Below are 144,179 nucleotides of genomic sequence, written 5' to 3' on the forward strand. Positions count from 1 at the left end.
AGCTAATTTTTTGTATTTTTAGTAGAGACGGGGTTTCACCATGTTGACCAGGATGGTCTCAATCTCTTGACCTCGTGATCCACCCGCCTCAGCCTCCCAAAGTGCTGGGATTACAGGCGTGAGCCACCGCGCCCGGCCCAAATATTGGTATTTTCTACTAAGTCAGGTAGCATCTTGCCAACCCCTATTTTGTCATACTCATGCTGAATCTGCTTCTCATCTCTTGAATAAGAAAATTATTGATTATTTTCTGGGGATTTAATTTTTTTTTTAAATGATAATGGATACTGTTAAGGAGTATTATTTGGATACTTTAAAACATCACCCTTAATGGGAAAATCCTTTAAAAGGCTTTCTAACTTCTTGTAATTGCTTGAATTAAGGAAGTGCAATGCCATTCGACTGACTTAGAACAACTTTTTTGACTTCCTGCAAAGAGGACCCTTACAGTATTTTTGGAGAAGTTAGTAAAACCGAATCTGACATCATCACATAGCAGTTCATGCAGTTAGCAAGTGGTTTGTTCTTAGGGTAACAGAGGAGGAAATTGTTCCCTGTCTGATAAGACAACAGTGGAGAGTATGCATTTATTTATTTACTTTTACATTTTTGATTCGTTTTTACATTGAAAAACTTCTACAGAGATAACCATTATTTTGCCTTTCAGAAGGACGCATGCCATTTCTTAGGGATACGGCTGACTTCCAGATATGACCATGTATTTGTGGCTTAAACTGTTGGCATTTGGCTTTGCCTTTCTGGACACAGAAGTATTTGTGGCAGGTAAGTACAAGGATGTTATTTTTTTTAATTATTTTTTCTCTTTTGGAGGAATGTTTGAAATAGACATAAACATAATTTAAATGTGTTGGTAACTGGAAGTGAGAAGTCTGCTGCAAACCGTCAAGACTGAGGTCTCAGAAAGACACAGCTTGTGTGACAGAGTACATTGTTTCTGTTTAAAAAGATTCCAATGTTTGGGGACAAAAAATACAATTTTAAAAGGAACACATTGTCTACCTGTATCTTTATTTACAACTGTTCAAAGATTTTACAAAAGCAACATTGTTACTTAACATTTTATAAATGCGTGTGACAAGAACACACATTTATAAAAGCCTGAGAATTTTTTAATGATAAAATAAGTGCGTTTTTATTCTTTTAACAAAAATCGGTCTTTTAAAAAGTCCTAAGACGGCTTTGGTTATATGTAAGTCACTCTCTCTTTTCAGACCTGGATTTGCTTCCTCAAATTTTGAGTTTAATTGACATATTTTGTTGAATACTTGGGTATATGATAGTTCAAAAATATATGGAGATATTTAGTAAAATATTAACTTTCTGCATGTTTATATCACGGAATGTATTTTAAATCAAGTTTTTAGTTTCTTACTAATACATTTTTGCTTTAGAAATTCCTGTGGAGCCACCGCCCTTCCTGGGTGGTGGGTAAATATGACAGCCTTGATGAGACAGAAATATTTAAACACTTAAGAGTCATGCAAATGCTGTATCCCATAGGAAAATGTAACTAGCTGGACCTCCAGTGTCCAATAAAGTTTGAAATCTTTGCACATTTATGGTCTATTCAATGGATAGTTCTTGCGCAGTGTCAATTGGATCATGAGTACATTTCAACAGATTATAGAATTTAAGTAATAATTAATATTTCTCTTTATGATGTAGTGTCTAAAAGGACATTGAAAATAAAATTTGTGTAGAAATTCCAAAAGTATAAAAAGTATTTTAAAGCACGCTGCTTATTAAACTTCACTTTGAAATCTTTTTCGGACTTTTATCGTTCTCCTTTCCTCTGAAAGTCAGGGAGGTACCTACATCTTGAGCATGTTAAATTGTTGGTTTATATATGGAGTAACCTAAGACAATGGAAAGCAAAACAACGTAAGATAATTTTGTTGTTGTTGTGGCTGTTTTGATCTTTATTGCAAAGATACATTTTTAAAAAATCTATACAGGAGCAGCATTTTGTCTTAGTACAGAAAATTCTTATCAAGTTACCGTCCCTATAAAGGTTATTATAATAAAAATTTAATTATAAAGAATAATTTCAATAAGTGATATATGTATTTTATCACAAATCAGAACCTATTTTCATTTAAAATTCCCATTCAGGAAATGTTGAAAAGCATTTTTAAATGAGCATAAAGAAATACTAAAACATTTTAAATGAGCATAAAGAAATACTGAGACATTTAAATGAGCATGAAGAAATACTGAAGCAGAGCAAAGACCACAAAAATTCAACCCAATCTATTAAAGGTTTTTTTTTTAACCATAAGACACATCTTTGAATTTGTAATTGAAATAATAATATAATGGAATCTAGAAACTTATATCAACTTTGCTGAATAATTTATACTATAACAAATAAATAGATATACATAGATTTATTTTGAAAAATCAAGTTTATCTTCAGTTGCTCACATAAATATTGAGAGCAAATATTTTTCTGAAAGACATTGGTAGAATCGCTGAGATATATGCTAATTTGTAGACAATATACACAGATATAATAATTTGTATCTGCAAATATTGTTTATAATCCTTTTAAGTTCCAAGAAACATTTTGTGATTTAATGTATTATTTGGAAAGTTCTTAATGCTTTTAATTATATATATATTTTTATTAGCAACAAATGAGTTGGCTACTATGTTTCATTTTAATGTGTTAAAATTAGTTTAGTACCTACAGGAAATAATAAATTTTTAGGCAACAAAATGTATATTGTATGCTCTAAAGGCATACAGAAATACGGCCGAATGTAGAGAGCCATCGGTGGTAACTATGCGCAATTCAAATATTTTATTTAAACTCTACAGTGGACGCATGGACGAGGCCAAAGTCAAGCTTTGCCAGGGCAACAAGTAGGCAGGCTTTAGTTTTACACAAGACTTCCTAATCCTGTTGCTCTGTGCCTCTTTGCCATGGCAACGGGAAACCAAACTTTGTTCAAAATTTCTAAATAATTTTGGGGGACACTGGTGGTTTTGAGAATGCAGATAAGGGAGAGTGTTCTCTGGTGTTAATAAAGTTGTAATGCCAGGGGGATCTACCACACCATAGTATGGCAGTTAAGAGTATATGAGTTATGCTATGTGAGGTATGTGATGAGTTTTGTTATGATTCATAACGGTTAAGACTCATTTCCTGGACATAATTCTTCATTTTTCCATCTGCATTAAAAATGTCTATCTCATGTTATAAACATGGATTGTGCCTTGTACATCACAGACATTCAATGAAAAGTAATTGAATTTGGTAAGCAATCCTATTAAGTTCTAAATACTCCATAATTTAGAGATTTGGGAATGTGAGTAGAATTACTTGTTGAAAAAAACAGTTTCCTACTAAAAACTTGCCTGTGACCCTTATAGCTAGAATTTGAAATGCACTTTGTTACAGGGAAGACTAGGTGGGGTTAGGGCCTATATTATCCTTTTCTCTTTTGCTCTGCATAACTAAGTATAGGGGCAGAGTAGTTAGCTTGAATTTAGTTCTTCCTTTGTTCTGGGCTATTTGATATCCTCTCATCAGTGCCTATTAACCAGCATAGAAATATAGATGTTTCTACATTATTCATATACATGCACATATATTTCTTTATATAGATACACACACATAAACTAATTATATATTTGTGGGTTATATATACTAGTCTATCTATCTACCTACCTAGCTACCTGCCTACCTACCTATCTACTGGTTCTCCATGTTTGTCTACTTGGCGTTCCATGGACTTTAGACCTTGGCCTGTGTTGTTCTTTTTTTGGGGGGGCGGGGGAGAGGGGGACGGAGTCTCGCTCTGTCGCCAGGCTGGAGTGCAGTGACGCGATCTCGGCTCACCACAACCTCTGCCTCCTGGGTTCAAGCAATTCTCCTGCCTCAGCCTCCCGAGTAGCTGGGACTACAGGTGCGCACCACCACACCCAGCTAATTTTTGTATTTTTAGTAGAGACGAGGCTTCACCGTGTTGGCCAGGATGGTCTCGATCTCTTGGCCTCATGATCTGCCCGCCTTGGCCTCCCAAAGTGCTGGGATTGCAGGTGTGAGCCACCGCGCCCGGCCCCTGTGTTGTTCTTTTTTCTCCACGTAGTTACATACCTTTGGCTACTGTGTGTTGATCACTCTGATTCTCCATTTCCAGACTCATCCCTCATTAACATGGAACTTACTTCCTTTCCTAAATCCAGACATTGACATGCTCCCCAAGTCCTGAAATTTTGCCTTGTAATAATTTCTAATAGCTTCTTGCTTTGACATCTCCATTGCCATCATCTTAATTCATGGTTTTATTATTTCCTTCCTACCTGTAACATTGTAATAGTTTTTTAATCAGTCTGAACTCTCATTCTTTTTTATACGCACTCTCTTGACACCTTAAAAAATAAAATAAAAGGTGAAGGGGTACTGATGTGTTCTCATTGCCTTTGGTATACATTCTGATCTTTTTGCTAGAGCAACTGATTCCACTAATGATCTGGGAGCTAGGCCTGGAGCTGGGAAGGGAGCTTTTTCTTTCTTTCTTTTTCTTCTATGATTAATTAAAATAAAACAAACAGGAGGTAGTTTTAACACCCAGTTCCTCTATACGTTCTCAAGGCATTTAAGGCTCTGGGCAAATCCTACCTCTTCTATGATGTTCTCTTTTGTCACTTTTGCCACAAAATATTTCCACTGAAATTGTGTATTTTTTATCACCTTTTCTTGGCATTTTCCAAGTCACTTTAATTTGCTGTTGTTGCGATGATGACTGGTGATGATGATGCTGGTGACATGCGAATCAGTGGATTTACTGACATTGTAACCTTTGTGAAATTAGGTATAGGACACACAAAAGGCGTAAACACATAGTTCCTGTACCTGCTTTTTCAAGGCACTAAATTAATCATGGATTAAAAAAATAAAACTACAGATTATAGTGATAAAGGACAGGAAAATTTTCAAAGAGAGAAGTTAGAAAGAGGGAGAATATGAGGTTAAAAAAAAATTAACCAGAGGCAAAGTGGGAGGATGAGGTAGCAGGACTACTTTGTCCAGATAAATAAACTGATTTGGGATCTAGATGGGATCTGGATTTATAGGCTTTGCCTTTTTGTTCTGTTTTGTTCTCTGCTCCCTTCTTTACTCTCCTCATCTCATCTCTTGTCTGGAAAGATCCTCCTGACTTCCTGAAAGTTCATAGTTTGAGAATGTCCTTCCTAAATTTTCTTTGACCTTCTCTTTGGACATTCTAGGTAACGTAATTTGGAGGGTGAGTTTTCTTCTTCAGATACACATACCCGTAGGAGGAAAAGTAAGGAATGGGGAGAGAAATGCAAATCTGGCAGAGTGATAACATGAGCAGATCAGGTCCAGTCCTGGCAATTGCTGGTTTGAGCACTGATACTAGTGTTCAGGGATTGCTTGCAAGGACGCATGGAATGTGGTGGACCCTAGGTGTTGCGTTATGTGCACACCAAAAGTTTGTAGAGAGCCGGGAATAATTTCTTTTCAGACAGCGTGGTGATGAATGTCAATCTGAGTAGGTAAGAAGCAGAGATTTGTGCTGAGATTGAGTCATTCTCTTGGTACATGCACAGCGTTCACAAAGACAAGGTTTCATCTTCAGACCATGTGTGTATATGTCAGCTTGGTGCAGAGCGAGACATTTTTCATCAATGCTGACCTTCGATTTTTTTCTAGACATCTTATAGGTTGATGTAGTTATTTATGTGGGAAACAATCAGAATGGAAATTTAACATATCTTTAGTTTAAAATTAATTTCAGTCTAGTCTAAATATCTTTGTAAGTACTAGACACCCAGCCCCATAGCAGTGGCCTATTACTGAAGGATTAGTGCTATGACTTTTGTATACATGAAGATGGCACTCTTTAGGATATGACACACACAAAAAATAAAACATGGCAAGACTTTAGCAATGTGATATGATGTGTATTTCTATATAATACCCAAATGTACAAGAATAAAAATTGTAGTAATCACTGGATTTCCTGTACGTGGCTCTAACCAATACTTAAGATTAGAAAATATCTAATTATTACCTACAATATTTAATCTCCATTTCTGTCTGTATATCAGTGTGCTACTTCAATATCAGTCTGTCAAAAGAGTCTAGGAATTAAGCAGAGAATTGTGTGTTCAGGAATCACAACAAAAGTAAGAACAAATCAAGAAACAAAAGCTTTCTTATTCTTTCATCCAGGACAACAATAAATACACACAAAGTCAATATTAGTGAAGTAAACAAGCCTTTTCTATATCAATTCATAGTTCTTTCTGTTGATTCATTTCTTAAAAGACAATCAACAAATTATCGATTTTTACTAGAGTCTTTATTAGAGACCCAAGCTTAAACAAACATATTCTATGGTGCTTAACTCCACAGTATTTAAAGACTCAACATTTATTTCCTCTAAAAATGAGTCAAGTGTCTAAATGGAAAATGGCACCTACTGAAACTTCAATTTCTCCTATACAGGGCATTTATTAAAAAACCGTAATTACAATGCAATGGTACTGAAGTATAAATGATCATCATTCATATATTTAAGAAAATGCTTTCATCAAAGCTTGAGTAACTGCAAGAAAACCATCCACCCTCCAAAACAGGGATTTACTAATGCTGGAGTAGCAGGCAAGAGCTGAGGGTAACTGAGGTAACACACTCGTATGTCTTAGTATATGAACAGCTGGTATAGCGAACTTGACAGAAATCACTGATAGACAAGATGGCATTCTCAGCATTTTAAATTAAAATAAAATTTGTCCTACATTCAAGAATATAGTTTAGAGAAACGTATATAAATAACAATGATGCCAAGAGACAACGTCAAAATGACTATGTTATGTCAATACAGTGTGGCCACTGTATTTTAAACACATTTACTTGATGAAAAATATAATAATTCATTGATTATAAGTATTAAGCATAATAGAAAATATAAATATAAGCATAATACAAATAGAAAATATAAAATATAAGCATAATAGAAAATGAGATAGAAACCACCCCAAGCTGGGAAACATCATGGCATTTGTAGTGATAAATATTTTGAAAATCTAACTCTATGAATCACATGATTTTGAGGTAAATCAATTTTTATCCTTGATACCCAGTTTCCTCACTTATAAAGTGTTGTAAGCATTCAAAGTGATAGTATTTGTGAAAATTCTTTGAAACTATGAGATACTCTGAGAAATTGCAAATTTTTTTTATGTGAGTCCATGAAGTCAGAGTATATAGCTCTTTAGTATTAAACGTGATTCCAATGCTATCTCTTCTTTTGAGACACTGTGAATAAAGGGATAGCTTCAGGTTAGGAGGTAGAAGAATAAACCCTTATAGGCCTTTGAATTCTTTTAACTTCCCGTGCTTTATTTCAGGGATTTTTCAGGCTTCTCCAGAGTCTACAGTCTAAATAGTTTGTAAATCCATGGCCTTCTACTTTGCCAGGGATTTCTTATTGTAAAAATAGCCTGAAGTCTTACCTGCCTTCAATCTCTACTGTGTCCATACCTACTATTACCAGGAAATCTCTGTAAAAGGCAGAGCTCACCTTTGTCCATCCTTCCTTTAATGGCGTCTATGGGGTAGAAAATATACTGATCCCATGATCTGATATCAAGGATGTCTTGGCTCAACTTTTATGAAAATAAATATTTAATTAGAATATACCAACATTTATAAGTTTTCCTTGAAGATAAATTTTGGAGGAAAAAAACTCCATTAGGCCAATTTAATTCCCTGAGTAATATATATATTCCTGAGTAACATATATATATTCCTTAGTTAACTCCTTGCCAGTTTTTCCATTTTAATTATAGTTTTACCTAACTAATGTTTAGCAGCATCATTTTCATTTAATTTTTACACTAACTATTAGATTAATGAATCCATTAGAGTAATGAATCCATTTTACCCATGTCAAATTCTGCTGATTATAGCTTATGCTTCTGGGAATTTTTCTTTGTGGTTATTATTTTTCTAAATGTAATTCTTCTTTTCAAACAATACAGATCTAAATTTTCCAAAACTATTTAAATTTTTCTCTTTAGTCAGAAGCATTTTCTGTGTTTAGTTTGGCTACTGCTAGTTTAGTTTTTTTTTTTTTAATTGGTTTTATGTTTCAATGCTACAAAAAATATAATTTATATGATTTTTCATTTTTGTCAAACTTTTATTAACCATTTTCAATTGTATGTTGTGTTGAAATTCCTATCAGTGACATTAATGTGGAGACTGACAACTATTTCAGCTACATTCATTTTAAAATTTTAAGATACTTTATTATTATTTAGCTTGCCAATGGAAACTTTAGAAACACTTTTAAGACAGACAGTCTAGAATTATTATGTTTTAATTCCCATTCGTTTGGTATTCCTCTTATTAGCTTTCTCACTTAGTGCCAACTTCTTATTCATTATTGGAGCAAAAAGTAAATAGAAGAATCAATGTGATAAGTTTAAAATCTTCTCAGTGTAAAATGGTGTATGGGGAATGTGTCAAATCATCCTACTTTGGTCTTTGTGCATTTAGGAAAAATAAAAGCAATTAGCATTGCACACACAGATGTAATTGAATCTCTTCAGATTTATCTAGCTTTATCTGTAACCACTTTGTGACATATAACTTATACCCTTTTTGTCACTTGCATTTTTCTAAAAATGTGACCTTGTTTTGTCTTCCAACTGTTGGCCATGCTGTTTTGCTTTCTCTCCACATCTTTTTTCAATGGGGCAAATTATAAATTCTCTTCAAAATTTACTCCAAAGATCAAGATTATGTCCCCTGGACAGCCCCACTCCCACCTGTATAACCCTTGTTCTTCAGCCCCTTTCACAGCTGCACAAGTGTTCTTCTGTTGTGATGATCCTCTGAATAACCCTCTTGGAGTTCTCTTTACTGGGCTCTCTTGCAGTAACTGGTGAGGTCATGTAGGCTGTCACTGGGTCTCTGCTTATTTGCCAGTGCCTGCAGGTTCACGGTAATTGTTTGCTGAATAAATGGATGGTCTGTCAGCTTCACCCAACTCTGTATGTAGAAGACACTTAATGATTCTTAAAAACAGTTTTAATTCCTTTCTTTTATTGTTGTTTATGGGAGTTATTTATGGTAAAATTTTCTACATAACAGAAAATTTGGAAAATGTCAAGAAATAGAAGGAAAAAGAAATTCTTTAGAGTTCTTGCTAACATTTTGTTTTTCTTCCTCTAAATTTCATATTCTATTTTTTCTAAGTAAACCATGGTTATTCTAGACAATTTGAAAAATATAGAAATGAATAAATAGACAAATAAGAATTTCAGATTTCCGGTTCTCCAGATGTGAAACTTTCTGAGTATTTCATTTGACTAGGACAACTAGATGTATTCAGTTATTTATTAACTTATTAGTTCATTTGATAAACAACTATTTTGTGAGTATTTTCCATGTACTGTGGGCTGAGGATACCATATTCCATGAAGCCTGTATTCTCTTAGTATCAGTGGCCTCTTGGGGATGGTCTTAAATTTTTCAAAATCTTCATCAGCACCCCAAAGCTTCCTCTTCAAAGTGATAATATACCTTGCTACAGATTATTGGCATTACCAATGTTTTATAAATTCCAAATTTAAAAATCATTATTTTAAGATCTACATAAAATATATTAAGTAAAAATTATATTCTTACAAGACTACCTCCAGGTGCCTGTTAAAACCAGATATTCCCTGCAGACTTTTAAGTTATAGAAGTTCAGGTGCTGTCACTGAGTTGTGTAGATTATTGTGAGATATTCAATAAATAAAGTTGGTAGATGTGAAGAGGTACTAGACAATAGTCCTATTTTGTTTGTTTTGTGATTTATTCTGAAAATGAAATGTTTGTTTGGAGAGAAAAGTTAAAACATAGAGAAATACATAGTACACAAACAAACTCTTAGCTCTTTTTTTTTTTTTTTTCGGTAGTCTTTCAGTAATTTTCCAAGATCACCAGCTAATAGCAAATGAGAGTCGTAGGGGTGGGGTGGGGGCTTAATCTGGGTCAATCTGATTCTAGGTCTATTCTTTTTCCAGTGAGTTAACCAATCTTCTTAGTGCTCAGCTTAATAACCAGGAATTTAAGACGTGACTGCATGATGATGGGCAAACACAGCAAGACTGATAGGTAGCTGGTGGTTTCTCAGAGGTTGTTCATATAACATATGCATGTAAGTTCAATCACCTGATTTAGCTACTTTCATGAACCATTGTGCACCTAGCTGCTTCTATATCTTTAGCAAGATCAAATTCACATATGATTGTATGACTTTTATAAAAAGCAAAAAGACGTCTTTGATTAATTTGGCTTCACAATGAATGCTGATGCAACACAAATAATGCAAAAAGTGATGTGTTACAATCATCCTGAAAAGGAGGTAACAGAGGGTAGGACTGAGTCTGTCTTGAGGTGAGTGATTCAATGGAAAGAATGGATTTTCCCCCGCCCAACTCATTTTTGATATTACATAAAGTGAAAACCATTAAATAATTCACTAAAGTATCTAGATTTTTTTTGTTTAGTTTTTGAAGTGCAAGGGAAGTAACTTGACCTTTGTTAAACACTTTGATCATGGAAAACACATAAGGTTCTCATCTTATTCCAGGAAGTGTAGACACTAGATAATCTTTTCATAGTCATCCAAGAAGCATATTAAATGAACCAGGTAAACCCATCCTACACTTTTGTATTCCAGAGACAAATTGGCTAAACTTTGGAGAAAGAAAAAAAAAAGGTTATTGCTTGATTAATATGATAAATGTGGACTTCCAATCAGATAATTTAGGCCGAATATTCTAGTTCGACTTCTTAGACTTATATTTCCAGATAGTCTGGTTTATAAAATGTTAACTTATGCTTACTAAACTCTATGCATTTCTACTTTTCAATGACCTGTTTTTATTTTCTGAATTTACTTATTGATGCTTTAGGTATGATAAAAATATATAATGGCTAAGAAAACATAAATGAAGAATAAGACATCAGTTGAGAGTTTTGACTGAAAGGAGGTAGTGATATGAAGGACATAGATAAGTCAAAGAAAAAGGAAAAGGTCAGCGAGCTGATAAAAGTAACTTGAAGAAATGTTAGTGCAAATATTGGATTCAGACAGTCTCTACTTTTAAAGTACTTAAAGAAGTCAGTCTTTGAAATCTTGCCGTAATTCCATTCTGAGACTTCCAATCATCAAAAGTCAGGGAAAATTACTTCCAAAGCCTCAGTTTCCTCATCTGGAGAATGGAAATAATAGCAAGAGGTATTAAATGAGATGATCCCCTGCTAAGCTAAAAACTGTTCAACTGTTCTAAGTTCTGATACAGTGGTAAACAAAGCAGAAAGTTTATCTATTTTTATAAAACTTACTTCCTAGTAGTGAGAGATAACAAGAAAACAACAAATTGAAATAACTTCAGTTATAGATAAATGCTGTGAAGAAAATTAAGTAGCATCATATGGCAGAGACGGGCCAGAGCCATATTCAGGGGTGAATGCACCTTGACAGAGTGATCAAGGAAGACCTTTATGAAGAAGAGTCATTGAGCTAATTGTTGGCTGTCAAAAATATGGGGATCCATGTGAGGGGGGCTGGCAGGAGAAAAGATTCCATGGCAAAAAAAACAAAAAACAAAAAACAAAAAAACAAATTGTTGGGTTCAAGGCACAGAAAGGTCAGGCACCTGTAGTATGATGAGTAAGAACCGAGCAGGTTGTGGTGAAGCTAGAAAGATAAGCAGAAGGCAGGTCCCACAGGGCCTCAATGGAAATGGAAAGAAATTGAATTTTACCTGAAGTGTAATGGGAAGGAGCCATTTTAAATTCTTAACTACAGAATAACCTAATCTTCTTTCTGTGTTGAAGAGATCACTTTGACTGCCATGAGGAGACTAGATTGGAACTAAGGCAAAGCCTGGAACCAGTTATGAGGAGACTGAATGAGAATGGAGAAAGGGGATGGTGATTTGGACTGAGTCTTGGCAGCGCAGGAGGAAAGAAAGGAAAGTTTGACATGGAATTAAGAGAAGTGGCTGCATGGAAAGTACAAAGACATTTTAGAGAATGACTTTTTTTTTTTTTTCCGTGAGCACTGGAATGGGAAAGAGTCAAATTAGGGGGTCAGCAGTCCAGAGTTCTGTTTGGCCTGTTATTGAAGTCTGATTTTCATTGTACAGTAGAGATATCAATAAATCTCATTGGCGATAAGAGGCTGAGGCTCATTCAGTAGGTCTTCACTGGTGATATAAATATAGGAGTCATTGCATTCAGATGTAACTTAAAGCTAAAGGGCTGCATGTGACAGTGTAAATAAACATGGAGAGAGGAGCAGATGGCCGGTTTCTGAGCCTTGGGAAACTTCCTATTTGGAAGGGACACAAAGAGGAGCTAGAAAAAGATAGTGAGAAGAGGTAGCCAGCAAAAAAAAAGGAGAACTATACTTTGCTTTGAATGCTGAAAAAGGGATTGGCATACAGTGAGAATTCAGTAAATTCCATATAAAACTCTGAACTTATGTCTCCTCTTGAAAGGTTGATAGTGAACATGCTATTGGCAAATATCTCTCTTAGCTTTAATATTATTACACAAGTAATTGTTAAGGAACTTATAATAATATTTGGAAGAATGAAATGTCTTTACCCAGTGTATTTCTTGCTAGCTTAACTATTACACAAAGAAAGAGGTACAACTTAACGTAATTTGTTTTAATAAAAACTGCAGAACATATTGAGAGACTAATGAATTAGAAATGTAACTGAAAATTTCATGCAAAGGTAATACTCTGTTGGATAATTTCATGACTTGTGTTTGGTTTGATACGTATTTTAAAATGCTGTTTAAGCCAATACTTGAATAGATTGGGATGGGGTGTGTGTGTGTGTGTGTGTGTGTGTGTGTACTGGTTAGATAACTGGTTTAGTTTTAAACTGAACTTAAACCTTCCATTTCTTTGAGAAATTTAAAAAATAGCTATCAATTTGGCAGATATTAGGTAGAATCTAATATCCCTGAAAATTAAACCACATATAAATAGAGATAAATCCTTTTGTGGGTGTATGTATATCTGTGTGTGTGTAATTTTGATTTCAGGCTTGGCAGGTTTCCTTAAAACATTTTTTTAGAGCTACTTAATTTTGTACCTACTGGTAGTTAGCTAATAAGAGGAAGTTAGCTAACAAAAAATAGTGCTTACTCTGTGCCAGGCACTTCTTTTTATTATTATTATTATTATACTTTAAGTTCTGGGGTACATGTGCAGAACGTGCAGGTCTGTTACGTAGTTATACGTGTGCCATGGTGGTTTGCTTCCTGCATCAGCCCATCATCTCTATGAGATACTCTTCCTAATGCTATCCTTTCCCAATTCCTCCCACCCCCTGCTATTCCTCCCCTAGCCCCCCAACCCCCAAGAAGCTCCTGGCGTGTGATGTTTCCCTCCCTGTGTCCATATGTTCTCATTGTTCAACTCTCACTTATGAGTGAGAACAAGCAGGTGTTTGGTTTTCTGTTCCTGTGTTAGTTTGCTGAGGATGATGGTTTCCAGCTTCATCCATGTCCAGGCACTTCTGTTAACATTTTATAAATGTTATCTCATTTAACAAGCATGTATCATTATATAGTCTGGCTTATACTTGTCTTTAACATAAGCAAATTTGTTAATTTGTGTTTCCCGATATTTATTATAAAATTGACCGGTTGTCATATCCTAAAAGGGAATATTTAAATTGAATTTTCCTTATTCTAATTTTAAATACAGTACTAAGATTGAGAAAGAAGGCGTCAGGCAAGGGAAGTAACACTGAGTGCCTCTCACGTGCCTGGCACTCCATACGATGCTTCAATGCACACCGTGCTATTCAGCCTTAAATTTGTTTCTACATTCTGTTTCTAGGTCTACAGATTATTAAACAAATGTACAATCTTTGGCCGCTAGTCTTATTAAGGAAAACAGAAATATGGTTAAAACAAAAGAATAAGTAATCTAAATATTATCTATCGATATTTGTTTTGTATGATGATATTTTGCTTAAGTTGGAAAAAATGGGCACCTGAGATGTTTTGGCAGTTTGCTATGATCTCAGTCGTGAGAATGTATTGAAAAAGCTCAGTACAGGAGAGAGCTGTGTAGCTTTCTCTTCCTGTGGTTGCTTAATTTTCATGTAGATAGAAAGCTGCAGTTTAAGCACATCTGCTTAATCCTAGTTTAAAAGACTAGGAGAGAATTAGAAGGGGAGGGAGGGAGAGGAGGGGAAGGGGGAATAGACAGAGAAATCTCGCCCATTTAATACAAAGGTATATTAGTGTGTGAAAAACAGATAATCGTGCATGTAGGCAGTATCTTTGTGAAATCAAAAAACATAATTTACTCCTAATGTTGAAAAATCTGGTTGCGTGGGCCGGGCGCGGTGGCTCACGCCTGTAATCCCAGCACTTTGGGAGGCCGAGGCAGGTAGATCACAAGGTCAAGAGATAGAGACCGAGACCATCCTGGTCAACATGGTGAAACCCCGTCTCTACTAAAAATACAAAAAAATTAGCTGGGCATGGTGGCGCATGCCTGTAACCCCAGCTACTCAAGAGGCTGAGGCAGGAGAATTGCCTGAACCCAGGAGGCGGAGGTTGCGGTGAGCCGAGATCACGCCATTGCACTCCAGCCTGGGTAACAAGAGCGAAACTCCATCTCAAAAAAAAAAAAAAAAAAAAAAAAAAAAAAAAATCTAGTTGCGTGTAAGCAGCAGAGGGTTACTAAAATAACTTTCTAATAAAAGGTAATAAAAGTCTAGCAAACCTAAGTAATACATCTTCAGATGTTAGTCCAAGTTATGTATACAATATTGCCCTTTTTTTTCGGTCCTTTGTCTCAAAGATTACGTGTGAATGAAAGAAATAGCATTCCATCTAGGTAAAAGAGGAAATCAGCATCACTGAAATGTGAATAGTTGTGATTCCTCTTTGCTGAATGGCAACTTTAGAACAGAGGGAACCCAGGAGTCCATCTAGAGGTTCAAGAAGTAAGAGGTTCTCACCCAGAAGAAGATGAAAAATAATTTCAGGGTAAGCCACGGAGAAAATCACCAAAGCCTTTGAAATAAAAGATTTTCCCTTTTCTAAGAATAAAATGTGGTGTCATGTCAAGGGCAGCTAGGTGGTGTGGATGAAAGAACTATTGGGAATGGCTATTGGGAGATCAAGGGCAAGTGGAACCTCAAAATTCTGGAAGTGGAACAAGTCAGATACAATATAAGAAGAACTTCAAAGGCAGGAAAATAAGAATAATAAAAATACCTTTAGTTATCAAATGTAAAATTTGTGCCAGTTTTGTCACATTCTATTTTTCAGAAACACTGTAAAGCTAAAGGTATTTTCTATTAATATCAATTAACTATACATAATCTTCCCATCTTAATTAGTCAATTTTCAAGAAAAAAATGTGTTATGCTCAAAGCATCCAAAGGGACTTTTTTGTTAGTCTGAATAGAATGCATTCTCTTAAATTAAATTTTAATTTAAATTGCCAAGTAGAAGGTGGTTATAGAAAATGCATGTAAAATCACTTCATTAAGTGTAATAAAATGAAATAATATGAGGAATTGTTGTATTATTAAAACATTTAGAAAACTATAAAGGAGTATAGAAATTCTGTTACCGCTACTATGATTAGTGTCTCATTTGGTTTTTCACTTTATGAATTGAAATAAAAGTTGAAGTCTTGATATTAAAAATAAGAAATGATTCACAAATTACTTTATAAATCAAAATATTGAAATATAGACTGTTCAGCCACTGTTAACGTGAATTCCTGTTTTGTAATTAACTTATTCTATCAACATCTGTATTTGCTAAAAAGCAACAGACCAGGGAAAAGAAAAGAAAATCAGTGCCACCCATAAAGCCGTGATTTTGTGGAACCTTTCTTCCAGTTTGCGTCTTGTCAGTGTATGAAGGAAAACACTTCCAGTGGCTCTATCTTTTTGCTAAAGAGTACCCTTTACATTTCAAAACATATAAATATTTACATAAAGGTGTTTGTGAAAAAAGAAATTATGTGCCTTTTATTTTAATTCATCCATTATTCCATTCCACATGTAAAGTAGAAAATATTACTTTAAGACAAAATCATTAAGAAATCTGGAGACAACAGATGCTGGAGAGGATGTGGAGAAATAGGAACACTTTTACACTGTTGGTAGGAGTGTAAATTAGTTCAACCATTGTGGAAGACAGTGTGGTGATTCCTCAAGGACCTAGAAATAGAAATTCCATTTGACTCAGCAATCCCATTACTAGGTATATATCCAAAGGATTATAAATCGTTCTACTATAAGGACACATGCACGTGAATGTTCATTGCAGCACAGTTTACAATAGCAAAGACCTGGAACCAACCCAAATGCCCATCGATGATAGACTGGACAGGGAAAATGTGGCACATATACACCATGGAATATTATGCAGCCATCAAAAACTATGAGTTCGCGTCCTTTGTAGGGACATGGATGAACCTGGAAACCATCATTCTCAGCAAACTGACACAAGAACAGAAAATCAAACACCACATGTTCTCACTCATAGGCGGGTGTTGAACAATGAGAACACATGGACACAGGGAGGGGAGCATCACACACTGGAGTCTGTTGGGGGGAAATAGGGGAGGGACAGCGGGGGGTGGGGAGGTGGGGAGAGACAGCATGGGGAGAAATGCCAGATATAGGTGAAAGGGAGGAAGGCAGCAAATCACACTGCCACGTGTGTACCTATGCAACAATTTTGCATGTTCTCCACATGTACCCCAAAATCTAAAATACAATAAAAAAAAGTTTAAAAAAAAGACAAAAGTAAAGCACTATTTGTTTTAAAATCTATTTCGTTCATGAGTTTTATCAGAAGTAACACTTCTTAATATTATTCAGTGCCATAATTTGCCTTTTCTCTAGGCCTCCATTTTATGAACTGAACATCTGGATTTGATGGGCAAGAAAGCATTTCCTTCCGCTGGCTTTTCTAATAACTCCCTCTTACAGATATGCATGCTTCATGTTTGTTAATAAAATTGACATAATTTTAATATCTGGTATTTTAACACACAGTGAATTGTGGAATTTTCAGTGGCTTTATTTAATTAAATGCATTTTAAATTCCTTACAAAAACAGTGTTAGGAGCAACTCTAAAAATTATTAGAGCCACAGATGTTTTCCTTTATAGTGTTAATGGATTTAAGGTCCATCAAAATGCTGTTAAAATGTCTAGAGGTTAACAATAATAATGGCACATGGGTCAGATTAAAATTCTTTTTGAGTAAAATAAATAAATAAATGATAGCTTATGTTCCTCTGATTAAATAATTTAGCTAGTGGATTGAAACAGCAATGTGATAGCTAAGATTTCATTCTCTCACTTTATAATAAAACAACATTTAAAACTATGGATTATATGGTTCACCAAAAATTTACATACACAGATTACAAGTACTAGTTTTTTTTTTAGTGAAGAGAAGACATTTTCTCTTTTTATCTGTTGTCCTATTTTACAATTGAAGCAATTAATCTGCTAAACTCTTTAACCAATAAAATATAGTGTATAACAAGCAAATTTGGCCTTTCCCTCCCCTGAAATACAGTTCCACTGTTCCTTGCTCCATTTTAAGCCTGCTATCCTTCATAAGAGAATAATATGGTTTGTAATTTGAGAAAATCATGCAGAGGAGAGTTTCTCAAAATTCACCTTAATATGAAATAATAATAATAAATTTGTATAGCAATAGTATCTTAGAGAGTAAAATTTAAAAATATTTTATAGAAAAGAGTATTAAAATGAAAAGTTTAAACATCAATTTTTTCTATGATAAAATTACTAAGAATGAACTACAGACTCATGAATACTTAGGGCAACTTTTATCTCAGGAAATATATCAACAGACTGAAAGTGTCAAATCAATTCAATTAAATCAGTAACAACACTTCCCTGTTTATGTGGCTGTTGTTTCTTCTATTTATAGTCTTAGATTGCATGGATACAATCAAAATAATTTAATTTGTATACAGGATATAAAAGGACCAGAGAATGTGTCTTCCCATTAAATAATAAAAAATAAGAATACCTTTTATTTTATGATGTTCTTTACTATTTACTGAGAGCCAAGTATTGAGTTGCTGTATTTTTTTTTAATTAGCTGACATGTTTCCTGTTTTTCTTTGAGTTACAATTCCTGCAGAAAATGTTTACAAAAGTGAAAACATTTTTAAAAAGAGAAAAGGAATTTGGAAATTTGGAGACTACTATAATGTAAAGCAGCATTAGTTATACAATAATTAATTTAGAGAAGCAAAAGACCTTAGAAATAATCTATTTCAACCCATCTATTTACGAATGTGTAAATTGAAAGTCTTAGATATTTAGTGACTTGTCCTTTGTTATACCAACAATGAGAGAACTTGGTCTAGAATTCCTCCAGTATATTTTGAGGTATTTGTCCTTTGACGTGATGCAATGAATGAATATTGGATTAGGCATTTTGGGACAAATTTTGAATCCTAACTCTATTACTAATTCCTTTTCACTAGACTGAGATTCTGATACGTGGTATTCAGTAAGTTATTTGATTTCTTTAAGCCTTGGTTTCTTTTCAGTGAGATTTAGAGCTTAGACTAGTTTCTGAATCTTGGCCCTGTGGACAATCTGGCTGGAGAATTGAGATGTCCTGTGCCTAGTAGGATGTTTAGCAGCACTCCTGCCTCTGCACACTAGACACAGCAGCACATATCCCAACCCTACTCTGACAGTGACAACCAAAAATGTCTTCAGGCATTGCCAAATGTCAACTGAGGGCAAAATTGCCTGCCTTTGCCACCTTAACTGAAAACTATGAACTTAGTTGAAATAACTTCTTTATGGCTCCCAGCAGTAACAGTGTGCTATTCTAGACCACTTGGTTAAACTACTGAATGCTTCAACAAAAAGCACCCACTAAGCATTATTCACCTTGAAGTTTGTTGGGTATGCTATACAGTGACCAAAGGAGACATTATATCACTGTTAAAAACTTAAAAGATTCAAAGGTGAGAATTTATAGTAACAACGAAGTATTAACTGTTAGGAAAGTTTAAGAAGGTTTAACAAAATGATATAAAAATATATTCAGTATAAGTAGGATGTAATTTTTGTCCTGTAAGAGTTATCTATATATTTACGAATTGAACCCGCCAGAGGTTACAACAGTTTGGTCGTTATTTCAAAGATTCATAGACACTCATTTCCAATCGTAGGTGTGCACTATACTATTCTAAGACATTTGCAACTGTGTAAAGCAGTCATTTCCAGTAAGAATGGCTAGAACAAACGTTAAGGCTTTCATAGTGAGAAGGGTCACAGATATATTTTCATCCTTTGCATAAAGAAGAAATAGCCATCTATTAGCCTCAGTTTTTCACTTAAAAGGTGCTGTTGCTTCCCTTTCTTTCTCTCTCCCACTCAATTTTTTTGCCCAGGGATCCAGTGGAAGACAAGGGCCTAATACAGGGATAGCGCACTGTGCATGAGCTATGAAGGTACAAATGGAAGCTGGCCTGGCAATCAATGGCAGACCAGACAGCTAGCCTAGACAGGGCTCCTTTTTTTTTTTTTTTTTTTTTCTGTTATATATTACTGCAAGTTCCCTGAGGAAGTTTACTGATCTGTGGTTTTATGAGAAATGCACGTCATGGAGGTGGCATGGGGGAGTGGGTGAACAAGGAAGGTTTAGTTTCTATAAAATGGGAGTTGAGAGCTCAGGCAGGTTGGTTATGTTCTGCCAGATGGAGATAAAACTGTGGCAGCCACATCCTGTGACTAGAAATTGTTTAAGTAGGCAGACCTGTTGGAGGACTAAAGAACATTAGGTAAGGAGATTAAATTAGAGTAGGAAAAAGTCAGTTTTGTTTAAGACAAAAGATCTACTTGTGTTATTAGAACATTCTAACTCCACCATAGGATGGAATCAAGAGGGTTTTTTTTTTTGTACATACAGTATATATATGTGTGTGTGTGTGTATATATATATATATATATATATATGTATTCCTATTTAGATTAAATATTATGGTTTACCTTTTCTAGTAAAGCGAAGTTTGTTCTGAAATCTAAATTATTCACTTACTAGAGCAGAAAAAATTAGCTGTGCATTTATGCTAATCACAGTGTAGATAATTAATCTTTAAGAAAGTAGATTTTTCTGTTTACTAGTTGATTGAAGTGTTAATGGAGACAAGAGTGTTTTCTGTTACTGAATATTATCATCAGATTACTGGGGCTTTCCATTTTATTTCTTTAAAGAAATCCAACTTTCGTAAGCCACACTATTTTCTGTTTCTATTGTATTCATACAATGAAGATTTTATTTCCCTCTAAGCTAAGATAAAGGATGTCAAGATTAAACCATTTTCTCATTTTAAATAAAAATACATTAATTATAGATACTTATCTGAAATCTGAAACATATCTGAATTAAGTATACTCAGTTTTGTGAGTGAAAAATCAATTATTATTTAAAACAAAACAAAAAAACAATGTTTTCATTTTACCTCTCTTGCTGTTTCTGGGCTCTGACTGAGTCCGGAAGCAAAAGTTGCAAAACATCATGAGAAAACTTCTGCTCTTTTTTTTTCCTCCTTCAATCTCCTCCCAAATGGAAATACCAGAAATATGAAAGCCCGTTCTTGCTAAATAATCATCTCAGGATTGTATTTCTACTGTAGGTCTTCGATGATGTTTTACAACTGGCTTCTTTCCATTCACAGTTGCTGTTCATCTTTAAATGCCCCTGCTTTTCTCCTGAATAAACACAAATACATTTTTTTTAAGGTTTCTTGTTGACATTGACTCCTTCATAGCCCATATCCATTGGTAGCATCTCTTCCATAGACAAAAATAGTATAATTATGATTCAATACTCAATGAATATGTGTTAAACTAAACTGTGCTCAAGCTCTGTGCAATAGTACAGGGTTTACACCTTTCCAGGGAAGAGGTGTGGAGTACATATATATTTCAGCCATCCTACATGCCCGCAGGGACACCCTTTGGGTCCGCCTCATTGGATTACCCTTCCATATTTGCTTTTTAGTTTCTTTCTGCTTTAATTACCTTTCAGAGAGAGAGAGATGTTTTCCTTTGCCTTTGTATATGCAATGCCTAATGTTACAGAGTAGCCTTTAAATACATATTTGTTGAATTAATAATGACACATACAAATGAATGAGGCTCTACAACTCTGTGAGATAATCTGGTATCATGGGAATATTTTAGCATGTTTTGTATAGATAGACTGATACTATGACTGGCAATTTGATAGTAAAAATGCAAAATATTGAGCTTGAGTATTATTTTATCATGTTGCCTTCTTATATAAAGAAGGAATAAAATAAGGCAGTGTGGACTGTAATTGTTCTCATGAAAGAAACACAATGTAGAAATACTTTACTTCCTTGAGACAGAATGATATGGATAACCTAGAATGTTTTCCATGACTTATTAATTTCTACCTTATAATAAAAATACTTCTTGTTGTGAAATGGTAACTTCGGTAAAGTATTTTGCTTGCTCTCTTACAGACTTAAGCAACAGGTTTTCTATGCTGGTTCTGTCCTTTCCTCTCCTCACCCCTAAAAAGTGGTTAGCATTTTGGCATTTGTTACTCAGAATACTAAATGTAACACCTATGTGGCAAGACTTGATGGTATTGCAGTTCTATTCTTATTATGTTCTTTTCTGGAAAATTATGACAATTTGTGACCCCTTAGAAAGAGTAGCACAGTTTCTGGTTGCTCCTCATGATAATCAGAAAAGAAAAAAAAATCCAGCTATCTCTTCCTTTCAGAGTAAAATTCTTTAGAAGAAAGAGTATTTTCATCAAATCATTTGAGAATGTTAAGTTGAATAACTACAGTACTACCCTGCAAACTTGTGGAGCAAGTGTCTGCATTTTTGTGGCATTCTGCCTTTGCAGTGCTAAGGAAAATGATTTTCTTTCCAGATAAGATTTTTCAAAATAGTAGTTTAAAAATATCTTAATGATGAAATTGAAGTTGAGAACCAACTTATTTCAACTAAAATAAAAATTTCGGAAGATATGAGAGTATACTTTTTTAAGGTTAGAACTCAGAGGCCATTATGACAATGAATGGGCCAGTGGAGACACCTGGTCCCTAAAAGGAGGCACCAGGTTCTTCGTGTTTTGATTTCTGCCTTGCTCTCTCTTGTCTGTCACCACTAGACACATATTATTTTATAGTAATTATTTGTAAATTTTATGGAAAAGGCAGCTGTGTTTTCTACAAATATTTCACAAATGTTAGTGTTGCTCTATGCCAGGGAACAGAAGACAAATTGGTAGAAAAGCCACATTTGGCCCCTCCCCAGGTGGGACTTCTTGTGTAGGGCCCATGCAGTGGAGGCGCTCCACTGCAGAGGGACGGAGGAGGCCAGTGATCATTCTGAGGACACAATAGTTCTAACTGTCTGAGGAAATCGACAGTGTGTGTTTAATGACCAAACCAACATGGCTTTGAAGAATATTTTTCTTAATATTTCTGTAGAAATAGGTTTTTTTTTTTTTTTTTTTTTTTAGTTTTCAAAGAAGGATATTTTAGTTTTTCTTTAAAATGCATATTATTATACAGAAATCATTGTCCATATATGTGGACATATATATGATCTTTTTTTTTTTTTTTTTTTTGGAGACAGAGTTTCACTCTTGTTACCCAGGCTGGAGTGCAATGGCGCGATCTCGGCTCACCGCAACCTCCGCCTCCTGGGTTCAGGCAATTCTCCTGCCTCAGCCTCCTGAGTAGCTGGGATTACAGGCACGTGCCACCATGCCCAGCTAATTTTTTGTATTAGTAGAGACGGGGTTTCACCATGTTGACGAGGATGGTCTCGATCTCCTGACCTCGTGATCCACCCGCCTCGGCCTCCCAAAGTGCTGGGATTACAGGCTTGAGCCACCGCGCCCGGCCTATATGATCATTTTTTAAGATAGTGTCCTAGACCTGAAATTTCTATTTTAAAAAAGGAAAACATTTTCAATCTCTTCATAGATATTGACAAGTGGCTTTCAGAAAAATTGTTTCCTCTATTCCCTTCCTAACATTGTATGAATTTCCTTTCACATACTTTTGTCAGAGTTTAATTTTATCATTTTTAAATGTGTTACTTTTATTATAAAAACTGGCATTTCTTAAATTTACCATTTTTTGATTAATTTAATTTTTCCTGTGTTGGGTTTTTCATATGCTCATTATTTGCATTTCCTTTTGTGAATTGTGTTCCTATGGTTTGCACATTAATCTTTTTTGCAGCTGTGTTTAAATTTTGATATAAAGTTACATGAAAGAGGAATATACATATATAATTTACATTGTGTGTATGTGTGTGTGGGTGTATGCTGTGTTGAAATAAATGATAAACCATGACAATGGGTAGAGGTTATGATGTTGTCATCTCTGGCACAGTCTAGAGCAGAAACCATGTGTGCATCTATCAACTTAGTATTGGAAAGAATCTTAACTATTAGTTTCTGGAATATTCAGAGGAGAACTGTAAGGCCAACACGGACTCCAGTTTCCATCCTCCCGAGAAGACTTCCCATTATGAAACCTAAGTAACTTTGACAGCAAGCCCTTGAGTCTTATCATCTTCGTTAGAGAATCTACCCCCCAGCACAGAGATTCAAAATGCACTATATTCTTGCACTGGTGTTCTTCACCTTTTGCTTCACCCCAAAACTGCCACTCCTAACCACAAGCCTAGCTGCTAACTTTCACACCAGGCTTTTGAGAACAGTATTTTCAGTAAGCTCTCTTTTCATAATGGAGCTGAAGCATCTTTGAGTTGAAAGAACCTTAGAGGTGACTAGGGGCAATTATATATATATCCCTCTTACCACACACACTCACTGAATATTTTCTAAAGATCGTATTAAAAAAAAAGAAAAGCCCAATTTAGTGCTGAACTGCTCAAATATTTTGAAATTTGTGATTTCAAAATCCTAACATTTTTATTGAAACCGATGTTTCTCATGCTTTAAAAAGCATGAGACTTTTTAAAGTCTCTGGACTCCTTTTTAAACATTCCTAAACATAAACTCTATTTTTAGCTCTAATTGTGAAATATAAAGAGCTTTTCTCTATGTGGGATACATATATTTATTATAAAATAAATTAGAATTTAAAAATATTTAGTTATTCATTTAATAATAATAAACAAATATATTAATATAAATAGTACATATTGTATGAAAAACAATGAGATATTACAAAACAAAGATTTAATAGGAATAGTGGCACTTTTTGCATTTTTACAAATCTTTTAAATGTCTGTCTGAATAATAGCTGGATTCTCATATATGTTTTTATATTCTCTGTTATAATATCATATACCATATGGTTTCTGGAAACATTAACTTTCTACTAATGAGAGAATGAGAGAGAAAAAGAAAAATAACTTCTTAGTACTATTAGGTAAATAATAATATTTATAATGCTTAGTCAGTACTTATTTTGACCTTGAAGAATCTTTAAAAGTTTCTTGGGGACTATCTTGTCTCCAGAAAACACTGAGAACCACTGATAAGCCAACAAGATAAAATTCTTACCCTTACAGCAGCATAGAATAGGACTATACCTTCCTATAATAGTATTTCAAGTATTTGAATTTATTTATTGTATTTTTATCCATACTATTTCTTCCTAGAATAAAATAGCCTGCTTTAAGTTTTCCATATCTGGCATGTTATCTTGCACCCCTCCCCACTTCCTACCTCCCGGTTAGCGTCCTCTGAATACTCTTGAATTTCAATTTCATTAATAATGTGTGATATTCTGGACTGAACACAGCACTTCAGGGACCTGGTACCTTGAATCAATAAACACTTGTCTTCCAAAAGATTGTGATTAAGAAGCCTCCATGTCCAACTTGTCAGCCAATTTTTATATTGTACAAACCAGCAATCTCAGAGTCAACCTAACCAGATTTAGGCAATGCACCTCCATGATGTATTGGCTATTTTATTAATAGTGATATCAATAAAAATAATCATTAAGATAACTGGATAATATTCAGACTTCATATGTGCTAGATGCTATGTTTAATGCATACATTTATTTACTCATCCAGTTCCTACAGTGATTTCATGATGTATATGCATTTCTTATTCCTATTTTATAGATAAAGAATCTGAGGCATGGAAAATATTGGCAATTTATTTGAGATTACCAAGCTAATAAGAGGCAGAGCCAAGGTTTGATTCCGAACAACTCGATTCTAGGGTCATTTTGGCTAGGAATTTTCTGAGAGCTGAGAGGTGTGTGTGTGTGTGCATGCACACTTGTGTGTGTGTATAAACATGAGAACATATTAATATATACATAAATGTCAATATATATTTTAAACTGAATGACTTAATAGAGTGGCTTATATGATAGAAATAAGAGAAATCAAAGAGGATGGAAAGAGAAAAAAGGGAAATGTAATTAGGGATATTGAAAAAACTAAAATGTAATTCTCTCTATATTGTGGATACTCCTGCCTTTTTTCCCACTTTCCACACATTGACCAGTATTCCTTTCTCCTTTCCTAAAATAGTTTTACAGGTACTATAGATACCCTTAGTTATTTGACAGTTAAACGTTTCTGTTTTTTTAACATGTCAGCTTGAATAACTGTCACACTTAAACATTTTCATAGGAATCATGAAAACTATAGTTTTTCCTTGAATGTAAGGCTCTCATATCACGCTTTCATTCTGAACTCACCATTCCCTTTCTGCAGCTGATGTAATTGTGCCATATGACCATTGTACACATGTGGAAGGGAGGAGCTGAATTACACCTGACCCCTGGCCAGAGCAAGAACTACTGGCCAAAGGGGAGACGGAGCATCTGTGTTCTACTTCCAACGTCTCTGCACCTAGGAAGTGCAATAGACTTCTGATGAGTCTATGCTTACCCCACTGATGAATAAAGACAATCTCCCAACACAATTGCACTGCAGGGAAGACTGAACTTATGACTACTTCTTCTGTGTAATTTTGAATTTCTTAGACCTGAACCCTGCTGAGTACATCTGCTTCCCTCTATTCCTTGCTGAATTTCATTCTTTTCAGGGCTTTAATAGAGCCAAACCAAGCTGGTAGTGGTAACAGTTTGAATAATAATCGTCTTTAACTTTTATCTCTTTAAAAATAGAATTCTCAGGAGCACTTTTAGCTATAAGATTCCTTCATCCATTTAAATAAGCTTTCAACTTCATGAAAAGTGAAAAAGGGCACAGGCTGGTTTGTGGAAATAGAAGGAAGAAATCTTGAGCCTGAATACTTTGAAGTACTGGCAGCTTCTGGAAGTAGTTGAAGGAGACTTCAGTTAGAAGCTTTGTCTAATGGACAAAGTCCTGACCAGGACATTGGAGACCCGTAGCCACCCTCTGAATCCACAGCTGACCTAGTGACCTTGATATATAATATTGATTGCAAGGTAGTTTTGTGATGGTTAAGATTGCAGGTTTTAATAACTAGATTTGTTGAATTTAAATCTCCACTCTGGCACTTACTGAATTTCTCTGGGAAAAGTGATTAACCTCCTTGTACCTCAGTTGCCTCATCTTTAAATGAAGATAATTTGATTGCATACCTCCCAGGTATTAAAGAATAAATAACTGGAAAATAAAAATTATTGAATATATGCTGGTAATTATTTTCATTGTTATGCTATTATTATTTTTATTGTTTATGTATGACATCATGTCACCTACCTAACAACAGGAAATTGAGACAAAAGTGAAATATTTTTTCTATAGTATTAATCATAAAAAATGCTTCCAACATTTCCAAACTATAATTTTTTTTAACCCTACGCTCTATGGGGGTGATGAAAATGAGAAATATTATTTAAGACTGCTATAATTTTCATATATCGATATAAGTTTATATGTTCTCAGAAAATTGGCCTTTGGATAATTGAGGTCAGTTGGAGTTTTTAATTCTGTTTCCGGAAGACAATGTCTGTGGCTGGCTGTGAGAAATGAGGAACAGACCATCTTCCCATGTTTCAGAGGGACCCGTATAAAAATGGGAAAATATTTGTTTTAAATAGCTTTGGGATGTGAATTTTGTCATAATTGCGAAGTGTTTCAGCAGCAAACAAAATTATTTGGGTAGTAAGAAGAGATTTAAAGGTGCTATCTGGGAGAAAACTAAGGCCCTGCCTATCTTTGTGAGAGCACGTCTCAGAGGACATGATGTGTTCCTGTAAGTTCATAACAATCTTACTGTGCCTTAGTGCAGACACTGCTTCCTACTTCCCCGTAGAGAACAGAACCATTTTTAAAAATTGTTTTTCAACTAATATTTTTAATAGTCATGCTACTTGATGACAAAATCAGATATAGTGGCCTTTAGTACTACACAGTGAATGCTTTTTGGAAGTTGGGAAAACTCTAACCCAAATATACCAGGAACTGCTCTCCTCTTCATCTCGGGTGTCTACTTCCTCCTCAGACCTGTGTGTGTGAAGCTCTAGAACAGGCTGTTTGGGAAGAATACAAAATCTCCTCTCCGAGGCCCCTTATAACGCTGAAAGCTGCTAGATTTGAAATCAAGGATTTATTCTCCCCCTGCCTTGGGCCTTTCCCTTATGTCCTCATGGGCTCTAGCATTGGAAGGAATATTTTGAGAGCTCTTTGACTTTGTGATACTCTGATATTAAAAATGACTTATGACAAGAAGAAGAAAAAATGCTATATTCTTTCCCTTAAGGCTAATGTTCTGGGGGACTATCATGAAAAATCCAGGTCTCCTAATTTGGAGAGTTACCCTTCGGATCTGAATGGGATTGGAGCCAGTAAAAGGGGTGGAGGATGTTTTTGGAACATCCCTGCTGCCTTTTAAAGCAATTTAATCAATCAGTTAAATATCATTTAATCAATCAGTTAAATATCATATTTAAAAAGTACATTTTATTATTTATTATGATTTTGATGAAGGGATTGTCATCAAAGTTGTCAAAGTCAAGAAGTCATTATTGAGACCTGTGGGTAAGGCAGGAGCCAAGTGAGAATAAGCAGACAGCAAAGACTGTGGAATAGCAGAACAGCCAGGTCCCCCGGGCATATATACAGAGACATTTTGCAATGGCAGCTCCCTGTGGCTGCCTGCCCCCGACTTCCACCTTGAGGTAATTGGGGTAACTATAACGATATCTTCATCCTGATCTCTTCATGCAGTTATATGTTTCCAAGAACAGATAAACTATGAACTTAGTGCATGTGTCCCCTTTCCTTGGATTCTCACCATCTGGCTGGTAAACATGACAGAAGCATTCAAGTAGGTTCAGTGTGGTGCATGGTAACAAATGCTGTAGCCCAGATGAGGGGAGCATGTCTGGCAACGTATTGGCAAAGAAATTCTATTGGCACATTCAGGATGAAATGAGAATATGGAAAAATACAACATGATTCTCTCCCCAGTCCTGGAAAGATAAACCAAGTGTATGTACTATTTATATTATGTTATTAGTGTATCTTTACCTATAAATGGCAGGTCATTTTCATTCAATATGCTCAAATACTCACATTAAAAGAGGTAGACACTTTGGGAGGCCAAGATGGGAGGATTGCTTGAACCTAAGAATTCAAGACCAGCCTGGGGAACATGGCAAAATCCCATCACTACAAAAAATACAGAAATTAGCTGGCATGTGCCTGTGGTCCCAGCTACTTGGGAGGCTGAGGTCAAAAGACTGTATGCGTTGAAGAAATGGAGGCTACAGTGAGCTGTGATCACACCACTGCACTCCAGATCTCTGGCCTGGGCAACAGAGCCAGACCCTGTTTCAAAAAAATTTTTTAAAAAGATGTGGAGAGCATGTGGACATCTATTCATAGAGGGTTGAACAATAGAATTAGACAACTATGTGTATGTCTGGAATTTCCACACGTGTAGGAAGGAGAAGGTGTGTTTTTTCCACACATGTAGGAAGGAAAAGGTAGGAACAATGAAAATATTCTTTTAGTGATCACAGTGGCTCCAGAACAGATGCTATGGTATGGGTAATACTTGTCTATCTTATAAAGAAAGTAAGGAAATAATAAAAGCATTTGCTAACCATGTCTAGATGCTACAGTAAACCTAAAAGTAAAGGATCTGTTAATCTGTTAACTGACCTTAAGATACAAGGTGATGAAATAGCAGCCTTCAAATCTGCAGAGGGCTATAACAGAGATCATGATGAACAGATTTTTATTCTGGCTTAGAAAGACCAGATCCAGAAATTAAAGGCATAACTTTACAAGCAAAGCAATCTTACCATAACACTCCTTTCAAGGTAGACTGTGAATATTTCCATCAAGAATATATATTTTTAAAAGTAAATTCATTTTCATTTGTCTTTTTAAGTTAAATATAATTGTGCTTGAATGAGGAGGAGTATAAGATACCTCAATAATGACCTTGTAGATCACTGAATCAGCCAGCTTTGTATTCAGCTATCAAACAAAATAAAATGTGATCACTAGTGGTTCAAATACATTGGAGTTCTACAACTAAAGATCTAAAGGAATAAAATCCATGACTAGTACAGAAATGTAGTAATGCCATAAGCTAATGATGATATTTTCCTGTTTCTTTTTTGCCACCCCATTTGATAGGCTTTGGTCCTCATTCTTGGCATCTCCTATCTCATTTGGGATGCAATGCATCCACACCTTCCATCCACATTCCAGCAAAAAGAAAGGGAAGGCAAAGTGGTAACATATTTTTCCTAGTGAGGTTATACCTCTTTATTCAGGGATGGAAACTTTCCCCAGAAGCTTTTGTTGACACTTATTGGCCAGAAATGTAACATATGACCACCCGTTGCTGTCAGAGGTGCGGAGGAGTCCCTGAGAAAGAAATTATTCTTGTTTTCTAGCCTCTATTATAGCATTTAACAAGGAAGAATGGGATTATCAATAGCTTTGGAATGTTTATCACGTCTTCTAGTTGCCATAGCGGATAGTAATTTTATGTGATTGAATCTATATCAGGCCTTTTTATCTGACAAGTTTCCCAATGTACGAAGATGAAAAAATTGTCAACTTGCCTCAGATGGGAATAAAGAATGTCAATTTGTCTGGCCAAGTGAGTTTGGAAAGCTAAGATTTAGCCTTGGGTGCATTATTGATGGACAATGAAGAAGTGGGTGGCATTCATCCATTCATTCACTCATTCTAGCTGTGCTATTGAATACTTGCTAACTGCAAAGCATAGAGTTAGATGCTAGGTAGAATATAGAAAAGAAAGTCACAGTCTCTCCCTTGAAAACATATTTATTTTATTCATAGGACAAGACATCTACACATATACAGACTGTCAATTCGTAACATGTCATAGAAATACAAAAGCAGATATCAATGAAAGTGGAACGTTTAGAGAAATTTCCATGCAGTTCATAGAATTTAAATCCTATAATTTCAATAGGTGGTAGCTGTGTCTCAGGCATTCTAGGCAGTGCATAGCAAGAGAAAAGATGGTAATAAAGATAAAGACTGGAAAGAAGTAGGCAATTGGTCATATTTCTGCAAAGTAAGAGAGGCAATGTTAGAAAATTGCATGTGTTAGCTTGTATACATACCTTAGCTTACAATGTTAGCTTGTAGCTAAGTGAATACAGATGTGAGAGTTAAAATAAACTCTCCTAACGGTAGAATAATGATTATTAGAGTGGCAGGGATGATCTTACAGAAATAAATATTGGACAACGAGCAAAAATAGTGAAAGCCAGCCATATGGCTATCTGAGGGAGGAGCATTCCAGCTACTCAAATCCAAAGGGGTATGGTGAGATGAATTTTTTTTTATTTTTTATTTTAGAGACAGGGCCTCACTGTGCTGCCCAGGCTGGTTTCAAACCGCTGAGCTCCTGTGATCCTCCTGCCTCAGCCTCCTGAGTATAGTCACATGCCATCATGCCCAGCTAAGTTTTATAGAAACATAAGCACAGAGTAACATGGTAGCAAAAAAATAACATCACCTAAATTAGGGTTTTGAAGACAATATAGGAGTTAGGTAGATAAAGAAGGGAGCAAAGGACATAAAGAAACAAAGTATTAAAATGTCTGTGTTATGAACTTGCATACAAACTGAGTGCTTTAATTTTGCCAAGCACCTTTCATACCACTACAAGGAATTAACAGTATTAGATAGAGTAAGAGGGCCTGAGAACTTGCATAAATACCCTTGGTACATGGAAAGTAAATATAAAATGGTGCTGATAATTCTAATTCCATAGTTTACAGAAAAGATACATGATCAAGCTTAAAGTGAGAATCAGTGATAAGGAATTAGGTAGGTTCTGTATAAGGAAAGGTGATTTCAGATTCTCAAAAGGATACATGGCTGAATGTTTTAGCCTTTCAGAGTTGGGGAATCCATTTCTTTCCATGGAAGAATTAGTCTTCAGGTGAATAGAGATGTATTGAAGGGAAATTAAGAGAGCATAAGAAAACCTCACTTTATCCACTATCTATCCGTGAAAGCTGCAACAAGACCACCTGAGAGCTATGGTATAATTAAACTGAAGATATTTGCACAAATAAAGTATGTGTAATGTAACATACAGGCTCAAACACTTGAAATTGATGATAGTTGGTCATTGCTGAACTACGAAATAGATGATTTTATGTGAATCAGTCTAATGGTAGTAGTTTCAAAGGAGTGACTTCTTTGCAAATAAGATGGTTGAAATAGAACCCAAAACTAGCACAATGAGCAAAAAATTACAAAGAAATATGGAAGTGGCTGCATAGTAACCACAAAAATGAACACACTTATTTTCAGAGTTCAAACCATGGTAGATTTGAGCGTGTGTTTGGAAATGACTAACGCTTACTGTTGTTTACCCTGTCACCAGGTTCCTGCATTAGGCTCCTTATCTCTGACTGGTCATGCTCACATCATTGTCTGCCAGCCTTTTCCAGTGCCCGCAGGCACCCACCTGCACCCAACATCCTCCTTTTATGCTTTCTCGCCTCCTTTTGTGTACTGTGTGCTCCACCATACTACCTAATCTGCCTCATACTCACAAAACTACTTGCTTTTGAAAAAAATGCATTATTAGATTTAAATATAGATTTTTAAAAACATTTCCCTTCACTTTTTAAAGTTTTCACTTTATTTTTATACTATGTTTTAAGCTTCCCTAATATCCCACTGCTGAATCCCGTAGATATGGAATCCACAGCATGGTGAATCCCTGACTTGCCCATTCCTGCTAGAAGCAGAACCACAATCTAATCCAGACCTCCTGTCAGCCACTCCCGGACACCTTCTCTCCCCCAAGCAAATGAAGAACGTATTTTTTGTGCAAAGAGATACAATCGGGAAATTCTTAAAAATCAAGTTTTACTTTAACTGAATAGCTTATTTGGTCCTGGGGCTGTAAAGTCAACTGAATGATGGGGTCATTTTTTTTTTTTTTTCAAAATGCAGCATCTTCCTACTCACTTCGTTTATTACTCTCATCATTCTGAAAATCACATTTGTGAAAGGGAATGAATTTAAATCAGGTTTACTTTGGCATCACCCAAAGGACCTTAGTAAAGAAAACTAATACTAATTTTATTTTCTATTGTGAGCATCTTGATACAGAACTGTAAGAACAATTACTATTTTTTGATGTCCAATGAAGCATGTAGGTGTTACTAGCTTCTTCTTTGAATTAACTTCTATACTTATCTTGGGAGTTTTTACAGTGATATAGACATTTTGTGAAATAGGTCACGAGTGAAACACACTCCTGGTAAAGCATGACTACGGCCTACTTTACAGACTTGAATATAAATGTTTCTGTTTCTTATTTTCCTTAGCATTTTTAAAGAAAGGCACTGGAAGCCAAAAATCTCCATGACAAAGTATTTATAATTATCAATCACTATTATATGATCTTATTAGATATGAAAACTATATTCAACATCCCAAATATAAAACCTGATTAGCTCTGAGTTTAAAGATTAGTGATAAAACAAAACACCACTGGAGAAATACACAGAAAAAGGAAGACAAAATAGCTTTGGACACATTAAGAACTTATATAAAATTTTTTTAATTAAATCATCTAATAGATTTAATATATAATATACCCCAGAAATATTTACATTATATTTTCAAAGTCTAGAGCTTTTCTTCCATAGACTCCAAAACTATTTGTATATATTATCATCAAAGCACAATTTTGAGAGAAGTTGTAATGGCAGTGCAATTAACAAAAAAAAATACCCACTTTCCTTTACAAGTCTCTATCTCATTCATAGTCTCTCCTGCTCTTTCCTGCTTCACAGACGTCTTAAAAGACTTTTTTTCTAGCCTCTCAGTCCACACTCTCACTTTTCACTTTCCCATTTATTGCTTTCTGGCTTGTTCTCACAGCACGCCACCAAAACAACTTGCACACATACACCAATATCACTTCCCTTACCCCGCCCCCCATTTCCAATAAATTAAACCCAATGGACCAAGCTGGAGGATTTCTTTTACTTCACCTTTTAGAGGCACTTGACATTACTGACAACTTCCTTCTTCTGAAAACTCTGTCCTCCCCTAATTTTAATAAAACACGAAACTACCTTCTAGTTCTCTTATTTATCTCAGCCCTCTGGCTCCTCTTTCTCTATTCCTTTATTAGACGTTGGTGTTGGTATGTATTCCATTTTAGAACTTTGTCCCCTCTGCTCTGATGCTAGCATTTTGGGTGAGATCACCTACTCCCAGTACTTAATTTGTCTTTTATACATTTATGACTTCTCCATCTATATCTCCAGCTCTGCTGTCTTCTTTGTATTAAAGACACATTTCTCCAACTATGTACTAGACACTTCCAACTAGTATCCCACTCGTATCTCAAATTCGACGTTATTGAACTCAAAATCTTCTTTCATTTTCTTGCCTTGCTTTCATATTCCTTGTGTTGGTGAATTATATCAGCTTCCATACACTTGCCCGAGCCAATACAACCTAGGACATATTCTGAATTCCTCCTTTTCACGTAACTCAGCATTCAGTTACAAAGAACATACTGGGAGGTCTGTATCCTTCAGCTCTTAAAATATTCACCTGTGCTTCCATTGCCACAGCTTTGATATGGGCCACTGGCATTTCTGCAGTAGTCTCTGAGATTGTTATCATCTATATCTCTGCATTTTTCTTGCTACTGAGAACATCATTAAAAATTATTCTGTATGTATTTAATTATTTAGCTATTCATGCCTTTCCATATGACTTAAAATTCAATTGGGTCTTGCTGTTTTCCTGTAACCTAAAATTACATCCTGATTGGCCAAAGTGAAGCATAGTAACTGCATTCCCTTTGATAATGCTGCAATTAAGACCAATGAAACGTGAAGGGGTTTTAGGGAAGCTTTTTCCTCAGTCTTAAAAAGAGGGAAAAGGAAACAAGATCCCTCTCCCTTCTATGGTTCATATTTGATGAGAATACAGCACCTGGTCCTTGTGAGACATGTGGGGCAGTTGGGCCCATACCCTATGGATGTCAGAGCAAAACTTTGGAAGGAATCTGGGTCCCAATACCGTCATCAAACCATTTAACTAATTCTCTTTTGTAAGAAAATAAATTCCTTAATGTTTACTCTGTTCAAGTTTCTCTTTTTCTGTTAGTTGTAGCTGAAGCCATATAACTGTTGTTTTTTTTGTCTTGTTTTGTTCTGTTTTGGAGTGTTGCTCTGTCGCCCAGGCTGGAGTGCAGTGGTGCCATCTGGGCTCACTGAAACCTCCACCTCCCGGGTTCAAGCAATTCTCCTGTCTCAGTCTCCCTAGTAGCTGGGATTACAGGCACACGCCACCAGGCCTGGCTAATTTTTTTTTGTATTTTTAGTAGAGACAGTGTTTCACCATGGAGGCTAGGTTAGTCTTGAACTCCTGATCTCAGGTGATCCACCCACCTTGGCCTCCCAAAGTTCTGGGATTACAAGCATGAGCCATTGGACCCGGCCCCATTTTAACTGTATTCTAAAAGCATTTTACAGCCTTCTAATATATAGCCTCATCTCCAATCTCGCATTCCTAAACTCCACTCTGCATTCCACAAATGGGATTAATCACCTACTGAAAGCTCTATAATAATTCCTGTCACCTGAGGATAATGTTAAAACTTTTCAGTTTGTAAGAGAGGTCCTTCATTCATCACGTTTCTTTTCCAGAACTATTTCTAGCACCCCTCTACCTTACCTCTTGCTTTTCAGCCAGGAAGAACAACTTTTACTTTCTGAAATGTACTAGTTTATCAATGTTAGGCCACATGCTTCTTTTTTTCTAAAAGACTCATCATCTTCCTTTCCTACCTAATTTATACACGTCTTTCTTAACTTAGACATTACTTATTTGGGGGGAGTCTTCCATTACTGCTCTAAGAATAGGGTAGGCGCTCTTCCTCCCTGCTTCCATAGAAAGTAGGAAACTGTAGCGCTTAGCACATTGTAATGTGGCTATAGTGTAATCAGAATAATTAACTTTGAACAATACTGTGTGGATTCAAATTTTTCTCAGCTATTCACAAGCTGAACGATCTCAAACAAGTTATTTATTGTGCCTTATTGTGCTTTCTTTGTCTCTAAAATAGAGATAATAATTACACCTGTTTCATATATAACAATGATTGAGCAAGCTAATGTATATGGTATACCTACATATATATAACCTGGTGTAATGCTTGGTACCTAATAAGTGCTGTGTTCACGCCCAGTCAAATAATGGGAATTTGAACATATTTATCGAATAAATGAGGAGGAAAGTGTCCAAAACATTGTTTTGGTTATTTTCATTACAGAGGCATAACCCCACCCTCAGTTTAGTATTCGGAAAAATGGAAGAGCCCATTTTAACTGCTACTTCAGTGATACTATGGAAAACAATCTTTTAGAAAAATAAAGAAGTTGCGATGAATGACTAAAGAATAATATACTCTCAGAGTGAAACAATTTCCCAAGAAATGCAGTAGAATGAACCTTTTGGTTCCTGCCTTTTTTTCCTGACTTTGCTTGTATGTTTTATAAAGTCAACCCAAATTTAAGAAATTGAAATCGTGAGGTGTTAATAATGTACTTCTCTCCCCAAATTGTTTTAATTTAATGAATTTTGCCATATGGATGAATTATATATGCATCTAGAGGCTAAAACCCACAAAAACAAGCTTCTTAACTTATTAGTAGATTTTGTTGTTCATTTTGTATACCATAAAGCAGCAATCAAAGAGTTTTCCAAACAAATCATTTTATGTATTTTGACTAAATCCAGATTTATCTTCTTAAACTGAGGAGCTTTGTACTTGTGCTTGTTCGTCACCTGTAGTAGAATGACACAGTCCCTTTGGCTTAGAGGTCGTGTCTCTTTTTTAAGACACTTGGAGCGTCCTCTCATGCTCATCACCTCAGTTAGATAAGGAATGCTGCCCAGCCGCAAAGAGTCATGAGATCATGTCCAATGAAGGCATTTAATGATAAATTCACAACTAGTGAATGAGAACTTTATAGAGCAGTTTCAAGTATTAAGTAGATAGGTAGATAAGCTTTGTTATATTTTTCAATTGTGAAATTTTATCCTTTCTTAAACATGTCAGGATGGATAACATTGCCTTTTTAGTAATGGTAGCCTTCAATATCTGCGTTATGACTGTATAGTAATAATATAACATATATGTTATATAATAACATGTAATTATAACATAATAACTGGGACCATGGTTGCAAACATTTATAAGATGTGTTATGAAAGTGTCCTAATAACAAAAATGTTCAATTTAAAAATGAAAGGAAATGAATCCATGCTATGCTTTGCTTCATCTTTCTCTTAATTAGTTACAAACAAACCTTTAAAAAATAAGCTTTTAATTTGGGAATAATTTTAGATTTACAGAAAAGTTGCAAAGACAATAAAGAAAGTTCCCATTTACTCTTCACTCGGCTGCCTCAAATATTAACATTTGCCAAGGGTACATTTGTTAAAACTAAGAAGTAACCATTGGTGCAATGCTATTAACTAAATTACAGCCTTTATTTAAATTTTGCCCATTTTTCCAGCATTGTTCTTTTCCTGCTAGAGCATCCAATCTAAGATTTATTTATTTATTATGTATCTTCAGTCCCCTAGGATTTGTGACAGTTTTCTGTCTTTTTTCTTTTGGAGACTACTCATTGCCTCTGTTAGTTTCATGATCCTCTGAGATGTTATTGACAGCAAAATAGCATGCAAATTTATCCTAACTAAAAAGCTCATTTGATCCAAAGCCCTGATTTTAAGAATTTGAAAGAAAAAAATTACTGTACTTTCTCAGTTCTAAACATTTTACTAAAATGGTAATTGTATTCTTTCAACATGGAATTAATGTTGATGAGAAGCAAATATCTAAATTTTAAAAAACATGTAGTTTTGTTGAAGAAGGTAATAGACAATAAAAGTGTATTTATTATTAAAACAACTCAAACTTTCTCAGTAACGGTACTTTACTTCATTACTAATGTTTAGCTTTTATTCTTTTTTAAAGCATGTGCCAATGATAGTATCTCATTAATAATAAGAACTCATCTAATTTTGGCTTGATCTTCCCCCGACTAGGTTTTATTGCATTAAATTATCATAAAGAGGCAACATAATGCGAAAAGTAATAAATCTATAAGGTTTCCCTAAGATTTCCCATAAGACTGATCAACCCAAATGTGCTCTTTATTTCATGCCGTGAAATGACATACTGTGTCAAGAACTGAATTTTGTCTACATGAGACATAAAACTATTTTTATATCTCTATAAATTGGGCGTGAACTAAAAACGTATGCTCGTAAACTGATCATTTGAAAACATAGAGTCAATTTTCCCTGGAAGAGTTTCTCATATAAAAGTAAGGCAACCATCTTTTTCTCTAATGTCTAGCTTTATCAGGTCAGGAGCTGTATTCTCAGAATGAATAAGGGAATTTCTGTTGTATCTACTAGTTTCATTTAAAAAGATAACTAGATAATATTGGAAGCGTTTTTGTAGACCCGTGTCCATGACTGAAATATCATTCCTACCTTAGACTGTACCTCAAGATTGAGGCTCTGAATGCTATCTGGAATTAAAATGTTTACATTAAGGTTAAACATCAATAAAAGAAATGTTTGAAATGAAAACCAGACCAGTAATAAGTAATTTTACTTAGACCCACTCTCCAAATGTTGCTAGATGACTTGTAAATGTTGCTGTTGTTTTAATGATTCAATTAAGTCAAACCCGTTTTATTTAATTCAATACATGGAGTGTTAATGTGCTATGTGAATGCCCAAGATAGAAGTGGACATCACAAGGTCTTTAGAAGCCAGACTTGTGAGTATTAAGAAGGTGACAAGTTTAGCACAGATTCCAGATCAGCATTAGGTGTTCTTTTGACATCTGGGAATCAGCCAATCAACAGGAAAAGTAGTAAACTGAATATGAACTTGAAAGAGACCATGTCTTTTTTTATCCAACTGTGAAAAACTTTCTTTGTACAATTATTAAACTTAAGAAACAGATGTTAGATCTGTATCAGTGAGGGGTTTCAGAAGCACTTTTCTGGATGATTGCCAAGAAACTGAGTTCCTGAGACTCGCATGGCACTGCACTAACACTGAGCTGTTTAGTGAAGTGAGGCCTGGCATTCAGAACCCGGGGGAGGTAGTCGTTCCCAGTGCCTTGCACAGAGATAGAGTCACAGGTGACAGGTCGTTGGAAAATCACTTCTTGAGAGTTGGTATCTTTATTTTGAGTTGGTATCTTTTTGAGAGTTGGTCACTCATAAGCCTTGCTTTTGATAACATTTCTTTAATTTCCTCCAATAAACAAGAGGAAGTGTAAAAAGAATACAATAAAATACAGCATTGAATGCAATCGGCATATTCAAGTTAAGGGGCACACTAAATACTGTAATATGGGAGCATAACTCAGATTCTTTTCTTCTTTGCTCAGCACAAGTTGCATAATCATAGAAGATTTACGTAGAAATCAGAAATCAAGATCAACAGGGTGGGCATATTAATCCCAGAACTTTGGGAGGCCGAGGTGGGCGGATCACCTGAGGTCAGGAGTTCAAGACCAGTCTGGCCAACATGAGGAAATCCCGTCTCTACTAAAAATACAAAAAATTAGCTGGGCATGGTAGCAGATGCCTGTAATCCCAGCTGCTCAGGAGCCTGAGGCAGGAGAATCACTTGAACTGGAGAGGCGGAAGTTACAGTGAGCTGAGATCACGCCAGTGCACTCCAGCCTGGGTATGGGCAACAGCAGCAAAACTCCATTTCAAAAAAATAAATAAATAAAGGGGGGGGAGTAGGCATATTTAGACTCTTATCCTATTCATAATTAACAATAAAATAAGATTTGTATGCCAACTAAAAGAATGAATGACTCGGCCCTCATAACCTCTTAAATTAGTTTTATCTATCACTGGATTTCTGAATCTCTTTTGAAAATTACTACCATTGATGGTCACTGAGTGAAAAAAGCAGAAGGATAGACTGGTGTTAACTGTAACGAAGATTTATCCAACATTACCTGTGGGCCTGCTTTCCATTTTACGAAGCTTCCTGCATGTATTACTTTAATCCTTGTATCAACTCATATATACAGTAGGTTTTATGATTATGGCTCAAAAGACAAGCAGCCTAACCTCACAAATATCATTTAACCTGTACAAGACCTTAGTTGGCTGAGCTAGGATTCAAAACTAGGTCATTCAGAGTACAGTATACGGTTCAGCTCTTTTTTCCACGTAGGGAATTGTATTTCCAGGTAGTTTTGTATTTTGTTCTTTATTGCATGAACATAAATATAGACACATATGAAAATTCGAAAGCACATGAAAATGCCAAGAGGAAATGCAATATCATCTTATGAAATGAGAAATTACACATATCCTACAATGAGTTTCAAAATTATGTTGCTCAAGGTATTGTTACTGTGGGACCATAGGCACAAACCATACTAAGACTAAATCCAAAAATGTTTATTTTCCTTCTATAAAGTACTGTGTAGCATACAAGGGATGCTGATTTCACCAGTGCCTTTAAGAAGGACAAATCAAATTAAAAAGTCAAAATGCCGGAAAGTGATCATCCAAAAGGTGATAATAATTACCACCATTTATAGAATTTTTTGTTGTTGTTCATTCAAGGTTTCTATTTTTATTCTATTTCTATTTTTATAAGCAAACAGCAGAGGTAACCCAACATTCAGCAACTCCAGATCAGCTTTTCTTACCCCCATGAAGAACTTTCAATTTAACAGCCACAGATGTAAGGATTCCTAATAAGCTGTAAACTAGCCCTGCTGCCTGTCTAGATGGCCATACCTCAACCACAGCAAAGCCACTCTCCTGACTGCTTTTTCCAGGACTGCTCTTTAAAGGGACCAGAGCGAGATACTGACGCCTATTAAGGCATCTGAGATGCACTGCGTCCCAGTTTAGTCTCCATGCCAGCCTCTGGTGTCTAGGTGAGCAACAGCACCCTTTGTAAGCAAATGAACTGGCCTAAATTGAATGGCTTCCTAAATACACACTTGATAGTCTCATGAAAGATAATGCCTGAAGAAACAGACATGTGTAGAAACATTTTGCTGTCTTGTCACACTCCCCGATACCCAGTAGCCCTGGTTGCTAACCACTTTTCATGCTGTGTATTCCTACCAATTGTCTTGTATTTTGACTAAATGATTATTTCATAAAACAAAAAATATTAAAATAATATATTAACATTCATTAATAATAAATCCTGGAAAGGATCATGAGATCCTTTTCATTTAACTTTTTGGGAAAATTCATATTGAGTCAGCTCTTTGTGCCTTTATACATCAGAAAATGGTTTCTCTATCTTTAGTAAACAAGGAACATTTATCGAATACCTACTATTTGATACATTATCTTATGTAATCGTCACAATAACTCTATGTGATAAGCATTATTATTCTTGTTTTATAAAGGACAAAAGGAAGACACAGAGGGTTTAAATAAATTGCTTCAAATAGAGTAACAGTCGAAAAACTCAATCCCAGGTCTACCAGAATCCAAAGCTCCTGCATTTCCTCTAACTCCATAATGCTTTCTCCTGGGAGTAGAGGATTCAGAGCACCCATTTCGCATCATTCTCCTGAATTTCGGTACATAGTCCTTGAATTCCTAATATCTATGGTCCGTGGCTTCCTTTTCCTTTCCATTGCCTGTACCCTGGTCCAGGTACTTATCATGTCCTGTATTCAATAATGTTTATACTCAGTTTCTAAACTGACAACTTCCTCCATCCCTTCCCCATGCATGCTAGATACCGCCACATTGGTCTACTTGTAAAATGTTCTGATGTGTCTCTTTCCTGTTAAAATAGTTTAATAGGAGATTCGAAACTCTTTAACTTTCCATCAATTTCTCTGAGCCAGTACCCTGCTGGTAGGGTCCTACTTCATATGTGATGCTAATGCCTCTGAACAAATAGGAAATATACTTGCCTGGATTATATTTTATTATTTCGTTATCTAGAGTTAAAAGGAATGTGAGTTCTATTTACAAATAGACACTTTGTCTTAGTTTTTTCTTTGTGATCTATGTTTTCCAAGTTTCATGATGTAATGAATTAATAAAGTGTAATTGCTGGCCAAATCAACAGTGACTTTTGATGTTTTTAAGTATAAGATTGGGTTTAACTTATTTTTGTCATTAAAATATCATTTGTGAGTGCTTTTCAAAATGAAGTGCTTCTGAAATAAAACACATAATAAAAGTAACCTTACTTTCGAAATACATTTTTATTGAAGCAAACACACAAATCAGTCTGAAATTCAGCCTTTTGCAGCAGTTAAATGTGTAGTCAGGCAGCTTCAACGTCAGCTAGAGAAGTTGTGGTTTTAACCCTGAGATAGGGCTGATCATGCCGGTACTATGGCAACCTATTGCGCCATTTGGTAGTGCCTGTGTGCTTAACCGCATGAGCTGCACCTCTTCCTTTCCTATAAAGACTCAGAATAAGAAAAACAGAAGTACACCGAAGAGAAGAAACCACAAGAGCAGTAAAGACACTGCTGCTGGCTTTTAGCTGTGCAAACAGCAGTCTTACGAGAACAACACATTGAAAACCTTTTCTATATGAAAGTGTAGCTTTTCCCATTATGCCTGGGTTCCTTTAATGATTTTGAAAGTAAACCAAGTGTTTCTGTTCAGAGTTTTCATTAAAGGGAAACAAGAAGAGATAAGCAGTGCATTTATCAGCCTTTGCTTTTATTATCCTCAGCTTTAAGGTAGGAGGCTTTTGTGCAGCCCCAGGGGACATTTGATTGTGAGATGGGAGACTAGTTTCTATTAGGTGGACTCCCTATAATCCAGCATTTATTTTCTGTTAATTTTTTATTGTCTCATAGTTAGTTCACACACACAAAAAGGACAATTTCAATTTCCCTCCTGGCTCGCTTAGAAAGGGTTGTGGTTGGTGCTGTAAACACGTTTCTACAGAACTAGATTAAATTCACAGACACTGTCCTAGCACTGTTTGTTTTCTATGGGGAGCTTCATTCACCTCTTTCCCTCACTCGACTTCTTTTACAAGGTATAGGTTGATCAGCAGAAGCTTTTGTTTGTTTTGTTTTATTTCAAAGCACAGACATAATAAAAAGATAACATTTTTTATCACGTTCTACTATTTTTCCTTCCTTAAAGATTTGGGTAACAAATACTGAAGGACAGACAAGTTCATGCCAACGTTTTTATTAACCATTGGCCTGTTCACTTTTCCTCCCCTGTTTTTTTGAGACATAAAAATCTACCCCTTTTGCAGTCATTGTTCAGCAATTTGTACTTTTTGACAATAAATTTTAATGTGTGGTACTCTGAACCCCATTTTGATGGTTATGCATAGTATTTTACTCATTTCTGAGTCCCTAATAGCTCTTTAAGACAAATACTAGATTTAGCATCAAATATTTTTTCCTTATAACACAGTGTAGTTGAACAGCATGGGACTTTTTAGAGTCAGACAGCTCTGCATTTAAATCTAGACTCATTTTGCTGCAAGCTTTTTAGCCTTGCATACATGTATTTATGATTTTGAACCTTCATCTGTGAAAAGGAGGGAATACTATCTTGTAGGATTTCTATAATGATTAGATAGAATAATATGTAACAATATTTGGGACAGTGCCATCCACATAGTAGCTGCTTATTAAATAGTATATACTCTTGATAGGACTAAATACACTAATAAAAGTTTTCGCCACTTACGCAAACTTATTTTGATGATTCTTTCTTCTTCAATGATGATCGTAACCTGAGAGGAAGCAAAGAGCTACAAAAACATATAGTTACTAAGGGATTAATATAATCAAATGGTTTTTGCTACCTTAAGTATATTGTATAAATCAGTTGCACCCTGGATTTAGATAATTGAAAACAGACATTTTCATAAGCAAAAAGACAATTAATATGGGAATAAACCTATTTTGGAAAATGTTTAAAAAAGAGAATATGGGTAAGGAAGCATCTGTCTCAGTCATTCTTAACCCTTGTTTCCATCATAATCACCATCAGAGCTTTAAGAAAATACCAGTGCACAGATCACGTTACCCCACAAATCTACTAAATGAGATTTTCCAGAGTTGCAGTCCAAAAATATGCACCTTTAATCTAATACCCAGCCAGGATTAATACAAACAAAGGATTGATATTTTATATTTTATCTTACTCAGGATAATAATACTGGTTACACACACACACACACACACACACACACACACACACAAATGTACACAAAGGATAACAAGCCAGAATTTTGTACATTTTGTTCTCAGAAGCACTGTAGTTACATGATACGCACGTCTTACGGTATGTCCAGGGGAAAACAATGGGTTTGTGGCAAGTATTTTTAGGAGATCCTGGGCTAAATGAAGTGACTTGAGTTTTAATATTTTAACACACTTTATAAATATCTCCAAATGGCATGTAGCATGAATTACTTCTGAAACAAATTTGACTATGAGACATTTAAAGGCACACAAATCTAAATTGAAGACTTCACTTTGACCATCATCACACAGGAAGTGATAATCATTTTCCTCCTGCCTTGTAGAGAACTATTTTAAGATAGAAAAAAAGCAGTGTAACTAATTGTTCTTAGATGGTTATCTAGCAGCCTTCATTAATTTTTATCATTAATTGTTTAGTCAATCAACATGAAATATATAACATGATGTTTTAAGCCAAATATATCTACAAATGCATTCCCAGTTTTAGAGGTGTAGATGGATGCAAACATATATATTCACAGGCACAAAGTATTATTTTAAACATCGGACACCATAATTCCTTGGGAGATAGCTAGATATGATTGCTATCTTTAAAAATTATACAGTCTTTGATTTCATTCCTCTCATAGCCCAAAATATTTGCTTTCTTTATCCTCAGTTCTGCTTTACATACTGATACTTTTCTTTATTATTTGCATTATTATTTAAAACGTGTGTGTATGATTTGAAAGCTTAAATAGGACTATAAGGCCTAGAGTAAGTAAGAACAACCTTTTGCTCCTCCCCATTCCCCTCCCTTGATATTTTGTGATTTTTAAATGTTATCTTTTATTGTAGTGCTGTTTCTTTCTTTCTTTTTAAAACAAAAAAGATTTTAGCCAGTATCTGTTGACTTCTCTTGGTCTTGGGATGTTGCTTTTTATAACCTCGTGCTCTTTGTTCAGAAAGGTGGTGCTGTCTCCTTTCTGAGAATATGCAACATAGTTGCTTATCCTTCCTTTTGCTCCTTGCATGGCCTTTTTCTCCCAAGTCCCTCCTTTGTTTATTTGAGCTCTATCTTCGTTTCTTATCAGACACATTGGCCTAGCGTTTCCTGGATGTCCATTTGTGTTTAATAAAAGGCCTCAATAAAGGACTGTTGAAATTCTCTGGATATCTGTAGAGCTCATAAATTCACGTGCCCTAACTAGATTTAATGAAATCAGAAAGGCACTAAACTGACTGAGTCTTAATTTCCTTATCTATCAAATAAACTGCATGTCAATAATCACTAAAATCCTTTGCTTCTGTCTGAGTAGAAATCTTTGGAATTACTTTCTGGTGGTAAGCAGAAAGTGCTTTACTCATGAGATTCCAAACATAATATTAATATACCCAATATTTTAACATAAGGTCTACATAAGGAATAAGAAAATTATTAAATAGATAGCTACTTCTAATCTAACACTTTCCCCATGTGAGACTGTGAGCAATTTACTAAACTCTTTTTGGTCCCAATTTCATTCTTTATAAAACAGGATAAATAATGACTATCTCACTGGTTTGCTGGGATGTCTATATATGTATATATTTTTTCCTTTAAACATATACACACACACACACACACACACACACACATATATGCAGAGAGAGAGAGAGGTGCATAGTGTCTGCTACATAACATTTCAAAAAACTGTTGCTATTATTATAATAATATATCTTTACTGATAAGCTAATGGAGGGTAGAAAATACTGTTTGGGGTTCTCTGAAATCATAATTCTTGGTGTGTCACTGTCCAAAATGCTTACTCCATAAATACTTAATAATTTAATATGATTTGTTGCTGTGGACTGAATAGCAGATTTCCAGAATAAATAAAAGCATAATTCTCTTAATTTTATTGTGTACTTTATTATGATCATGCATTGCTAAGAAAGGAAGGCCAATACATATCTGTTTTAGCTGACCCTTATTTTTTGTCTTGATTTGCTTTTTCTGCTTTTGTACAGCCTTTGTGTTTATGGAGGTCAGGTATGCATTCTTAACCTTCAAAACAAGCTATCACTCATTTTAGGGCAGTTGCTGAGAATAAGTATTTATTTCATCTACTCTATTTTACCTTTCTGCCCTTGTACTTTTCCCAGATTTGCAGAAATAGACAGGTTTAAATTCTCTCGGAAATAGCATCCCATTTTTTTTTGAGGGGGAGGGAGAACAGGTGGTGTTTAAAGCCCAAGGATGCCTTTTGAAATGCCATTTTCACTCAAATTGATTCCGAGTTTTTACTGAAATCTCTGATCGGGAACTTAGGGGTGTGACTTCAAGGTAACTTTGATTTGTGATCATTTAAACATTTTGAGTTGTAAAAGAAACATATTGAGAAAGGTAAATTCAGTAACAGTACATGTGTTAGAATAACACAGCTTTGAAGATCAAGTGTTCTGTTATCTACATTTTCATCTGTTTAGTGTATCTAGTCAATTCCATTGGTGATTCACAACAGGATTATAATGGGAAAAAGAGCTCTTAGATAACTTACAGATTTTTAGTGCTATGGTGCCACCTACTGAAATATTGCTAAATACTTCTTTTACTAAATAATGAAAACACGAGACATTTAAGTTTTAAAAAATGTAGAAAATTTCATCCCTAGAAGATAAAAGTCAGAGTGTAGAATGTAGAAACTGTAATATGTAGAAATACTAGCTCTATTACTGTGCTTTATTTTATATTCATTTGATGTATTTGTAAAATTTGAGAGAAAGCTCAATGCAGCTCATACTTGGAGAAGTAGTGATGTCTTCTCTTTGTTGTCACACACCTATACATGTGCCCTCTTAATTTCCATTGCTGTTTCACATATTTTTCTTTACCTATTTTCCACGCCTTCCCAGTATTGTTCATAAAGAATGTTTATATGTATTGTAGTGCCACTTATATTAAACAATCTCCAAGTATTAAATATTTATTGTGCACTAGTTATTAAGTACCGTATGCAAAAATTTTGCTTTTCCCAGATCTGTTTGACTCTACTAAGAATATATTGTTGCTTTTAAGTAATACAGAAGCTAGGGTAGAGAACAAGGCTGTCCACATACGTAAAACAACTTAGATAACTACATCAGTTCATTTGTTTTGCATTGGACAAGCAGGTTAATATGTAACCATCTACTCCAGTATAAATGGATAGGTCATGAAATAGTGAAATATCTTATACAACCAGTCGTTTTGTTTGTTTGTTTCATTTTTGAGACAGACTCTCACTCTGTCACCCAGGCTGGCGTGCAGTGGCACCATCACCTCCCCTACAGCCTCAATCCACACTGCTGGGCTTAGCCTCCCAAGTAGCTGAGACTACAGGTGTGCACCACCATTCCTGGTGTAAAAACACACCATTTGTATTTTTAATAGAGACAAGATTTTGCATATTGCCCAGGCTGGTCTTGAACTCCTAGGCTCAAGCAATCTACCTGCCTCACCCTCCCAAAGTGCTGAAATTACAGGTGTGCACCACTGCGTATGGCCACAACCAATCCCATTAGGTCTTTTTGTCTATCAGTGAAGACTCAGAACAGTAGCTTCTATCTATGATTTTGGTGATGTTTAATATTTTTTGCATATGTGAAGTGCAACAGACAATTGAAGTCACTGCTCATGTAATTTAGGAAGAATTACAATATATGATAGAAATATTGATAAACTATTGCAGATATCTGATTGTATAGTTTTCTCTAAATAATTAAGTGCCGGCTGGGCGCGAGGGCTTATGCCCTCCCAGCACTTTGGGAGGCTGAGGTGGGCAGATCACAAGGTTACGAGTTCGAGACCAGCCTGGCCAATATGGTGAAATCCCATCTCTACTAAAAAATACAAAAATTAGCCGGGTGTGGTGGAACATTCCTATAATCCCAGCTACTCAGGAGGCTGAGGCAGGAGAATCACTGGCAGTTGGGAGGCGAAGCTGCAGTGAGTCAAGATCATGCCACTGCACTCCAGCCTGGGCGACAGAGCGAGACTCCGTCTCATAAATAAATAAATAAAATAATTAAGTACCTTCACCTACCCTCTGCCTTACTTAATATATAAAGGCATTCTACACAGACGTATTTGTTAATGTGCTGCTTACATTGACGTAAAAATCATTACATGACTTTGAGGGGTTGGGCATGTCTTTTAGATGTTGTGTAGGTGTTTTAACTAAGCTATTCTATATAGATCACCTTTAGTGTGTTCCTACTTTAAGACTGGTAAAATTTTTAACATTAAAAAATTGAAAAAAAAATAGATTTATGTAATCTAGTGCACACGGCTTATTGAAATTGACGTGTTGCTTCAAGCGGCATCACTCTAGCGTCTATATTATTTTCTTAAGGGCATGGGCTTAAATTTTGCAGTGGTTTTTAATTTAAATTTTTATCTTAAATTGATTCTATGTGTTTTGTTCAGGGATGAAAACACTTTTATGTCATTTATCGTGTTGACTAAAAGTGTTACCAAAACTAAAAATCTGTTTATAGGGATTTTATGACCATGAGAATAAGCAACCTTAGTCTTACACTAAGACTAAACAGTGATGCTGAAGTCTTGAAATTTTCACTTAAAAAGATAAAATGGTGTTTTTTTTTGTGTGTGTGTGTGTGTGCATGTGTGCATATTTGAAATAGTATATAAAAATAAAATAAAACATAGATTAAAATGTTTTAGTGTAGCCTAAAAGTTACTCAGTGGAGGAATTTAGAATCGTATCCAGTGATAAATGGCTGTACAAGCAAACACGTATTCAACTGAAGGGGCATTTATGGGAAGTAAACATGAACATAGAAGAAAGGAAAATGTTAGGTCTTTAGATGTGGAGGTGTTTTCCAAGGATATTAAATTTTGCTGCATTAAAGATGAAAAGATTTGAGGAAATTTTGAATATGGAGCGATGATGAGATCAGAAAAAAACATATATATGTATGCCCATTATTCTGTTCTCTAGCTCCAGAAACCTTTTAATATCTACACAAAAACTCTGTAAATTTTAATAATTGTGCTTGACATTAGTGTAGTTTGGTTGACTTTCCTGTCAAAATAATACCCTGTAATAAATTAAATTGACACACCTCTGAATTTTCACTAATATTTGTTTGTACCAATATAGAGCATTCACTCAGCAAATTATGATTTAATCTGCCTATTTTTAGGGTCAAGATTATTTTAGCATTTGTAACACTACTAGCAATTTACTTGCAGTCAAAGATGCATTTTTACTTAGCTTATGAGTTTTTAATAAACACCTTCTCTAAAATAATTTTCATGCTTAAAATTTCACATGAAGAGGAAAGGCTATGAGGACAAGTTGATGGGAGAAGGGGGATTCTTGAAGGGAGAGCATGGCCTGTGAAGTCAGACAGGCTCAGGTTCAAATCTGGCTCACATTTACTACACTGGCCTTGTGAACTTGGCCAAGACACACATTTCTAAACTTCTTAGGTTATTGTGATGCTTAAGACAGAAAATAGAGGCCGGGCGTGGTGGCTCACATCTGTAATCCCAGCACTTTGCGAGGCCAGGGCAGGCTGATCACGAGGTCAAGAGATCGAGACCACCCTGGCCAACACGATGAAACCCCGTCTCTACTAAAAATACAAAAAAAATTAGCTGGGCTTGGTGGTGCACACCTGTAATCCCAGCTACTTGGGAGGCTAAGGCAAGAGAATTGCTTGAACCCAGGAGGTGGAGATTGCAGTGAGCCGAGATTGCGCCACTGCACTACAGGCTGGGTGACAATGCGAGATTCCGTCTCAAAAAAAAAAAAAGAAAATATAATATTATTCTTATTGTTAATATTTACTGAGCGTTCACTGGATGCCAGGCACTATACTATCATTTCTGAATTCTTTAAAAAAGTGAATCACTAGAAATAGTCTTCTTCATTTTGGTAATATACCTCTTGTCTTTTTTTTCAGGAGTTAGATTAAAATACCATACATCACGTGTTTCTTTTTAAAAGCTTACTGCTTTTGGACCACTTGAAATTTCATTAATCTCTCTGAGATGTGGAACATATGTGTAGTCTGATGAATAGTGTACCGGTTGGAAACATTTCTAGTATATTTACTCAGGTATTCACAGTTCTTTTGTTAAAAAGAAATAGCTTCACATAGTGTTCCAGCATTTTTCTTCTCATTTCTGTAGTAAACAGATAATGAATTATACTTTTCTTTATGAAACGCTCTATATAGTTGGTGCTACACATTTTGGTGGCAACAAGGTAGTAAATCAGAGCAATAGACTATAGTGGTCTGTGGAATTAGTGGTGCAGGTAACATTAAGAGTCCTCTTTTCTCTGTCATCAAATTTACTTTCTGATTTCTCCTCCGTATTAACTGATCCAATGGCTTCCATCATTCTGAGGAAAAATTCAACCTCCTTATCACGGCCTAGAATGCTTGCTCCTTGGCTCTTGTTCTAAAGCTGTTATCATCAGATCTGTTCGATTTTTCCTTTGCACATACGCTTGCTTAGAAGCATCCAACAGTGACTTATCAACCACTTCTCATACACAAGGCTCTTGGCTACAGCTGCTTCTCTTCTCCTTCTCTTCCTCATCTTATCATGTGATTCATGCGGATGTTGATGGGAGGAGTTTTGATGATTAGTCTTAAGTGTATCCATGACTGAAATGCCTTTGCAGATGACTGGATATAAGTGTCTTATGGATTATGAGCTTTTCCAGAGCAAGGATCATGCTTTTTATCATGTTGGAACCTAGTCTCTAACAGCATGCCAGCACAACAGTATATGTTTCTTGAACCTAAGTGAACCAAATTAACTTGTTTCAAGTTCCAAGGAATTAGGTGCTTGTATGAGAAGAGGCATAGCAACGTAATTTTAGATGTTTAAGAGCTCATATGTTTCTCAGATAAAGAAGAGACATGTGGGCCGGGCGCGGTGGCTCACGCCTGTAATCCCAGCAGTTTGGGAGGCCGAGGCAGGTGGATCACGAGGTCATGAGATCGAGACCATCCTGGTCAACATGGTGAAACCCCGTCTCTACTAAAAATACAAAAATTAGCTGGGCATGGTGGCGCGCGCCTGTAATCCCAGCTACTCAGGAGGCTGAGGCAGGAGAATTGCCTGAACCCAGGAGGCAGAGATTGCGGTGAGCCGAGATCGCGCCATTACACTCCAGCCTGGGTAACAAGAGCGAAACTCTGTCTCAAAAAAAAAAAAAAAAAAAAGAAGAGACATGTGTTGTACAAAATATGTTCACACACTCAAAAGCAGCTTGACTATTTTAAATTTGGCCATATATTGTGTTCTTCACAAATAATGAAGGACACTTTTCCTTTCATTTCAAACATGACAGCTATTAGTTATTGCTATGCTAATATTTTTTCTTATTACCTCTGTTGCAAATCAACACAATTCCAATACTTTAATTTAGAAGGAAACAAGAAGAAATAAGAAGAGAGGGAACGCTATTAGCAGGAAAATAAACATAACAATAATTTACATGAAACAGAAAGATAAAAACTAAACAAGAAAAGGGACAAAAATACTAACAATATAAATTAAAAACAATATTTAAGTATGAATTATTAACACAAATAGAGAAATATGAGAAAATAAATGTTAATAATTATATATCACCCATCAATGATATAAAAATATGTATAATAAAAATACATTTTATTTCAAAGAATAAGCCAGGGAATGTCATTGAAGAATACTGGGTAATGCTCCTTTGATGGCAACTCTGAAGGCAGAAAATGTTTTCACATCAGTTTGTGCTCAGAAAATAAAATATAGAGGCAGAAAGTCACCTTAAATACCAGCTAATTCATCCTTCCATCTGATCTCTGATTCCCATTAACAACTTGAGTTTGCTGTCATTTGGAAAAGAACTCTACAATATTTTAAATTGTCATTTACTAAGATGAGGGATGAAAATGTCACACTTCACTGTGGACTGAATCCAGTTCCTATCATGCCAAGAAAGCTGCTCTTTTCAACGTTTCCACAAACCCAGATGATAAATCCAGTTGACCCGTGTTAATCCCCCACGTTTATCCCCATATTATTTGATTCAATCATTTTTTTCTTGAAATACCCTCTACTTGGGTATTTCGGATATTCTTGTTGGCTACAATTTTCCTCCTACTTAAGAAATTTGATTACTTTTGCTGGCTCTCTCCTTAATATTCACTGAACTTCAGGATTCTATCTTGGACACTTCTCTTTTATGTAGTTTGATGATCTCTCTCACCTGCATAGCTGCAAAATGTATCTATATGGTGATCTATAGCCTCAGCCCGGATGTACATCGTGAGCTACAAACCTCTATGTTCAAATGCTATTAAAAATTTTCACATGGAATCTCAAGAAAATTCCAATTTGCCTCTCCCAACTTACTGTTTATTACTTCTTAAGTTCAGTGAAACCACGACTCACTAGCATGTTAAAAGATATTTTCCTGATTACTCTTTCTCCCTTATTCTCACTTGCAAGGATTTACAGAGTCTTGATGATTCTTAAGTGTTTCATGGACCTTTTCCCCCAGCCTTTCTTTTGGGGCACAATTCTCTCCAAGTAAGACGTCATCTCTGTCTCTTTTGCTTTGCTTTTAGTCTGCTTATTTTCCTGCCCCACCTTTGCTCTCTAATAATCCATTTTCCGTTTCCTAAAAGGTTGACTTAAAATTCAAATGCTTCTCCATTAGGCCTCCCTTTCACGACGTCCCTCTAATGCTGTCCAAAGCCTGAAAGATAAATCCCAGCTTCTTATTCCTCAAGGAGCAAGCTAACTACATGCAATCCTTTAGGTCACAGCTTAAATACATTCAAGAAACTCTTTGTATCAACTCCTCTACCAGCCAACCACCAACCCTGGAAAATAAATAAGATAATACTGTTATGTGTTTCTTTAGCACATTCTGTCTCACCTGTCATCACGCTGTATCAATGGTTTCTGTTTATATCTCACAGTACATTTAGCTCATTGAGGGCAGGGAATTTTTACATGTTGGTCATATTATATCCCTATCATGTGGCATAATGTCTAGCACAAAATAGGTGCTCAATTAATCAGAATTATCTAAATAAATGAATGCATTTAAGGAAAAAAATTGTTTCAAAGTTTCTCAGAAGTCTTTTGCAGGCTTGAAATTAATCCCAATAGTGATCCCTTAGTCTGTTACGTTTTTGATTTAGTCTGGGGATTCAAAAAATAAATAACATAATTTTGACATATTTAGGCTTTGTAAACATGATATTAAGAGAGGGAATATAGTTTCATTAGGGTAAAATCTACTGAAAATAGCCACTTGGTGAATGTTCTATCATAGACTTGAGGTACATGTAAAAATCTAATATATGTGTACACGAATAGGTATGAAATTCAAAATTTTCTAAGAGATTCTTGTTCTTCTTTGCAGGGGAAAACCCAACTTCTCCCACCACTGGTAAGAATTAATATTTGCATTTTTACTCAATTTAGTTTCTTGTTGCAAAGTTTATACATTTAACTTTGATACAATTTTCTATTATTATCACTGAAATCATTTTTAAGGACACATTTTATAATCATGAATAGTTCTCGACATTCACTTGTTCTTAAACTTTCTGCTATACGTTATAAAGTTTAATAACTACCTGAACATGTCATTAAATTTGTATATATATTTTGTGTATAAATAGTAACTTTTCCTAAACTTGACAGTAAATCACACAACACGTTTCTACTCTTTTAATATTTTAGACTACAAATAAATGCATTCAATTTAGATCACAAAATTCTATAGTTTAAAAGCAGGTTAAGAAATTGTCTATTTACGTTATAGATATGTAGATAACCGATTTATCTATGTCCATAACTTTTTAAGAGTATGTTGCTTTTTTCAATGGTATGCAAAACTTTTGAGACTAAGACATTTTAAAATAATAATTTCTAAATTCTACTGAACAATTCAATTAATAGTCCTAATAAATGTCTTAAGCATGAGATAAATTTAAAAAATGGAGATGCTGCAAATTCATACACAGTACATATAAAATAAGAGAGAAAATTAAATTGCAGATGATTAAAACTCATATCACATAAATGTTGTTACTGAAAATGTATTATTTACTTCCTGCATAATCATATGGTTGACAGTATGCATTAAGAAGGTAAGTAAAACTACTAAGATAATTTTGATTTAATATTATAATGCACAATTCTAACTAAGGTTCATTCAACATATCTTGAAATTGGATTATTAAAATAATTATTTTTGTCATTAAATAAAAATTCAGTCCAAATGAAGAAAACAAATAACCATGAAAATACTAATGCAAACATTTCTGAATCTGCATAAAAAGTATATTCCTTTATTTTTAAAAAAGTTCTAATATAATTTTACAGTTTTTTTAGCATGGCAGGGATGTTTTATAAATAAATAAAAGTCATTCTTGCATAGTAGATTGTGATTGGTTTATGCCACCTACTCAAATGCAACTTAGCATCTCCAACTTTTACAGAAGATTAATTCATCTCAACCACACCAACTGGTTATATTTGCAGGAAGGGTTGGGTACAAGGTAGGATGGGAAGTGATTGCTTAAAATGACAGAGGGCTCATCTTATTGAGGGAATTTATGTTATTTCTGAATTGACTCTATTATGACAAGCCTCCAAGTGATGAAACCAGGTAAGTTAAAACTGTTAACCAAAATGCAAAGGAAAAGGGTCTCTCCCAAATATTGGCCACAACAATGTAATCAATGGAAACCAGAAGAATTTGCAAAGCGGAGGTTCAAGAACAATGTGGAATTGGCAATTGAGGCAGGTTTTCTAATTTTAAATTCTTATTTGTGAATGGGAATGTGAATTGAACTTAAGATGTGTGCAAAAAAATATGAAGGAGAGTAGTTATCTGAAAACCCTTTCTTCCTGCACCCGGGATTGAATTTGCTTGGCTAGAAGTAATCTTCAGGAATGCTGCTCTTCAAAATAGTGCGGTACTAGGGATTAGTCTGGGTTGTCCAGCGGGACAGAACTATTAAATAGATGTGTATATGAGAGGTAGTTTATTCAGGAGCATTGACTCACAATCACAAGATGAAATTCCACAATAGTCCGTTTACAAGCTGAGGAGCAAGGAAGCCAACCCCAGTCCCCAAACCTCCAAAGTGGGGAAGCTGACAGTATATAGCCTTCAGTCGGTGGCCAGAGGCCCCAGAGCCCCTGGCAAACCACTAGTGTAAGTTTAAGAGTCCAAAAGCTGCAGAACTTGGAGTCTGATGTTCAAGGACATGAAGCGGCCAGCACGAGAGAAAGATGAACACCGGAAGACTCGGCAGAACCCACTTCTCCTGCCTGCTTGTGCCTGCTTTTTCTAGCTGTGCTGGCAGTTGATTGGATGATACTCACTCACACTGAGGTGGGGGGTCTGCTTCTCCCAGTCCACTGACTTAAATGTTAATCTTCCTTTGGCAACACTCTCACAGGCACACCCGGGAACAATACTGTGCGTTCTTCAATTCAATCGAGTAGACATTCAGTATTAACCATCACATACTATTACAAGGAGAATGTGGCATGATCTTCTTTCTAGTCTCTTTGTAATTCACATCTAATAAAAGAGTGAGAGTGGATGATAAAGGGAACTTGTTGCAATGTTTCTGTCAAAGCAAAAGGGATCATTGGAAGCCCACAGACACCAGAGTTGATTTAACCTAAAAATAATAAATTAATAATTGTCATATTGTGAACTCTATAATGATGACAGTGACTTAATGCGAATAGACAGAATTTTAAACTCTTTCCTTCCTTCTTCCCTCGCTCCTTTTCTACTTTCTTTCTATTCCCTTATCCCCAACCCCCCTTCTTTATTCTCTTTTCCTCCTTTCTTTTATCCCACCCTCCCTCTCTCCCTTTTTTATTTTTAGTTTTTATTGTGAGGGAGTCTCGCTTTGTTGCCCAGGCTGGAGTGCAGTGGTGTGATCTCGGCTCACTGCAACCTCCGCCTCCTGACGTCAAGCGATTCTCCTGCCTCAGCCTCCAAAGTAGCTGGGATTACAGGTGCATGCCACCAAGCCCAGCTAATTTTTTGTATTTTCATTAGAGACAAAGTTTCACCGTGTTACCCAGGAGGTCTTGATCTACTGACCTCATGATCTGCCCGCCTCAGCCTCCCAAAGTGCTGGATTACAGGCCTGAGCCACTGTGCCTGGCCTCCTTTCTTTTTTTTCAATGCATAGCAGATGAAAAAATATAAAGTTAGACCTGATTTTTCACTGACAACTAGAGGTAGTTACTATCCTAATATACTTAGTTAGGTATGTTGGCATGTAATTATGGGTGAAACTTTGATGGATTTATTTGTGAGTTATTTGGTTATAAAATTTAGAGATTGAAGTTTTTCTCTAGAAAATAACACATATAACAAGTCTATGATCATTTGCATTTCTTTAATCACGGAATAGTTCTGTAATATTTCATGTATATTGTCATTGCTGAAGTTCAATATGATTAAGATGACTTTTATCTGTATTTGGTAACAATTAACTTTAGCTTTGACACTAACGAATAAAGCTGAGGTTTTTAAAATCTTCCTATTTTCTTCTCTGCTTAGCAGTATTGCAATTTTCGTTCTTAACGCTTTCCTGTCCTATCATTTCTACTCCTTTTCTAGTTTCTCTCATTCGCTCCCTCTTTCCATATTTGTGCCCTTGTCTTTTACCCAATCTTGTTGAGCTGAATTATTACTTGTGTGATATAGCTTAGTTTTTGTTTAATTAAATATTTAAAAATATATATTTTTTTGTTTTTCACAAAGTAAATCTATGTTAAACAAAAACTTTTTAAAAATACGTCTTTATAATCCCAACATCCAGAGATCACGAGTTTTTTTTAAAACAAATTTGATGTATTCTTCTATTCTTTTATTAAGAAAACCACTTTTTTTCAGTAAAAGCACAAAAAATTTCAAAGGACTTTAATCAACAGGACCAGTTTGCCCTGCAGCATTTTTTACCATTATGCACTCATATCAACTGCACATAAACTTATTTCACTACCATTTGTCGCAGTGTTTCCTCTTTTTAAAATAAACTTGAACTGTGGAAATTATTTCAGTACCTTAAATCGTGTCTCTTTGTTATCATGAAGTCAAAGACATTTCTGTAGACTTTGGTTGTTCGTAAACCTAGTTATGAGTTTGTTTTTCAGTCCTTTACACACATTTGCATTGCTTTGTTTGCATTTAATCACTTTTTAAAAACTCCACGAGTAAACAGAAGTTTTGTCTTTCATTTTTTCCTCCTGAAACCCCAGCCTCCTAAAAACCTTCCAACTTTACCTTTCTCTATCCTTTTATTTATCTATAGCTTTTTAATTTTTTTAAATCATCTTTACCCATGATGCTTCATCCTTCTGAACTCAGTTGCTTTGGCTACGTGAGAAGCCAGCAATTGAATGGGAAGAGGGTAAAGAATAGCTGCTTCCAATTTCATTTCCCCATTTTTATCTTCAGCCAATGTTCTGCAGCTTGTTTTAGATCTGTGTCTATATATTATATGCATTTCTCTATGTATCAATATTTGTATATATGCAAGTATATATGTGTATACATATTTGCGAATACATGTGTGTGTGTGTGTGTGTGTGTGTGTGTAGATACATACACACACACACACGATAATGGACTGGGACTGGGTAGTTTGTATGCTCAGATAACCATACATTTTAGGATATGACTCACATATTTATTTTGTTCTTCTTCCATTTTCCGTTAATATAACAGGACCGACAGCAACAAAGAAGTCCAGTGTTCCACTTTCAGGAGACCCCTTACCTACTCACACCACTGCATTCTCACCCGCAAGCATCTCTGAAAGAGAAAATGGCTTCTTAGAGACCACGCCTTCTCTTAGTCCAGCCAGTACTTCAACCCAAGTATCCCTGGACTCTTTGGATAATGCTAGCGCTTTTAAAACGACAGGTTGGCACACAAAAGTTGTTAACTTAAATACCAGGGCAAATGTCATTTAAAAAAAAATTCTTAGGTTATCAGTACTGCTTGTCTTTAAATGATGTGCACAGTTTTTAAGTATGTGATTTTATTCGAGTACAGAAATTGCAGGAAATTAGGTATCTGTGAAATAGAGGTTGACTGAAGTAATTAATGCATGTTGTTAGGGGGAGGGAAGAGAAAAGGAGGGAAGCAGGATCTCCAAGTACCATCAGGAGGGTACATTTGCTCCTGATTTGCTCTGATCTGCTCACTCTCCATGATTCTCCCAGTTCCTGCTCACTTGGGTTCCCGCCGCCTGGACAGATCAGAATTCCCTAGTTCAGAGATTACCAGTTCTGCTCTCCTTGGAAAGTGCCTTAAACAGGAATCTTCCCATTTCTTTATTTCATTCTAGATTCTCATTATCCAAAAATTGTTGAAGATAGACAATGTATTTTTTTTAAATTCACTCTGAGAATTGACAATCAAATTTTGTTATTTGAGTTTCTTTTAAGAGCATTTGCATTATTGAAAACATTTTTAAATTAAGGTTGTGAGTTCTACTGATAAAATTAAATGTTCCTAGCAAAAAATCAGATTGATGTGAGAGATATTTTTGCTGAGGAGGAGCACTGATGCCCCTTAGAAAGCTGATATATGTCTACACTCATTTAATGTTTAGCATTAGGTCTGCCAGTGTATTGAGTACACAAATGTACCATCAGGAGAGTGTTCATCATACTTTTCTGAAACAATGTGTTATGTTGCCATTTTTTTAAGTGAACAGGTTTATAGACATACTCTGATAAAAGATACTAAGCTATTTGAACTCCTTAACAATCTTCGTTTGAAAAAAAAACATGTATAACACCATCACAGAAATTTTGTTTAGGATACATCAAAGTATTTTGAGTATGATACTGATGAAGTTTATTGGATATAGGAAGCAGTTAAATAAATGGTCAGTGCCTTCTTACAGCAAGTACAGGACTTTTTTTTTTTTTTTCTGACATGGAGTCTAGCTTTATCACCAGGTTGGAGTGCAGTGGTGCAATCTCGGCTCACTGTAACGTCCACCTCCTGGGTTCAAGTGATTCCTCTGCCTCAGCCTCCCGGGTAGCTGGGACTACAGGTGTGCACCACCATGCCCTGCTAATTCTTTGTATTTTAGTAGAGATGGGATTTTGCCACGTTGGCCAGGATGGTCTGGATCCCCTGACCTTGTGATCTGCCCGCCTCAGCCTCCCAAAGTGCTGGGATTACGGGCGAGAGCCACCACGCCCGGCCAGGACCGTGTATTTAATCTTCATTTGTTTCCTTGCCATCAGAGCAGAGTAGTGACCAGGACCTGTCTAAACACCATAAATATTTGAACTCATTGCCCCAAATGTTTACAAAAGGAATGCCAGGATAAAGGTGCTGATGCCTAGGTAGAAGATCTCATGCTATTTTATTATTATTATTTTATTGTCTGGGGAGTGTCATAGATGTTTCCTTTTGAAGGTTCTGTATTTCTCTTCGCATATGCAAATAACATGCAATATTCCCAACTTTTATTCCCACAGATTTAAAATCTAAAAACATTTAAGCCATAGATTTATAGATAGAGCAAAGTATGAGAAAGGTTTAAAATGGAATAGACTGAAAATAAGAATGAGTAATTTAAAAATACTGACTTGCTTCAGCAAAATAATATTGATGGTGAAATTAGCTTGAAAAGTTTATGCTTTCAAATAAAACACATTCTTTTCTAGAAAGAATTCTATTCATCAGGTGATATTTCAATTATCTATTGGAATAAAGCCTAAATGAATCATTCAATTTATGGTTAAGATTGATTTATATTGCATAATGCAACCAATTTTTTCATTGATATAATTGGGGGAATCCTTTAATCTACATTTCTAAGAATATTATATACACTCTTCAAAATTATTCATTTTTGAAAATGATTGCAATGACCATCCATATGCATAATATTAAATTATGTAATTTTACTTTTATAAAAACAGTTTATTTCAAAACATTCTCAATACAGATGGGTGTATGTGTATATATATTTGTATATACTGTTAATTGTGTATATATACGTATATACTGTTAAGTACCTATAAAGTGTATGTATGCATTGTGTGTGTGTATATACTTTAATCCTATATATACATACATATACATATATACATATAGGATTAAAGTATATAAGATGTATACTTTATATATACTTAAAAGACACACAATGAAAATACCATCCCTTTAAATTCTGTTCCTTAAAGATAGCTTTTTAACCATTCCATTGTTGGTTATCCTCGAGGCTATCTACATATGATTTCGTGAGTATGTGAGAGTGAACGTGTGTGTGTGTGTGTGAGACTGTGTGTGTAAGCATGGGCATGTGAGATTGTTTCTAGGTTTTCAAACACTAGAGATTATCAATCTTTAAAAACTCTGCCAGTATGCTAGCTAGAACTATTTCATGTTGATTTACATTTAAAAAATTGTTGATAACAATGAACATTTTTTCATATACCTTTTGGCCCTTGTGTATATCAGGTAGACGCCTGTCACATCTCTTTCCTATTTTTAAATTTCTTATTTTCTTTGTGATTTGTAAGAGATACTAGTATACTGGAAGATTCCTTTCTTATTCTGCCTACATAGAAAAGCCCCATCTGTCAGTTTGTAGAGTTGATGGAGAATTCAGAAAGCTCATGGCAATTTGAAAGTCAGTAAAGCCACTTGGAATCGGGAATTCTCTATGGGGGCATGCAGCTCAGAAAACCTCCAGTGCCTGTCCCCTTCCAGTCAAGCACTTAAATACTGGCAGACAGATTTTAACAGATTAGGGTCACTTCACAGTTCGGTAAACTATAATCGCAATTTGCTCCTTACAACCTCTTAGTATTTAAATGATTCGCCTCCAGTCGGGGAAGATTGATGTAATGATCTCACTTTCTTACCTTAGGTGTTCCATCAGAGCAGCCGCCTCACCTTCCCACGCACGCAGACTCGCAGACGCCCTCTGCTGGAACTGACACGCAGGCACTCAGCGGCCTCGCCGCCCATGCCACACTCAGCCCTGCCCCAGGCAGCAATGACGCCTCAGGTTTGCGGGTCCTTTAGATTTGCGCAAATACGAAGAGTGCATGACAACTACCTGTATTTAAGAATGATGTGAGGAAACCTAACTCCTCATTCCACTTGCGGCCCTTGCTAGTTGATGAATTTGGAATTTCAGTCACTCTTAGGAATAGGAAACCACAGAACAAATATCCTTTTAATAGAGATGAAATAATAAGGAAAGTTGTGAGACTACAGCAAAAATCTGCTCAGGATGAAAGAGTTATTCCGGATAGCCTTTTAAAATATATTTTAAGCAATTATCATTCTACAGGGAAACCTTTTTGTTAGAGGAAATAATATGCATAAATCTTTACTTAAAGACTTTGTACCAACACACAAAAAGGCAAAGAGTGATTCTTATTATCAATGAAGGGCAGTGAGAAGTTGTAACCACAATGAAATTGTTATTTAAATAATGAGAAAAAAAGAAATGAATGGTCTCATTTTCTATTCAAACATCAAGAATCTTTCGGGACGGCATCTCTGTATTTATAACAACAATGCAAAATATCCCCTCCCTTTTCTTTCCAAAATCAGTGTCCAGATCACTTCATGGTGCCCCTTTATATGCAAGAAAAACAAATATGTCTTTTGTCAGATCATAAGTCCACACAGCCGCATGTATAATTTCAGCAGCCTGAGCACTTGAAAGTTAAAGATGTAGATGGTAGGCTTAGGTAGCTGGTAGGAACGTGGTCTGGCTCTAGGTAGGAATCGAACACATCAAATAGAATAATTATTATTTTGTCGTATTGAAACTGTGCCCTTGGAATAAAAATCATTCCGGACAATCCACACTCTTTAAACACGTGGGTGAAGAGCCACCCTCACCTGCCTCATTCCACCTAGTCCCCGCTGCCTTGGGAGCCACAATAAAAACATTTAAAGCTGTTAGCAAATCCACAGATCCGGAAATTGTGGAGGGGCAGAAACTGTAAAATAACAAAAGGGGACTGACCCCTGGGGGCTGCTTGTCACACAGACTAATCTGCTCTGTCCTGATCAACGAATTCTTCCACTCACAGTGGCTAATTCCACTCATTAAAAATCTATTAGGATTAAGCAACCTATTTAAAATTGTAAATATCACCCGTGAACCACAGCTGAGAGTACCTACATATCAAGGGAAAAGAACTTTTCCGATGAGGAAGAGGGAAGGTAGGGAGTTTGGGGAGGACGACAATGGAAGCCTCAAAAACAGCTTGGGAGTAGGGGGTGCTAGAGAGGGGAGACGGGAACAAGCAAGTGAGAGGAGTGCAGAAAAGAAGGTGGAAAGAGCCTACAGACAAACCCAGCTGTCTTCAAAACTCTGCAGAGGGCCAGTTCTATGTCTGAATGAGCTTTTTAAAGGATGAATGAATGAACGTCCCTCACTCTTCTTCTTGTTCTGCTGAGCCCTCCTCTGGGGATCCAGAATGGAAAGCCTTATGTTTATGTTGTTCATTCTATTCTATGGTTTAAATTCCATGGTTTAGTAGCTTTTGAAGACTGAGCTGAGAACCCAAGTTCAATGATTTGGAAGATACATTTTCAATTCTAATGGAATGTAGGTGTGAAATTAGAGACTGCACTGCATTTGTAATTGGTAGACATCTGCATGCTCAAATCAAAGCCATGTTCAGAACGTGCGTACTCATATCACTGCAGAAACACAGAATCTGCCTGCAAACCTGAGACCAATCTCATGGCATTGAACTGATGACCCCAGGGATCTTAACAGAAAATATTCCAATAGTCTCTTGAATAGAGGGTAGCTCATATTTCCTTTGCTTTTTCCATGGCAACTAGCATAGTGCTAGTCATCTAGTAGGCACCAAATGAATACACACTGATTGCCTGTGTGTAATTCTGTGGGTGCGATGTTGGCCAAAGATGTAAAATACATTAGGTATTATGAAGCCTGACAATGAAAAGTTCTAACCTAGTACAATGTGCAGTTTCTTTGGCTACGACACTAGATTCTATACCAATTAGCACCTATGTGATTGGAAAATAAGAGACTGATGTCACTGTAACGTGGAGTTTGTTGGATTTCAAGCCAATTTGATTTTTCCCAGCCAAGGGAGCCTGAATAGTGAAAGTAGAATTGTAACCTTCAGCTGGAAAGAAAAAAAAAAGAAAACCTTTGAACTCATGCTGTGGTCCAGACAGGATCCTATTCAGCTCTGTTTTAAGAAAATTAAAACCGAGCCCCTGCACGCAGGGATCCCTCCCCAGAGCGGTGCGTGCCTGCAAGGCTCTCAGCATGTATCAAGTTGTTCTTCCTCCTGTGCCAACCTTTTACACTCAGGCTCTACCTACATCTTCATGGTCTCAGCACCACCAAGACACCACCTGTCTCTTCTGCTTTGATGCATTTTTTATATTGCCTAAGGCAGCCGTCAGCCCAGAGGCTTAGACTTTTTGGGCGGTCCAAACTGTATATATTTTTAAGTTGTGCTCTGATTAGGAAGCTGCATAGGTTTCCAGCTGTCTGCCCCTAAACTCATCTTTCTCATAAGCCCTGGTGTTTTTGGTACGGTTCTGTAGAATGCATGCGTCGTGGTACAGCAGAAGTGATTGAAGGTTTGTTGCTCTGCCTTAGCTTCCGTAATCCTGTTATGTTAACTGTCTGGCTGTTGCCCTTGCGTGACAGACACAAGTGACAGTGCTGATGGCCCTTCTGATTGCAGATGTTCCAGGAGAGAGGAGTACAGCCAGCACCTTTCCTACAGACCCGGTTTTCCCATTAGGAACCACCCCCATCCCTGCACGCAACAGCTCTGCTGCCTTACCTGCACGCACCGCCAACACCACCATCACAGCGAGCTCCCCAGGTCTGACGGTGCTCTAGGGTCTTCAGTTACAGAAATGAAATGGAAACTCAAACTTCAATGCGGCTCTTTTATTTCATGCCAAATATTATTTGCAGGTTTCTCATTTTACAAATGTTCACATATCAACACCAAATTATGCAAAAGAAACTTGCCAGTGAGTTTTTCTGGGCATATTTTATTTTGTTAATAATATTATGAAAGTCCATGGCAAAGAAGAATCAACAGGCTTTAATGTCGTGTAGGTCTGGAATCAAATCCAGTTTCTTCAACTTTCTAGCTGATTATAGGGCAAATTACTAATACTTTCTGTATATCAGATTTGCTTTCTGTAAAAATGGACATAAGAATACTCATTTTGAAATATTAATGTGATGACTGAATATGTAAAAAGTCTGACATACAACAAATATTTAAAAAGAGTAATTGTGACCCTTATGAGAATCCAAATATGGAGAGCTGTGAATGAAAGGGAAATGAATAGTTTGAGGAAGATCACACATCAAGTAAGAATTATACCAGGGAATGAACAGTTTTCCCTCAATTTATACAATGTTTAGTTTAAATGCCTTGAAATAAATCTTGGATTCACTTTACGATTTTAAAAACAAGCAGAAGTCAAATCAAACGAGGACTCCTAGAGCAAAGATTCCATTAGGAGATTATCTTTGCTAAAGAGTTTTTCTTTCACCTTTTAATACGGCAGACTCATTAACTTTTATTCTTCTGTTTATTTTCTTGCAGATTCCCACGAAACAATCACTCCGAGCCCTTCTGGAAGCACTGCCCATTCAACCAAAATAGGTGACAACATTACCCTCAGTCATGCAACCATACAGTCCCCACGTGCCTGGCGATGTGCTCTCACAAGGGCCTTCCACCCGCTCTACCTTGGGCTTCTTTAAGTTTCATTCAGTGTTTGAATCCTGAGGGTGATGGAAGTGCAGGAAGACCTTTCTCTGCTTAGCAGTGCAACAGTTGATGAGATCAGGATATAATTGTTACTGTCATAATCCATCAGAAAACGTGTGAGAAATAACCACATCTACTAGAACTTTTTCTCAGAAGGGTTTGGGTGTTGGTATGGAAGAGAACAAGCCCATCCAAAGGGCTGTCCATTGCAAGTGGTGAGCATCAGAAGGCTGATTGCAGAGTTCCAGTTAAGCAGCAAGAGGGCGTGGAGATAAAGGAAAGAGACACTGAGGGATGGATAGAGCGATGGTGGTATCTGGGAATCAGCAAGTGAGCTGATCAGAGCTTGCAAGCCCACCCTTCTCCCCAGATTCTTCCAACACAAAATCAAGAAGAGCAGAGATATCCTAGCTTTCACAAAGCATATGCTTTTTTTTTTTTTTTTTTTTGAGACGGACTTTCGCTCTCGTTACCCAGGCTGGAGTGCAATGGCGCCATCTCGGCTCACCGCAACCTCCGCCTCCTGGGTTCAGGCAATTCTCCTGCCTCAGCCTCCCGAGCAGCTGGGATTACAGGCACGCACCACCATGCCCAGCTAATTTTTTGTATTTTTAGTAGAGACAGGGTTTCACCATATTGACCAGGATGGTCTCAATCTCTTGACCTCGTGATCCACCCGCCTCGGCCTCCCAAAGTGCTGGGATTACAGGCGTGAGCCACCGCGCCCGGCCTGCTCTTTTAATTATTCACTTAAATGCATATACTCACACAAGATACTACTCGATTTGTTGAGAGGGCCCTTTATTACCCTGGGTCTAGTAGATGTGCAAAGAGCTTACAAAAGTTAAACTAGAGAGTGAAACAGTCCTTGCTTTTTCTCTGACTTTTTTTTAATGAAAAGTATAAACTTCATACTATGCGGGTTATAATTATATAAATTTATATTGAGATTAATCAAAGAAATAAAGAACTTCAGAATATTTTTGGCTGTGTAAATGTTCAGCCATGTTGCCATACCACAATTAGATGTGTACCCAAAGGTCTTAATATTAACTGTATTTATTGGCTATCTTCATGCAAATGTTGATAGAACTAGCTCATTCATTTATAATGCTTTAAGTTTTGAAATTAAAACACTGTGCTAGGCAAATCCTTCCTATTCTGTGAAATCTAACTAGATAGACTTTATGAAGCGGAAGGGCTGTAACTCAGCTTTCCCAAACACGTCACGGCATCTGTTCTAAAGCAAAATTTAATAATTTGCGTTCTTTTTCTTCTCCATTACAGCTACTACTCCAGCTAAGCCATCATGTGGTAAGTGTATTTACTTAGAATCAGCATACCTCACTTTGGAATGACACTTTAATTACCTCCTCCTTTATTCCCAGCCTTCAGGACCTGCTGGCAAGCTAAACTCACTGGCTCTAATTTCTCACCAGACTAGTCTCAAATCTTAAGAGCCAGTATCTCTCAGTAGCAAGATGTTTTGATTTTATATTCAGACCTAGATTTGAGTACCAGGATGAAATTTACTAGCTACACGTGGACGTAGAGATGGGAATGATGGACCCTGGGGAATACGAAAGCCGGGCTGGAGGCAGGAAGACAAGGGTTGGAAAACTACCCGTGTTGGTAACTGCGCCTACTTCCTTGATGTCTGATTCAATTTTGCTCCAAACACCAGCATCATGCAATATACCTTTGTAACACACCTGCACATATAACCCTGGAATACAAAATAAAAGTTGAAAACTAAATTTTCCTGTTAGACAACTTTGGTAAAGCCACTTAATTTCACTTTAGGTATTTAAAAAAAATGGAATGACAGCAGGTTTGTCGGTGAGGGGGAGGGGGACAAGGATTCAGCGTGATGAAAATATAAAATGTGGATAATACCGTCAAAGCTTATCAAGAAAGAAAATCTCTCTCTGTCTGGCATGCCAGAGGCTGGCTCAGAGCAGATACCTGAAAACACTTTGTCTCCACTTTTTTTCTTTCTTCTCAGTTGAAGCAAAGTCCTTCTTCACGGTCACGGCTTATTCCTCCATTCATTTTTAAATCTCAACACTGAAGTCACTGCCTTCAGTAGCTTTCCATACATTTAGTGTAAGGAGTGGCCTTCATATGTCAGTTTAATTAATATAATCTTTTATAATCAGGTTTCCATCCACTTCTCCTGCATCATTGCCTCATGTTCTTCATTTAAGTAATACGGAACCACTTACAGTTTTCTTTTACTTTTTTCTTTTTTTTTTTTTTGAGATGGAGTCTCACTCTGTCTCCTAGGCTGGAGTGCAGTGGCACAATCTTGACTCACTGCAACTTCCACCTCCCAGGTTCAAGTGATTCGCCTGTCTCAGCTTCCCAAATCAGCTGGACTTGGCAGACTACTGGCACATGCTGCCTAGCTCAGCTGATTTTTGTATTTTTAGTAGAGGTGGAGTTTCACCATGTTGCCCAGGCTGGTCTTGAACTCCTGACCTCAAGTGATCCACCCACCTCAGTCTTCCAAAGTGCTAGGATTATAGGCATCAGCCACTGCGCGCAGCCTACTTAGTTTTCTAAACACATACTGTTCCTTCCTGCCTCTGTGCCACTCCTGTTCTTCCTCTACACCTGGAATTCTGCTCCACCCTCATCCCCCAATCCCCATGTCTACTGTTCTATTTTCTGCTCGTATTTTAAAACACAAACTAAGGGGCTGGGCGCGGTGGCTCACGCCTGTAATCCCAGCACTTTGGGAGGCCGAGGCGGGTGGATCACGAGGTCAAGAGATCGAGACCATCCTGGTCAACATGGTGAAATCCCGTCTCTACTAAAAATACAAAAAATTAGCTGGGCACGGTGGTGCGTGCCTGTAATCCCAGCTACTCAGGAGGCTGAGGCAGGAGAATTGCCTGAACCCAGGAGGCGGAGGTTGCGGTGAGCTGAGATCGCCCCATTGCACTCCATCCAGCCTGGGTAACAAGAAACTCCGTCTCAAAAACAAACAAACAAACAAACAACAACAACAACGAAAAACCACAAACTAAGTCAGTTTCTCTGGAAATCCTGTCTTGTACCTCCAAGTGGAACGGATCTCTCTCTTTTTACTGCCACATTATTTCATGCATAATCTTACTTTAAAGGTTTGTATGTCTCCGGCAATTCACACGTGTCTGCCTCCACACTGGATTATGTGTTTCTAAACACTGATTATATCTAACTTGACTTTGTATTCGTAGCGTTTGTGATCATGTCGTACTCATGATAAGGGCCTAATAATTTTTTTTGAATAAAAATGAGTGAATAAATTTATATTTGTTGAAGATATGTTTATCGGTAAGCAGAAATTGTTGACACTAAAGAAAGGTGCTTAGGAGGTATATTATCAATAATAATGTCACACAAGTTAAGGAATGAATGAGGGCTTGTGGTCTCTGAGTAATTAATGCTCCACATATTTGAAGAAACATATTTAATAATTACATTTTAGAAAACAGGAAAATTAAAAAGCAAGAAGAAATTTCTCAGATGCATCATTTATTTGCACATCAAGTCAATGAGTAACTATTGAGTTCCTACTGGTGATAAATATCATGCATATACCTGGATTTACGGTGATAATAAACATAGACTAGACTTTGATCTCATGGAATTTCCATGTCCATCTAGGAAGACGGATCTTTATCTGATAATCATCCAAATAGAAATTTATAAGCTAGGGTCCTTGATAGGGCAATAAAGCACAGAAAATCATAAAAAATGATATGGAGGCATCTGATATTTTTCTTCTGTTTCAAGTTTTTGGGGATATTTGGTTAGTTGATATGTGATATTTTGGCATTTGCATTTAATGTAGTTTTGTTCATTCTGGAAAAATAAGATAACCCTCAATGTTCTATTTTCTTTTAGATAAAAAATATGCAAACATCACTGTGGATTACTCATATGACAATAACACGAAATTATTTACAGCAAAGCTAAATGTTAATGAGGTTGTGAAATGTGCAGACTTTGATTGCACAAACAATATGTTGCATAACCTTAAAGAATGTGAAATAAGGACTGTTACCATATCTGATAATTCATGTACTGCTCCCAACAAAACTTTAAAATTAGATGTGCCACCAGGTAAATATCAATTTATTTCTTTTCATCCATTTATTAAAATAGTACCCTTTCGGGTGTGCTGTTCTCTCGTGGTCACAGGATCTGGTCTGGTGAGAGAGGGCTGAGGGAAAGGAAGTCCCTTGGACACAAGTGGGTGAACTTTCCGCAGTCTTAACCAAGTAACGATGATAGAGTCCTATAAGCCTTCTGTTTACATCCATGAATCGCCACTTCTACTTCTTTAACATGTGCATGAAGTATAATTTATCCTGCTAAGTGATTGTTCATAATTTTCTTTATTCTCCTCTACTTAATTGAAATCATTAGTTATATATGTATGTATATTTATTCTTTTAAGTACAAATTTTTCTGAAATACATTATGGAGAAACATAAAGGATTTGAAGTGTATGGGAAAAACCAAAATATATTCACAAAAAGGGGGGTAATGGTCATGTTAGGAGGATCAAGCTGGTTTTGTCAGCTAAGCTACGGCTGGGAAAGAGGAGGGGGTGACAGGCATTGATGTAATGTATCTGAAATACATTAGGGAGAAACCAAAGGATTTGATGTGTATGGGAAGAACCAAAATACATTCACAAAAAGGGAGGTTATGGTCATGTTAGGAGGATCAAGCTGGTTTTGTCAGCTAAGCTACTGCTGGGAAAGAGGATGTGGTGACAGGCATTGGGCAGACTCCAGGGAAGAATCTCTCAGCCAAATGCATTCTGGAAAAGGGATTCCAGAGCTGTGTTATTAAAAAAATTTCCTATCATTTAGTAATTCAAGTATTAATTAATTTATTAGCATTTAAATATGTTAACATTAGATGTGTTTTGAAAATAAAATCCATTTATTTTATTCATTTTCCCTAAATATTACTGAGATAAATTACCAGTTGCACACAGAAAATGACAATACTTAAAAATGCATTACTCAAGAGGGAAACCCCCAATACTTTTTATAATAATCATTCAATTAAAAGTCAATAAAAGAGCAAACAGTAAATTGAAGACATAAACAAAAATACAAAATGGAGTGAGTGTTTTTTAAAATTTGCAAAAGCTACAATTTTATTTATATGGTGGCTAGCATTTCTTTTTTAAAACTAGCATAACTTCTAAATGAAACACTACCAAAATATATGGTGCTAAAAATAACGAAGTAAATAATAAAAAAGTGCCAAATCCTGATAGTTTTTAGACTTTTTCCCGTAGCAATCTCAATACTTACCAAATACTATGTCATTTGCATAATTTCAGTGGCCTTAACTGAGAATATGGCACACATTATGAAATACTAATCAAGTCTATTTCTGTATCTTCTTGACAGAGGTTGATAAGTTTCATTTAAAGGATCATACATCACCTGAAAAAGCAAATACTACTATTAATTTAAAATGGGAAACTGAAAACTTTACTTGTGATAGAAATAAAATTACATACAGATTTCAATGTGGTAAGAATATAACATTGACCCGATAATTTTTTTGTGTTACAATGTTGTTCTAGATATTATTTAATCTCTACCTTTCTCTCTTTCTCTCTGCTTCTCTTGTCCTCCCTCTGTTTCTTTCTTCCTTTTCTTTCTTCCTTTCTTTCTTTCCTTTTCTCTTTCTTTCTTTATTGTTTTTTTCTTGGTCTGTGGTATATTTAGAGTCAAATAATTAAATTATCTACACCACACAAACAAACTCACAAAACGAATACAGCTCATGAAGAATAAATATTGAAAAATTAAAAGTCAATTAATTTACAAGAACTTTCTTGGCAATTGTTATACACAAGCATTGCTGAAAGACCATGAGAAAAGGGTTTTATAAGAAAATGATGATACTCAAACTCTGTTATGAAGAAAGAAAACAAATACAAGATTGTATGGTTCAAGAGGTTATTTTGTCCATCCTCCATCAACAAAATTCATATACAAGTTCTAGAATAATTAGATATCAAGAAAGCAGAAGAAAAACAGGACATGCTTCGAGGGATAAGTTTGGGTTTGAATTGAGGCAACTAATAATTGAGATAGTATTTTTTAAAGTGTATTTGAATTTAATGAGATGGACTCCCCCACCCTTTGACATCAAGCCATCTGTCAGGCCATAGCTGGCATGACAGATGTGCGCATGTGTGCCTGTGCATGCACACACACCCACAGACACACACATAGAGGAAGGAGCATTGTTCTGGGTGTAATCATCATGTAATCATCATAGTATAGATGCTTGGACATGAGGCAAGTGGATGCAGAAAGGAAGAGAAAACCTAAGACAGGTCAATGATAACATAATGTTCTCTCTAGAGAATCTATTAGGCAAAGACTAGCTGAGGTGCAATCTTAGCTTTAAGTTATACTTACTATATACAGATTGAACATCCCTAATCTGAAAATCCAGAATTGAAATGTTCCCAGTATCCAATACTTTTTGAGCGCCAACATGATGCGGCTGAAACAAGCGAAATATTTTACACCTGACCTAAAGTGACAGTCAAAGTGCAGAAACACAACACAGAGTTTAGTCAGCATCCCTAGAGAAAAATAAATGACCCTATGCTGTGTACATGAGGTGTATTTGAAACATAAATGAATTTTGCATTTGAACTTGTGTCCTGTCCCCAAGATATCTTACCATCTATATGCAAATATTTAAAAATCTGAAAAAACAAAACAAAACAAAACAAAAAACAAAAAAAAAACTACCTAAATCGAAAGCACTGGTGCCAGGAATTTTGCGTAAGGGATACTCAACCTGTATTTTCATAAAAGTTGAATGTAGCAAAATTATTTTGGGGATCTTTGACTTTTATTATTTTGGCAATCTTCATAGATGTTCCAATCTGATAAACATTAAATAGAGAATTATAAATGTAAAATTAGAAAATAAATGTATGTGTGAAATATTGTATTGTATACTCATTTGAAATATTTCTTTATTTCAGGTAAAATAACATCTGATAAGGAATACATTGTTTTAGAAGACCGTAAACCCAACCATAACTATACATGTTATTCAGAAATACTCTATAATCACCGCAAGTATATTAACATAAATGAAACTATTCAAACAGATTTTGGGAGTGAGTATGTTATTTACATTTATATATAAAATTGCTTTCCTTTTCATGTTTATGTAATCCTTTGAGAATCATAGAAAATGAGTTGTCTTTTCACTGTTTTTTTTGATACTTTTTAAGCATTTGTTTTTTATTTCAATGAAGCTCCATTTCTATTTTTACTTCTTTTATTTATGCTTTTGGTGTCATATATAAAAGTCAGTTGCCAAATCCAAGGTCATGCAGATTTATACATATGTTTTATTCTAAAAATTTCATAGCATTAGCTCTTAAATTTAGCTCTGTTATCCACTTTGAGTTAATATTTGTATATGGTGTGAGGTTTGAATCTGATTTCATTTTGTTGCATATGGCCATCTATTCTAGCACCATTTGCTGAAAACACTATTCTCCCATTGAACAGTCTTGCCATTCTTGTCAAAAATGTGTTGATCATAATAATGAGTTTATTTCTGAACTTTTAGTTTTATTTTATTGATTTATATGTCCATGTTTATACTAGTACCACACTGTTGACTACTGCTTTGTAGTAAATTTTGAAATTGGAAACTGTAAGTTCTCCAAAATTGTTACTTTTCTTCAAGATTGTTTAGAATATCTGAGGGAACTTGAAATTCTGTAGGAACTGGATCAACTCTTCGATTTTTATAAAGAAACCATCTGGGATTTTTACAGGGATTGCATTGAATCTGCAGATCAATTTTGGAAATATTGCCATCTTAACCATGTTAGTCTTCTAGTTTCTGAACACAAGGTGTCTTTCCATTAATTTAGGTCTTCTTCAATTTATTTTCAGAATGTTTTGTAGTTTTCAGTGCATTGGTCTTATAATTCTTTTGTTAAATTTATTTCTAGTTTAAGTTTATTCCTGCTTACGGTGTTGTTATTTACTTAATTCCATTTTCAGATTTGTTACTAAAGTAGAAAAATACAATTTTTCTGTGTTGATCTTGCAATCTGTTACTGAACTTGTTTATTAATGATAATATTGACATTTGACACAAATTATTAATGTGATTCTAAATTTCATATAAGGATAGTTGAAGGCTAAAGAGGTTGCCTGAATCCGTGTCTCCCCATAATCCTCCAAAATAATATACAGCTACAAGAAAAGCAAATAAAACTATGTAAAAACTATATCCTCAGCATAACTAGAAAAATTTAATATTTTTTGATCAATAATAAAGTTATTACATCTCTTATAAATCAATGTAACAAAATAGAAATCCCAGAAAACTGTATTTTATATTTGAAAAAAGCACAAAGTGTTTTCAGTGGGGGAAACACAGTCTTTCCAGCAAATGATCCTGATATCTCTGTAGAAGAAAAACGAACATCAACTCTCCCCTCTCAACAAACACAAAAATTAACTCAAAATGGATATCAGACCTAAATACTAAAGCTAAAAATAATAAAAATGTGTAATCAAAGACATAGGAGAATATGTATGCCTTTAGCAAAGATTTCTTCGGGCACAAAAGCAAGAATCATAAATTTTTTTTGGATGAATCAGACTTAATCTAAATTGAATATTCCTGCTCTTTGAATGAGGCCATTAAGGAAATAAAAAAGCACGACATAGTTTATAAAAAATAACAATTAATTTTTTCAACAAGAGAAGTTTTTCCAGAATATACAGAGAGCTCTTTCAGCTGCAAAATGAGGAATAAAATAGCTCAGTTGAAAATGGACAAACATTTTCAATATCTACTTCACAAAAAGGGATATACAATTGGTTAATAAGCACATTAAATGAGGCTAAACGTCATTAGTTATCTGAGAAATGCAACAACACTGAGATGATAATACAATACATCCATTAAAATGGCTAAACTTAGAAAGACGGATACTACTAACTATTGGTCAGGATGTGCAGTCATGACTCAGGAATTTCACTCCAAGTATTTACCAAAGAGGAAGCATAACAAAGCAGATTCATTCAGAGTAGACAAACGTGGAAACAGCCCAAATGTGTATCAGCTGTTGAATCATAGGTAAAGTGTAGTATATCTTTACCATAACTACTGATAAATTTTTCAAATGTGACTATGACACGTGAAACTAAGTGAATGAATCTTCAGAAGTTTACATTGAGTGCAATATGTTAGGTGTGAAAAAGAAATTAGTGTTTAATTTTATTTACATGCAAAGAGTAAAAAGACAATTTTAATCTGTAGTAACAGAAAGTTGATAAGAAGGTATGTGAGTATGGTCAAAGGAGCTAAGTTGACTGGGAAGTACCACAGAAGAGTGTTTTGGGATCACAGAAATTTTCTTTATCTTGATTGTGGTATTTGTTATGTGGATGTATACATTTGTTAAAATTTATTAAACTATATCTCAAATGGGTACGTTTTAATGTAAATTATACTTCATACATTTTATTTAAACATTTATCAGCATTTCTCAGTTTCAAATGACTAGTTACTGAAAGCAATGACCAAGGCTACTCAATGACTGCTAAATTTATCAGTGCTATGAATGCCAGATTTTCCGCACAGTGAAACCTACAAATATGAAAGGAAGAGGGGGTTCTCAGGTATCTTCAAGTCAGTGGAATGCGTAGGTTTCACAATGCCAATCTGGTGTGAAATTTACTTTGTTAAAGGAATTTATTCTAAAACAAATTAAATAAGCCCAAATGCCTTTCTTTAAATTTTATTTTTAATTCATCATTTGTCAAAATATGGTTATTAATAATGCATGCTTATAGTATGAAGAATGCTTTATCCATGTCTTATTTTTCATATTACATAATATTCTTATTCTTTTAACAGTTCCAGAAGAGCCTCAGAATGTTACATGTAGAAGTGAAGGTGCCCATGAAGGAGTAATTACCTGGAATCACCCTCACAGTTTATTTCACAGTTTCACTCTATGTTTTCAAAACAAGCCAGGTAATTTGTATAAAATTTAATTTCATCAGGAAAGAGAAATCAAGAATTTGAAAGTACTAGAAATTTGATTGAGCCAGTGAGCCACAAAGCGCTCTGCTTAGAGACTGGATAGGCATAGTATACACCCTGATCTTAGCATTGCTTCTGCTCCTTCAAAGCTTTCCAGCTCCAAAAATGACTAAAATCCAGAACATTCTGAATATTTGCTTGTCCTTCTTGATCTTAATTTAAATCTTTGTGCTTCAAAACCTAGAGCCCGAAACCCCCTGGATGACAATGCTCATTTCTGTCTTGCAAATGTTATGTAAGTGACTTCTTTGAGCTCATCATTCAGGCTCCTAAACAAACCGACAAACAAGCAAACCCCTTGTAAAATTTGCTTCAGTTAATAACACAGACAAAATGTTGGGTGAATAAAAATGAACATGGGTCCATGTAGCCACTGAGGCCAGTTTGGTGGAAACCTGGCAGCATAGTTCTAAGTTTAGAATTATATTTCTGAAGAAGTAATGCATTTTTTTTTAAAAAAAGAAATATGGTATGACTAGGTCACTCATGAAATGTTCAAATGAGATGCTACTTAGGAGAACAAATATCTCCAGGACACTTTAAAGGATCTAAAATGTTTGTAGAAAATAACATCAGTGGAATATCTCAGAGCAGCCTCAATGCCTGGGGTAGCCCTTTCTCTATTCCTTTGTCCACAGGTTAAAGTAGGAGTGAAGTGAACCTCTCATAGAATTCTGGCACTGTGTGCTGTGGGAAGGAACCAGACATAAATTTCAAAATTTGAAAAGTGAAAGACTATTTTTCTTCACTATGTTATTTTATAATTTAATGGCCTTTTTTGCTAGTGTCTTTAGGTCTTAATAATCGAACTACCAAAGCAAAGTTAAATACACATGTAGTTTTCAAATTAACATAAGATTCAAATGCCATGGAAAAGAAGTATATATGATATATTTGAGGTTATGGTAAATTTAAAAGTTAAGTCTAGGAGGAAGGAAAAATGGAAACTTTAGGAAGATAAAACAGCAGAGTCACTGTCTGTCTCATTGGACCCTTCTACAAACATCTTGTGTAGCTTCTATTCAGAACACATCGTTTTTTTGTTTCCCTTCCCTGAATCTTCTATTCCCCATCCCTTCCTACATTCTTCAATGTCTATATTCTGTTTTTGTTGTTGTTGTTGTTGTTGTTGTTTTTTGAGATGGAGTGTCACTCTGTTGCCCAGGCTGGAGTGCAGTGGTGTGATCTCAGCTCGCTGCAACCTCCGCCTCTCAGGTTCAAGCGATTCTCCTGCCTCAGCTTCCTGAGTAGCTGGGATTACAGGCACGCACTACCATACCCAGCTAATTTTTTTTTTTTTGTATTTTTGGTAGAGTCCGGGTTTCACCAGGTTGGTCACACTTGTCTGGAGCTTCTGACCCGGTGATCCACCCACCTCGGCCTGCCAAGGTGCTGAGATTACAGGTGTGAGCCACCAAGCCCGGCTGATGTCTATACTCTTTCTACTAGAGAGTATTGTGGATGTCAGAGTATATGGTAGACATTTTATGCGTTTATTGATCTTTTGTATTTTACACTGTTTTTTTTTTAAACCCTCTATTTGCAATGCATTTGCATAATTAGGGTAAGAAGGATGTAATGAGTTAGTAGCAGTCTGTGAGTTTTGCTTTGTTTGTTTGCAACCAGCATGCCTCCTTCTTATTGGGCAACTAAATAGTGTTACCCAAATTTAATAGCTGTCCACATAGAACACTTAAACGGGATTGGATGGCTGAAAAGAGGAGGCTGGATGATTCAGACTGTGTGTTTTCTTTTCTCCAAAGCTGCAAATTGGTGACTGAATGCAGCTTTGGACCATGCACTGACACCGCCTGACGGGCTGTTTCAGCTCTACTCTGAACAGTGTGTTCTGCTTTTGTTTTCTAATTCATCCCGAACATACACCTCTCATCCTCTCCCATGTTATCGAAGTCAAAGAGAGTTGATAGGATTATAATATTGTTAAGGCGATTTTCTTTTTTTTTTTTTTGAGTCAGAGTTTTGCTCTTGTTACCCAGGCTAGAGTGCAATGGTGCGATCTTGGCTCACCGCAGCCTCCGCCTCCTGGGTTCAGGCAATTCTCCTGCCTCAGCCTCCTGAGTAGCTGGGATTACAGGCACACGCCACCACGCCCAGCTGATTTTTCTATTTTTAGTAGAGACGGGGTTTCACCATGTTGACCAGGATGGTGTCGATCTCTTGACCTCGTGATCCACCCGCCTCGGCCTCCCAAAGTGCTGGGATTATAGGCATGAGCCACTGCGCCCGGCCAAGGAGATTTTTAAAAACTTTTCTCACCATTTAAAATAAAATACCTATTAAAAATCCACAGGAAGAAAATCTACGAAACTCGCAGTTTGTATTACTTTTTAATCAGATATTAATTTCACTTCATTATTTCACGATTTATTCAGTGTTTCTGAAAAAGAGAGATTAAAAGAGAAGAAAAAATATGATTGATGTTAATTTAGTTTTCTTCATTTAGCAGGTATTTTTATGTTTTATTTAAAGATTTTATCAACTCTTAATAACTCTCAGTGGAGATGCACATACATATCTTCACAGTTCATATGATGAAACTGAGTTTAACAGAAAATGTGGTAGATGTTCAAGTTCAATAGCTTGACCTGTATTCTTTCTGCTCCTGTTTTGTTCGTTTGCTTGTTTCTTCACATTTTTAGTATATTTTGGGAAACTGTAGTTTTATCTCAGTGACTTAATGATGCAAAGTGACAGTGAAGCTTCTTGGTAATTGGGGAATTGGGGAAGAGACCTTTTGTGCTTTATTGGATTTTAAAGGACTATTTTTCAAAAGTTGTTGAAAGCAATAGGCACCCTTCAAGACCACCGTGATGTTGCTGGAAATTATTTTGTGTAATGCCTTCTTTTTTTTAGAGAAAAAGAGAGCAAATAGCTTAATCTCTCTGTGGCTCAGTTTTCTCATCTGTAAAATCAGATGATACTGAGTACCACCTAATACTTACAGTGATGGTTAAATTAATTATTTCTTGTATACCACTTGAAACAGTGCTCGGCACATACAGTGAGTTATTGATTTTTAAAACTGTTGTTGATATTTTCATTATCATTGTAACTGCTATCCAGAAACATGCCACTCTAATCATCCTCTTTCCTGACATCAGTTGGCTACTCAAAAATAGTAGCAGCTGGTGATCTTTTTACTTAGCAAGTGCTAGGTCTTCCGCCTGGATGTGAAAACGCACTTAGACACTGTTCTACCTCTCATATGCCTTGCCAGCCAGAGTCTGTTGTCCTGATCATGTTTGTCCCTAAACTCAAAAACGTTCCTTCTTTCGTTTGCAATGTTTTCTGTTCTCCCTTACATGTATTCAGTTCCGCTTACCTTTCAATGAACAGCTCAATTCCGCTTCCAGCATGAAACGCTCATTCTCACAGCTCCCATTAATTACTGTAGCGTCCAAATTAGTATGCTAGAATCAACCTAGTGATTGATGATCAAATGGATTCTGCATCTAACATTCAAAACAGTAGCTAATACCGATGTTCAAAGTTTGGAGGTTAAATAAAGTATCAGACAAGGTTTGCTGAAAAAGAATCATTCTGAAACATTGCAACTCAAGACTTACGCTATCCCCTGGGTGCTGTGTTTTCTCAGAAAGAAAAGAGATCATTTGTACAAATGAGTCTGGACTTATTAAATATTTTAGGTACCAAATTAATGATATAAAACTATAACTTTTAAATATTCAGTTTTACTGACATTAATTGAATTTGTTCAATGACTTACTAAATTTTTTTATTTTTTTCCTCGGAAGATAACTGCTTCCAAGTGGATAAAAACCTCACCAAATATGATTTGCAAAATTTGAAACCTTATACAAAATATGATTTGTCATTATATGCCTACATCATTGCAAGAGTGCAGCGTAATGGAACTGCTGTACCATGTCATTTCACGACTAACAGTGCACGTAAGTTACATGTTTTAATGCTTCTTTCCATGGATGGTAAAAAGCAAAGTATGAACTTTCTAGCCTACAATATTTCTATCTTTATTCTAGGAAGCACATTTACCTGGCACATTTGTTAACATCGAGGGCTTATAAACATGTAAAATAAAAAAAATTTAGAAACCATTATCCTGGGTTCTCTCTGCTCTTCCGTTAGAGTCATTTTGTAAAATTTGAAGCAATTCAGCACCTAACCAACTTAGATTAAAACATGCACTGTCTGCTGTTGTCTTTACCCTCCGGAAATATTAATTATAATCAGAACCCTACAATGTCTCATAAAGCGTTAGCCTACTAACCTCTATTCACCTGATAAAACATTTTATAAAATATAATATTTTATTAGCATTTTCTTCTCTTTGTTACCCTCAACTAGTTACTATTTTATTTTATGTCACATTATCCATTGAAGATTTCCTTTCAATGGCATTTGGCTCTTGCCACCCATACAATCTCTCCATAGTTTTCATGCCCAAAGCTAGATCTGCTTCTGGGGTACATGTTAACCTCCATTGAGGACAAGGAAGAAGAAACGCTCTGTGTAAGGCAGCATCTATACCTCCAGAGACCCTAACAAGCACTAGACTTGTGAAGAAATTTTGTGCTATTCAGGGCTGAATTTAAAACACTCTTGAGGTAATTTAGATTTTGGTTTAAAAAGTTCAGGTCCTGGAGTTCTATGCTTTTGATGATTTTCTGAGTTTCTATGATATCACAGAAAATGAAGACAATTTGTTTCTGTTCCTGAAGAACCCATCTAGGTGATTACCAGGATGACATTAGTACTCCAGGAAAAGAGACCCAGGATTGTAAAATTGGAGGTTTTCCAATCAACATTTTTTCCTCTCCTCTCCCCTACCTTCCCCTCTTCTTCTATTCCCCTCCCTTTTTCTCTATTTTCTAATTCGATAAATGCTCCATCAAGGATTGCAATAACTCTCATGGCTTCATGTACAACCTTTATGCTAATATTTAATGAATGAATAAGTGATATATTTTTAGGGGTTTTGATGTGGCTTTTTAATTTATGTATTATCATAACTTCCTCATTCATAACCCCCAAGCTAACACTTAAATACTTTATACTGTATACAAGTATTATCAAGTAATTTGCATATGCATCTATTAAATGATGAATAACAAATCTTTCTTCATTTTGATAGGTCCAAGCGAGGTCCAGAACATGACTGTCTCCATAACATCAGAAAATAGTATGCTTGTCAAGTGTAATCCTCCCAAGGATCTTAATGGCCCCCGTGGACGTTACCATTTGGAAGTCAAAGATGGAGATTCTCTAGTTAGAAATGAATCAAATCATACGTGCCTTTTCCATGTAAAAAATCTTCAGTATTCAACAAAATACACTTTTTCGGTAAGAGTATGCTCCCTACATTACTATGGTACCAACATACATTATAATGATTGATTTATAGTACTTAAATAACTTTAAGACCATTGCTCACATGAGATTGAGAAGCTCTGATGTCTAAAGGAATCTCACTTAAAAAGGGTCAAAAAATTGACTCTCAAATTTTTATCCCTAGAACTAAAGTCAGTGGTTTAAAGCAAATGTTTCATTGGAATAGTTTAGAACTTCAATAGGACTTAATTATAGCTAAATTATTGCTTCTGTGCCAAGAAGCTCAACACTTTATGTGCAACATATTATTACTTTACCAAATCTATCTTTACTTTGGTTTTTTATCCTTATTAATGTGGATTTTTTCAATTGCAAAATTTCACAGGTATCTTGAGGTTAGAAAATATTTGAAATAAATACTAGAAAATACTAGAGAGCATACAGAATTTAAAATACCCATTATCTCACTGTCTACTGGACATAGTTTGTACAAATGACTTCATAATATACACATTTATATGCATTTAACACATGTATTATCAACATTCTGAATACACAGTTTGGTAAACTGTATTTTTAATATATCAGTATGTCATGCACACCTTCTATATTAAATATTTAACCATGATGTAGTTTTTAATGGTTGTATAATATTCTATGTATGGCTTTATCACATTCTACTAACTATGTTGGTCTCTTATATAAACAACATTCAGATAACACACTTATTGGTAAAGCAAAATTTTTGAATATGTCTTTAATAATTTATGTTTTATAAATTCCTAAAAATGCATTTATTGGATCAAAAGGAATTTATAAGTATTTTGAGATTTTATTGGATGTATGACTTTTTTTTCTGTAAAATTCACCAAATTATCCTTCTGTGTCAGTGTATGAAGTGACTGCTTCTTAAGAGGCTCACCAACACTGAATGTGCCTTTCTTTTTCTTTATTTAGAGGTTGAAATAAGGCATTGGTATCTTTATTTTAATGGAGTTTCTTTACTTACCATTGAAAGCAATTATGGTTTTGTTGTTGTACTTCGTGTTATTCTTTACCTCTTTTGTCCAGTTTTCTCTGGGGAAATGCCTTGAATATTAATGATATTAAACTCTGTCACATGTGTAATAAATGTTATCAGTTTATAATTTTAATTTTTTCACAGCACTTTAAGTCATATGTAATTCCCCTTTTTATTTTTATTTTTATTTTTTATTTTTTATTTATTTTTTTTTTTGAGACGGAGTTTCGCTCTTGTTACCCAGGCTGGAGTGCAATGGCGCGATCTCGGCTCACCGCAACCTCCGCCTCCTGGGTTCAGGCAATTCTCCTGCCTCAGCCTCCTGAGTAGCTGAGATTACAGGCACGCGCCACCATGCCCAGCTAGTTTTTTGTATTTTTAGTAGAGACGGGGTTTCACCATGTTGACCAGGATGGTCTCGATCTCTTGACCTCGTGATCCACCCGCCTCGGCCTCCCAAAGTGCTGGGATTACAGGCTTGAGCCTCCCCTTTTTATTTTTAAGCAAATGTATCTGTCACTTTTATTCCTGCTAAATGGAAATTTACATAGTTAACTTTTTAATATGATGTTGACAAACAGCTTCATAATCTTTTATTTATTTATTTTTGAAATGGACTCTCGTTCTGTCACCCAGACTGGAGTGCAGTGGCATGATGATCTGGGGTCACTTCAACCTCCGCCTCCTAGGTTCAAGACATTCTCCTGCCTCAGCCTCTTGAGTAGGTTGGATTACAGGCGCCTGCCACCACACCTGGCAAATTTTTGTGTTTTTAGTAGAGATGGGATTTCACCATGTTGGCCAGGCTGGGCTCAAGCTCCTGACCCCAAGTAATCTGCCCGCCTCCACCTCCCAAAGTGGTGGGATGACAGGCATGAGCCACCACGCCCGGCCCATATTCTTTATCATTTAAAGAAGTGTTTTTGTATTTATAAGCTTTTTTGGTTTTGTTTGTGAATGGAAATGTAGGTTGGATTTTATCAATTTTTTTATGGCGTTATGACAGATGATGCCATAGTTGTGATGCCATGGTGTGATTTATTTATATGATGAATTATAGTGATAGGTTTTCTAATGGCAAAATCATTGTCATATTCTAAGAGAAAAACCCCTGCTCTGTCATTGTGTGGTATTTTCTCAGAGTACTATTGAAATCAAAAGCCCATTATTTTATTGTCTTCATTAGTAGATATTCAAAAAGAAGCTCAGTAAGTGGGTAGAGATGGTATTGGCATAACATCATTCTCATTAAATTTGGTATAAAGTTTATACTGACCTGATAAAACATATTGCATATATGTTCCTGTTTTTCTATATCATATAACTCTTTATTTTTGATTTTATTACATATTTTTTAAGACAGAGTCTGGAAAAATAATAATAATACAATCAAAAATAAAATATAATTTTATTTTACCCAGGCTGGAGTGCAGTGGCATAATCTTGGTTCACTGCAACCTCTACCTCCCAGGTTTAAGCAAGTCTCCTGCCTCAGCCTCCCAAGTAGCTTGTATTACAGACCTGCACCATGCCTGGCTAATTTTTGTACATTTAGTAGAGACAGGGGTTCATCATGTCAGCCATGCTGTCCTGGAACTCCTGATCTCAAGTGATGTGCCCACCTTAGCCTTCCAAAGTACTGGGATTACAGGCATAAGCCACTGTGCCAGGCTTATATTATATAACTTTAAATAGCATAGGAGTGATTTGTTCCCGACAAATTTGTTTTGATTGCTTTCATGCAGAGAAATTTTTTAAGACTCATTTATATATTTTCAATAGGATTAGTCTTTTCAGATATTTTACTCTTTTTGAGTGAGTGGGCCATATATATATTTAAAATGAATAGTCAATGTAAAAGAAATCGTTTGTTATTGTTATATCGTCACATATTATACTTCATTTCCCACGACTTCCCCAGTGCACATTAAGCTCCAGGTGCACTGGTTTCTCTGCAGTTTCTCAAATGCATCTAGGTGTTACTCTGTTTAGCCACCTCACTCCATGTCCTTCCTGCTTCCTAGAATATTCCTCTTCCACTCTTCAAATCTTGTAAGTTACTCTGGAAAAATATAGGTGTACATCATATTAAAATACAAACTTAACTTTCAAACTAGGAGATAATTATTCAGTTTCTAATTCTCTTCCCCGACTCTTCAAAAGACTGTCTTTTTTCTTCATTATACTTGCCATAGCTTCTTTTTAGGCTTATTTATGTCTCCATTATCATGTTTATACCTTCACGAGAGAGTAGTCATTTCAGCTTTTCACCATTGTGATCTCTGGTTAATAAATTAATTAAGTTGATTTATCATTATTATTTTTACTTTTCTTTTTTATAGATTTATTTTGATGTTCTTTGGGTGGATTTCAGATTAAAAGTGTTTTCTTCCTTGTAATTTCTTTTCTTTTTTATAAACTAAAAGAAAAAAGGCTATGGATTATCTTTTGAGAAAATTGTGACTGTATCCCATATCTATATTATTTATCACTAATTTCTGAATGTCTTCACATGAAATGCAATCAATGATTCTTAAAGTAAAACCTTTTTATTATTGATAATTTCTAATGAGTCTGTAGTTTTAATTTGGGAGAGGTTTTAATTTACCCATTATTTAAGAGAGTTTTTCTGCATTTCTGGTGCTTGAATATCTTATTGCTACTAATTATTAGTTTATAAAGGTTAATTGGCTTTTACAATTTCTGCCTTTTGGGATTTATAGAATAATTTTTACAGCTCAGTATATGATATTTATGAATATTCTGTGAATATTAAGTAAATTATATATTCTCCATAGGATAAAAGCTTAGGTATGTGTCAGATTTATTACATTTATTATTATTCTCTTTTAATGATATTATTCAAATCTATTTTACTTAAATTTTTTTTGGTCAAAGATTCTTACTGCTCTTTTGCTCCTTTCAGCCTATTAATAGGGAATTTTAACTTTTATTTATGAATATTTTGATGTATTGGATTTCATTTGTTTGCTAATTATAACTATTAATATTATTATTGCTGTGACACAAGATGTCTTTATATCTTTTTGATTGTGTTTTCAAATATACTTGACAACATATTGACATAACTTGAAGTTTAACTGAAGCAAATCAGCATAATTTTAATGTAAACAGCATCGTATGAAAAATAATATGTTTACATTATGATACATAAATTTACATTAGAAAGCTAAATTATTTTATTTTTGTTACTGAATACAGGCCTATTATCACAATGGAGACTATCCTGGACACCCAGTTAGTGAATTTCAATCAACATCTTGTAAGTTATCACTGGGCTATTTATTATATATATTAAGATACATATTAATGCTTATAAAGATATATTATTTCATACTCATACATTTGATTGTTAAATGCTTAAATTATATCTTTTCAATAAATATAAGATTTTTAATTGTCAGTAAAACCATATATATAAGTAAATATATTAAAATACAATATCTTAAATTCAAGTTAAGAGATTCAATTATTAAAGGACTGTTGAATTCATAAGAGGATTTATATACCCAAACCACTAAATAATGATTATGTTTATGAAATATCTTCATCTTAGTAACTTTTTTTGTTTACTATTTTGGATTATCTGTTTATTTAGCAGAAGTGGGCCTTAGATACAAGTCTGTCTTTGATTTGCCTAATGGAAGCTTAGCACTCCCTAATAACAATATGGTTATTTAAATGTTTATCATTGATAATTAAAATATTTTTATCAAAGCAAAAGTATACATGAAAAAAATACTTACATTAAATTTCATTAAAATAATGAAAATAATAGCTTCATGTTACATTCCCCACCCACGATTCTGTTTGCCAGGCAACCACGTTTAACTAATTATATTTTGGGTTCTCCAATAGTTTCCTTTATACATATATAAACAATACTGTATACTGCTCTTTCTAAAGTTACTAACATTACCAACTGATCTGAGCCTATGGAGGAAGAAGACCTAGTATGCTATTTTAGGCTTTCTCTACTGGTTAACTTTGTAAATAGAATTATTTAAACCTGTATGTACTTTGTTGTCAGCCATAGAATATTCCCAGCGCCATCTTTGCCACTTCTAGGTCTTTCTGTCTTACATACATATGCGTGTGCACAAACACTGATATGAATGCAAAGTCAAAAGGGAAAATTTAAAAACAGCTTATTTTCCAAACTACTTTATAAGCCCTCTGTAAAGTTTTAGTTCTTTCTCTTCAGATTTATAAAGTAAAAACTCCTTGGGTTAAATATCAAAAAAATGCAGCAAGATAGCTTTGATTTTATTTCCATATTACCTTTTTCTTTTATAATATCTTCATAATAAAAATGACTTCATCGAATCTTTCCTATTAAATTGTAAATAATTTATAGCAGTCATAGACTTAGCTGAACATCTCACACTCACATCTTAATAGGCCAGATCTGAAACGATTTCATTTGGAAAGACTCAGAGCAGAAAGCACAGAATGCTAGCCAGGGAGCCTGGCAGTGGGAACCCTTGCAGCAGTGCACACAGCAATCCAGTTACTTTTCTTAAAACGCTCTCAAAGACAACTGAGATAGGAGAGAATGAGACCATATGTGTAGCTGTGGGAGCTGCATTCCAAAAGGAATCAACATCTCTTAACTATTTCCATGGGCATAGCTTCCAGACATGGGTAAGCTCAGTTATGAGCAGACACTGCACTCAGGGAAGCTCAAAATTAGTATTTCCCATGAGGACAATAGAATTCATATACAGCACTCTCAGGTGTACTTTAGCAATCAAAGGTCATTTCGCCGTTAGCAATGTTGTCTGGTAGTGCAGCTCATATTCCACTTTTATCAGGTCAGTGGAGCCAAAAAATTAGCCCACATCCTTTTTCCACAAAGTGGGGAAACACCGTGTTCACTTTCTGTTCACAATGTAATTATCCTAAGAGATAGTTACTTTTAAAATGGTGATATCTATTCCAGGAAAGGACTTGGGTTGTGAACTGCTACAGTACAGCTACTAGGAGATGTTGTTGGGTTTCCCTGGCATAACATCCACCACCTGTATTTTGACATCATTTTCAATTGAATTCCTGGGGACCCCTTCTTCTTGCTCTGATCTGTACTCTCTTTTTTTTTTTTTAAGACGGGATTTCACCATGTTGGTCAGGCTGGTCTCGAGCTCGACCTCAGGTGATCTGCCTGCCTCGACCTCCCAAAGTTCTGGGATTACAGGCCTGAGCCACCGTGTCTAGCTGCTCTGAGCTGGACTCTCACATGCCATCTTAAAATATTCCCCCATCAGTTTTCTGGTTTAGATTTGCTGTATCACACGTAGTTTTTTTTTCCCTTCTGATTTCACTGATATATATTCTCTAGGGTAAGAAAAAATATTCTAATTCTCTCATACATAAAAATATCTTTAATCTACTCTGGCACTTGTTCAGTATTTTGACTAGATATAAAATTCTAAGTTAAAAATGTTATAATTTTTCTGTCTTATCCTCCTGCATCCAATTTTACTTTCTAATTCCATCCTCCATCCTCTCTCTCTCTCTCTCTCTCTTTTTTTTTCCGGTCTGTTCCCAAGTTTTCCTCCCCTGGAAATATTAGGTTTGTCTCTTTATTCTTGGAACAAAAAAGTCTCCTGAATCATTTTTTTTTTTAAGACGGAGTTTCACTCTTGTTGCCCAGGCTGGAGTGCAATGGCTCAATCTTGGCTCACAGCAACCTTCTGGGTTCAAGCGATTCTCCTTCCTGAGCTTCCCGAGTAGCTGGGATTACAGGCACGCGCCATTATTCCTGGCTAATTTTTGTATTTTTAGTAGAGACGGGGTTTCAGCATGTTGGTCAGGCTAGTCTCGAACTCTTGACCTCAAGTGATCCACCCACCTCGGCCTCCCAAAGTGCTGGGATTACAGGTGTGAGCCACTGCGCCCAGCCCTGAGTCTTTTTCATTCATTTTTCTGGGTACTATTGACTTCTGAAACCTGAGGATTTATGTATCTGAGAATTCTTTGCTCCATTTTCTTCCCATAGTCTTTTGTTGAGTCTATTAGTCATAGAACTTATAAGTGGACTTATTATTTTGGCATTCCCCTTTGGCGTTGATGGTCTCCTTAAGAGCTTGATTCTTATTGGGAGTCTAGTTGTAGTCACAGTGAGACAACAGGAAAGGTTGATTAGATGTTCTGTGGTCCTTAGAAGAGCTTGGTGACTGAGAAGACTTCCTATGATATTATTGATTTCTTTTCTCTGCTATCATTCATTATCTCCAGAAATTAATTAGTTAACCTCCTGAAATTAATCTCCAGAATTACCCTACTCCTTGTTGTAGGGTAATGTGTGAAAGAGTGGTTCTTCTCACAGTAGGACAGGAGGATAGATGTCCAACTATTTCATATGTGGACAATCACATTGTCCTTTTAATCTTAATCCTGGGCCTCATCCCTTCTCTACTGAGCTTCACTTTAATTCTGAGTCTCTTATTGCTTTCATTTAATTTTCTACAGGAAAATTAAATGTCTTCTCCTCCCTGGTAGTATTTTTTCAAGGAGATATTTGTGGTGGTGGTTGTTGTAAATAGACATTTGACTTCCATTTTCTGACCCATGATTCACATTTACTGTATCTGTCACTTTCAAACTTGAGACTCAGGCATTCTGAATAAGTGGAATCTATCCTTTTGATTTAGGCTATGGCCTTCTCTCCTTTGTTTTCTAACTTGTACAGCTTGTTGACATTGCTCTACCTCTAATCTCCCTTCTCTTGTTTTCTCTGTAATTATAGATCTATGATATTTTTAGTTCTTTAATATTAGTGGAGTTCCTGGAAAGAAGGGGGAAACAAATGTGTGCTTAGAATGCAAACTTTATCTGAAGACTTGGCTATTTTATTATTAAAAAGGTTATCAAGAGAAGTCTGATACTGCTCCCCATTTTTGTAGAACCTAATCTATTATTATGGATTGGAATGCTAAGTTATAGTCATTTGAAGTTTCTTGCAAAATCTAACTTCAGAGTATTGTAGAGATTAGATGTTGACTCTGATGAGGTTTCTATTCACAAAATCTGGAAACAATCATGCTGATTGATATATGTATGCTATCAATCACTGGTATGGATTGACAATTTCAGTGAAAGGAATTTGAGATAGAGATAAGACAAGGAACACTTTGGGTCATTGTAGGAGCCTATTGCAATAAGAACATTTTCCCCAAAAATGTTCACTACAATCCAGCTATATATTCACATTAATCTATCTATCCATCTTTATATAGGCCATAAGTATAAATACCCCTTTAAAGGAGATAAAATTATTTCTATTTTATATATGGGGAAACTCAAGTTTGGATAATTTAATCTATTTGCTGTATGAGTCAAAGAAATGACAGAGCCTGAATTCCAGCTCAAGTCTTACAATCTCTATCTGAGACTTTCAATATCACTATTTCTATGAGTTTCCAATTACAGAAATTTTGATCATGAGATGAATTGTTTCTGGCAGCTGTTTGCTTGACAGAGTCATTTCCATCTTTCCAGTTGTAGAAAAACACTTATGCTCAAGACCCCCACTTAACATACAGAAAATACGTCCCCTCTACTTCCTTACCACCCGGCTTATTTCTTTTTAGAGTATACAAAAATACATATATTTATTCTTTCTTTTTCTTTTCCTTTTTGTTTTTTTTGAGACAGAGTTTTGCTCTGCTGCCCAGGTTGGAGTGCAGTGGCACAATCGGAATTACAGCTGCACATCATGCCTGCCTAATTTTTGTATATTTAGTAGAGATGGGGTTTCACCATGTTGGCCAGGCTGGTCTTGAACTCCTGGCCTCAAGTGATCCATCTGCCGTGGCCTTCCAACGTGCTGGGATTACAGGGGTGAGCCACCACACCTAGCTGTTCAGTTACCTTTCTAGTGTCTGTTTCCCCCAAAGAGAATGCAAATTTCCTGAAAACTAATATTTTTTTCTGCCTTATATTCTGTAGCATTTCCAGGGACTGTCTTCCTTTTTATCTTCACAGCCTTTTTATCTTCTAACCTACTTGACCATTTACTTATTTCTTTTTATTATTAATTATCTATTTTTCTTCAATAGAGAATAAGTTCCATGCGGACAGAACCCTTGTTTTTCTTTACTGAGATATCCTAAGTACCTAGAGCTGAGTTTGGCAGACGACCAAAAACCAAGAACATTTTTTGTGAATAGTGAATAAATTAGTACTTACTACGTCCCAGCCATCGTGCTATGTGTTCACTGTGAATCAACATCTTTAGCCACATTTTAGGATTTCGGGAAAGGAGGCACAAAGATAACAAGGAATCTGGCCAAGTTCCCAACTAAGAAGTGGTAGAGCTAGGATTGAAGCTAAGCAGCCTGGCTCTGGAGCTGAGGTTCTTAAGTCAATGGATTATTTTGCTGCATTTTCACTACATAAGAAAAGGTGAACATACTGGAGATATTTCCAACACACCCTCTCTTCTCTGACCTTTCTCTAGAAAAGGGCAGGATTTCACATTAAACTTAATGAATATTTAAGTCAGGGTAAGTCTTATCCTAACTATAAAATGAAATCATTACTGTCTCTTGGTGAGTTGATTTTACACCTCAATGAACAGGTAAGAGGGCTTATCTTTGTGAAGTAGAAGTCTTTCTCATCCCCGTAGGAGGCTACCCACTTCTGCATATAAAGTTAAACTGTATGAGTTTGTCTCCAAAAATTATAATAACTAGATTACCTCTTCAATTCCTTCAAAATGAAGTGACTGAAAAAAAAGAATTAAAGTTTAATGTGTCTTATGTAAGAACATGATTTAATCAAAAGAAAGAGGATTGTTCTTCTATTCTTACTTTCCTTAAATATAAAATGTTTTTTATTTGTTCTGAATAATATAGCCAAAATCACAGAATTAGAAATGTATTGTATTTGACCTTATTGTAAACATTTTATTTTTTAAAAATCTGACATCAAATTTAAAAATATTACAGTATAATTACTTTGGAGGTGATTATTCAGACAGTCTAGCAAGTTATTTGACAACGGTTCTCTGAATGTATCCTTTTTCATTTCTAGATAATTTTAAGGCACTGATCGCATTTCTGGCATTTCTGATTATTGTGACATCAATAGCCCTACTTGTTGTTCTCTATAAAATCTATGATCTGCATAAGAAAAGATCCTGGTAAGAGCTGATTATAAATTTTTAAATAATAATAGTAGTAGTCATGGTGCAAACACATATCCATATGGCAGTGATGGAGTCAGTTAAATGAAATACGTGAACTAGAGAGAAGACAGCAGAAAGCCCACTTCATGACAGAACTTTTAATTGAAAACTTTTAGTATGGTTTTATTGGTTTGAATTAAATATTAGTATTATTTTATAAATGTACTAATAATGTTGTGAGCTTATTCAATAATAACCAGTGAAAGAATGTATGGCTTTTTTAATGCAAAGTGGGTCAGAGGAATCTGGGAGTGATACAAGCAACAGAAAGGAGGGAGATGTCTGGGGAAGTTGATATGTTTTTTTGGCCAGAAACAACCATCTTATGGAAAACAGGAGGTTTAAAATAAAATCATTTAGTTTCTTATGTGAGTTTAGCAACAATTCTTGGAAGGTTTTTACCTCATTCACCTTTTCCTCACACCCCCTCCTCTCTCCTCTCTGCCTCTCCTCCCTCCCATCCTTCTGTTCTCCCTCCGCTCCAGGCTCTTCCTGCCTTCCCGTCTTTCCTCCTCTCTTTTTCTCTCTTCCTCATTTCTTCTCTCTAACTTCCTTCCTTTCCTCCTTCAATATATTCATTAAATATAAGTTAAATACCAACTGAATGCTGAGTTTCTTATGAATACAGAAACTTGTGTTTCCTTTTCACAGCAATTTAGATGAACAACAGGAACTTGTTGAAAGGGGTAAGTATGCATATTTTTTACGATGATATTCCTTCCCCTGCACTTAAATCCATTCGTTTTATTTTTTATATCTATTTATTTATTTTTTTAAACACCGAGTCTCATTCTGTCACCCAGGCTGGAGTGCAGTGGTGCAATCTCTACTTACTGCAGCCTCTGCCTCCCGGTTCAAGGGATTCTCTCGGGCATCAGCCTCCTGAGTATCTGGGAGTACAGGCTCACACCACCAGGCCCGGCTGATTTTTGTATTTTTGGTAGTGTTGGGATTTCACCATGATGTCCAGGCTGGTCTCGAACTCCTGGCCTCAAGTGATCCACCCACCTTGGCCTCCCAAAGTACTGGGATTATAGGCATGAACCACAGCGCCCGGCCCCATTCATTTTAAATAAGAATTGGACATTTTCAATTTAACTTGGACTTCTGTTGATACAGTGATAAAACTTAAATTCCTTTACTCAATCAGCACTTGTGAATTTCCCAGTGTACGCCAAGCATTGTGCCGGGTACTGAGAGTACTATAGTGATAGTCACAGATTCTGCCCTTAAAGGGTTTAGAATCTGATAGAGGAAAGCAGATATATCAACAACTATGACAGTAATTTGACACATGCCCTAGTAGTTGAATGTGTATGGTTCTATAGATATATAGATGACAGAAAACTGTGTGGGAGGGCAGAAATCTGGTCTGTTAAGACTGTGAAGAACCAATGGACCAACAAATGAGGGAATGATGGAAGGAAGAGTGGATGGAAGTTGCAGGAGATGGGGAGATGGGACATCTCTTCAAGTCCCTGCCAGGGCCGAATGGTGGCTGCTCCCATTAAAGGCACATTTATGGACAGGACAAAGAACAGCAGTTTGACTTGGAGAAGAAAACAAATTCATTTATCTTTTTTTTTTCAACATTTACATTATTTATTTAATTTCGTTTTTAAAATGTGATTTCTGATCCAATAAAAGGGGACAAAGTTACAAAAACGGAACCTTTGTTTACAGTAAGTTACTTGCTTTCTCGTACTTAAGACAGGAAGAATTTCAGAACTCCTTTGTCTGTGTTAATCTGTATTGGAACTGCCCCTCTGGTAATAGCAGCTACCAAGTCTCTCTGCAGAAACTTTAGGACTGAATCGTTGGAGCTCCTCAATAGGCTTTATTTTTCGTTGCAGAATGTAACACTATCTGACCTCGTATTACATATTTATTCATTTGGTCATTGACGATCCTCCCCTAACTAGAATGTAAGCTTTGTGAAAGCGGGGAGGCTTTTTTTTTTTTACTTATTCATTGCTTTATGCCCCGTACCAAAGTGAGTACTAGGATTTGGTAAATATCAGTGAATAAATAACATACTGAGATAGGGTCTCCTGACGATTCATTTTGATAGGCTAATGGAGGAATGAAGAGCACAACAGTAATACACACCTGAGCAGAAAAGGCAAAATCCACGTCAAGGAGTTAAGGTGGACTTGGAAAGTGTCAATGAAATATTTTATCCCGAAATTGACTCACTCAGACCCCATGAAACCCTGAATATGGCCCTCAGTTCTGAATGAATGAATACCAGGCATTCTCAGCAAAGTAAAGAAGCAATTGCCCATAGCCGGTTTGATAGCTGTGATTGGATAGAAAGTTTCCATGGGCAGTAAGATAAATGGGTCACCCTCCTGGATACCTTCTTTCTTAATCGATAAATGGGTGAGATTAATATGAATATTGAAAGAAATACTATCAGTAGTCCATGGAAGAGTAGGAGAAACATACTTTTTACATATGTGGCAGCTTAAATTTTCTTACCTTTCTAAAGCTGTTTTTTTCAAGTTCCATATGCAATTTTAGATTTTATGGGGACTATATATTTTTACTCTTTAGTAAGTTATTTCACAAATATAGTATGTAATGTGCTTCATACCCTTGAAGCATAGCAAATTAATACAACTTGTTTCACCATTTAGTGTAAACAGATGATCAAATTAAGCTCTGAGTCATGGGTACGAGGGTATTAATCATATCGTCTTATTTCATCTGCATGTTTACAATATTTCACAAGTTGAAAATGAAAATAATACAAAGAAAAATAGCAATTGTATCAGAAATAAATAAGCATGATAATTGCTATAAAACGCATATAATCAAACAAATGTGAATGTCCTATAATGGTGGTGTTTGGTCTAGCATCCTTTCTCTAACCATAGAAAATGGGGAAGAACATTCTAGTTTGTATGTGAGATTTCTGAGATGGAATGTGTACAAGGAAGAAAGAAGCGGAAGGACTGAGTTACAGGGTATAAATTTAATGAAATGTGTATGCCCACTTGAAAGACACGTGTAACTAGTACTGAATTTTTAATATGTTTACAGATGATGAAAAACAACTGATGAATGTAGAGCCAATCCATGCAGACATTTTGTTGGAAACTTACAAAAGAAAGATTGCTGATGAAGGAAGGCTTTTTCTGGCTGAATTTCAGGTGTGTGTTGCTTTTGTTACATGATGATATAAATTCGACATCAAGACAATTCCACTTTAAATGTATTTATATCGCCATTTGCCTTGATAATATATCCTACTTGATATTGCAACATAAGCAAAGCAGATTTTATTAGCAGATATCTGTGAACCAGAAGAGAGACTCAAAGAGGTTGACAAGATCGTGGTGTGGAGCTAGTAAATATTTTAACGTAATGCTTTATTGTATCATGAAATTGTGTCACAAAATGTGCTTGGCTGGTTTTGTAGTTGTACTCTAAATACTCATCCAGGTATCTGTTTTTAAATGAATTTTAAAGTGACACAACAATTAATCCTAAATTTGTCCCCACTCAAGAGATTTGTTCTGAAAGTAGTCCATCATTAATTTTTGAGAAAAAGGTGTTTTTTTAATAGTTCCTGATTTTAATTTCGATTGCCCTAAGAAAATTTTTTATCAGTAAGAAGAAAATATTTTACAGGATATGTCATTTGTTCAAATGATCATTGGCAAAGGGAAAATTATTTTTCCTGAATCTGCTGTGATCCAAGAAATCATTGTTTCTTTCAGAGCATTCCACGGGTATTCAGCAAGTTTCCCATAAAGGAAGCTCGAAAGTCCTTTAACCAGAATAAAAACCGTTATGTTGACATTCTTCCTTGTGAGTATTTATTGAGTATTAAATTCCCATATATTTAGGCTACTTGGTTATTGATGACTTCATTGTTTATTTTTCTTTTCTTTAAACAGATGATTATAACCGTGTTGAACTCTCTGAGATCAATGGAGATGCAGGGTCAAACTACATAAATGCCAGCTATATTGATGTGAGTAAAAATGTATAACTTCCAAGTTACAGCCCCATCATTTTGTCATTGATAATTTGCACTTTTCTTATGTCTATATATTTCATTCTGCTCCTTCTTTGTCTCGGCAAAATTTTAAAAATATTATTAAAAATATTTTGAAGTGAGCCCATAATGTCACTGATATAAATTTAAAAATTACTAATATTTTCAAGGATAGTTATTTATTATATGACTGTTGGTATTAGGTGTAACAGAATTTTCCTCTAGAAACAAAATTATATTAAGAATTAATTTAATATACTCTGATGCCTATTATGTGCTAGCTATTAGACTAACTGATCTATATGCATGTATTTCTCACAAGAAGCCCACATTTGCTTCAGCCACGTGCCATATAGGTGAGGACTGGGAGGGTCAGTTTAGTTAATTACCTTGTCCTTGTTCACCCAACTGGTAAATATTTGAGTTGAAATTCCGCCAGAGTCTGACTGACGCATAATTGCTATGCTTTAATTTCATAACACTGAATGTGCAGACATTCTTCATCAACACAGATCATCTGTCCACTGGATTTATGCAGAAATGTAAATGTCTGTGCATGGTTAATTTATTTAAAATATTTTAAAATTTAATTTATTATACAAATGTTAAATAATTAATGCATTACATAGGTTAAATAATTTTAAACAGTATAAAAATACATACAGACTAAAAAAACTCTTTTTTCTCACCAACTCTGCCATTTCCCAGTGTCCTCACCACCTACCAGAAGAAGTAACTATATTTTCTATTCAAATATATATGGTAATTATGGTATCAAGTATACTTATGTTTCTCCAATGGAACTTGGAGCTCCCAGAAAGCATATGTCTTCTGCTTTTAGATAGGTGATTGACATATTGAAGCTGTTCAATAAATACTTATTAAATAAATGAATGTATGCATAATACTGTGTCATGCAGTAGAAGTTCAGGAAGTTACTTAATTTAATCTTGAATTCTTGTGACCCGTGTTTCAAATTTAATCCAATGGCAAAGGTCATCCTTTCTGAAGCATTTCCTTCATTGCTGAGGTGACTTTAAGGAGTCTGAGATAATTCTGGAAGAAGCCAGTATAACATTTTATCTTCCTCTGTACTCCTTTATCTTTGTAACAGGAGCAGAGAAAGAGACATTGTAGGTAATGAAATAAAAGTTATTCTATTTCTTATCTGAAATGGCAAAGAAGTCTAGGGAATCGGCATATTCCAGCAGAAGTGAAGAGGTGGAAATTTGGGTATAATCCAAGAATGATTTGTTGAAAGAAATTGAGTAAAATTTCCAAAGTAACTACATGGCTGGTGAGAAAGTTTAAATAGTGGTAGATGATCCTGTAAGAGTTGGCGGGATATAAAATATTGAAATGTCTAGATCACTCTTGTAAATTGCCACAGCCTCCCAGATGAAGATGAAGCCTAGTGTTTAAAATTGTTTGAAGTATAGCAAAGGCACATGAAAGTCATGAATATTATTTGCCAATGCTTACATGTTTAGCACAGTTAAATGCCTGACCACCATTAATAAGATCCCTTTAACAATTTGAAGCTGCCCAGAGAAATTCACTATCACAAAATGGTGGATCTAAAGCAATTCCCCTAACTCACAATTTTGCATGTTAATGAATAATTTAATGTACAGCAAATGACATATCTTTGCATGTGTTTTCCATAGGGTTTCAAAGAACCCAGGAAATACATTGCTGCACAAGGTAATTTATTTGATAATCCACTATTCTTTTTGAAAAATTGTTTTATAGCACTTTTAAGAAAATATTTCTATCAACTTGTATTTGTTTACCTCCTAGGTCCCAGGGATGAAACTGTTGATGATTTCTGGAGGATGATTTGGGAACAGAAAGCCACAGTTATTGTCATGGTCACTCGATGTGAAGAAGGAAACAGGGTAAGAACCAAGGAGGTTCATAGTGTGGATCTTGAGGTTAGGAAAATAAAGTGTTGAATGGCATTTTGAAAAGGCACATATATCTGCCTGGTGACTGACAGTTCTCTATTTTTATCAATGCTAACATTTAATTTAAATTTTTCATACATGTAGGAAACTAAAATTTTTAATATGCAAATATATGTCTATATGCATAGAATTTCAATGCTTCTGATTACTTGCTAGTCTGTTGCTTGATTCCTGATTCTTTGTAGTACTGTTACGTGTTCAGTACATTTCACTGTGTTAGGTTCACAAGAACTTAATACTCGAAACAAAACTGATCTTGAGCAGATAGGTGGTGAGTCATGTAATATGACTTTAGGAGAAGTAAAAGCCTTTCTGTCCCCCTACTTAAAATTAACCACAAGCAACCATATCTTTTTCACTGACAACTAATTATGTCCTCTCTTAACATGCAGCTAAGCCTGGAAAGATCATCCTTCTGCTAAAAAGTATGAAGGAAATTCTTCAGGACATATTAGTGGGAAATAGAATATATCTCAAGCATCACAACTTAAGATTTATATGTGCTTAAACTATACAAATGTTTTGAGAATTTCAAATGAGTATATGTTGGTTTTCAGTTTTTAAAGAAATTTTGATAAAAATGGATTTAAAAATTGAAATACTTAATTTTTTTTTTTTGTAAATATAGAATAAGTGTGCAGAATACTGGCCGTCAGTAGAAGAGGGCACTCGGGCTTTTGGAGATGTTGTTGTGAAGATCAACCAGCACAAGAGATGTCCAGATTATATCATTCAGAAATTGAACATTATAAATGTGAGTTTTTTTACATAATTTTTATTTTGATACTGTTTTTATAAAAATATAATTAGGTAGTATTAAATGTGAGAAATTAAAATATATCAGGAAAAAGTTATTTTTGATAACCTTTAGGATAGAAAGCCGTGGTTGGAACAATGACAAAAACCAGTAGGGTCAAATTTCAGTCACTGGCCAAGAGGTTTTTGTCCAAGTCAAATCAAAACTATCTATTATACTGTTACCCTGGAAGTATTAAAAAAAAAAGCAAAGGTCAATTAAATGTGCCAAATACATATTAAATTATTAAAAGAATAAGCAAATTGTCCTTATTGGCTGTGGGTTCCTACTTTTATGAAAAAATATTTATATTATTTTCATAAGAGAAATGACAGAGTTAGAGAATACTGTAAGAAGTATAAAGTTCTAACTATGCAGCAGAAAACAGAATGTTTATTTCAAAAAATAAAGAGATCAGTGTGGCCTTAGATAATAGTTAAAATGGAGGTCATCAAACATGTTATATAATTCCATTTATATGAAAAATCCACAATAGGCAACTCTATAAGACAGTAAGTAGATCAGTGGTTGCCTGGAGCTCAGGAAGTCAGACAGAAATGGGGGGGTGGCTGCTAATAAGCACAGGCTTTCATTTTGCGGTGATAAAAATGTTCTATAATTAGATAGTGGTGATGTTTGTACCCTTTCGTGAATGTAATACAGATACCAAATTATACGTTTTAAATTGGTGAACTTTATGGTATGTAAAATGTATCTTTTATTTCCAACACATGAATTTTATTTTTAGTTTTTTTGGGTACATGGTAGGTATGTATATTTATGGGGTAAATGAGATATTTTGATACAAGCATACAATGCATAACAATCACATCAGGGTAAATAGGGCATCTATCATTCCAAGCATTTATCCTTTACTTGTGTTACAAATTATCCGATTATGCTCTTTTAGTTATTTGGAAGTATATAATGAATTATTGTTGAATAGTCACCCTGTTGTCCTATCAGATACTAGATCTTATTCATTTTATCTAACTATATTTTTGTACACATTAACCATCACCATTTCCACCTCTGCCATACCATTCCCATCCTTTGATAACCATCATTCTGCTCTGTAACTCCAAGAGTTCAATGATTTTAATTTTTAGCTACCACAAATAAGTAAAAACATGTGACGTTTGTATTTCTGTGTCTGGCTTATTTCACTTAACATAATGATCTCCATGTCCCTCCATGTTGTTGCAAATGAATAGATCTTATCCCTTTTTATGGCTGAGTAATACTTCATTGTATTTATGTATCACATTTTCTTTATCCATTCATCTGTTGATTGACACTTAGGTTGTTTCCAAAACTTGACTACTGTGCATAGTGCTGCAATAAACATGGGAGTGCAGATGTCTCTCTTCAATCTACTTATTTCCTTTCTTTGTGGTATATACCTAGCAGTGGGATTACTGGATCATATGGTGGTGCTATTTTTAGTTTTTTGAGAAACCTCCAAACTGTTCTACATAGTTGTTGTACTAATTTACTTTCTTGTCAACGTCGTCTGAGAGTTTTCTTTCCTTCATATCCATGTAAGCATTCATTCCTGGCTGTCTTTTATATGTAAGTCATTTTAACTGGAGCGACATGATATCTTAATGTAGTTTTGATTTGCATTTCTCTGATAATAAATAATGTTGACCACCTTTTTATATATCTGTTTACCATTTATATGTCTTCTTTTGATAAATGTCTATTCAGATCTTTTGCCTATTTAAAAATCAGGTTATTAGATTTTTTGTTATAAAGTTCTATGAGTTTTTTATGTGTTCTGGTTACTAATCCCTTGTCAGATTGATCTTTTGCAAATATTTTCTCTCATTCTATGGGTCGTCTCTTCACTTTGTTGACTGTTTGCTTTGCTGTGCAGAAGCTTTTAACTTGATGTGATTCCACTTGTTCATTTTTGGTTTGGTTCCCTGTGCTTGTGGGGTATTCCTCGATAAATTTTTGCACAAACCAATGACCTGGAGAGTTTCCCCAACATTTTCTTTTAGTAGTTTCATAGATTAAGGTCTTATATTTAAGTCTTTAATCCATTCTTATTTAATGTTTGTATACAGCAAGAGAAAGGAGTTTAGTTTCGTTCTTCTCCCTGCGAATATCCAATTTTCATAGTACCATCTATTGTGGAGATTGTCCTTTCCCCAGTGCATATTCTTGAGCCCTTTGTCAAAAATGAGTTCACTGTAGACTTATATAATTATTTATGTGTTCTCTATTGTGTTCCATTGCTCTATGTATGCTTTTATGTCAGTACCATCTTGTTCTGGTTACTGTAGCTCTAAAGTATAATTTTAAGTCAGGTAATGTGATTCCTCCAGTTTTGTTCTTTTTGCTCAGGATGGCTTTGGCTATTCTGGGTCTTTCGTAGTTTCATATAAACATTAAGTTATTTTTTCTATTTGTGAAGAGCACTGTTGGTATTTTGATAGAGATTAAATTGAATCTGTAGATAGTTTTGAGTAGTATGAAAATTTTAACAATGTTGAGTCTTTCAATTCATGAACATGGAATAGCTTTCCATTTTTTACATCCTCTTCAATTTCTTGCATTACTTTTTTATAGTTTTCATTGTAGAGATTTTTCACTTCTTTGGTTAAGTCTATTCCTAAGTATTTATATTGTTTTTATTTATTGTAAATAAGATTACTTTCTTGATTTCTTTTTTAGATTGTTGAAATACTGTTCGTTTAATGTTGATTTTATATCTTATGACATAACTGAATTTGTTGATCAGTTATAAACTTTTTGGTGGAGTATTTAAGTTTTTTCCAAATATAAGATTATATAACCCGCAAAGAAAAGGATAATTTGGCTTCTCTCTTTCCAATTTGGATGCCCTGTGTTTCTTTCCCGTGTCTGATTGCTCTAGCTTGGACTTCCAGTACTATGTTGAATCACAGTGGTGAAAGTGGGCATTCTTGTCTTTATCACGATCTTCAAGGAAAGGCTTTCAGTTTTTTCCCATTTAGTATAATGCTAGCTGTGGGTCTGTCATATATGACTTTTATTTTGTTGAGGTATGTTCTTCTTTACCTTGTTTTTAAAGGGTTTTTATTATGAAGAGATGTTGAATTTTATGAAATACTTTTTCAACATCAATTCAAATGATCATATATGTCTTTTGTGCTTCATTCTGTTGATATAATGTATTGCAATGATTGATCTGTGTATGTAAGAGCATCCTTGCATCCCTTGGATACATTCCACTTGGTCAGGATGAATGATCTTTTTAACGTGTTGTTGAATTCAGTTTGCTAGTATTTTGTTGAGGAGTTTTGCATCAGTATTCACCAGGGATGTTGACCAGTAGTTTTCTTTATTTGATGTGTCTTTGCCTGGTTCTGGTATCAGAGTAATACTGACTTCATAGAATAGTTTCAAATAATTCCCTTACCTTCCATTTTTTGGAATAGTTTGAATAGAACTGCCATTCGTTCTTCTTTAAATGTTTAGTAAAATACAGTAATGAAGTCATGAGTCATGGGCTTTTGTTTGCTGGGAAACTTTTCATTACAACCTCCATCTCATTACTTGTCTGTTAAGGTTTTGGGTACCAAAAATAATGCTTACAACAAGTTTTCAAGTCATGGACAGCAAAATAATATATGAATTGAAATAAGAAAATGATAAGTGGAGGAATAAAGTTAAAATGTAGCATTTTTCGTTGTATTACACTTTGCTTGTTAGTTTGTTTACACAATCTCTGTTGTCATCAGTGTAAAATAATGCATTATAAGATACTACTTGCAAACCACATGACAACCCCAAATCAAAAAACATACCGCAGATACACAAAAATAAAAAGTAAGAAATTAAAACAGACCACCAGAGAAAATCACCTTAACTTAAAGGTAGACAGGAAGAAAAGAAAGAAGGAAGAAGAGGCCACAAAACAACCAGAAAACAAACAACAAAATGGCAGGAATAAGTCTTTATTTATCAATAGTAACATTGAATATCAGTGGCCTAAACGCTCTAAACAAAAGACACAGAGTAGCTGAATAGATTAATAAAACAAAACCCAACATTCTGTTGTTTAGGAGAAACATTCTTCACTTGTAAAGACACAAATAGATTGACAATAAGAGATGGAAAACTATAATCTATGTAAATGTAAACCTAAAAAGAGCAGTATTAACTATACTTATATCACACAAGGTATATTTTAACACAAAAACCAATAAAAGAAACACAGATGGTCTCTATCTAATGATCAAGGAGTCAGTTCACCAAGAGGATGTAACAATTGTAAATATATGTGCACCTAATACTTGAGCACCCAGATTTATAAAGCAAATATTATTACAGCTAAAGAGAGAGATAGACCTCAATACAATAATAGTTGGAGACTTCAACATCCTACTTTCAGCATTAGGCAGATCATCCAGGAAGAAAATCAACAAAGAAACATTGGTCTTAATTTGCCTTGTAGACCAAATGGACCTAATAGACATTTATAGAACCATTCAACCAATGACTAAAGCATATACATTCTACTCCTCAGCCCATGGATCATTCTCAAGGATACACCATATGTTATGCTATAAAACAAATCTTAGAAAATTAAAAAAAATTTATCAACTATTTTCTTTGACCACAGTATAACTAGAAATCAGTAACAAGAATAATTGTGGAAACTATATGAACTCATGGAGAGTAAACAATATACTCCTCAATGACCACTGATTCAATGAGGAAATTACTAGGGAAATTATCAAAACAAATGAAAATGGAAACACAACAAACCAAATCCTGTGTGATACGGTGAAAGCGGTACTAAGAGAAAAGCCTGTAGCAGTATGCCCCTACATTAAAAAGAAAAGTTTTAAATAAACCACATAATGATACATCTCAAAGAACTAGAAAAGCAAAAACAAACCAAACTGTAAAATAGAAGAAAATAAACAATAAAGATCGAAGTAAAAATAAGTGAAAATGCAATAAAAAAATACAAAGCATCAACCAAATAAAATGTTGTTGTTGTTTTACTTTTAAAAGATAACATTGACAGGCTGGGCACAGTGGCTCATGCCTGTAATCCCAGTCCTCTGGGAGGCTGAGGTAGGCAGATTACTTGAGGGCAGGAGTTCAAGACCAGCCTGGCCAATATGGTGAAACCCCATTTCTAATAAAAATACAAAAAATTAGCTGGGCATGGTGGCGCGTGCCTGTAATCCCAGCTACTCAGGAGGCTGAGGCAGGAGAATTGCTTGAACCCAGGATGTGGAGGTTGCGGTGAGCCGAGATCGCGCCATTGTACTCCAGCCTGGGTAACGAGAGCAAAACTCCGTCTCAAAAAAAAAAAAAAAAAAAAAAAGCCAGGTATGGTGGCATGCACCTGTCATCCCAGCTACTTGGGAGGCTGAGGCAGGAGAATGGCTTGAACCCGGGAAGCAGAGGTTGCAGTGAGCTGAGATTGTGTTGTTGCACTTTAGCCTGGGTGTTGCAGTGAGACTCCATCTCAAAAACAGGAAAAAAAAAGATGAAATTGACCAACCTTTAGCCAGACTAAGAAAAAAAACAATGTAGACCCAAATAAATACAATCAGAGATGAAAAAGGAGACATTGCCACTGACACTGCCGAAATTTAAAAGATTATCAGATGCTACTATGAGCAGGTATATGCCAATAAATCAGAAAACTTAGAAGAAATAGATAAATTCCTAGATACATGCAACCTAACAAGATTGTAAAATGTATCTTGATAGAGCTGTTTAAAAAAATGCAAATCTTTATATAAAGGGTTAAAATTTTCTCTGTATTTCATTTATTGTAGGACTTCTAGTCATCTAAATTGTATTTCCATATCGTTGAGATGTATTTCCTAGAGGAGAAACAGACTAACTGTATATAACTCCGAAGGTCTTCTTAGGTTTCCATGGTATTACTCATTGTTATGTCCATCTAATGCTGTGAAACAATCGTACCAGTGGTTCCTGGCTACTTGTTTGACTAAGCCGCAAAGGCGCCTGATCCATAGATGTAAGGATATATTTCTAAGTTGATGCCTATTTGGCTACATTGTGTAGTCTGGGTTTGCTGGCGTTAATCAACTCACTTTGTATGTTTCTTTTATTATCTAAATGTAGATGCTTCTTTATACCTGGTCAGAGAATTATGACTTATGCATCTTATGGTGGTTACCTTGAAATTAGAACAAATGTGAGCTGTAATCTGGGGCTGACTTTCCTCAGTCCTCTCTCTACATTTTGAGTTGATGATGCTACCATGTGAAGGCCTAGGGAATACAACGTTAATCAAATAATTAATCAGACTTTGCTCACATAAGAATTAGTCCTACCAAGCAGAAGCATTTTAAATAGCTGTGAAAATGACCTTTATTTTCTATCATTTTAAACACACATTCAAAAAGCCTCCCCCCCACCACCCCTCTTTTATGGTGTATGCTTATTTATTTATTTATTTATTTTTGGCTTGACAGAATGCAAGTTCCTAGAAATTTTGGCTTTATTACCTTACTTAACTTACTGGTAAATTATTGCTTACTGGGTAGTACATGCAAGTCCTGCACAATATCTTAACTACTGGTTATTGATTAAAAAGGAAGACGCAATCGTGGCAGAGAAAATGTATAGGACACCTTAGGAAATTACGAACTCTTTCGAGCAGTTATGTTTGCACGAGGAGACTTTGTACTGGTACTCCCTTCCACTTATTTGTGTTTCATAGTTTGCTTTAAAAATCGTCTCAAGAAAAATATTATCTCTTGACTAGAAAAAGGAAAAAACAGCTGGAAGAGAGGTGACTCACATTCAGTTTACCAGCTGGCCAGACCACGGGGTGCCTGAGGATCCTCACCTGCTCCTCAAACTGAGAAGGAGAGTGAACGCCTTCAGCAATTTCTTCAGTGGCCCCATTGTGGTGCACTGCAGGTAGGGGAAAAATAAAAAACAAACAAACAAACAAACAAACAAAAAACTCCAACAGAATCCACTGCCTAGGACTGTTAGAGACGTCTCTCCCTTTGGCAATTGCTATTTTGGGAAACAACCTATGTGTGAAACTTAGATTCTTACCTCTGCTTCACACCTGACAGCTTTTCCATTCGCTTCTCTGCCATGATCATGCCTTCACTTTTTTTTGCTTGGTTCGCCAGTGCTGGTGTTGGGCGCACAGGCACCTATATTGGAATTGATGCCATGCTAGAAGGCCTGGAAGCTGAGAACAAAGTGGATGTTTATGGTTATGTGGTCAAGCTAAGGCGACAGAGATGCCTGATGGTTCAAGTAGAGGTATGTTCTAACCTTTAGTGATTATTCTCACTGTTGTTTTTGGGCTTCAATTTTTTCCAAGTGATAATAATGATCTTCAAAAAAAATCCAAATTCTTCACAGCTTCAAACAGTAGATGATTTCCTGAAAACTAAAACATGTGGTAATCACCAGAAATACTTAGAAGCATTTTTCATTAGTGGCTGAAAGTTCTGTGGAAGAAAGGTGACTGACCTGGTGAGGTGGCTCATGCCTATAATCCCAGCACTTTGGGAGGCCAAGGCGGGCAGGTCACCTGAGGTCAGGAGTGATAGACCAGCTTTGCCAACATGGTGAAACCCTGTCTCTACTAAATATACAAAAATTAGCCAGGCATGGTCCTGTAGTCCCAGCTACTTGGGAGGCTGAGACAGGAGAATCACTTGAATCCAGAAGGCAGAGGTTGCAATGAGCTGAGATCGTGCCACTGCACTCCAGCCTGGGCAGCAGAGTGAGACTCCATCTGAGAAAAAAAAAAAAGAAAGATGACCACAAAAAATATATGTTTTAAAATAACGGGCCGGGAGTGGTGGCTCACACCTTTAATCCCAGCACTTTGGAAAGTGGAGACAGGTGGATCACCTGAGGTCAGGAGTTCAAGACTGGCCTGATCAACAGGGAGAAACTCCATCTCTACTAAAAATACAAAATTAGCTGGGCATGATGGGGCATGCCTGTAATCCCAGCTACTTGGGAGGCTGAGACAGGAGAATTGTTTGACCCCAGGAGGCAGAGGTTGAGGTGGGGCGAGATTGCGCCATTGCACTCCAGCCCGGTCAACAAGAGTGAAACTCCATCTCAAAAATAAACAAATAAATAAATGAATGAATAAATAAAACAATGAATTACCATTAACACATATCAGATTGGCAAAAAAAAAAGTAAAAAACTGAAAACAGATTTGGCAGCATCTCATAAAATTAAGATGTAGAGAGAATAGTATAGTGGTCGGCAGCCTGGGTTTAGAAACGACACTTTAGGGTTTCAAATCCTGATTTTAATTATTAATACAAGGGTGAGTGGCATTACTTATTAAGTATTGTTAGTCTGTCTGTGCCTCAGTTAAGTCATCTGTAAAACAGAGGCAATGGGATGGTATTACCTCACAGACTTATAACCACAAAAGTAATACAAGTAAAGCACTTAAACAAGTCCCTGGCACATGCTATGCCTTTGGTGATAGTAAGTGATGGTTAATACTGAAAATGTCTGTATCTGACCCAGTAAAATCACATATATGCTTATACCCAAGAGAAGCATACAACTAGAAACACTTGCAAAAATGCGCATTGCATTTTGCATTGTCAAAATAGCACACACACACAAAAGTGAAATATATATTAATGGGAGAATGGAAACACCATAAATATGTATCAACAGGGGGATAGGAAAACAGAATGTGGACATGTGAACTCTCTGTACAATAAATCCTGTGTTGTAGTGGAAAGCAATAATCTAGGTTTGTCTCGGTCTATTTTGAGAGATGCTGAGATGAAAACAATGAGTGAGTAAAGTTGCCACATGAAACATTCAAGATACAATTTATGTGATTTTTTTAAACACAAAAATATACAATGCTCATGATTATAGATACATAGATATAGAGTAGAAATATAAAAACAAATTGTTAACCAGGTCAAAAGAAATTATTTACAGTGGAAAATACAGTGGAAAGATACAGCCAAACTCAGGAGACTAAAGATGGTGAATTAAGAGGATTACCAGAAGTATACCATTTCCTTGCAAATACTGGATTCCAACAAAATAAGCAGTTAAGAGTTGTTACATCTGGGCTTGGCATATTGGATTTAAAAAAAGTAATTTTCTTTATTTTAAGAGTTCTAGAAACTGTTTAGAAAGGTTTACTATGAAATTACAACTTGCTTTTTTTCCTCTTGAATATACTGTGAAATTTATCATAGTTTTACTTATCAGTCATTTGGCTTACTGACCCAATAATAATCACTAAAGGAAGTAACATACAATGTTCTTTAGTTTTTAGGAATAAAAGTTGTGCAGTATAGAGTACATGGATAATCTATTTGCAAAGTCATTTTTTCTGAAAAAAATTCTGAAACAGATTTTGCTCATATTCCAGAAAATTTTGAGAGTGAACTTCCAGAACCTTTAAATATTATGGATATCGATTTACTTTGCCATGAATTGTCCCAATATGAGAAAAATGGGAAATGTGTATTTTATTTAAATATGACTTGCAGAACTCTATATTATCAGTTAATTACCTGTATTTTTTCTTAAAATGGTAGGCCCAGTACATCTTGATCCATCAGGCTTTGGTAGAATACAATCAGTTTGGAGAAACAGAAGTGAATTTGTCTGAATTACATCCCTATCTACATAACATGAAGAAAAGAGATCCACCCAGTGAGCCATCTCCACTAGAGGCTGAATTCCAGGTAATGAGTGACAACAATAATAATAAACTTTTACTGAGTGTCGTCTACTTTCCAGGTATTTGCTATGCACTTGACATAGTGCTAGCGTTTGGTCCTCACCATAACCAATGGGGCAAGAATGAGAAAACTAGGACACAGAGAGTTAAGAGAAATGCCTGAATCCACACAACTCTTACATAGGAGATTTTTTTAAACCCAGAAATCTGATTCTACTGCTAACCCTTTTAAGCATTCCTCATTAAGCTGGTAAAAAATATAGTCTCAAAATAATAGTATATAGCCACAACGCTGGTCTGCCAAAGGCAATGTAGCATATCACCTTTAAAAATCGTATCTGGTTTTGGTTTGTAAAGGAAATCGTTGGAGGAGTTTATGACTGCTTAGGAAGTTGAACCGACTGGAGCTGGTAGACAGACAGTACAGGATAAGTGCATGTGTCCTAACCTATTTATTAGGCAATTATTCTGACAGCTAACCTAGCATGCAGTTCACTGTAATTTCAGAGACTTGAGTCCTCAAATTGCTCAATTGTCAAAAAAAAGTCTTGCATTGTTTTTGTTCCATCTATGATTTCCAGTTTACTGAGACTTTCTGTAATGTACCAAACTGGTAAATTCAGAGTTTCTAAAGACCAGAAGTGTGCTTTTAATCAGATGCAGAACCATTTAATGTTTAGGATCAAAGGAGTTAAGGTGGGGGTAGAGGTGGAACATGCAACAATCCCCAAGTGACTCAATCCCCTAGAAGACCTGTACTTACAGTGGAAGAACTAGCAGGCACAGGGTAGTCTCAAAGAGAGTAGTGTTTTATTGTTGTTTTCTTGCTTTTCTAGCTGATAAATTAACCATATTCAATATACCTGCCCTACTAATCCATGTAAACACATATGCTATTTGGAGACAGTTATACATTTAAGTTAAACATTCTTATAAAGGTTTATTTACTATAGGAAAGACCAACATTATTTTTTTCACTAAACAAATATGCTTGAGTTTCTGCTCTGTGCCAAGTACAGAATTATAGGCACAACAGTCAAAATGATCTGCAAGTGGACATGGGAAGAAGGATGAGAGGATGTGATCCAGATCACAGATGGAAGCAGTGAAATTATTCCATTTAAGCAGACAGGAAGACAGAAGATGAGGGCAGAGATGGAAGTTGGTTGGTAAATTTGGTGTTGAGAAGTTGAGGCAACTCCTGCTTGACCATCTTTCATTTTTCAAAAAAAAAACAAGGCTGGATCATCAATTTAGAGTTGAGAGATAGAGGAGTGAGTAGGTCAAAAAAGAGCTCAATACTTGAGGAAGGGGAAAGGGCATGAACTAGTTATCTCAAAGTAGAAAAGCAGAGGCAGTAAGATTGCCAGAAATTATTGTTTGATCACCTAAAATTTACGATCATGAGTTTAAAGAGGAGTTAGGCGGTTGGTTGGATTGTTTTCTATAGCAGCATTGAGCTCTTTGGGGGTAGAAGCTCTGTATGCAAATAGTTGAGTTAAACTTATCTAGATTTTGAAAAGTGACTATTTGAAAGTAGTGATGCAAAGGCGTTGAGGGTGTTTACAAATGAATGATGACTGCGGTGGAAAATAATAAAAGGCAAATTGGCCACGTGAAAGAGGTGAGAGAAAGTAGAAAGCATAAGTTGGAGATTTTGTTAGAATTACAGATTGCTGGGTTGAACATACCAGAATAAATGACTAGGAATAATAGGGATAATTTTCAATAACAGAGATAGTTGAAGTTATGATTTTAGAGGTGATGCAATATTTGGGATGAAACCTACAAAGGTAGAATGATGAAAGTGGATGACGGGGAAGTGGAGGAAAAGTCATGGCAGGTGAAGGAGCTAAGAAATGAGACTCGAGTGTTGGATAGATCATTCTTCTCAGTGCTGAATTAACCAAAAATGATGACAGACCTCGGAAAGAAGAGCACGTACTTAGCCAAGTGTAAAACTAAATGTGATGGAGTGTTTCAGGAATCAATACCCGACACTCCCAAGTGAAGGGCCCTGGATAGAAGGCAGTATAGTGTGATGGCAGGAAAATCAAAGTGGTTGGTTTATTTGAAAGAGAATGAGTAGAAATGGTTTGCAAGTAGGATCAGGGAGCAGGGAAAACACACATCTTTTCTTAAAGCTGTGAGGTAAATGGAGTCTGAAGGGGAAGGTCAACATTTTCTTAAAAGGACTGCTGAGTTCTTTGTGGTGTCCTCAGCTGACATCCAGGTTTCAACTGGTGGAAAAAAAAGGTGAAGTGACTGTTGGGAGAAGATGATTAGGATAAATGGGAGTTCACAGATGACAGACTACAGGCGCTGGAGGACAGGGAGTAAGGCATTGATTGGTAAGATGTAAGAGACTGGGTTGTATCTGAGGATACAAATAATCATTCAGGGATAAAAATCTGGGGAATCTGGATGCACTGGGAAGCTCAGACTTGTGATGGCAAGTGAATCAGGCAGAGATTTAAGAGTGACAGATCCTTGGTGTCTTAGATGAAGATGAGCCATTAGTTCCACCTATACTCCTGAGTATTGCTACAGGGCAGAGGCTACCTGGGTCACTAGACTCAGAAGAGCACAAAGTGTTGTGATGCTTTCCAAGACATCTGGTCTTTCATGCAGTCCATGGTGGGATTCAAGGGGTCTGAAATTCAATGGTGATATTTTCTTTCATTCAGTTATGTAGCTATAAATGGGGTTTGAAACAGAGCGGCGTATTTAGTTTGAATGAGGGTACCATACTGAAAAAATATATATCTATATACACATACGCATATATACATGCATGTGTGTGTATATAGAATCTTACTGAATTATACATGAGGAGCTTCCTCAGTTTCAGTTATTTTTAACGTTAAATATTATTATTAAATAATTATTCATTTGACAAATTTTTAAGGATTAGTGGGGAGAAAAGAATGTAGGAAGGGAGGTCTTCCAGAAGAAACTGACAATTAAACCGGTATCTATAGGGTAAGAAAAGTTATCACAGCAACCAAAAGGGGAAGGGGTAGTTTAAGCAAGCAAGCAAGAAAGAAAGAGAAAGAAAGAAAACATGTCTATCTGCCAAGAGTGAAAGAACAGCTTTGCCCTTCCAAGAATTGAGGAAGCTTGTTGGACAGAAGTATGGAGGGACCTAGTTGGGGTAAGGCTGCAGACATAGGGGCATATCACTAAAGACTTTTTATACTATTTTGAGGAGGGTTGTTGTTTTCTTTTCTTTCTTTCTTTCTTTTTGAAATGGGGTCTCACACTGTCACCCAGCTGTAGTGCAGTGGCACGATCCTGTCTCACTGGAATCTCTGCCTCCTGGGTTCAAACGATCCTCCTGCCTCAGCCTCCCAAGTAGCTGGGTGTACAGGCATGTTCTACTATGCCCAGCTAGGTTTTTTTTATTTTTAGTAGAGATGGGGTTGCACCACGTTGGCCAGGATGGTCTTGATCTCCTGACCTCGTGATCTGCCTGCCTCAGCCTCCCAAAGTGCTGGGATTACAGGCGTGAGCCAGTGCGTTGTTTTCTTATAGTGATGGAATGCTGTTGATCTTCAGAAGAGCATTTTCTGCTTTGTGTTATGTTTTAGAAGGATTAGAGCAAGCGAGATTGAAGACAAAGGGCCCATTTAAGAAATTGTTGACATTTTACAAGTGAGAAATTAAATAGGAGGAAAGAAAACTAAAAGGGTTTGTGAGCCTCATCTGTATGATAGATCTTTTCTAACTGATTAGTAACTGTGGGTGACAGGACAAGCAATCTGGAAAGTGTAAACAAATTAAGAATCAACTTTCAAAACATGTGCCAAGTCTCCTATGAATGTGATATCTGCAAAATTTATTTCTGATAACTTACCATTGCTTTTGCAATATGGATCAACATCAGTCTAGTGTTTTCAACTTATATAAGAAGAAATGGTATTATTTTTCTATCAAGCAGCTCTTAAGAAGAAGACATAATCTCTTACATATGTATATCACTCGATCACACTTACCCTGTCAAAAGAACTAAATGCTGAAATTACAAGAAAAAATCAGAGACAAACAAAAATCATAAGCTCTAGGGGGCATATACAAATTTCACAAAAATTAATAAAATGCTTTTCCTTAGGGAGCATCTTATGACACAATAATAAACTAAGCCAATATTAACATTGTAAAGGAATTTTTTGTTCTCTTATTTTTTTCAGAGACTTCCTTCATATAGGAGCTGGAGGACACAGCACATTGGAAATCAAGAAGAAAATAAAAGTAAAAACAGGAATTCTAATGTCATTCCATGTATGTAGCTTATTTTATATTTTGTATCAGATAACATTAAGCTATTTTGGATTTGTTTAATGTGGGACACACACATACGAATGATCTTGAAGCTAGTTTTCAACATTTGGTTGTTAATAGGGAAGAAGTTAATAGGTATTGAAATATTAGTTATTGCAAGGACTTAACAATCCCATTTACAATGGGCTTTGGAGAGTAGACTGCATTCAGTGTTTTCTTTTTACCAATTATTTCAAAAATGGGTTGTCATAAAAGTGATATATTTGAAGCTGGGAGAATAATGACCAAGTCCCTTTTATCAGTTCTCTTTCATTTTTAGTTTATTTCAGTTATTTACTCCAGGGTAATTGACAAATAGTAAAAATTACGTCCATTTGTTCTCTTTATGTTTCCTTTTTATTCCTTGTACCTAGGTGGTTGAAAGTAGGGGGAAAATACTCTATAAACTGTACATCATCAAATTTAACAGATCAAAATCTGCACAGTTTTTAAGACTTGAATTCTACTATTTAAGCATATTAAAATGATCATATGTGGTAATTTTATTCAGCTGCATATACACTAAAATTCGCATGGATAAAATATCACCCAAACTGATAAACTAGACAACTAAATAAATCAGATCAGTGCATGGTTAACCTAGTTAATTTTCACAGAAGTCTTTATGAATGTAGTTTAAAATATGGAATTGATAGTGATATGGTTAATCACATCATTTGACCAAGTTATTATAAATTAAAGAAATTGAGGAATAGTGAGAAATTATGGACCAAATACATTTTTTGGACTAAATAATAATTACCTAAGATATCTACGTAGGATTGTTAATTTAATGTTAGTGGAGTATAATTGAAAGAAAAAAAATCTAAGCTATATATTTTGTAAACATATCAAGCAGAATTATAGCAGTCCATGGGGAATTAAAATATATGTATCAAAGATTAAATAATCATATGTAATGTTATGCTATCTATTTGTGGTTTGACATGGAATTATGTTTGGGTTTTTTCCAAAAATCCTTTCTCTTAGACTTTTGTTGTATAATCCGTTTATCAATGAGTACTAAGTTTTACATAGAATCTTATTTAATGTAGATCAATAAATTTCCATAATGCAATCTGTCTCTTTTGAAATACTTTTAAATGTCCATGTGACACCGAAGAAGAAATCTGAATTTTTAAAAGTAGGCTTACTACTGACATCTTATTTTACATAGATGACTTCAACAGAGTGCCACTTAAACATGAGCTGGAAATGAGTAAAGAGAGTGAGCATGATTCAGATGAATCCTCTGATGACGACAGTGACTCAGAGGAAGCAAGCAAATACATCAATGCATCTTTTATAATGGTAGGTACTTAAACTGCCAAAATCCAAGATCCAACCATTTTAAAATCCCATCTATGTTATCAGGGCCATTCATTAAGTGATTTTATAAAACAGTGATGAGCTTAGTCATAACTACGCATAGACTGACATGAGAGTTTCAATTTTAATGCTATTTTTTAACTTACTGAAAGATTTAAAAATACTAAAACCTAATAACCTGATACAAAATAAGGCAATGTTATTGGTTATATTTTATGACAAATAAAGCTATGATCACATCAATTTTAAATATAGTAAAATTTGAGCAAATACAAGTATTTGAAAGTATTTATACCTACTCAGATACCCAAATTGTAGACAAAGTCAAATTTGTATATTTCCATGGTTAGAAACTTTTCATTCAGATTAACTGAATTGTTAGGTGAGTCTGTGTCATGTCTTTTTAAAAAATTAACTGAAAATTCAAACAATAAAACTTTAGCCATTTATTAAATACATATTGTTTATAGACTAAGTTGGATTTACTTATTTTCCAAAATTTCCCAAAGTACACATTCATAGAATATTAGTTTACTTAAGAGATAAAATAAGAATGTAAAGACACTAATTAAAATTGGTATAGACATGATAAAGGTAATTTGAAATGCTTAAGTAATTCCTTTTTACAATCACACTAACTTTTATAGAGAAACAAAAAGGTGTGACTGGGTGCAGTGGTTCACGTCTGTAATCCCAGCACTCCGGGAGGTGAGGTGGGTGGATTATCTGAGATTAGGAGCTCAAGACCAGCCTGGCCAACATGGCGAAACCCTGTCTCTACTAAAAATACAAAAATTAGCCAGGCATGGTGGTGCACACCTGTAACCCTAGCTACTCGGGAGGCTGAGGCAAGAGAATTTCTCCAACCCAGGAGGTACAGGTTGCAGGGAGCCAAGATTGCACCACTGCACTCCAGCCTGGGCAACAGAGTAAGACTCCATCTCCAAAAAAATAAAAAAAGAAAAGAAAAGAAAAAAGGTGTTTCTCTTCTGTGGAAAGGAAACTTTGTTTGTTTACAAGATACGTTGTAATCTTGATTTCACATTATTAGCTAAGAAATATTATCTGTATAATTATTTTACAGATAGCTATTACATTGTTTCTTAGACATAAGACTCTTACTATTTGTATGTAACAGTACTGATATCAAACTAAGTGACTACATTTCCAAATGTTTATTTTAAGAATCTACTGAGCTCTCTTCAGTAGTAACAAAGCCCCACCCTTTCTTGTTTAAAAAGAGTTATTGGAAACCTGAAGTGATGATTGCTGCTCAGGGACCGCTAAAGGAGACCATTGGTGACTTTTGGCAGATGATCTTCCAAAGAAAAGTCAAAGCTATAGTTATGCTGACAGAACTGAAACGTGGAGACCAGGTTTGTACTTTTGAGGATTTGTTTTGAGTCTCTCTGTCATTAAACTTCATTCTCCAGTCTTGGATTGCTTGCTGGATCGCCATGCCTATGTCCTTTTGATCCCTCCGTCACACAGTCCTGTCTGCTCAGTCTCACCCCGTTCCCTGGTGCTGGCCTCCACTAGCTGTGTCTGGATTCTGACAGTCTCTCCTGCCGCCACCTCCAGCCTTGCATGTCACTCACAGATTAGCCAGGACGCAGCAACGCACCACCACGGCGCATAACAGCTACGTTTTCACTCTTTTCTCCCCATTTTCCAAGACAAAAAACCAAGCTCTTTCTGTGATGTCTAATGCCCTCAACGATCAACCCCTCGTGTGTCTTTCATCTTACTCTCATTTTTATGTCTTCCATCCTCTCCACTCTGGACAAGCAGGTTTAGTGCCCACGTCTGAACACACAATTTTCATTGCTATCACTGAATCTAAACTTATTGATATTGCATGTAACTAAATGCATGCTCTCTTCCAATTTTGACCCTATTCTTTTAATAAGACAATCTTGAAAAATGTATCTATGTCCTCCCTTCTTTATTCCCATAAAACTTATTGCCATAAAATTCTATAGTTGAAGGTGAATCTAAAATATAATTTGATTTTTTACTTAATGCTCGTGATAGATATTTTATCCTTTTCTTAGCGTCTTCAGTTATGGTTAACTTTTCCCTTCTGGTACGTCTCACTCAGCTTTAGCACCGATCACATTATCTGACATATGTTCAAGCTTATTCAATAAATAACCTCCTACGTATGCAAAAAATTTATGATTTATTACATCCCTCTCTCTCCCCCCAAACGCACTCTGTCTCACCCTCACCTGGTCCCCTTCCCCTGTACATTGAAAGTTGCTTTTAATATTTTTTTTTTTAAAGGAATATACATCCAGATTTCTATCATGGAATTCCCACAGTCTTTTTCTTGATTCAAATTGTGGAAGCTGGGAAACAGGATGGAAGTGCAGGCAGAAACGTCTATCTTTGTCAGCAATTGTGGGGTTGTAGTTGGTGGACAACAGTTTGTTGAGAGAAGAAATGTTTTTGTGATTCACCTACTCTTCAGTCTGGCCCTTTGCTTAGATATGCAGACAAAATAGATAAAGCTGCTCATGGTGTTGGTCAACAAGATGACAGAGACAAAGCTCCGACAGATGCAGCCTTCTTCCTCAAGAACCACTGAAGGGACAGTGGGACCTGAGTTACTGAAAGGGTCATGAATAACATTGACTCATGCCAGCCATAAATACTGAAGAGGTGATGATAAGCGTGTGGAGAGTGGGAGCAAACCCCAAAGACCTACGCTAAGGAAGACGGCTGTTCCGGGGGTGTGCCAGCCACCTCGATGGTGCTCAGTTTCCTTTTTCTTACACAAGGAAATACCACATATTTATTAAATGAATCTCCAACACTTAAACTCGATTCTGGATTTTTATAAGCAGGTTTCAATCTTAGAACACAAAAGTTTTCATTTAATAGAAAAGAGACACAGATGGAGAAAGAGAGAGAAAGAAAGGGAGAAAGAAGGAGACTGATCCTTTACATACCTTAAATAGCAAACAGAAATTGTTGAATCATCTTCTTTTTTCTAGGAACTCTGTGCTCAGTACTGGGGAGAAGGAAAGCAAACATATGGAGATATCGAAGTTGACCTGAAAGACACAAACAAATCTTCAACTTATACCCTTCATGTCTTTGAATTGAGACATTCCAAGGTATGAAAACAATTTCAGGAGTATGTTTCTTTCATAGAATGGATCCAGCAGCAAAATGAATATAAATTACTCTATCCAAGCAAGGCCATCCCATAAATAGTTTCAGAATAACATTTTTAAATTATTTAAGTAAAAGTAACTGTGAAGAAAATATGGCTACCAAATTATAAAATAAGCTGACCTTCACTACAGTTAACGCTTTCCTCAATTCTGATTTTAGAGGAAAGATCCTCGAACTGTGTACCAGTACCAGTATACTAACTGGAGTGCAGAACAACTTCCTGCAGAGCCCAAGGAATTAATCTCTATGATTCAGGTCCTCAAACAAAAACTTCCTCAGAAGAATTCCTCTGAAGGGAACAAGTATCACAAGAGTGCACCTCTCCTCATTCACTGCAGGTGGGTGGCCTTTGGTAGAATGTACTCTAAAAATCATAACGCTTGGGAGGCCGAGGCGGGTGGATCATGAGGTCAAGAGATCGAGACCATCCTGGTCAACATAGTGAAACCCCGTCTCTACTAAAAATACAAAAAATTAGCTGGGCATGGTGGCGCATGCCTGTAGTCCCAGCTACTCGGGAGGCTGAGGCAGGAGAATTGCCTGAACCCAGGAGGCGGAGGTTGCGGTGAGCCGAGATGGCGCCATTGCACTCCAGCCTGGGTAACAAGAGCGAAACTCCGTCTCAAAAAAAAAAAAAAAAACCTAACGCTTGACTCCTTGGTTCATATGTTCTCTTATCTATTCATCCTTACATATAAAACACATAGTCACAGTAAAAACTTCTTATCTTGCTTATGTTTCCACAGCACAACTGTCATAAAATATATTAGAAAAATATAATAGAAGTGATTCTATTGTGCAATATTTTTAAGTTGTGCTTTTAAATACTTGGTGTCATGTCATCTTTGATTCCTTCATACCTAACATTGAACCAGGAATGTCATTCGTGTGAAAGAATTAATGAATGGAAGGGTGCGTGAACAGATAGGTAGATGGATATCACATTACACATATACTCATATACATTGATCTACCCTATTAAGTGTCACAAAGACACCTAATATGTTTAATGAACACAAAGGTCATTAAACGTAATTTAATTTAAATATTAACTCTAATCACAAAGCTTAGCAATTTTGATTTGAAATTTATGATTTAATTTTCTAAACTGAGCCAAAGGTCAAGGATTGTGATAATATCAATACTACTACTAGATTTTATTAGTTCCTTCATCTGTGATAGATGCTTAAATATCCACCTTAAATAAGCAATATAATTGAAGGAAAAACTTATAAAAGTTTACATGAAAAAGAATATTGAAGTAAATGAGAAATGAAAACAAGTAAAATGAGAAATGTTAATCTAGTGAAAAACTTTTAGAATTTTTGAAAAAGCCTAATTGTTATTATTGGAATTGCATATACTAGAATCAAGCCTTTAGAAATATACCAATTTTCAGCATTTCCTTGAATTTTTGAAGGTGAAATTTATGTGAAAAGAAAGCTAAGGAAGGGAAGTTTACACTGTAGAACTATGTATGTTTCCTAAAATATGACTGAATATCCAATACATGTTTGTTTATTTTTGTTTTTTTTTTTTTTGAGTCGGAGTTTCGCTCTTGTTACCCAGGCTGGAGTGCAATGGCGCCATCTCGGCTCACCGCAACCTCCACCTCCTGGGTTCAAGCAATTCTCCTGCCTCAGCCTCCTGAGTAGCTGGGATTACAGGCACCTGCCACCATGCCCAGCTAATTTTTTTGTATTTTTAGTAGAGACGGGGTTTCACCATGTTGACCAGGATGGTCTCCATCTCTTGACCTCGTGATCCACCCGCCTCGGCCTCCCAAAGTGCTGGGATTACAGGTGTGAGCCACCGCGCCTGGCCTATGTTTTTTTTTTTTAATTTATGGTCAATAACTGAAGTGCCCTGCTGACAACATATTGTTTAAGTTGACTCTTTATGATAATGCTTTATGCTTCTCATTGTTTGGTAAACTACTTGTTCGCCCTCTTTTTAGTGAATAGTTATACAAGGTATCACTTTTCTACTGACGCAGAAGTAGAAACATTTGTAAAACATGGTAGAGAGGCGGAAGACAGAAGCAGCAGCGTGTGTTCTAGTAATTTACAAAATCTAAGGTCTAATACTTCCGGTTACATCAGCTTCAAGCTTTGCCTTTCTCTTCCCCAAATCTTGGTTTCCTTATCTGTCAAATCAGCATTCTGATATTGGTTTCAACAACTTCAGATGTAAATAAAAATGCACTAAAATCCATAAAATACTCAATAAGAGAAAATACATTTTTAAACCCTGAGACAAATACGCTTTCAATTACAGGATTATCATACCCCTAAATTGAAAAAGTTTACCTAAAAATGCATTTAGCATAAATAATTTGATTCGTGAAAGAGGTTGGAATAAAATAATTATGATAAACCTGAAGTAAAAAAAATTCTCTCTATTCCTATTTTTAATTCTAGTATCACCTTTTTTTTTGTAACAAGTAAGATTATTTTCGATCTTTTCTATCTTTTATAGGGATGGATCTCAGCAAACGGGAATATTTTGTGCTTTGTTAAATCTCTTAGAAAGTGCGGAAACAGAAGAGGTAGTGGATGTATTTCAGGTGGTAAAAGCTCTACGCAAAGCTAGGCCAGGCATGATTTCCACATTCGTAAGTATACTCCACCACTGCTTTTAACATGCCTTGGATTTTTTTTTCTCTTATTGATGGTTTCCACTTTTTTCTCCTCTTCTTTCCTCTCTTTTGTTCTTTTTTCCCCTTTCCTTTTCTCTCATCTCCTCTATTTTCTTTTCCTATTTTTTCTCTTTTCTACTTTTGCAAAATAATTCATATTGAATTATTGTCAGTCTAAATAAGAGCCTTAATTAAAGTTTAGTTACACTTTGTTGTGACAGTTGATGAAGCGTCTTTCCTTAAATGCTCATGAATTTCTTAATTTTCTTTCCTTCAATCCTGTATCTATTTGTGCTGTGTCACAAACCACCTCCAAATTTAGGAGTCTAAACAAGTAACATTTATTATTATTCAGTAGTCTAATGGTCTGCTGGAATGTTCTGCTGATGCCCTCAGGCTTAGCCAATAGAGACCAGGCTGACTCACATGTCTGCCTTCAGCTGACGTGTGTCCTGTGGTTTGGCTGGTCTAGCATGACCTACACTGCCAGCAGGCTGACATGTGGCTGCCATTTAGTTATGGTGACAACAGTGAGCAGGCCACATGTCTTTACTCTTCCACAAGATTAGCCCAGACTCATTCACATTAAAACAGCAAGTTCCACAAGGGAAAGAAGGCTTTCATGAGACCACTTGAGGCCCAGGCTTGAAAGTGACAGAGATATCTTCTTCTGTATATTATTAGCTAAATAAATCATAAAGCCAGTCCAGGGATAGGGAAAAAGACTCCACTCCTTGAGAGGGTCTGCAAATTCACATTGCAAAGAAATGTGGATACAGGAAGGAAAATGTGTTATATTCTTGTAATTGATCTATTGTGTATAGCCTGTATGTGGTAGTAACTGTAGATAGTCATCTGGGAATTAATCATTCTTCACAATGTAAACTTAATTACTCACTGAAATGTAAAGCTTTTAATCACATATGATATTGAGATTTCCTACCTTGATTTTTAAAAATGTATCAAATGTTTCCTATATGTTCTTGCCATTAAGAGACTAATTGGTGAGTATGAGGGAAAGCTAGGTATTTACTAATCAACGTAGTAAGTAAAATGATGAAGAAATTATAAGAAGAACGTGAATGAGAGCATTTAATTCAATCTTTAGGAATCAAGCAGCACTTCTCTAAGCAGGTGATTCCTGCTCTGATTCTTAAATGATGTGTAGGCATTAGACAGAAAAGGCTTTAGGACCATAAAGAAACTGAATTATTTAGATTCTTTAAATGAGAACATACCAAAGTACTTTTCTGTCATCCAGTACTTCCACAAATAAATGATTAGTCCTTGCTAATCTTTATCTGGCGTAAAAAAATCACGTCAAATTTCTTCATGTAATTTCCCACTTAATTCCTTTACTAGGAGCAATACCAATTCCTATATGACACCATTGCCAGCACCTACCCTGCCCAGAATGGACAAGTAAAGAAAAACAACCATCAAGAAGATAAAATTGAATTTGATAATGAAGTGGACAAAGTAAAGCAGGATGCTAATTGTGTTAATCCACTTGGTGCCCCAGAAAAGCTCCCTGAAGCAAATGAACAGGCTGCGGGTTCTGAACCCACAAGTGGCACTGAGGGGCCAGAACATTGTGTCAACGGTCCTGCAAATCCAGTTTTAAATCAAGTTTCCTAGAAAAAGACATAAATGGGGACACTCCAAACCTCATGTTAGCTGTTATTTCTATTTTTCTAGAAGTAGGAAGCGAAAATAGATATACAGAGGTGCATTGAAGCAATATTTGTGGAAGGGTTCTATTTTACTACCGTGGAAAAATATTTAAGATAGTTTTGCCAGAACGGTTTGTACAGACACATGCTCATTTTAAAATTTTATCTCTTATTCAGTAAAAAAACAACTTCTTTGTAGTCTTTACGTGTGTATGTGTATGTGTGTGTTTGAGTGAGAGACAGAGAAAAAGAGATAGAGAATGCTTTCAAGTGAATCTAAAAGCTCTGGCTTTGCCTTTTTGTTTTTATGAAGAAAAAATACATTTTATATTAGAAGTGTTAACTTAGCTTGAAGGATCTGTTTTTAAAATCATAAACTGTGTGCAGACTCAATAAAAACATGTTCATTTCTAAAATGACCTCAAGATGTCCTCCTTGTTCTACTTACATGTATCTTACATAGTTTACTATTTTACTTCTGGAAATAGTAAAAAAAAAAAAAATGGTATGTGTGTGTATAGTTACTACGGAAGAGTTAACTAAATTAACATTTGGAAATCTTGTATTCCATATATTAGCATTTAGTCCAGTATCTTTTTAAGCTTATTTAATTAAAACATTTCCAGTGAGCCTATCTTGCTGTCTTCACATGGGGTTTACAGCTTTGCAACATGGATTATTCCCTGTACAAATTTTAAATAAATATTTAAAATTTATTGCTTGATCCTTTTGACCACAAATTATGTTTTGTAAAATTGAACTTAAATAAATATCATTAAAATAAACAAATGTAATATGTACTAATATTCATTGTATAAAAATAGAAGCATACAATTATATTTGCTAAATATTTACATATGAAATTCAATATAGCTATTTATGGAATTTTACATTGATATGAAAAATATAATATTGCATATTCATAGTTCCCATGTTAAATCCCATTCATGATTTTCATTAAAGCATTTACTTTGAATTTCTTCAATGCTTAGATTGCTTTTACTAGGAATGGATGTCAATAATCATAATAAAATTCAACCATGAGTTTTTTCTTGTTTATAATATATTGTGTTATAAGTTCATATATGAAATGTGTATACACCTATTGAAATATGTTTAATGCAGTTATTAACATTTGCAGGGCACTTTTGCAGGTTCCAATTATCCAATAGTCTAATAATTGTTTAAGATCTAGAAAAAATTGAAGAATAGTGCTAGTTTTCATGAAGTAATAAAAACAACTCATTTTGGTGAATTGTGTAATAGCTTATTACCATGGTCAAATACAACATTTAGGTTGGTTTGATTTTCTATATCTTTACACTTTTGTCTGATCTTATATGTGTTAACTATACAGCATCAATTGCTGTCCATTCAAGTCACATTTATTTTGTGTCCCTACTTCTAATTATTTTATTGTTATAACATAAAATTAACAATTAACACTTATAATATTATATAGTTCCTTGCACTTATTTAACAGATGAAAAGAAGTAAATTTCACAATGAAGCAACAATTTTCTAATTTATGTTAAGTTTACTTACTACATCTTTACTTATTAATGAGAAAGGGGGATTAGAATCACCAATTCTAGGCACAAAAAATAAAGTTTGCTTTCACTTATCTCTTCAATCACTCTAACTATTATGCCTTCATTTCTTATATTGATCAGTTGCCATTTTCTAGATAATGTAGTTAAAATTTGCAGTTCTCATGTTCAATATAACATTACGATATGTGTCTATTTTATCTGTGAATTGCTTCAAAATACAAGTAGCAGAAACTCTAAATAATCTACATATAAAGTTTTTCTTCAGAAGTTTCCATTGTAAGTAACATCTTCCAAATGTGGTGGTTGTGTGTTTTAAATGTGTTTTCCACCCGACACTATCTTTTCAAAGATAAATGATACTTAGGAAATAGAACAATAATAATTTCTATTGGTTTAAGAATCAAGCTTGAAGCATTTTTTTCTCTACATATGGGAATTTGTAGTAAAGAAAGAGATAAAATAGTGGTTCAGAAATCCCATTACTTTGTGAGAACATATATCAACCAGAAGGTGATAGCCATTGCACTAGAATGTGGAATTATATGATTTTAATAGTATTTTTATATTATTATCTATGATTTATATATAAAAATACAAAATAATAGAAAAATAATATATAATACATAATAATTTTTATATTATTGTCCATGATTTTTACCTTTAGAAATAATACGTGAATTATAGGACCATGTCTATGGCTATGGGTTGCATTCATGGGGATCTGTTACAGGATATAGAAGATTTCTTTGCTAAAGTTTGGCACTACCATTGTTAATCCCAGGACCCAGTCAGAAGTATTAAGCAGAAAGTTTTGACTTACAAAAGCCTGGTCCATTGTAGGGATAATGTTTTGAATCCCGTTACATTTATTGGGCAAAAAGAAACTTCCAGGTTTCTTTTAAAGTTGTTTGCTTTATTTCTGGTATGAGAATTCGATGAAAATAACCTTCAGCGCCCAACTTCCTAAACTTCAGGTCCCAAGATATTAATTATGTACAGAAGTAACAAATAAATATTTTCATTAAGGAGATATACATTTAAATATTTCCTTGCAATAGGAAAATAGTGTGAAGTGATTAGCTGGACATCTGTGTTTGCAATGATAATTTTAAATGTGTTAAGCTACCACTCAGAAGTCTTATATTCATACAGAGAAATTTTCATATCTATTTTTGCTTTTTTCTTTCTAAAACATTGAATATTAAGTTTATTTTTTACAACTAACTAGGACTGATCTTAATTTTAGATTTATATCAGATATTGGTTATAAGATGTTCTCATAACACTATATTAAATCTAAATAAATGAATGATAATTGCTCATAGCTAATCACAACATGTTTCTTGATATGAAGGTCTTCAAATGTACCACTTCAAAGGAAATGAATATCTGTTAAAATGAGTAGAAAAGGCTGTGCTTTCATTCTCTTGCATAATTTTTATATTGGGAGTGATCTGAAGGTTCTTCAAAGACATTCAAAATTGGGCTTTTTATTTCCTGTTTTAAGTGAAAAGATTTATTCTGCTAAGGGTCCATTTTATTTGTATTCATTCTTTTGTAAACCTATTTACATTTCTCTTTACATTTTATTCTTTGCTCAAATCAAGAGTGATTGCTAAATTTTAATTAATATTTGTAGGACAATTAAGAGCTTTCATTAATTTACAACAAATGAATTCCTGTTGCTAAGATCCCATAAAGACAAAATCTTCTTTACTCAAACTATTCACAATTTCTTTCTTCACAATGACATGGAATTTGATTGTCAGATAAAGTACAAAGCATTGAGTTACATTTAAATTTTAAATGAAACAAATGATTTTTTAGTATGAGTATGTCTCATGCACATTTGGGCCATATTTGGACCAAAAATTGTTTCTTGTTTATTAGAAATCTAAATTTAACTTGGCTTTCTAGTTTTCTTTTAATCTTGCAGCTTAAAAGAACATTTGTAGTTCTCCTTGAAGAGAGATCCTTCACCTCCCTAGTTAGCTGTATTCCTATGTATTTTATTCTTTTTGTGGCAATTGTAAATGGGAGTTTGGATCTCAGCCTGGCTATTGTTGGTGTATAGAAATGCTAGTGATTTTTTTCACATTTACTTTGTATCCTGAGACTTTGCTAAAGTTATTCATCATCCTAAGAAGCTTTTGGGCTGAGACTTTGGAATTTTCTAGATATAGGATCATGACATCTGCGAACAGGAAGAGTTTGACTTCCTCTCTTCCTATTTGGATGCCCTTTCTTTCTTTCTCTTGCCTGATTGCCCTGGCCAGAACTTCTAATACTATGTTGAATAGGAGTGGTGAGAAAGGGCATCCTTGTCTTGCGGTGGTTTTCAGTGGGAATGCTTCCAGCTTTTACTCATTTAGTATGATGTAGGCTGTGGGTTTATCATATATGGCTCTCATTATTCTGAGGTATGTGTCTTCAATACCTAGATTATCAAGAGTTTTCAACATGCATGGATGTTGAATTTTATCAAAAGCCTTTTCTGCAACTATTGAGATAATTATATGGTTTTTGTCTTTAGTTCTGTTTCTGTGATGAATCACATTTATTGTTTGTTGAACCATCCTTGCATACCGGGGATAAAGTCTACTTGATCATGATGGATAACCTTCTTGATGTGCTGCTGGATTTGCTTTGCTAGTATTTTGTTGAGGATTTTTGCATCAATGTTCATCAAGGATATTGCCCTGAAGTTTTCTTTTTTTGTTGTATCTCTGTCAAGTTTTGGGATCAAGGTGATGCTGGCCTTATAGAATGAGTTAGGAAGGAGTTCCACCTTTCACCATTTTTTTTTTTTTGGAATAGCTTCAGTAGGAATGGTGCCAGCTAGTCTTTGTACATCAGTAGAATTCAGCTGTGACTCCATCTGGTCCTTGGCTTTTTTTTTGTTGGTGGTGGTGGTAGGCTTTTATTACTGCCTCAATTTCAGAATTTATTATTGTTCTATTCAGGGATTTAGTTTCTTCCTGCTTCATTCTTGGGAGGGTGTATGTGTCCAGGAATTTATCCATTTCTTCTAGATTTTTTAGTTTATATGCATAGAGGTATTTATAATATTCTGCTGATAATTTGTATTTCTGTGGGGTAAATGATAATATCCCCTTTATCATTTCTGATTGTGTTTATTTAAATCTTCTCTCTTTTCTTCTCTATTAGTCTAGCTAATGGCCTATTTTATTAATATTTTCAAAAATCCAGCTCCCTTTCTGAGACTGAGGTGGGTAGATTATGAGGTCAGGATTTTGAGACCAGCCTGGCCAATGTGGTGAAACCCCATCTCTACTAAAAATACAAAAATTAGCTGGGTGTGGTGGTGCATGCCTGCAGTCCCAGCTACTCAGGAAGCTGAGGCAGGAGAATCACTTGAATCCAGGAAGTGAAGGTAGCAGTGAGCCGATATTGTACCACTGCACTCCAGCCAGGGCAACAGAGAGAGACTCTGTCTCAAAAAAGAAAAAAAAAAAAATCCAGTTTCTGGAGTCATTGATCTTTTGAATTTTTTTCATGTGTCTCGATCTCCTTCAGTTTAGCTCTGATTTTGGTTATTTCTTGTCTTCTGCCAGCTTTGAGATTAGTTTGCTCTTGGTTCTCTAGTTATTTTAGTACAAATCACTGCTCAAAGAAATCAGAGAGGACATAAAAAAATGGAAAAAGAGTCCACGTTCATGGACAGGAAGAAGCAATATTGTTAAAATGGCCATACTGCCTAAAGCAATTTATACCTTCAATGCTATTCCAACTGTTCTAAAATTCATAGGGAACTAAAAAAGAACCTGAATAGCCAAGGCAATCCTAAGCAAAAAGAACACAGTTGGAGGCATCATGCTATCCCACTTAAACTATACTACAGTGCTACAGTAACTAAAACAGCATGGTACAGATACAAAAACAGACATATAGACCGGTAGAACAGAATAGAGAACCCAGAAATAAGATTTCACAGCTACAACTGTCTGATATTCGACAAACCTGACAAAAATCAGCAATGAGGAAAAGATTCACTTTTTGATAAATAGTGCTGGGATAATTGGCTAGCCATATGCAGCAGATTAAAACTGGATACCTTCTTTATACCATATACAAAAATTGACTCAAAATGGATTAGACTTAAATGTAAAACCCAAAACTATAAAAACTCTGGAAAGCAACCTAGGAAATACCTACCATTCAGGACATAGGAACAGGCAAAGATTTTATGATGAAGATGCCAAAAGCAATTGCAACAAAAGCACAAATTGACAAATGAAATCTGATTAAACTGAAGAGCTTCTGCACAGTGAAAGAAACTATCAACAAAGTACACAGACACCCTACAGAATGGGAGAAAATGTTTGCAAACTATGCATCTGACAAAGGTCTAATATCCAGAATCTATAAGAAACAAAAAATTTTAAAAGAAAAGAAAAACAATCCTCTTAAAAAGTGGGCAAATAGCATGAACAGACATTTTCGAAAAGAAGACATACATGTGGAAAACAATCATATGACAAAAAGTTCAGCACCACTGATCATTAGAGAAATGCAATTCAAAACCACAATGAGATACCCTCTGGTATCAATCAGAAAGGCTATTATTAAAAGATCAAAAAGCAACATACTGGCAAGGCTGTGATAAAAAAAAAGCACTTATACACTGTTGTGGAAATGTAAATTAGTTCAACTATTGTGGAAGACAGTGTGGAAATTCCTCAAAGACCTAAAGACAGAATTACCATTTAACCCAGCAATCTCACTCGTGGGTATACAACCAAAGGAATATAAATTATTCCATCATAAAGATACATGCACACATGCAGTGTTATTCACAATATCAAAGACATGAAATCAACCTAAATGTCCATCAGTTATAGACTGGATAAAGAAAATATGGTACATATACACTATGGAATACTATGCAGCCATAAAAAGAATGACGTCATATATTCTGCAGCTGGAGGCCATTATCCTTAGCAAACTAATGCAGGGACAGAAAATCAAATATCTTAAGTTCTTGTTTATAAGTGGGAGGTAAATGATGAGAACACACGGACACATTGAGGGGAACATCACACACTGGGGCCTATCGGAGGGAGTGTAGAGGGTGGAAGGACAAAATGGATCAGGAAAAATAACTAATGGGCATCAGGCTTAATGCCTGAGTGATGAAACAATCTGTGCAACAAACCCCCACGACAAAAGTTTAACTATGTAACAAAGCTGCACATGTACCCCTGAACTTAAAATAAAAGTTAAAGATTTTTTTAAGAACATTTGAGGGATCAGCTTTGTAAGGTAATGAGGTGAAAAGATTAAATGAAACTATTTACACTAGTGTGCAAATAAATACTGACTCAATCAAGAATATGTGTCTCATATCATTACCTATAAATAAAAAAATATTATTATAATTAGCATTTATTAAGGTGCAAAACACACCAGCTATTTATCACTTGTTTTATACCTGCACTGGTTTCTTAAGACAAATCCTATGTCACATATATTCTTATTTTCTATGGGGTAGAGAGTTGGAAAAGTTCCATACCCGGTCTGTTACAGTAAGTGACAGAGCCAGGACTTGAACCAGCTCTTACAAACACTGTAGTCTGTGCTCATAATCCACCTGGCAAATATCAACTTCATGTGCTTTGAAAAATTGTTGGAGAAAAAACCTGAAGTTGTTTTCTGTATTTTCTTTATTTCATGATTAAAACAAAAACAAAACCATGTGTAATATATGCTCTCAGCAACACTACACGACATAGTGAGCTTAGCTGAACTCACAGCATCGAAGTTATTATATAAAAATAAACACACTTTTAAACCCCCATGGGAAAGGATTGTTCTCATAATTTGTATAAGCAAAGCTCACCTCATCGCTGAAGTGAGTGCCAGGAAAGAAAACACTACAAAAAATCACAAATGCCATTGTTCCATTGTCCCACAATTTGGTAATCAGAACAAGTTCTTACTATTTGTGTCACATTTCTGCGTGTTTGTCAGAGGACCCATCAATCAGTATTTAAAACAAGTTAACAGGGCACCATAGAATGCAAACCACATTTATGGAGAGAGTGACTTATTCACTCTGTCCAGGGTGGCACATGGCGTCCAACAGAGCTCTCTTCTTCTGATCTAGTCGTCCCCAACTTAGTATGCCAGGGAACTGGAAATGGACTTTCTATGTAAAATAACACTTGTTTTTTCCTCTAGAAAAACACTGCTTTCTTAATGTGTATTCACCCTTTCAACACAGTAAAAGTGGAACCTCTGGTGCATTTTTATTTAATTTTCCAGAAAAGGGAAGTTTATTGGATTCAGTAATATCTTTCATATATAGCAGATAAATCACAGCCTGTGTCCTGTCAAAGAATAAAAATATTTTCTTGAATTTTTATGGGCTGTGTAATCTTTAGATTTTTACACACACTTTTTGAAGTGGGAAGAGGATGTGGCACCAGGGAAGGAAATAATCTGTCCACTATTAACACATGGTATGGAAGCTGGGAAGAGAATTTGGTCATCCACAGAACCTGCTCCCACTGGTTAACATGAGCTTAATGTAGGGGTCTCCTAGTGGTGTACTTTGGTCACTGCCTGCTAAGAATTTTCATGGATAATCAATAATTCTGATTTGTCTTTAATCCAGATGAGTCCATCATGAATTACATTTCAGTGCTTTTGTTGTATGCTATAAGTTATAGGACAGGAGTGAAAGGGATTATTAAAGTTTACAACATGGCATGTAGCAAATGCCTTTATAAAAGAGCTTTCATTTATATTTATTTGTTTTCATTGCATTGACAACTTACCCTTAAGACAGAAATGGAAACCAGGAATATGCAAAACATCTAAAGCTAAAAGTTTGGATTTTTTTATCAGAGTTGTAAGGCCGGTCGCCTCGCCAGGAGCTCGGACATGCCCACCCCCCCTCCATGCCTAGAAACCACGTCACCACTCCACGCCCACTTCTGCACTCAGCTCGCAAATCTGCACTCAACACTAGCCTCTGCACTCAGCACCTAGCCAACCATTGAAGAACCCTGCCAAAATTTAAAAGAAGCCCTGCCAGAACCTGCCCAATAGCATTTTGCCCCGTCCAGGTCCCACTCCCCCTGGGCGGCCCGCTCACTGGAAATCCCACCCACCTGCCAATAGCAGCTTGCCCCGTCCACGTCCTGCTTCCCCACAACCAATCAAAACGCCTCCACTCCCTATAAAACCCCACGCCCAAGAGGAGTCAAGCGTGACTTCTCTGGCCCCTTCTGTCGGACCGCAGAATGTCTCACAGGAGCTGATTAAATTTCTTTATTCTGATAACTCGCCTCCGTTGCCTCATTTAAACTTTACAAGCAGTTGCTTCATTTACACCTTACAATAGTTACCAGAAATTAAAAAAAAAAACTAAACTTCCTCAAGGGCCATTTAGTATTTGCTTTGAGTTACTCTGAATTGACTAGGCAAATAAATTTCCCATCATTTCTCTTATATTGTGTTGGATCTTTGCAGACAATAGCAAAGAACTCTGAGGTATTTAAGCTACCACTCTGTAGAAGGTTTAAGCATTGATTCTTTTGACATCATGTTTTTTTTTTAATGCATTTCTTAACCTTACACTATTTTTTCTCACTTGGATGTAAACTGATTAGATTACCAACTCTTTAATAAACTCTTTAATAATAAAAACTCCCCAGATCTTTGTCCTCGATGCTGAATCTTGACTTTGATTCCACATAATCTTAGAGCATCTGGTAATCCTAAATGATAATTCTGCATCCATCTTGAAGGAACACAAGTAAAACATAAAGAATCACACTTTAACAAACAAGAAGCTATTGTTCAATAGCTAGAGAAAAGTAAATTCTAGGAGAAAATTCATATTAAGGTTATAAATGCAGTACACTTGAATCCGGATTTTCCAGTGTGTGTGCAAGTATATAGGTTTCCCCAAGACAGTTGAATGTTTCTCATCTGAGCTCACAGTCAGTTTCAGTTTTATAAAATGCATTCTTAACCAAGTTATTTTTATAAATAAAATATGCTTTGGCAGTTTTCTCTTTGTTTAAAGTAGCATTAACTCATGGAAGTCAAGTTTCTCTTTGATGTGAGTTAGTGGGAAATAAACTCTATTTGTTTTTTCAAGAGATAGCAAAATATTTGTTTCCAATTTAAATGCAGGAAGTTAAAAAAGTTCAAAACCAGTCAAATCAACGACAACTTTAGTCAAAGTACTAAAATCTTGTAAGTTTCTCTCTACAGATTTGTATTGTATGTTTTAACTCAATGCCCTGTAGTCGCTTAAATAGGAAACATCTGAATTTCAGAAATAAAGTCAATTCTGTGTATATAACATTAGAGGAAGAGATTAATTTTATTTAGCATCGCAAGATGACATCCTTTGTCAGCTATTTATTATTTAATATAATTCTATAGAGATTTACATATAAGACATCTATCCAGTAATATTAGCTAAGACTTGTATTTTGTGATTTTATGTGGTAACTGAAATTATTACAAGTGCAAGACATGTTACGATATTAACTTTTGCAAAAAAAGGAAGATTGGATATTGTCTGGAATTTCTAACTACATTGAAAACTCTAGTACTTCTTATTCTGATTATTTTATTTTTTCCATGCCCTCACCTCAATTCCTTGTGCAACAGTATCATCAGCGCCTTCTCCTACGTCGGACTATGAGCTCCATTGCTCTGTTGACAGCTAAGCTTGTATCAGTCAGATTTCTCTCCTTCTTGCCTCTGTTCCCACTCCAACTGCTGTTCTACTTGAAACTATTACCATTTTTAAAACATAACTTATCTATTGACACTATGAGATATGAGTAATTCCAACATCGATTCAGGACCACAATGTAATGAACAGATCTTTTTCCTGTTTTCAGTTGATCTCTTCTACCATCCCACTTGGTGTTCTCCCAAATGTGAACATCTCCATGGCTACTACTTTCATCAAGTGCCATTGATTCTTTTACTTAAAAAAAATAGCAGACATTCCCCTGAATTTGTTCCTGTGCATTTAAAAATATATTCTATCCTTACTATATTCACTTTCCCTTTCCTATTCAGAAGAAGTTTCCCTACCTTTCATTGGGCCAAATTTTTCATCTGTGGTCTTCATGCTTTTTGGAATAAGTATTATTTTGTTAAACAATACATTCTTATTATAAAAAAAGCAAATGATACATAAAATCACCAATAAAAATGTTACCAAACTATCCCAAATCCAATTGGAAAGTGGTCAAAGGAGAATAGAGAATTCACAGAACAAGAATTCCACAAGGCCCTAAACACATGCTCATCTTCACTCAGATAAGATAAATGCTAATTAAAACTGCATTGAGATAACAATTGTCAATGGTAAATATACAAAAGCGTGTCCATATCCTGTTGTCAGGGTTGTGGGGAAATAAGAAAGTTCATGATTTACCAGCACAAAATGAACAACCTTACAAATGGCAATGTGGCAACAGCTATCAAATATATAGATGTATTTTTACATTTACCTAGAAAGTCTACACCTGGGGAGTTACCCTCGAGAAATATCGATTCAGTTACAAAATATCACATGAACAGATTATTTATTACATCTCCCTTTGAAATGGAAAATTATTGGAAACTGTTTAAGTGCCTATCCATAGTCATCCAGTTAAATAAACTAAGGTAACTCTATTCATTACCTATAGGGAATGGCAGGCGATGGTGACATGGGAAGGAGCTTGGACGTGTTAGCATACAGTTTTGAGTTTTAAACTGTGAATCTATTCCCCATTTGAAAAATCATTAAAGAAAGTTCTCTAACACATGTTTAGATATAATCGTTACTATATTTTGGTGAATATTATTCTAGTTATTTCTCTATACACACCGAAAAGGTAGAAAAGAGATATGAAAGGGAGAAAGAAGTGAAGGAGGGAGGGAGGAAAGAAAGGATGGAAGGAAGAAGGAAGGCTAATCAATAAGAATATTTATAGATTTTAAAAAATGTAGAAAATTAATTCAATAAACATAATAAAGAAAAAAGAATTGTAATAAGTTGGAAAGGAATTTTTAACCTATAGCCAAATTTTCCTTTTTTACAACATATATTTTATGACTTTATACTGAACCTAAGCCAAACAAAGATCATAAAAACTTCAAAACGGTTTAACTTCACCTGCAATTTTTTGTCTTCCTGCTACTAAAGATAAGGAATTGTCATATTCAAACTTCCTCCAACATTCTTTCTCTACATCTCGTGGTTTTTTAAAATTTATCCTGCTAAATCCACAATATGGATATATAATAATATTTTATATATATATATATATACACAAAATATATACATATCCATGTATATAATACTTGCCCTGCAGTAGACCTATATTGAAAAGCAATCAGAATCTACAGTCTTTGTAGGGCTTTTCCATTGCTAAAATCCTTATTTTCATTCATCTTTTTTTTTTTTTTTTGAGAGAGAGAGTCTTACTCTTTTGCCCAGGCTGTATGTAGTGCAATGGCGTGATTCTCGGCTCATTGAAACCTCTGCCTCCCAGGTTTAAGCGATTCTCCTGTTTCAGCCTCCTGAGTAGCTGGGATTACGGGTGCATACCACCACACCTGGCTAAATTTTGTATTTTTAGTAGAGACGATATTTTACCTTTTGGCCAGGCTGGTCTCGAACTCCTGACCTTACATGATCTTCCTGCCTTGGCCTTCCAAAGTGCTGGGATTGCAGGCGTGAGCCACCACACCCAGCCTCATTCATCTTTAATTAGCTTGATTTCCTTGTGAAATGAAAGTGGGTCTTATCAAAGTTCTTTATGCTGCTGTTTCCTTCTGATCTTGAATATTTGACAATATCTAGTGTTTTTATGATTGAAAGAAAGCATAGCAACAATTAAAAAAAATAGGAGTCTTCTTTTTTTTTTTTTTTTTTTGGTCTCAAAGAATTTTACAATCTTCATGTCACTGAATTCTGTCATTGATTGATGCTGTGGAATGTTGGGGCCAAAGCATTAACTTGTGTTCTCTTCCTGGATGATTGCCTGATTCTTTCTTTCCATCTTGCTCTATCTTGGTGCTAATCTTGCTGTATGGAGTCTTCCTGAGACAAAATGTGCATTTTTAATCTTTATATTCAGATTTTAATTTTTTTCATTAAATTTTAAATTTACTCTACCTTTGAATTTCTCTTTCATGCATTTGGCCTCCTTCAGGGGCAGTTGTTCAATCTTCCCCATCTATTAGTTTCCTTCAGATTTTTAAAGGAGTCTCTCTTTTATTTTCCAGCACTGACTGTTGCCTTGATAATTTGCCCCCTTCTCCCTGTCCTGTCAATTTCTTTCTGTGTCTCTTTTTCTGTCTTGCAGCCATTTCGCTCTTCTTTGTGTATTTATGTGTGAAAGGGTGAAGACACAAAGGAGGCAATACCTTGTTTTGTATTGAACGTCTCAGTTACCAAATTTTCTTTGCTAATTTAAAAAATCTCATTGTGCTTTTTTTCTACTCTTTGAGAATCTTCAACTTTTTCTACCTTCTATTGACATTTTGTCTCTTAAATACAATTTTATTTCCACAAGTTCTTGTTAATTTATTCTCAGGACGTTCATTTTTAATCACCTTTTGTAGATGCTCTGTGATGGGAATAGCTCTCTGAGCATATTCGTCACAATGTTTTCCTATTCCAGGTATGTTTCCTTTGCGCAACTCCAAATTTCCTTGATGAGATAACTTGAGTTCTTTCTCATTTATTGTAAACATCTATGCCTTTAAGACACATTCCAAATATCGCCGGATCTGTAAAGATCATCTCACTGCCTCCAGCCAGAGTTTATTAGTCTCTTCATCTTACCTTCATAGCACATTGATTATAATTCTACTGTATATATCATATCCCACCATAACCTTTTTATAAGTATCTCCCTTAGGAAAGATCAGAAACTACACCTGTACCTATCTGCGTATCTTTTTTGTAGCAACTTGCAGTAGTGAAAACATCTAAGTGTTCCATAGTTATGTTTTAACTGCTATTATAAGAATAAATCCCCTTGGTTTTAGTCATGACAGAACGTTTACGTTGTTTAATTTTTGAGACTTTTCTAGAGAGTAATTTTAGTTTCAATCAAGAAAATTGGAACAAAGTGGGGTGATAGCCTACATACCCTCTGCCACTGCGTATACATAGCCACCTCCACAACTGTTTTGAAATATAAATTATATCAACCTCCAGTAAAATACTTACTACTGATAGTTCTCAACTTTATTATCATTTTTTCTCAAGCACATCACTCACACACTTGGTTTTATGTCTTAGAATGAATGTTGTGCTGTTCTCCCAGCTTCCGGGATGCTTAGCTGCTTGAGTTCTCCACTGGGACTAATCATTTTCAACACTTGCACTGCACGCTTCACCCCCTGTGTCTTTTCATCTTGATTCGCCTTAACAGAGTTCATCCCCGAGTGAGCTGCCACATTCCACTTCTCTTTCAAGCACCTGATATAATGGGTTTGGGGGACATTTACCGGAGGTGTTTTAAGTGGAAGGAAGCAAGTTTTGGGGGGCCTTTACGGTCTGCCCCAAACCCCATTTATAGAGCAGAGTTAAATTCTCATACAACACCGTGGCAGTGAGACTGGAACACGAAAGTAGGGGCTTTAGTAAGGGGAATTCAGAGAGGAACTTTACAAAGTGAAGGAATGGAGCCAAATAGACTTAGCAAAGTTGTTCTGAGGTCTCTCTGTCTTGAAGATTTTTTTTTTTTAACCCGGAGGGGAGCACCTGGCTGTAGGACCTCTTGCCTGGTTTCCTTACCTTAACTAAAAATAATTTCACACTCCACCTACCAAGTTTTAAGACAGGAAATGGGGATTTCTTTAAAGCAGCTCATAAAATATGATGCCTCAAAAGCCTCCATTGGAGTTTTTTTCCCAGTAGACATGTGTAAAAATAAATATGCCATTAACTTCCCTCTGGATGCACATTGAACAATTCCACTCCACCTAACCAAGCACGTAGTTCTATCATAGAACAACATATAGTGAAAATAATACAATTTTTCATGAATTTTACAGAGATGCAGTGAAGTGACTTTATTATTAAATGGGCATTTAAAACAATATTTCTTATTTTTTAAAAAACAAGTAAAAATAATACAATGTTTCATGAATTTTACAGAGATGCAGTGAAGTGACTTTATTACTAAATGGGCATTTAAAACAATAATTTTATTTATGAGAATCTATATTTTTAATAAACAAAGCTTTTATAAGTATGAACTAGCTCATGTTCATAGAAATACACTAAAAAATAAGTGAATTTTACCAAGGGAAAGTATCATTTCTCTGCGGTATTAAATAAGAGAAGCCCTTACTTTTTCCATTGTATAAAGTCCTTTAAAGTCAGGCTAACCCATTACAGAGAGCAAAATAGATATTCCATCCAACTTCAGTAAAAATAGTCATATTTGAAGCTGAAGTTCTTCATAATGACCTATATCTAAATTAGAATAACTGGCTCCACGATTAACACTAAATCATTAATTTAGAAATCAGACTGATATTTACTCTTGTAAATTCATAACATCGTTAAAGAAAATGTAAAGATTCCCAAAGAGGTGAGAGGCAGCAAATTCATGATAAATGCACTGTGGAAACTGTGGCCTTCATTTACTTACTTGATACTGTTCTTCAAAGACTAGAAAGAAAATCTTAAAAGAATATTCAAACTTCTTAACAGTTCTGACCCCAATAATTTATCATCTAAAATGTCAGAAGAAGTAAGTCCCTGCATGCTCTCTGGAAAGTAAATCTTCTCTGAGTTGGCAGCATGATTTCAATCTCAGTCAAACTGGGTCTTCTAACTCTTGTTTTATAAGAAGTAGACAACTTAAAAAAAGAGAAGCTTATAAGAAATACAACATAAATGAATTATGTGGTATTTGTATGGTAGAAATAACAGACAAGTGAATTACACAATTATCTTATACTTTTTTATTGTTCTAAATGAAATTTTTAATAATTAGTAAAACAAAATATAAGCATTCAGTTTTTAAATGTGGATTTCTAAGAGTTTCTCTACATAAATATAATCCACTTATTTTTAAATTCCAACTTTTCCTTTATTAATTTGATAAAATTTATTCTCTGAAAAAAGAAAATAAATTTGTGAAGACTGGATTTCCAGTCTTGGACACTTTTTCATCTAAAATATATATTTTCTTTCTAAATGAATGCTGAATTAAAAGCAAACTTTTACAAAACTGTTTTTCATCAATTTATTTTTATATTTTATTATTAGGTAACACAGAATGGTAAATTTGGTGGGAACAATCTATTTTCTCTGGGATAACTTTGCCATACTTAAATATTTTTAAATAGATGTGTTTGAATGCCATCACCTTGTTGTAGAAAACAGAATGACCACCAGGTAGCGCTAAAACCTTAACAATGGCCTGGGCGCTTAAATGCTGCAACTTAACGTGTGTGTCAATAAACTATACGGTACAGTCATATCTGCTTTCATTACAGGTTTTCAGGTGTATGCTGATATTTTAAATTACTGAGCTTGCCTACACTTACTTAAGAAAAGTACTTATAGAATAAATTGATTGTATTCTTTCTGTGGAAAATAATTGTTTTTTACACCATGTTTCATACAACTTTCCCAAAGTGGCCCAACCAGGTGTCTTTACTAACTCTTTATAGAAATCCACTCCTAGCTCACCGATGGCAGCAGACACTCCTGGGAAGTGAGTGCCTTTTTAGGGTCAGATATTCCACCTGTACATTTCTTCCTGCACTTTTCAGCCTTACTCCTTTCTTTAGCTCACTCAACACTAGCTGGCAAAAAATATATAGATAAAGAGTATAGGTTGGGTTATGTTTTTCTTTGACCCAAATCAGAACAACGTTATAAAGACTTTATGTATGTGACAAATATAAAAACACATTTCCTGAAGTCCGTTTATGTTATGCATGCTAGGCTATGTGGAAGACTCAATAAACAGTCTTCTCTGCCAAAATACTGAGTTAGCAGTATCTTAGCTAGATGATAAAGTTCATGTAAATTTGTTACTCCAACATCCTCTTTGGATACATTTTGAAACAAAAGAATTCACTAAATAACAAAATATAATGGTAAATTAGACACATATTTAATGAAAATGATATAAGAAATATAGATTTCAGAAAACCATGTATGCAAAACTCTGTGTTTATAATTTGAAAGTTAGAAGCTGTTATGATAACTCACAGTAACAGTATTTCCTTACTAGAAGTCGTTCCTGTCTTGTTTTTGTTCATGATTTTCCTTGAGCCCCAAGCTTATCTCTGCTGGACTGGTCATCTTTAGAGGTTTTCCCTCTCACAATACTGGCTTCAAGGTCTTCTCTAAATCACTCAAACGCTGGAGTCTGCAAAACTCAAATACCTTCAGAGATTAGGAAAACAACAAAATATTAATATTATAAAATATTAAGTGGTGGCAGTTTCAAAAACACAGAAAACATATACTTTACTGAAAAGCACTCCAATTCAATTATTTTAAAAACATGGTTCTGGCCTTACGAAACACACAGCAGCCTGAACACTGGCCATCTCAATTGTATTTTACCAGTCCTATTTGCATTGTATAAAACTGTTGCTGTTGGTGTGCTGCGTTACTTTTCTCTCTATCTGCCTGTGTTTGCTTGCATTTGTGTACTGTAAGTTCTATGATGGGAGGAGAACGAGCAGGAAGATGAGTAGGAGAAAGAGGAAGAGGAGGAGGAGAAAAATGAAGAGGGGGGAGAGAGGATCTCCCTTTTCACTCCAGGGAAATAATGACTCTTTTGCTAATTATATTTAGCACTTGAAACAACACCTTAATCTGTGCTGGGGTCAGTTTCTCTATACAACAGTTTTCCAGGATTTCTATTTAACTTTGACATTTGCTTACAACCATTCCTCTTAATGTGTGGCTCCTTGCCTCCAGGAGTAATTACTTCAGGGGCTCTCAAACTGTCTCTCAAGGCAAAGCTTCCCAACCACGTGAAGGAGTCCCTTGTACACTTTGACTGATCCTCACATCCCTCACCTTGTTCTGAAGCCGTAGGAACCTTGAGGTTACACGCAGGGATAAAGAAGCCTCATGCAGGAACTAGAGCTTCTCCTGCACACTCTTTACTCTAGTGAGTCCTTCTATCTTTCTCTTTCTTTCTTTCCCTTCCTTCCTTCTTTCCTTCCTTCCCTCCTTTCTTTCTCTTTCTTTCTTTTCCTTCCTTCCTTTCTTTCTTTTTCTTCTTTCTTTCCTTCCCTCCCTTCCTTTCTCTTTCTTTCTTTTCCTTCCTTCCTTCCTTCTTTCCTTCTTTCCTTCCTTCCTTCCTTTCTCTTTCTTTTACTTTCTTTTCCTTCCCTTCTTTTTCTTTTTCTCTTCCTTTCTTTCTTTTTCTTTCCCTTCCTTCCTTCCTTTCTTTCTTTCTTTCCCTTCCTTCCTTTCTCTTTCTTTCTCTTTTTCTTTTTCTCTTTCTTTTCCTTCCTTCCTTTCTTTGTTTCTTCTTTCTTTCTTTCTCTTTCTTTTTTTCTTCAGAGTCTCGCCCGTCACCCAGGACAGAATGCGGTGGCATCGTCACTGCTTACTGCAGCCTCACCCTCCGGGACTCAAGAGATCCTCCCACCTCAGCTTCCTGAATAGCTGGGACTACAGGCACATGCCACCACAGCTGGCTATTTTTTTCTTTATTTTAAGTAGAGATGGGATCTCCCTATGTTGTCCGGTCTGGTCTTGAACTCCTGGGCTCAAGTGATCCTCCTGCCTCAACCTCCCAAAGTGCTGAGGTGGCAGGTGTGAGCCATCATGCCTGGCTCCTGCACATCTTCTAACTGCTTTCATTTACTCTGAGCTCACGAAGCGAACAAGTTCGGGAAGAACTACCTTATGAAAGAATGTGGCCCCTTAATCACATGATCACTTATCACTTTGGTCAAGTGTTTGTGGTCTGCAAAGCATCTTCACAGGATCGATTCATCTGTCCTATGACCTGTGTTGACTTCAGACTCGCTATCGCGTATCTGTGGCGGCTTTGATTTATAGACTCCAAGAAGGCAGACTCTGTGTTATAGAGCCCACAGCCTATCTGCTTTGTGTGCTAAGAAGGACTATTTATACCACCGCCAAGCCAGGGTGAGGAAAAGGATTGTCACCAGGAGGAATGTGTCCCAGAGACGCAGATCATCTTTTCTTGTTTTCCCAGCTTTCTTATTTTCTTCACAGCATCATGGCAAAAGGCAAAATGTCTTTGATTTTTATACAAACACTTTTTCTCTTTTTCAAACTGCTGCTGTCCCAGGAGAGGGAAATTCTTTTTATTAATTATAAATATTTTAAATTTTCTTTCACTTACTGTTTGTGACTGGCATTTTGTACCAACCGATTTCACAGCTTGGGGTTTGGACCTTCCATTGCTTTTGTGTGTGTAACGTTTCTGCCCATTAATTTCGGGTTTTCTTTGCTGTCCTGATGCTTTGCCTGTTCTCCTTGCTCAGCCAATTCTCTACTGCTTCACTCCTGACTGCATGCATTCACATCTTACAGTTTCAATATTCAACTTTCTACTTCTTTTGTGCTTAATCCTGACTCTGACATTCAACTATTCCCTGGTCTTGTTGAATTGCCTCCTTTCCGCTTATTCTGACCCTTCCTTACTAAACGATCTTGTACTGCTTTCTGGTTTCTCAACATCTGCCTTGAACTCTACTCCAGTTCCTCCAAAAATTATTCCTGGAGCATTTAAACGGGTATGGAGAACCGTACTCTCACCCATGTGGTTTTCTTTTTTTTTTCCAAGAAAATAAGTTTCACTCAAAGGTAAAGCATCAGATCTTGTTTTCTTCTGCTTTCTGGCCAAGGCGTTCTCATTTCAAATGCTAGGAACCAGGACGTGCCTGACTCCTGCTCACTCTCTTCTCTCCCACAGGGAGCTCTCAGGGCAGAAGAGCCTCTGCATCTAGCATTTGTTGCTTTGTGAGAGTCATTTATATTAACGTGCCTTGCGATGAGAAGTCAGTCAGGTGTCATGAATTCATTAAGTCATGTAGAACGTAAGGAGGTCTACCTTACTAGACTTATTTTTTAGATAGAGATGTAACTCTTCAGTTTCCTTCAGAAAATATTGTATTGAAATAATAGACGTTTTAAAAAATGAAGGCAAACATTTTAAGTGTTTGATTATGGTTTTTAAGTTGTATTGATTTTTTTTTCCTGTTCAAATATTCTTTCTAACCATGTTATTGCTGTATATAGCAACTGATTGTTAGAGAAATTGCTTGACGTTACCTCTCACCTTTGGTTAAAAATATAATGAAATAGCTACTTCACTCTTTACATAGATTTTTCTTTTATCCTGAGGAGTACATTGACTATCAGAATGGAAAAAAAAGAAGCCTATTATTTTTGTCTGCTTTTAGAACTCAGATTAATTAGTTAGATGAAATCAAGTTCTATTATTAATCTAACAAACTAAATATACTGAGTACAGAGTAATTGCAGACATCTTTCCTCCACCAAGTTTATTTAAGGTTCTTTGGCAGGAACTGGTGCTGGAATAGGCAGCTTCTTGGATGTTTCTACTTGCAATTTGATACCTAATGGTTTTCCTCTTGGCTGAGAAACTTCACAAACAGAACTGAGCGATTGATCATGTGACTTGAGCATTCCGGGAGCTTGGGTCTGTGGAAACAAGGGGCGGGCCGCGGTCATGAGATGAAGACTGCTTGTGGCTCCCGTGTTCAAGATGCAGCGGGCGACAAACACATCCCCAGAAGGATAAAGCCACGTCCTTAGAGTTCAGGCGTGACCTCTGAGAGCTGGTTAAACATTCTTCTCCATCCCGGGTGAGATGACTGCTTCCACACCGCTGGATACCTTTTTGGCCCAGATAGAAAGCGTCAAAACCTCATGGCGTTCAAAGCCTGAACCTTGTTCTACCGACACAGTCATACAGTTAGGGGAAATTTGCTTTGCTGTTCCCAGCTTCGTGGTTTTCATCTCTAAAATTGGGATAATATTTAAAAGTTACCATTTATTCAAGGCAATGACCCAAGCAATGTGTTAAGGACTTTGTATTTTCTCATTTAACCCTAAGTGAAAATACAATGAAACAGCAGAGTTTAATCGTGTGAGTCTATGTTCTGACCACTTTAGGCCCCACTTTTATCTTCAGTAACCTGGAAATTATGACAGCTTTTACCTCCCAGCATTGTGAAGATTGCTTGAGATAATAAGCAAAAGTATCTACAGGAGTGATCGATCCATGGTAAGAATTTAGTAGATGGTGGCTGTGAGTAACAGTTCTTGAAAGGTAGCTGTTATTCCCACTCTAATGATGTGGAAATTGATACCAATAACTGTTGCTAAGTAGTGGACCTGGGATTCAAGCACACATCTATTGGCTATTAACACTTAGCTCAAACCACCAGGCTAATAAAAATTCCTGTTGCCCAAATCCTCTCATTCCCTTGGCCTTTTTTCCCACCCAGGCTGCCTTAGCTGGGCCAGTTGGTCTCAATGGAGCACACTGACACTAATCGCTACTCATCTAGTTCCCAGACAAACCCTGACTTGAGAGAGGAAGTTTCAAACCAGATCAGCTTCTCCATCCTTTGAGGCTGGATATTGAGTCATGCTTCCTGTTACTGTTAACTCAGGACAAAGAGTTCCAGCGCTAACCACAGAGTCTTGTCCTGTTCAGTAAGGAATGCACCACAGCCATCTCATGAAAAAGAGGAAGGTCTTCTGATGCCGGCCGCTGCCCTGAGCCCCCCTCCTGCAGTAACCTCTGTGTCTCTTCCCCTCTAGTCGTCCACACTCTACAGTTCTCAAAACCAGGCTCTGTTTGCTGTTAGTACTGACAACACTGTCATCAACACTTTACACACATCCGTTCTAATATTTATATAAAAAATAAATTCTAATATTTATTGTTTCCCATATGGTGACTATTAGTATCTCAAATTTAGATTGGAGAATTTAGAATGATGAAATAATGTTTACGAGGTCACACAAGCATTTATCTTTATAATGATAATAATCTGCATTTATTATTCACGAATGCATCAAAATCATGTAGAAAAAGGTCTCCCAAGCCCAGCATTATTCCAGCCAGTGGCGAGAGGGTGCCATTCCCCTTAGTTGACAGAACATTGAATTTCCAAACAATAACTCTACCTACACCGCGTCGCCTCTACTCTCATCCCATTGGGCAGAGTTTAGCTATATGGCTACACCCAACTAGGCTGGGATATGTGGCCTTTATTTTGTGTCCATATAAAAAGCAGAGATACTATAGACGAAGAAAATAGAAATTGGCAACAACTTAGCAATATCTGCCACAGCACTTCACACTGTTTTATCGTGAGTCCCAAGTGCACTGTGAATGTGACAGTGCTTCTGTGAGTTCAAAAGGACTGAACTAATACGAGTCACAGACTTCTAAAGAAAGCCTTGCATCACCAATCTTGAAATGGTACCACCTCATGACAGTAAAAGGTAGCAACAATCACATCAAGCTTCGTTTCAGCTAGGAATTGCCACGGAGACCAGGGTTTATGCGTGAAGTGCAAAAGGATCACAGGAATTCTGGACTTGGAAGATTTTACCATTAGTTGTGCTGCAAGTCATTTGATTTTCATGTCTGTCATATTTTCTAGACAGGGATTCACACACGCACGTGCACACACACGCACACACGCGCGCACACACACGCGCACACGCACGCACACGTGCACACACATCCCTCTCATTTACTGTCGTTCTCACATGGCCATCTGAAAAGGAGTCTACTGATTGTGCACTTTATATTCAAGAACTTTTGACCTGGGCATTGAGTTTGTCAGGTATTGTACTAGTCCGCTTTGACTAAGCCAAGTTCGGCATCCAATATTCACTTTTCTTATCTGCTAAACTAATGAAAAGGATGAGATCATCGCTCCCTCAAAGTAATAGTGTTCTATAAATTTTGCTTTCCACAGCCAGTACACAAAAATCAGGGCTAGAGGTTGGTGGGAGAAGAGCCACAGGCTCCCTTTGGTGGTCTGAATAATCTACTGTGGATCACACAGCAGTCACTGGCCGGCTGGCACTCTTGGTTCAGCCGAGGTCCAGGCATAACAGGCCCGCCCCGCTGCCTCAGACCGAGGTGCATTGAGGAGGAGATGCATGTGGCTGTTTACACAGGGCCTGGAAGCTGGGGCCTGGCTCATGCTGAGCTCAGCTTCTCACTTCTCTGAGAACTGGAATTCCCCAAAATTTCCCCCAAATTAAAAGAACCAACAAACTGTATTACAAAAACAAACAGAATTTGTTTTTCTTTTAACAAATAAAAACTAATTTATGCTAAAGCTTTGTTGCCTTGAGTCAAGCCAACCGCATGACCCACTGCCAATGCTTTTCTGTATTAACTTCTAAGTTTGTCAAGCTTGGTCCTTGCTGGAGAAAGTATAGGGTTTGCAAGCCACTAATTGGCCTAAAATGCTCCTCTATTTTATATAAACACACAGCATAGTATCAAAAATAGAGTTGCATTCATTAGCCTAAAAATCCAGCTTCCCATGTGAAATCTTTTTTTATGCCCCTCAAGACTTAGGTCTGCCTCTAGAGTTAAAGGAAAACTTGTTTTTTAAACTTGTACTCTGTAATTTCACGTCAAAAAAAGAAAAAAGATGGCTTTGATTTCTATTTTTGCCTATTAACGTATTTTATAACCGGTAAGGCAGAAAACGAAAGTTTTCCCTCAACTATTCAGTGCTATTATTAGGAAAGCAAATCTGAAATGAAGCAAAACCATAGCAGTAACAACAGCATAAGCATACAGGTATATCTTGTTTCATTGCATGTTGCTTCACCGTGCTTTGCAGATACTGATTTCTTTTAATAAATGGAAGATTTGGGTTTGTGGCAAGCCTGCCTTGAGCAAATATATGGGCGCTGGTTTTCCAGCAGTGTGTGTTCTCTTCGAGTCTCTGTGGCAGCATTTTTCAGCAATAAAGTATTTTTAATTAAGGTATGTACTTTTTTTAGACGTATTGCAATTGCACGCTTAATAGACTGCAGTTTAGTGTGAACATAACGTTTATGTGCACTAGGAAACCAAAATAGTTGTGTGCAACTCGCTTTATTGAGATGGACTGGACCCAAACCCGCAGTATCTCCGAGGTACGCCTGTAAAAACAGCAGGTATGTTTCTATGGATGCTGTCACAGATTGGTGATTCCATCTTGATCACATTTCGCAAAGCTGTTTGTTTGCAATCCTTTGTGATTTTCCGTCTTGAGTATACTCGGCCGCCTCATCACTCTAAGCAGATGACTCCTTCTGCTTCATTGGGAGCAAGAAGATTCAGAGTGTTTCCTTAGTAGGTCCTTTCCTAACTCAAAATCCCTCTATATCCCGATTCCTTCAGGCCTTCTTTTCCCCCAGAGGATTAAGCGTTGCTTCTCCCTCCTTTTCTACATGAGACCCCTCCACCTGTATTCTTGACTCCATAGACTTAAACTACTCCACAAGTTTATCAGCCTCTACTTCCTCAGACTGATTTCTTCTCTCTATCTTTCTGAACTACAAACAAGTTTTTCCCTATTCTAAAAACAATGCTCTATTTTTCCATCTCCCACAGCTTCTTAGCCCCCCACACCTTCCTCCTGATCAACTCCAAACTCTCAA

At 35.7% G+C, this 144,179-nt stretch overlaps 1 protein-coding gene across 5 annotated transcripts; it reads left to right on the top strand.

Annotated features, from left to right (window-relative positions):
• The first annotated feature begins 465 nt into the window (after positions 1-465).
• On the top strand, positions 466-120,992 carry PTPRC (protein tyrosine phosphatase receptor type C). Of its 5 annotated transcripts, XM_021677162.2 has the most exons (33): positions 466-579; positions 668-783; positions 53,238-53,264; positions 57,588-57,785; positions 60,760-60,900; positions 63,590-63,733; positions 64,475-64,534; positions 65,930-65,956; positions 68,537-68,755; positions 70,066-70,191; positions 71,673-71,810; positions 74,585-74,704; positions 78,550-78,705; positions 79,908-80,116; positions 84,348-84,408; positions 90,183-90,291; positions 90,988-91,022; positions 93,382-93,491; positions 94,062-94,152; positions 94,242-94,318; positions 96,010-96,046; positions 96,143-96,240; positions 96,938-97,063; positions 103,857-104,014; positions 104,239-104,374; positions 106,660-106,809; positions 110,996-111,086; positions 112,303-112,436; positions 113,696-113,830; positions 115,454-115,576; positions 115,797-115,975; positions 118,116-118,251; positions 119,638-120,992. In XM_021677162.2, the coding sequence occupies exons 2-33, from the start codon at positions 711-713 to the stop codon at positions 119,911-119,913; spliced, it is 3,900 nt and encodes a 1,299-aa protein (XP_021532837.2). In that variant the 5' UTR covers positions 466-579; positions 668-710; the 3' UTR covers positions 119,914-120,992.
• Positions 120,993-144,179: the final 23,187 nt, after the last annotated feature.

This window comes from Aotus nancymaae, unplaced genomic scaffold (assembly GCF_030222135.1).
Source record: "Aotus nancymaae isolate 86718 unplaced genomic scaffold, 86718_ANA_hifiasm-v0.15.2.pri h1tg000039l, whole genome shotgun sequence".
Taxonomy (NCBI): domain Eukaryota; kingdom Metazoa; phylum Chordata; class Mammalia; order Primates; family Aotidae; genus Aotus; species Aotus nancymaae.

Coding starts and splice junctions, on each gene's coding strand:
- PTPRC (XM_021677162.2), top strand. CDS start 711: ATGACCATGTATTTGTGGCTTAAACTGTTGGCATTTGGCTTTGCCTTT. Junction 74,705..78,549: donor ATGTTTTCAAAACAAGCCAG/GTAATTTGTATA, acceptor TTTCCTCGGAAG/ATAACTGCTTCCAAGTGGAT. Junction 94,153..94,241: donor TTATGTTGACATTCTTCCTT/GTGAGTATTTAT, acceptor TTCTTTAAACAG/ATGATTATAACCGTGTTGAA.